At 51.7% G+C, this 128,231-nt stretch overlaps 2 protein-coding genes across 2 annotated transcripts; one reads left to right on the forward strand and one right to left on the reverse strand.

Moving 5' to 3' along the window:
* Window positions 1-33,642: 33,642 nt before the first annotated feature.
* On the forward strand, window positions 33,643-51,239 carry Dbh (dopamine beta-hydroxylase). The gene is made up of 12 exons (XM_038338066.2): window positions 33,643-33,993; window positions 36,323-36,469; window positions 38,350-38,607; window positions 39,348-39,524; window positions 40,996-41,098; window positions 43,730-43,896; window positions 46,409-46,552; window positions 46,805-46,843; window positions 47,319-47,378; window positions 49,444-49,571; window positions 49,960-50,119; window positions 51,108-51,239. The coding sequence occupies exons 1-12, from the start codon at window positions 33,643-33,645 to the stop codon at window positions 51,237-51,239; spliced, it is 1,866 nt and encodes a 621-aa protein (XP_038193994.2).
* Window positions 51,240-56,699: 5,460 nt separating this feature from the next.
* On the reverse strand, window positions 56,700-116,287 carry Sardh (sarcosine dehydrogenase). The gene is made up of 21 exons (XM_038335752.2): window positions 115,589-116,287; window positions 113,193-113,547; window positions 111,674-111,852; window positions 110,445-110,624; window positions 108,817-108,940; window positions 108,574-108,674; window positions 104,889-104,993; window positions 103,742-103,871; window positions 99,575-99,661; window positions 99,280-99,370; window positions 97,169-97,310; window positions 95,957-96,040; window positions 94,861-94,974; window positions 90,300-90,438; window positions 88,549-88,662; window positions 84,350-84,497; window positions 80,119-80,212; window positions 64,877-65,039; window positions 63,914-64,082; window positions 60,126-60,261; window positions 56,700-58,046 (listed from the first exon to the last, which is right to left on the reverse strand). Exons 2-21 carry the CDS (start codon window positions 113,524-113,526, stop codon window positions 57,921-57,923), a joined length of 2,760 nt encoding a protein of 919 aa, XP_038191680.1. The 5' UTR covers window positions 113,527-113,547; window positions 115,589-116,287; the 3' UTR covers window positions 56,700-57,920.
* Between the last annotated feature and the right edge of the window lie 11,944 nt (window positions 116,288-128,231).

Raw genomic sequence — 128,231 nt, forward strand, 5'->3', positions numbered from 1 at the left:
GGAAACCGCAAGTGGCCCAGCATCTGGGTGATAAATCCCCAGGAAGAAGATCAGAAGGTGGGGGCGGCGACATGGCTCAGGGAGTAAGGGCACTTGCTGCACAAGCTTGGGATCAATTTCCAGAACCCAGGCAAAGGTGGAAAAAGAGAACCCCACAAAGTTGTTCTCTGACCTACACACACACACACATTTTAAAAAGAAAGCTTTAGATCAGGATAACAATAATAAACCTTTAGTTCCCAAAGTGCAATAAACTGCACACAGGAAGGGCTTAAAGGATACAACAGCCAGGCACGTTATTACAATATCCAGAGAGCATCTAAATCACAGAACAAAGACTCAGGGACTCTCAGGAATGGAAGCAAGAATTACAGCAGACTTTGGGCTGGTGACAATGGCAGAAAGGAGACAATAGAAGGGCAGTGGCAAGACAACACCAACCTAGAACCTTCTATACAGAGAAGAACAAAATCCTTTCCAAAGTGAATGGTAAATCTGCGACACCTTTAGAACTGACTCCACCCCAAACTACAAGGTTCTGGAGTATAGACCGGCAGTAAAGCCAGCCCCTTGCAGGATGCACCGTTTTGGAGCTGACACCAGAAGATTTTTACTTTCATTCTGTGGCCCACCCTAGGTAAGGGACAATGTCCACATGGACCAGCCTTGGGCCTCCTGTGAGGACTTTAGCCCTCACAAAACCTAGCCTCTCCATGGCCTGAGTGGGTGTATACTCTGCTCACACAGGAACTGGTGGAACCTATGTCTGTTGGGGGAGGCCCAGGCTGAGAGCAGGGTCTCTAAATGCCCTACCAAAGGCAACAGGAGTTGGGTGTGAGATGTGCTGGACACAGCGATCTGAGCAAGCCTTTGTTCTTAAGCCTCACCTAGCACTAAGATGTATGAATGCAGAAGAAAATCAGGAAAAATACATTTTTACATCTCAGTAGTTCATAAGGGCACTTGTAATTTCCATAACTACAAAGGTGCTCCAGGTGTTAAGACAAGAAGGTGGGGCTCTCCTCAGATCTGTGCTTGGCCCTGTCACTTCTACGCTGGAGTAAAATCTGTATTTTTGATGCTCCAAAGCTTAGGCTGGGTTTGCATTCAGACAGCTTCAGCTGAATGTATTTTACAGGTGGGAAACTGCAACCAGGCACCCATGACAGGGCAAACAGCAGGGGAGTAACAGGAATCTCAGGTCCTCTCAGGGCCACACCTCAGGCTGAGCAGTTTAGACAAGGATGCCCTGACATCACTATCCAGCAGAACCCTGGTCTGGTGAGGAACAGGGCTGGTGCTCCCCTCTGACAAGCTGTTCCCCCCCTTTCACCTGTATTCCCCTCGTCTGCCCAGATTCATGTCTTCCTTCCTGGCTGGCCCCTCCTCTCCTCCATTCTGGCCCCTTAGGGCCTCACCTGCACCAGATTCTCGCTGTCTCCTTGCTTTCCCCTGCCACCCCATCTCCCCAGAACCACCTCAGGCCTCACTGCTGTGTCGGCTTCCTCTTCCAGTCTCAGGTCAGACTGGCCCTTTGGGGAGCTCTCTTGACCAATACTGATCCATCCTCTGGCACCTTCCCAGGACAGGGTCCTTGCACTATGTGTGATGGCTCGAGATGCCTTTCCAAGCTCATCAGAAGCTCTGTGCCCAGGGACAGCAGGTAGGGTAGATCTCCCTACCAGCCCGAGTGTCTTCTCCTTCCCTTGCCTCTTCCACACTCAGGCTGTGCCGGGAGGGACAGGCCTCACCTTCCCTCCTTTCCTCTCCGACTCCCTCCTACCTGCTTTGTCCCCATGATGGACCGTGACCGTGACCATGACCATGACAGACTTTCTGTTCTTATACAGACACGCCAGCAGAACTGGAGTTGCCTTGAGCCAGCAGAGGTGAGGAGGCTCCTCACTCCTCCACCCAGCCTCTCTCTCCCCAGCATCTGCTCAGGGTCAAGGGTCTGCCAAGCTCGGGAAAGCAATGCTAGCGTTAGCTGCATGAGCATTTACAGGGTTTCCACTTTGTGCCAGCCATTGTCTTTCCCCCCAGCCATCAATTTTACCAGCTCAGACCACCACACTCATTCTCTCTGCTCCGACTGGAGGAAAGTGAAGGAAAGGGGTGTATTCCCCGTTCCTCCCCCATCACTTCTCCAGATTAGTGGAACTAGGGCAGACCAGACAGCAGGAGCCAGCCATGAGCTTTCATCTCTGTAAGACCTGCTCATGATATCAGATCAGGAGGGCTTGAGTCTAGCCACTACCAGGAACTATCTAAAAACACAGACCTGTAAGCCTCCTCCCTCCCCTGCAATGGGCCTCGTATGATCATGAGAGTGGCAGAATCTTACCCTGGTGTCTTGGTCGTATGACTTAACCAATGAAGCACAGGAAAAGGGACCACGTTCCAGTTCTAGGCAAAGTCTTGAAGAAGCTGCATTTCTGGGATCCAGATACCATGTCCAGAAAGCATATGGAAGACTGGAGCTGTGGAAGAGCCCTGGGGGCCTAGACTGGACACCCATAGTGAGCAGAACATTCCCCAGCTACCTATAGGCCTGTAAGCAAGAAGAGCTTTGTTTGCTCTTCTGTTGGTAAATGTCAGGACAGCTTGTTACACAGTCACTATGCCCATAACTGACTGATACATACAAGAGCTATCATCAGCCTTGCTACTCAGGCTGAGACACCACAGGTGCTGAGTACAATAGAGCAAGGATGACTAAGAGAAGGCCCAGGTAGAGCCAGAGGAAGCTTCCCTAGGAGCTGGCAGTCAGAGAGCATGAGGGTGCCATGCTGCTGAAACAGTTAAGTAGAAGCAGCCAAACAGGAGGCATAGAATCTTCCAGAAGCCTGGGTCATGTGCCTGCAGAATGAGAGCTAGACAGTGTCTCCAAAACAAGGTGTTCCTTCCTGTCCTGTGACTGCAGAGGGTCTCGTGTGTGTGTGTGTGTGTGTGTGTGTGTGTGTGTGTGTGTGTGTGTGTGTGGTAGTTCTGGAGATAGAACTCAGGGCCTCTTGCATGTTAAACAAACTGTCTACTGTTGAGTTACATTTGCTCTGTACATATGTGTTGTATATATGCATATGCCTCTGTGTGTCTATTACATACATGTGCCTGTTGTGTATGTTTATGTGTATTTTGTGTTTCCACATGTGTGTATTTACATGCATTTCTCAGTATGTGTCTTCTGTGTGTGTGAATGTATGTTTTGTATGTGAATCTGTGTTGAGCCCCATGTGCATATCTCTGAGTATCTGTTAGGTGCATGACATTGTGGGCATAGTTATATTTGTGCATGTGTCTGTGTGTGTCCATGTGTGTGCCTGTATGTACACGTGTCTCTGTATATCAACTGTGTGCATGTATGTCATGTGTACATGTATGTGTTTAAGTGTGTCCCCTTATGAATGTCTGTGTCTGTGTGTGCTGTATGTTTCTATTTGTGTCCCATGTGTATGTCTCCCTGTATCCGCTGCATTTTTTTGTTTTTTTTGTGTCTATTGTGTGTATGTCATATATGTATATATGTCCCCATATGCATATCTGCGTGTACCTGCATATTTGTGTATATATCTGCATTTGCCCCTGTTGTTCATGTTTGTGTATGCATGTTTGTCTCTGCATGTGACCCCATGTGCATTTCTCTGCATACACTTGCTGTATGCATGAGTGTCTGCATGTGTCCCTGTGTGTGTGTGTGTCTGCTGTATTGCTGACACACAGGAAAGATAGAAATAGAGTGGGGGTCGAGGTTCCAGACACCCTACAGATGTTCGTCAGTCTGCTCAGCAGTGAGGGAAGGGCTGCAAGGCCTCTAACACCAAGCTGAGTCCCTGCCTCCTTCTCTTCCCTGGCAACTCTTTAAGTTCTCTTAGAAGTAGACATGTGAGGTCCTCACCTGTATACGCACCGTGTAGGGTCAAGCACCAGAGTCCTGTGCTGTCTGTCCACCATGCATCCTCGGCCTCACTGGCTCCTTCATCTCCTCACTTAGCTGACTGGCATGGCTCCTCCACATGGAGCAGCCCTGAACAGCAAGGTTCAGCACAGACCTGCCTGGAGCATCTTCATTTTATGAAATGGGGTCCAGTCACGTGTAATGAACACATCTATAATATCACTACTCAGGAGCCAGAGGACTGCCCTGAGTTTTCAAGGACAGCTTGGGCTATGTACTGAGATCTTGTCTCAAAACAAAAAAAAAACAACGAAAGACAAGGCAAACAAACCAACAAACTAAACAAGATTTTCAAGTGAACCGAGCATGCTCGATAGGCCCATCTTGCAGATTAAGTAATCTTTACAACTTTTCATGGTCATGAAGTAGCAGTGTTGACTGCAAGGTCTGATGGGGTGAGGCTCCCCCATCTTGAGCCACCCTCTGCAGCTCTGTGGTAGGAGAGCCGGAATGAGACAGTAGGCCCTGGGGGCTGCAGGCAGGCAGCTGCATCCTGCGCCTCAGTCCTGAACACACTGGACAGGGGTGCTGGAGGCAAGTTTTTCTGAGGCAGTAGCCACTTCTGGCTCTAACAATGGGTGTCTGACCTGGAAGTCATTCAGGACCACACACAAGCCATTGTACCTTTTGGAAGATGGGGCTGACCCTCCCACATGGAACTACCCCCACCCCGCTGACAAGACGACGAGAGGGGACAGACCTGACACTGAAAGAGGGAAGCAGGGGGGAGACCCTCAGGGGAAAAGGTCTCAGAAGTCCCAGAAATGGCACAGAAGAGCGCATGCAGGGCATGGCAGAGCAAAGCAGAGGTTGGGAGGGTGAATTCACGCCAGGAGGGGCTCCATGGGCTGAGGCAAGGTGTCTACTGTCATGTTCCACCGTGCTCCTGCAGGGACTTGGAATCATTCCTGATGACAGAAGGGGAAACCACACCTGTCTTGATATGCCAGGAAACTGGAGCAAAGAGGGGATGGTGACCAGCAGGTCTGAGGTGCCTATGGCTGAAGGCAGACCCTATCTCTTTCCATGCTCCCTCTCCCTTCTTTCTTATTCTCTCCCCATCCTATCTCCTGATCAGCGAAGCGGGGCGGGGGGAGCTTCCAAGGAGGAAGCAAGACACAGAGCAGTGGGACTATGAGCAACTGCGAGAGTGATCTCCCGAGACGCTATGCCATGAAACAGCCTTCTGCGACAGAGTCTTGTTTCGTAATTAGAGGGCATCTCATGTGGGAAGCCTCACGGAAGTAAAAATCACAGACGGCTGTACTCTTTCATTCTGTGAGTTGGTTTATAAGGAGCTTCCCACGTAATGAATGTTTTAACCAAACAAACGCCAGACACAGGTAAACACCAACCGTCCTTATGTCAACCACGTGGGCAAAGACTAGCGAATTCTAGAGAGAGACAGACTGCCCCCGACATCACCACCCTACCTCCTTTTGAAGGAGACATGATCAAGGCCTATCACATGTAGAGGGTGTGGTGTCAGTCCTGGGGTAAGCCAGCCTGGACTGTGGGGCTCTGGAATGGGCTCAGAAAAAGGAACCCCAAGTGGGCCTCTGCCTATAAACTGGAAAAGTGAACATCTTTATTTTGCCTTAGGGAAGTTTCTGAATGTTCCCAGTGAGACTGTGTATGCCAACCCTGAGCAGAGGGATTTGGAAAACACAATATAAATACTACATTTCAAACATTGTAAGGTGAGCCCCAGACACATGCTATGATGAGTTTATGGTACCCTCGGTGTCCTCCTATTGCCCTCCAGAGCTCTGTAGCCTCCTGCTGTTCCTGGCGAACTGAGAGCAACCAAGTACTAAGGGCTGCACTACCAGGCATGGTTCAGCAGCAAGTGAACTGACCAGGCAGGGATATGGGGGGGGCTACAATAGGGGGGTCCTTTAGCCAGGGCCAGGAAGGGGAGGTTGGCTAATCCTGCTTCAGTAACCAAAGCACGGAAGTGGAGATCTTAATTATACTCACATAGACATAGTTAGAAGCCAATGAGGCACCTGGGTCTAGCCACATCTGGTGCTTTCTTTCCCTCAAAGAAAAGTCAGGGGCATTTCTAGATCCCACTGCTTGTCAGTTAGCCTCTCCTGATGACCTCCCTTGCCTCCGGGGATGGCAGAAGTGTCTGGCCTCTGCATTTCCTGCTCCCCTAACTGTTTCACCCAGTGGGGGCTCAGCTCTGATTGCATCCAGGATGCCTTCCCTCCAGTGAGGTGATTTCCATAGAATCTGGAGTACCTGCCTCCGTGCCTCACGCTGCCAACCACACAGAACCTTCCCACACTGCAGTTTAATACTGCTACATGCCTCCTCCCACTCTCTCCTCCCCCGGCCAGCTACTAGGCCCTTCCACTCAATGCTTACCCCTCAGTCAACCCTGTAACAGACAGAATCAGTGGATGGCACACAGGCCTGTTGCTAAACCACCTAGGTAAGTCTGGGGGGCAGCGGCCATGCCCTGCAAATGTCTAGACCAGAAAGCCAGGCTGGGGCTCGGGCTTTGTGACAGAGGATGGAGCCCTGAAGCCCATCCGCAACAGGGGAGCAGAAGTTAGGTCAAAGGACAAGGGAGGAACACTCGTGGCCGGATGTGACTGAGGTGCAGCATGACTGCAGAGGAGCAGGTAGGCCACAGCCAAGGAGTCAAGGGCTTTTACTTTGCACACAGTAAGCCGAGAAAAGCTGAACTGATTTTCCTTTTGCAGCAAACACACGTTTCTTTTAATAAAAAATATTTGACTATATTATAAAGATGAATATATATTAGGCAAGCGCACACAAGGCAGAGCATAAAAGAGACAAAAACCACCCATCATTGCTTTCTGCAGGCAGAGACTGTTCCTGTCACGGTGGCTGGCATGGGAGTTTGCTCACCCAGGGCTAGGGAGCCAGGGAATCTAGCCCCAGAAATGTTGGCTACTAGTCCCTAGGCCACAGATTAATTGCCAAAACAAGTAGCACCAGGCTGTTAGCAACCTGGGAATACCCACTGATCAACTTTGCCACTGGGCAGCCTGCGGGAAGCCTGGAGTTGGTTGGGAGAGCTGAGCCACAGGTGGTGATGGCTTTGCCCATTGTAGGCTTTGCCTGTCTGACAAGGGCATCTCTCCCCTGCTCTGAGGTCATCTTCTGGTTTGGCCAGGAACAGGGCATCATGAGAGTTTCCCAGCAGTGTGCAGACTCTTCCAGGAAGCTGGACTCTCATACCGGTGAATAAAGAACTCAGGGACCAAGGGCTTAAGTGACCTCGTTAGGGACACATACTTGAGATATAAACATAGTTCTGGCCAGTTCCTAAGACTGTGCTACCCTACTACCCACAGCAGCTATGGGAGGTGGTGAATGTGGCTGTAACCCCAGGAGGCCAGCTTATTCCCGAACCACTGCCCAGGCTGCTAGCTAATCCTCTCCTGATTCCGGGATAGCTGTGAAGCCCTCCTCCCAACCAACTCACTACAGGAGAATTGGCTTTAGAATCGTGAGTACACATATGTGTGTGCGTGCACGCGCGCGTGTGCGCACGCACGCATGTGTGCATGTGTGTGTGCACGTGTATATGTATGCTCGTGCGTGCCTGTGTGTGTCTCAGAGGACAATGTCTGGCGTCATTTCTCAGGCTCTGTCCACATTGTTTTTGAGACAGGGTCTTTGCTAGCAAGGAACTTTTCCAAACAGGCTAGGGTACATGGCCAGGAAAGCCCTTGGATCTGCCTGTCTCCATCTCCACTGTTCCAGGATTACAAGCGTGCATCCTTGTGCCTGACTTTCCTGGCTCCCTTTCATGGGTCCTAGAGATCAAACTCATGTCCTCCTGCTTACAAGGCAAGCACTTTACCAACCGAGCCATCTCCTCAGTCCTACTACTGGAGAAGTTGGACAAGAGCGCAGGTGACCAGCTCGAGCTTTTCCCACAGATGCCCCTTTGGGTGGGCTGGGAGGACCAGAAGACAGGTAGTAGCATCCCACTGGGGTGGGATGTACAATCAGGTGCTACCATGGTACTAAAGAAAAAGCCCTACTCTAGGCCCCCAAGGGCTGCCTCCTCATCTCTCACACAGCTCGCTCCAGACTCTAGTGTAGGCCAGTCCTGGTGACGTTTCTTCAGTCCTGGGCAATATCCCGCTACTCCAATCCATCCCAGCACCCCACGTAGCTGCTCAATGCCCACCATTCTGGCCCAGATGGACATGGTGACCTCTTCTAAGTCCCCTTGCTTCTTGCCTTCCCTCCCCAGTCAGGTTCTAAATTGCAGCTTACAGTGTTAAAGCCATGCCTGACCATTGTCCATTAAGCTTTAGACTTCAGCAAAAGTGCCACCCCCCCCCCCATAGCTCACAGATAGCTTACAAAGCATAGATTAATCCTGGATCTGACACCAGTTCATCCCAAGTCTCCCCACTTATAAGACCCCTGGAAATTAGGCACAGAGTCCCTGTGTCATATCTTAGGAGTGTAAATCAAGAGCCCACATGCTAGACTTTGCACTCCAGCGTCCCATGAGTTAAGGGTTCTGTCACAGCCTACCTGTGCCTTGGGATAGCAGGATTCATCCCTTCTCAGGCCTTTCAAGGCAGTTCCCAGGAAGGGAGACAAGGCAGAGGACTTGGGCAGGAGTGGCTTCAACAATGTAAGCCTCTCCCATGCACCCTATTCCTGGGAGAATGGAGAGCTTTGGGAGGAGAGAAGAGGAGCTGGCAGGCACTACAGCTCCAGCTTGGATGCATCCCCTCTGGAGTGGATCCAGAGGGGCCGAGACTGCAGGGAAATCACAGTGAGAGCAGCAATGAGGTGGACAGGAAGCCCCTTCCCGTTCGACCCCATCCTCACCAGACTTCAGGTCATGCACAGGTGCCACCGAATACCCGCATGAAGACAGAAGCGCCCTTATTTTTGTAGATGAGGATGCTGCGTAATTTGCACGAGACCCGAGACCTTGAATCCACATTCCTACCACACAAATCACCACTTCCCTGCCACCTCGATCAGGGCTTGAAGAAGCAGGCCAGTGGTGGCAGGGTGGGAGCTGAGTGGACAGTCTGGGCAGTTTGCCACGCTACCTTCCCACCCCCAGTCCCTGAGAATTTAGAGTCCAATATAATTGACTACGAGGTGACAAATCTCTGCTTTGAGCACTACAATAATTCCTCACAGGATTGCTAGGTCTGCAGGAACAGGTCACCAGGCAGTGAAACCTCCCTCAGAGCCAGCACCGGGCTTAGGCACATAGATCCGGCCCAAAAGTGCAAAACCTCCCTCGGCGACCACATAGGTAGATGATGGTCTGGGTAGGGTGCAGAGGACTGAGAGGTACACCCAGGGAATATGAGACCTTTAACTCATCCGAGGTCTATAAAGGGACTGGCCCAAGGTCACCCATGAAGATGGGCAGAACTGGGCAAAGTCTTGACTCCTCCATCTGTGCCCACATTCTCTGTAAGTTCTTTGTCCATGCTAGATGTCTGTGCAGGTGCAGCAGAGGCCTCGGGCTCTGGGCACCCCTCTCACTCGAGGAAGAGGAGAGGGTAGAGAAATCACAGCGTAGCCTGGGCTCCCACATCTCATGGCATTTACTTGCCCCAGAGAGCCAGCGAGGTTCTCCAACTCCCCACCCCTAACAAGTATTCCAGGCACCCAGTTTGGGAACTGTGCCTGCTCCCAGACCCTACACCCTCCAGGCTTTCCAAGTGGGTCAACACCAACCAGCCCTACAGGAGCTCAGGTGATGGGAACCAAGACCACAGCTTTAGACCGACCACGCTGTCTCCTCTATGGCATGGGGCAAATGTACCACAAATGACTACCAAAGAAAGAGAGAGGGGAGGAAGGGGGAAGTGAGCCCCTGGCCTCAGGAATGGGAAGAACTCAAAGCCACGCTACACAAAGTTGTGTCCGTGGATGGTTTCAACCACATCCTGCTGCCCAGAGGTGTCAAGTTTGGAGAGCCTTGGTATGAAGTCTTTACTCCCTTCTATCTCAAGAAGGTGGAGGTGGGACGATGGGTCTGTGTGCTTTTCTGTAGCCGTAAACTTCTAGGAGGTGGACACTGACCCTGGAAACCTGCCAAGAACTTGATCAGCATGGGAAGGTGGGACCACAGGGGAGCAGCCTGGTGCTCTCCGGCAGACCCCTGAACTCTAGCTTCCCCCAGCAGGGGCATGGGAACATGCTGGAGCCTGAGACTTGTCACCCAGGGTTTCTTGCCCGAGTCATATCAGCAGAGCTATGTGAACTCATGTGACCCTGGCCTAGGGAGAACAGGACATTGAGTAGGGTGAGAGAGTGGAAGCAGGTGGATGGACGTGAACCTGCTTTCAGAGGTTTGATGTTTTAGGGTGTGTCATTTCCGGCTTGAAAAATACAACTGCCAGCCTGCCGTGCTCCTTCTGTCCTCACTATTTAAGACTAGGCGTCCGACAATGTGGGAAAGAGGTGACAACGGCTCCACCACCTGTTAACTGTGACCTTGGACAAGAAGTCAAACTTCTCTAAGCCTCAGTTCCCTCATCTGTCAAAAGGGGCCCCAGCCCTTTCACACAGACGCTGAACAGAATGGATGTCAGCAGTAGCCCAGGTCAAGCATGCAACACCAACCTGGTGGGAAGCAGATCTCACCAAGGAACCAAACATCTCCGTTCCAGGCAGCAAAGGATGAATGGAGCCAGGTTTTTAGTCTCTTCGGACAAACTTCCTCTCCCCAAGCCCCTTCCCCTAAGCAGGCCACCCTTGGAGGGAAATAGAACCTCTCTTCTGTCAGAGGGTTCCTCTGTCTTTTGGCCAGGACCCCACTGCGCATCTCAGGGCACTTGGAGGTTAGGTCGCAATGGGATGGGGTACGCTGTACAGGCACCTGTATAGGTCAGAGCACCTGATGCAAGGTGGCCAGGGCAGGCTGCAGTGGGAACTCCAGATGAGGTGGGTGCAGAGCCTGGACTTCCCATCCTGCTTCGCCTGCTCTCACACCGTGACCTGCGCACCCGCTCGGCCCTTACCTTGAACCATGGGAACCACGCTGCCCCGGCTGGCGGAGGACTTGGACACACGTGACAGGGCGGGCGTCCCTCTGTCCCGGGCACAGAGAGTAGCCGCAAATGCAGCTCAGGCCACGGTCGGTGGTGCCTGCTGGGGCCACACTGGTAAGGAGAGCGCCGAGAGGTTCCTGGAGGCCCCAGAGGAGGCAAGTGCGTGGCCCGGCGAGAGCCCCTGCCAGCTGCGCGTTGCAGCCACAGCTCTGGACGCCCAGCTGCCTCCCTGAGAGCGGCACGCGCGACTCCAGCCTAGTCCCGGGCGCGGGGCGCGCGCTGGAGGGGAGGGCGCGCGCGCTAGCCTGCTGGGGAGTGCGCGCTGCGGGCCCCGCGCGCGCTGTTGGCGGCGGCTGCGGGGGAGCAGCCGAGGAGCTGTCCCTGGTGCTGACGCTCATCCGCGGTCCCCCGCGGCTGCACCCATAGGCAAGGTCTGGGGACCCACATTTCAGTGCGCGCCCTGTGGGGTTCTCGCTGATTTCCACCAATCTGTTTCTGTCTCCCTGATGTTTGGTCTCGGTGGTGATGGGATTTGCCTGGCTGTGGACACCCAACCTTGGAGCAGGTTCCTGGTCCTTCTTGTTTCTGGAATAACTGACAGCAGGGCCTTTAAGGCTGATCTAAAACTGAAAGGCAAAGATGATAAACATAGCACAGCCTAAATGCTTGATAAATGCTCACCTTTGCTCTTACTTGTTTCCATTCTTTGGGTCGGTCTCATGTAGCCCTGGAGGGCACTACATAGTCTGTACTGGGCTAGTTGGTGACTGGGGCCTGTGACCGATTCAGGTTTCCAGCCATTGGGGAGGAAGCAAATCTCTGCTACTTTACCCCCAAGTGCAGCATTAGGGCCAGTGGTTGGAAGATAAGGCAAGGCAGGTTTGAGTTGTACATGAGAAACTTTCTGACCTTTCTTCTTGAGAAAAAATGCCCCATCCATGAAGATTCTCAGGAGCGCACTGTGTCTGCAGACCCAACCTGAGGGGCATATATATCAAACAAGGCTTTGAGTTAGAATACACAACACTCTGAGAAACCTTCCTGGAATACTAGGAGTGCCCTATGAATGCCTGACTGTGCTGTGATTGACCTGGCGCTCTGTAAGTGGTGCTGTGCTGGCGGGAAGGGCATATGCCAGTCCATCCCGAGGGGCCAGGGAGCTGGTGGAATCTCCTTCCCCTTTGCCTGCTAGTGGGACATAAAGAAGACCAGCAACTCATTCCAAGATGGCCACAGGGCCAAGGAAGCAGGTGCTTCAGCCAGACACCTGCCCGTTCCCTCCTGCCAGCTTCCCTGCTGGGTCCCTCCTAAGGGTCTTCACTGAGCTCCCCAGTGATACTCAAATTCTTGGTGCTTGAGAGCTTCCTTACAACAGGCTGGCAACATTCTTCATCCCACTTAAGTACCGGGAAGAGCTGATCCCTGCCTTTAAGTATCTTCACCCCTTGTAAGATGGGTAATTAATTGTCACCTGCCTCATTTCTCCAGGGACTGGTGGCTGCGTTTGATTCATTAATTAACTGTACTCAGAGCCTGCTTGCAGAGGCTCTTCTCTCACAGTAAACACCACTCGTTATGTGCTCAGCGCATTCCAGATGCAGTGCTAAACCCTTGTACACATTGTGCCATTTAGCCGGCTCAGCCATGGCCAGGGAGATCCAGCCGGAACCCAGTTTGCAAGTGAGAAGGAACAACAGGGTCCTTGGCGGCAGACCAGAGCTGGGGCTCCTCAGCCTGCGTGTGGGTCTCCCACACTTGACAACAATCCCACTCAGAGACAGGACAATGGACTCCATAGAGGAATATATATATATAGGGGAATATATATATAGGGGTAGAGAGCCCTGGAGAGCACCAGGAAGAAAGCACAGACTAGGCAGCCAATCAGCTCCTGTAACCTGTTTTTCACCGTCTCAATCAGGACTTCTTGGCTTTAAGTGATTATCTCAGGTCCTTAGATGCCATCAAATGTGTGCTAAGGATTTCTAAAGGAGCCTCACCACCAAACCACGCCTCGGCCCACCAGTTCACCCACACTTCCACTTCTTCACATGCCCACATCCACCCCAGTGAGTGTGGTAGCCACGGTCTAGCAGCCAAGCACCCAGGAAGTGGCTTGGCCTTTAACTCTGCGCTCCAGGTCACTCCTTCCTATGCAGAGCAGAGAGGTGCATCTTCGGAATTTGTGATAGTGTGACTTTATTTAAGCGCTATCCATCTCATTTAAACCATGAATGGCTTCAATGACCCACAGCATGCACAGTAGACACCTTGTGTGTGGGGGGGTGTACACATGTGTACTAGTGTGCCCAGGCATGTAGAGGTCAAAGGTCAACAATGATTATCTTCCTCTATCACTCTCATTGAACCTAGAATTTGCCATTTCAGCTAGATTGACTGGTCAGCGAGTACGCAGGGTCCTCTCACCTCCGCTTTCCCCAAAGCTGGGCTAACAGACACATGCCACCACACCCAGCTTTTCATGGGTTTTGGGAAGCAACACTCAGCTCCTCATGCTCGCCCAGGTGTCATTATCTGCAGAGCCATCCCTACAGCCTTTGTTGCCTTCACTTCAAAATGTTAACAGAGAGGCGAAGTGACTTTCCCAAAGCCACACAACCAACAGAGAAATGCACAGGGCAGCTTTTATTTGGCTTGTGATATAATGGTCACCATTCAACTAGCTTTTTGTGTAGGAAAGCATGCCTTGATTTTATGTCTTAAACTTGTTTCTAAAATTAGAAAAGGGAGGGACGACGGAGGAGCCTCTAAGCTGACTTCATAGAAACAACATAACATACCATCGAGTTTCCTGAAACAGCAAGTTCCAGTACAAAAAAAGAAGTCTAGCCCCACTCAGTTCTTCAGACTGGGCAACAGTCTGGGAGGATGGGAGCCATCCCACTACAACAGGCTTTCCAGCTGCGTGGCAACTTTTGTCCTGTCCCAGGCATCTTTCCACAACATACAGTTTAGTGGATGTAACCCAAACCCAACAGATGGTGGAGGTGTTGAAAACTGTCCAGCAGGCAGCAACATGTGGGGCAGTTTGCAAGGCTTGCTTTCCAGTCTGGACAAATGTGGCTTTAGTGGGAGCAGCCTTTTATGCTAGGGAAATAGGACCTTTGAGTGGGCTGATAGATGAGCAGCTTCAGGGCTGATGGCTGAGAACACCTTCATCAGAGGCAGGGAGACCAAAGAGTTCTCTCCAGTGCTCTGCAAATATCCAAATATCTCTCTGGTGGGGTGTGGGAGAAAAATTACTAGTGGCTATAAAGGATGATGAGCACCTGGCCATACTTACACACCCCCAGTCACTGTGGGTTAATATCTTCAATACAATAGAATCTAGAGCCACTAAAGAGCCAATTTCTATGTGTCTCTGTGAAAGAGTTTATAGACTGGGCTAACTGTGATTGGAAAACACACTCTGGGTATGAGAATACAAGTCTGTGGGCTGGAATCCTGGGATGAATAAAAGGGTGGAATGAGCTGAGCACCAGCGTTGATTCTTCTCTGCTTCCTGCCACCACGAATGTACTGTGACTAGCTGGCTCAGGCTTCTGCCGCCACGCCTTCTCGACCAAGATGGGATGTGCCATCAAACTGTAAACCCACACGAGCACTTCCATCCATCAGGAGTCTTGTCACAGTGGGAAAAGAAGAAGTCCCTCCTGCAGCCACCCATGTGTTGCGCAATGGGCACTGGGTCCTCTGGCTCGAAGGGCATGCGCCCTTCAGCTCATGACTAGAAGCATCATTCTGCAGTGCGGAGGCATGAAGTACTCCTGTAGGAAGGTGGCTTCTGCCAGGACCTGCAGAGCCAGGGCCAGGAACAATTTCCAAGTCTCTTTCAGGGAACCCTTGGAAGGAGGGAGCTTGAGACTCTAGAAATATTACACTGAAGGCTGTTGGGACCCTTTCTGTCCTGGGCACCTGGGAGATTTTGGGAAAGGTGGTGCTGGCTGGTGGGCAAGTATAAAAGTTTCTATTGTTGAACATCACCTTGCTCTCTCAGGCTGCAGGCATGAGGGGCTCAGAAGTTGATTTAACATGTTAGGGGCAGCACCATATGTCTACCCAACTCCAAGTGATCTTCTGAGGTCAAGACCGCCCAGACAACGACTGAATTAAATATAATCAGAGGCTCAGACACTATCAGGCAACTGCAGTTATTTTGTGGTGTGAGGCAGAGTCACCCTCACATCTCAGATCAAGACCTGTTAGACTGGGCAGCTTTGAGGCACAGCCAGGAAGATGAACATGTTGGAGAGAGCAAGAGGATGAGACAAGTGTGCAAGAGAAGGGAGACTGTGAGTGGGCGGGGTGCACACAGGGATGCGAAGCCCACGGGGATGGGGGTGAGTCTCTCAGGGTTCCCAACAGAAGCCTCGTCTCTTTGGAAAGCACTTGCGGTGGCTTCTAATTGCTGCCACATCCTAAAACATTGTGACAGAGCTGAATGTTCTCATTCTTGAGAGATCATGGAGGATGATGGATGAGGAGGAAGTGCATGGGGATCAGTCCTGAGCCTCTTGGGGTTCCTTGTGTGAGTCACAGGCTGGGAAATCTTGATGGGCGGGGGAAGCCAGAATCAGGGGGTTTATTGTCCTGGAACCTTCATTGGCTCTCAGGACACTTCACTCTAGAGAAGCCTGAACTGGAGGGGTCCTGACCAGCCCCTCATTTCCCCTAGGCAACTGGCCCCAGCAACCCAGTTGGATCATTCGAGCTTCATTCATTCCTTCACCATACTCTCTGGATGTGGTGAGAGCCGAGGAAGAGCGTTTGTATTCTGGGAGCTCAGAGTTGAGCGATGCCTCAAAGTGAGGTCCTTGAAGTGCTTATGGGTAGCTAGGCATCTCTCCTATGCTGTTGCATCTCTGAAATATGTTGACAGTGGAGAGTGGAGAACTGGTCTTTCCTTTGACAACTTCACAGCAAGGAACCTGTGACAACAGCCAGGCCCACAGGCCTCTGAAGTCCTTGCTGCTGAGATCTTGAGCCCAGAGTGGCTCCCTCCATCTCTTATGATTTGAAAAAAACCCATAAAAATGAGAAACTGACTTTTTGATTTATGTGAACCCCAAGTTAAAGCACCCCCCCTGCTTCTCTTCATGCTGCTTTGTGAGACGGTGCACACTGGGGTTTAATAAAAGCCTGACACAGAATCTCTTCCAGGATTGACACGGCAACATGACAACAGACTGGCAAGACAGACTGAAGCCCGTTTGCTCCTGCGAAAGACAGAGTCTTTCTCCTGGGCTGGAGTCTGCAGGCAGAGCACTCACCATCAGCTTTGCTCATCCAGAACCTGTCCGAACCCCTACACCATACCCAGACCCAGCACAGGGAGTTAAAAACTTGGACTTATTCTTTGCTCTCCTGTCAGAATTGATTGCTATACCAGCCTGAAACCTGCTGACAGTCTGGATGAGGTGATAGGATAATGTGGGGAAGGAGGAGGAGGAGGAAGAGGGGAACAGTAGGATGGAGCTGGGGAGCAAAAAGAAGCATGGCAGATGAAGCATGAGGGAACTCCAAATCCCACAACTCTCTGGGGTTATGGGTTGAAAGGGCGCAGGTATGATTTGCTAGCTCTGACTTTAGGGACTATCCCAGTGCCCCATCCAGGTGGCCTGGGGCAGCAGGAAGGAAATCTCTGTGACCTAAACAGAGCTACAAGCATGATCCCTTGTGACCCACCCTAAAGCCTGACGGCAGACGATGTACCAACCTTCCTCTTCCGTCTCTCTACCCCGTGTCTATAAGTTTTATCACACCCCAAGGCTTCCTGGGATGCCATTCCCAGCCTCTGCCCTGGATAGCAGAACAGTTAAGATGGAACTCTCTGCCTCTTGCATTCTGCTGGCCATACCACCTCTGTGGCCATTGGCTGAATGAACGGTAAACCTTCACAGGAGAAAGCCCTGACCCGAGGCTCCAGCAAGCACCATTGGCTCTAGATTTCAGACACCCAAGCAAGCAGAGGTGAGCAGCAGATGTTCCCCCGGCCATTCAGAGACCACCAGCCATGGAGATGCATCATATGGTATTGGCAAGGGACAGGTGACAGGCTGGGCACAGAGGTAGCATAGCAGGCAGCCTGGCAGTGCCAGCTGACAGATCCACCTAGCTCCATGGGCTTAGGACTGGGATTACAAGTGTAAACCATCACACCTGACCCTTGTGTGGTGGCCAGAGTTCAAACTCAGGTCCTCACGCTTGTTCAGTGGTCACTTTATCCACCGAGGCATCTCCCCAGCCCCGACACTGCCCTTTCTAAAGTGACCTTTTCTACAGTTGCTGGCTTCACACTATTTGAGCTGGATGTCCGAAGCCAAGGGTCCAACGCGGACTGGCTCACATGTTCATTGAATGCCTACCACGTGCGTGTACACTGTTGGGTGCTAGGAAGCAGACTAAGCAGGGTGGTCTGTCTTGCTCTCCCAGGAGCCCTTGTCTTCTAAGCTCGAGGGTGGCCTGCACTCAGAGTGAGTCTGCCAGGAGCTGCAGGACAAAGTCCCTCCTTCTCTGAGTCAGGTATTGGATGACTCAGCCTTGCAGGGGAAAGAGTGGGACTCCAGCCCTCCTCTTTCTCACTAGGGCCTCTTCAAGTGGGCCTAGTTTAGACCTCAGTTTGCCCACAAGCAGCCTGGAACTACAATCATCTTTTTTTTTCTAGGTTGGGGGTGGGGTGACCCTCAGACTTGCTGGCTCACTGGACTTGACCAGCCCAGGCACTCTGCTGACTAAACTAAAGGAAGAGAGACCCATAGTAAGGGTCCACAGGCATCCTTGTGTTCCCTTCTGGGATCTGTTTTCTCCGACCAGCGATGGCTCTGGATCCTCAATCTTGTGGTCTCATGCTGAGGGTTCAGTGATGTGGTTGGGGGTGGAGCAAGGGAAAACCCCAAGGGGACAGCCTTGGTGCCTCTCATAAAAGTAGGAGCGTAGAAGACTCAAAACTGCTCAGGCTGGCCTTCTATGCCCCTGGCTGCATCAGTACTGTCTTGTGGGCTCCAAACCCCTAGGGGCTGTCCCTCCTCCGCAGGGCTGAAGAAGGCTTTGCATTTTTTCCCTTGGCAACGCTCTGGTTCCTGGGAGGCTGGGAGTGGGGAGATGCAAACAGCAAAGCCCTGGAACACCTGCATGCAGAGTCCCACAGCACCAGCATGTAGATCCCAGGAGCACCAGCATGCAGAGCCCTGTAGCACTAGCATGCAGATCCCAGGAACATCTGCATACAGAGCCCTGCAGCACCAACATGCAGATCTTAGAACACCTGCATGCAGAACCCTGCAGCACCAGCATGTAGATCCTAAGAATACCTGCGTGCAGAGCCCTGCAGCACCAGCATGCAGATCCTAAGAACACCAGCATGCAGATCCTAAGAACACCTGCATGCAGAGCCCTGCAGCACCAGCATGAGGAGCCCAGGAACATAAGCATGCAGAGCCCCGCAGCACAAGCATTCAGATTCCAGGAGCACCTGCATGCACAGCCCTGCAGCACCAGCATTCAGATTCCAGGAACACCAGCATACAGAGCCCTGCAGCACCAACATGCAGATCCCAGGAACACCTGCATGCAGATCCCTGCAGCACCAGCATGCAGATTCTAAAAAACACCTGCACACAGAGCCATGGAGGACTAGTATGCAGAGCCCAGGAGCACCAGCATGCAAAACACTGGCCCAGATGTAGAGTTGCTGCTTTCTCTTTCCCACCCTAGGGAAATCCATAAGAAATACCTAGTCCTACCCTGGCCCTTCCTCAACCCTGACGTAGCGTCAGCACCTTCCAGAGAGGTGGATCTCCTAGAAAGGGGTCTATGGGCCACCCATATAACGAAGTAAAAACCTTTGCCCTTGTGCATGATGGGCTGGCTCCACTGAGGCTGCCAAGACTTCCAAACTCCCTGTAGGTATGACATAAGAGGGAAGAAAAGAGACACGGGGGTTCTCAACCTCCTAGTGGGACCCCACCTATTGGGCACATCTCTCTCTTCTTCCCCTTCTTCCAGTGTGAAGTATGGTCCGAGGAACACAGGTAAGCAGAGAGAGCTGAGGCAGGCTTCCTGATGGTGGCTCCCCCATCCTCAGGAAAAAGAGCAGGAAGGCCCAGGGCTGGGAAGGGGAGGACCCCGGGACCTTATGAAACACCCAAACAGGTGCCCAGCCTTAGGTATCTTACATCCTGAAAGAGTAAGTTGTTACTTTTCTTTCTTTCCTCTGCTTCTTGGCTGGCTGTCTTCCCTGGTATCTGCTTGATTGTTTGCTGGTGCCAGGGAAAGAACTCAGCAGTCCCTAACTCACTGCCATCACCTCCGTTACAGGTGTCTCTGGTGAGGCCCCACTCTCTCCCTTTCTGTTACTCACCTGTGCCGTTAGCTGCCCGGCCCACCTCTCATTAAGATCTCCCGACACCCCGAGGCTGAGCAACGGGTCTTCTCCTCCACAGAGATGTACCCCCTCGTAGCCTCGGTGGCACCTCCCTCCTCTGCCCTTGTTTGGACCCTACCTATTGCACGGCTCCTAACATCCGTCACCTGGCAGCTGGTGAAGCTGGGACTCTTCATCACACCTTCGCTGACCAGGGTTCCCACTCTGTCTTAGCTCCATCTCGATCCTGGATGTTGTTCATACATTCTGAACTGGAAGACTTCCTGTTAGGAATGGAATGGTTCCTCATGGCCTCTTCCTCCTCATCGGCCCAGGACAGCTACGGCTGCGGGTCTCACAGCCTTTATAGAATTTTTATATTTATCTTTCTTTTAAAATAATTTTAATCGTGTTTATTTATTTATCTTGTGTAGGTATAAGGCTCATGTGTGGAGGTCAGGGGACAACTCACGGAAGTTCTTTCCTTCTATCTTGTGGGTTCCAGGATGGAACTCAGGTCAGCAGGTCCGGCAGCCCTTAGCTGCTGAGTCATCTTGCTGGCCGCATAGTTTTCAACCCATCTAAGACCTTGAGAGCCGAATGCAAAGTAGAAATTTAACCTTTCTTCTTTGCCTTGCATGCCTAGGAGCTGGCTGCGTTCTTCTCTACTACACAAGCAGGGGTCTGTTCTTGGTTCCTATGCTGTCCACTTCATGGATATACAGAAAATGCCGTTAATCTCAGCTCTGCAGGGCAGTGTCACTGAGAAGCTGATGTTCCCACACCAAAGACCTTTCATTTTTCTGTTATTTCCCCTTAGTTATCAGCTGAATGACTTTTTATAAACCAACCTGTGAGGTCTGGTACTCTGTGGACTTTAATTAAGGTTGGGTTCAATTTTAGATTAGGTGGAAGAAATCAGCAAGGGGAAACCCAAGCAGCAGAGGCTCAAAGGAGCTAGTCTGAGTTCTCTGCTTCTCACTCACTGTTATCTTGTACAAGCTGATTGAAGTGTCTGTGTCATGGCTCCTTCAACTACAAAATGGGCTAACACTATGCAGATCCTTCTTGTAGGCCTGACACTGAAGAGCCACCAGCCTAATGCTATCCTGGTGCATACTGAAGGTAAGTCATTGTGTATACTACCAGAAAAGGAAGAAAATAGGGTAAGAGAGATATGGTGCATCCTTGGTTGCAAAGTGCGTCCATTTCAGGGATGTGCACGTACCCAAGACTTTTCTCGGGGTGACTCCTGTGCCTGTAAACTTTATAGCTTGCCATGCCAGCCCTGCACAGAGAACAGCCATTATTTTTATTTACGTGCCTTTTCTTCATCTGTCACTAAGACTTTACAGCAGCCTCCACACTTATTCTGAGGGTCTTCGGTGACTTCTTAGGAAGGTGAAGGGATCTGGAACTCAAGCTGCTGGAGAACGAGGCAAGGAACTCGATTCCTTCATCCGGTCTTTAAGGATGCTGAGGGAGCAGCTAGCCAAGGTTGACACTTTCTGGTGATGCGAGCCAGCCAGCTGTGAAAGGAATACCCAGCCGGAAGAAAACATGGAAACAAGCTGAGCTGTGCATCCTCACCCCGCAGCCTCCCCTTGACAGAGGAAGGCAAGGAACCTGAAAAGACAGAGGCAGAAAGGAAAAGTCATAAATATCGACCCGGAAGAAGCCGGGCTCTGACCTTTCCTGACATGCGGAAAATTCCACTTGATAAATTTGAATGAATGTATTGAAGATTTAGTGGGATGAATTTTAAGTTTAGCAAGCTGACAGATACAAGATAAACACTTTTTAAAGATTAATGTTTTGGGCTGTTGAGATGGTTCAGCAGTTAAAGACACTTGCTGCCGGGCCTGATGTCCTGAATTTGGTACCCACGACTCACAAGTTGAAAGAACTAAAATTAGGTCCTGCAGATTGTCCTCCTACCTTTACACACAAGCCGCGGCAACCACCACCCTCAAGTAAGTAGTACAAAAATAATCATGTACATACAAATGTGAACATAATTAGTGTTTTATTTCTAATTTCCATAGCCCAGTACTATGAGACTTAGAAAACGGATTTCATATAAGAAGTCTAAAGAAGGCTTTATTGGCTCCTGATGAAGATACATCTCAGTGGACATATGCATCATTTGCATGGTGGAGAACAAAAGAGCATTTGTGGCATGGCTCGCTGCATCTTTCTTACATTTAAAGTCTTTCACAAAACAAAGAAAGCAGCGGATTCCACCTCTGGCAGCTGCAAGACTCCTTAGGCTTGACACTGTATCCCCCTTGGTTTTGACTAGCCCCTCATTCTCTTTGCCCTTGGCTGTATCTTCCCTGTGTTACCATTTTTGTTTGATTGGAATACACCCTGGAGTAACTCAGAAAGAAGGGTATTGTAAATTCATTGAGTCTGGTTTCTATTTCATTCTACAGTGAGAAAGCTGAGGTTAGGAGTTGCCAGGAAGAAGCTGGTGTAGGCCTCTCCCCTGTAGGGCATCTCCTTTTGTGTCCAGACCCTCATCATTTATTTATTTGTGTGTGTATGTGTATAACTGTCGGAGTGAGGAGGAGGGTGCAAAGGCCAGAGGCCAATGTCAGAGCCTTCACCCACTCTCCTCCTTGGCTTTCCTTAAAGGTTTATTTTTGTAAGTTTTAATTATATGTAAGTGTATGTATTAGCATGTGGGTATGTGCACACAAGTGCAGGGGCCTGTGGGGCCAGCGGCGTTGAACTCTCTGGAACTGGAATTGCAGTTAACTAAGAACCAGCTGACATGGATTCTGGGAACCCAACTTGGGTCCCTGGAAAGAGCGGCAAGTGCTCTTAACTGTTGAGCCATCTCTCCAGCTCCAAATTTCATCTTATTTTTTGAGACAGGGCCTCTCACTGAGCCTGGAGTTGGTGGATTCGACAAGGTTGGCTGGCCAGGGAGACCACGGTGTCTTCCCAGCTGTGCTCCCTAGTGCTAAGAATGTGGTCACCATAGGCTCTGCTGTTGGGTTTTTATGTGGGTGCTGGGAATCAGATTCAGGTATCCACTCTTGCTTGGCAAGCTTTTGGCCAGCTATGCTGTTCCTCCAGCCCACTCCTCGTGACTATTGCTCCCAATCGTTTTCTCTTTAATTTTCTCTGGATATCAGACTCCTTGTCCTGTTATTGGCCTGTTATTGGCCTGTCGCAGGCCTGTTTTCTATGGTCTGCGCAGCAAATAAGTTCATCAGTTTTGAAGACAGTATTGTCCTGTGCTTTGAGAACGCCTGGCCATTTTCTTCATCCTTTCCTTCCCACCCTCCCTCTGGGAATGTCTGCCACCCGCATGGGGGCCTCTGGAGCTGGTCCAAGTCCCCCACCTTTCCCCTTCTGCCCTTTGCACTGAATTCCCCGGGCGGCACCTGCCTGAGCCTCCAGCTCACTAATTTGCTCCTCAGATGTCTCTCTCTGCTTTTCAGACCGTCTATTTTAAATCTCCATGATCTCTAATTAGTTCTTTTATATAAAAGCCCATTCTTGCTTCATGAATACAATAACCGCATATCTCTTTAAGGATAGTAATTATACTTATTTTAGAGTCTCCTTCTGTTGATTTGATCAACGTTGCTTCCTCAGGCATTGGCATTTCTGCCTCTTTCCTTGTGGTTTCAGCTCACACATTTGGTAGTGCGGGCAGCGCGCCCAGCTCTGCGATTGAGATTCACCATTTATCTGTCTGCCACTGGGGTATCTGTTTCTGCTTTTCTAATAGAACTCAGAGAAGTATAGCCCCTTACCTTAGGTCCTATTTTATGGCTTTTTCATTTTTTATTTTAGCTACCCAGAGGTCAAACTGGTTAAAATAAATATTCAAGGGGAGATTCCAGAAATAAACACACATAAGATTTAATTAAGAATATGGTTTGAGACACTCTGAGTTGCAACTGGTCTCTTCCTATATTTGACTTCTAACTTAAATTTGATCCTAGGCATATGGAGCCACACAGGGCTCCCCCAGTGCGTGCACAGGGGCTACTGTGCATGTGCCCAGCTGGAATGGTGAAGAGCTGCTCTCCTTCCACTGAAGTTGTTATCTTGCCTTGAGGTCAGCAGCTAGCTGGTCATTGATCTGCCTCGGTAGCTTCTCTGGGCCTCAGCTTGGGGTCAAGAACTACAAATAACATCCAGGAGCAAGTAAGCAAGTAACTAAGCTGCTGGAACAAATGCAAAAGCTGAGTGACCCCACCACACTCTCCACAATAACCCCATGGTTAATGCCGACCACTATTTCTACTCACGCCATGACCACTGCCCACTTCACACCATGACCACCCTCCATTTCATACCATGACCACCTCCCACTTCACACCATGACTATCATCCTCCCCACACTATGGCCAAAAGCCACTCTCTACCATATCCCAAGGCCACTTTCCCCTCTATCCCATGACGGCTGTCTACTCTATACCATAACCACTGTCCACTCCACCCACTGTCCACTCCACCCACTGTCCACTCCACCCACTGTCCACTCCACCCACTGTCCACTCCACCCACTGTCCACTCCACATACTGTCCACTCCACCCCCACTGTCCACTCCACCCCCACTGTCCACTCCACCACACTGCCCACTCCACCCCACTGCCCACTCCACCACACTGCCCACTCCACCACACTGCCCACTCCACCCCACTGCCCACTCCACCACACTGCCCACTCCACCACACTGCCCACTCCACCACACTGCCCACTCCACCCCACTGCCCACTCCACCCCACTGCCCACTCCACCCCCACTGTCCACTCCACCCCCACTGTCCACTCTGCCCAGTAGCTACAGTCCACTCCACCCAATGACCACTGTCCACTCCATACAATGACCAACATCTATTACATTCCATGACCACCTTCTACTCCACCCCATGGACACTGCCCATCTTAGCCCACGGCCATTGTCCACTCCCCCATGACCACTATCTCCTCCACTCCATTGCAATGGTCCACTTTATGGGCACTGTCCACTGCTCTCCACAGCCACTCTCTTCCCCACCCCCACCACTGTTCAGGCCATGGTTCCCATGACTCTGCATCAATTCTCCTATCTTCCAGGTTTCTGCCTCTCTCTTACTGTATGAATCTTACAGGGTCCGATCTGATGAATTCTTTTTTGTATGCCCCTGGTTGCTGAGCCCAGCACCTCCTACAGTTAAGTGCTCCACCCCTGAGCTAGATCCTTAGGCCCCCCGCACAAAGGTGACAGACATTCAAAGACAGCCCCTCTCCAGGTGGCACAGCACTGGTGAGTCCTCTGGATCCTGCACCTGCCCTTTGGGTGATACCTGCTGTTTGCCCCCTCAAAAATTGAATCTTTTCAACCACCAGAGACCACCCAAGACCACCAGAAATAAGACACAAGGCTCCTACCCTAAGCATGATCCATGACAATGCAGAGCCACCTGAGGTCTGTCTTGCCCCGTGTCTTAATTAGGGTTTCTATTGCTGCAAAGAGACACCATGACCATGGCAACTCTTAGAAAGGAGAGCATTTAGCTGGGGCTGGCTTACCGAACAGAGGATTGGCCCATTGTCATCATGGCGGGATGCATGGCAGCACACGGGCAGATATGGTGCTGCAGAAGAAGCTAAGAGTTCTACATCTGGATCCACAGGCAGCAAGGAGAGAGAGAGAGAGAGAGAGAGAGAGAGAGAGAGAGAGAGAGAGAGGGAGAGAGAGAGAGAGGAGGATAAAGGGGGGAGAAAAGAGAGAGAGAGCGAGAGAGACAGAGTGAGAGAGAGAGAGGGAGAGAGAGAGAGACAGAGATAGAGAAAGAGAGAGAGAGACAGAGAGAGAGAGAGAGCCTGGCTTGTACATCTGAAACCTCAAAGCCCACTCCAGTGACACACTTCCTCCAACAAGGCCACACCTCCTAATAGTGCCACTCCCTATGAGCCTATGAGGGGGCATTTTCATCCAAACTATCACATCCCACGCCTCTGTCCAGTTTGGGGGAGAATAGCTGGTACACCCTTCCATTCCAAGGAGGTCTGGAGAACGAAAGATGTTTTAGTCATGGGGACAATTGCACAGACTAGGATACGGATGCTGGGGATTCTGTGTGTGATCCACCCTCTTCAAGTCCTGCAGCGGACCAGGAAATTCTTATCAGTGAGCACATGGTGGCCTCAGCCATCCCCAGTGCTGAAAGCTGTGATTCAAAGATTCCCGTTCCAATAAGTGGGCCTTTGGCATCGACATCCAACAGTGCCTGCCCTTCTAAAAGATCCCATCCCTCCAGACATTGACAAGTCATTACCCAGAAGCGAGTCCTCATCAGCACCCAGGCTCACATGCCTCCTCTCCACCTCAGCGCAGTTCCTCCCGCCTGGTCATTTTAATCTGCCCTTTCCCTGGTGCCTTAGGCTAAGTCTCTGCTAACTTGATCAGCAGCAGGGAAATTGGATCAGGGTGTGCAGATCAAGGCCACTCCTGCTGTACGAATGTCAGAGGCCCCTGGGCTCAGAGACCTGTTCTTTTCTAAAACTTCATCTTTGACAGGCAGATGGCGAACCTCGGAGGGCCTTATTTAATTTGTCTTTAAGGAAATGGTGCGTCCGATTATCGCTGGAGGGAAGCAGTCTAAACCAGAAGCTAATGTGGCCTATCTATGAGGCTTAAATCTACTTACCTTTAGGAAGGCCATGTGATCCGTGGGGACAGATGGATCTTCTGGCTGGTGCCAGAAGAGTCAGAGACTAAATGTTCTCCTTGCCTTGTGACCCTGGAGGCTGGCTTTTGGGGAGAGCTGAGCTACAGCTTTCATGTGCTGATGCTCTATCCATATGCAAAGTGGACATAGGAAAGTTGGCGACCACACAGTAAGGACTAGTGATGGTCCCGGGGACCTGTCAGTGGTGGCTTGAATGAGCAGCACATAGTGTTTTAGCACTTGGTCCCCAGTTGGTGGCGCTGTTTGGGGGAGGCTTAGGAGGTATGGACTTGCTGGAGGAAGTAGGTCACTGGGGGTAAGCTTGAGAGTTTAAAACCTCACAGTGTTTCTGCCTGGCTCTCCCTGCTTCTGTCTTCTGGTTCCAGATGTGAGCACTCAGCTTCCCACTCTTGCAGCTGTGCCTGCTGTCTTAGTCACTGTTCGCTTGCTGTGACCAAGACAACTTACAAGAGAAAGCATTTAATTTGGGGCTTGCTTCCAATTTCAGGGGCTTAGTCCATTATCATCACGATGGGGAGCACGGCAGCAGGCAGGCAGGGCACTGGAGCAGTAGCTGAGAGCTTATACTTTGAGACACGACTGTGAAGTAGAAGGAGGCAGTGGAAAGAGAGGGAGGGGGTCTAACCGTGAATGGCAGAGGAAGCTGACCCAGTGATGATTCTCCTTCAGCAAGACCACACCTACTAATCCTTCCCAAACAATTCCACCAATTACTCAACTACGTGAGCCTATGGGAGCATCTTTATTTAAACCACTACAAAGACTAACACTGAAAGTGGGCAGCACCATTCCCTGGGGTTGGGTCCTGCGTTGTATCAGTGTGGAAGAATCGAGCTGAGCATATGCACGCACACAATCATTCTCTCCTTGCTCTCGCTGCTCCGTGAGCAGCTGCCTCAAACGCCTGCTGCCTTGAGCGTCCCATAATGATGGACCTAGAATTGGGAGCTAAAATCAACACTTTCACCCCTGAGTTTCTTTTTTTCCAGGACATTTTATTACAGCAACAGAAATGAAACTAGGACGCCATGCAAGCGGGAAAACATGAGTTTGATCCTCAGCACCCACATAAAAGCCAGGTTTGTTGGCACCCAGTAATCCCTAGCACTGGGGAGGTAGAGACAGGAGGATCCCCAAGGCTCCCTGGCCAGCAAGTCAAGCCTACTTTTGAGTTCTAGGTGCAATGAGAACACTTGTCTCAAACTGTGAGGTGGAGAAGGGATTGAGTGAAGACATCAACCTCGGGGGTCCACATTCACAAGTGCACACAGACACTCGTACACACAAATGTCCTCCCACAGGTGGTGGGTAAGTAACGTGCTGTCTACCCACAGTAGAACATCATTGTCTTAAGCCTGACACCTGTTGCAACGTGGCTAAATCCTGAGAACACTGCGCTGTGTGAAATAGCTCAACACAGAACATACACATGATGTATGTGTCATTCCACTTGTGTGAAGTCCCTCCAGTGACGGAGGTGATATCGACAGAGAGTAGACTAGTGGGTACCAGGCCCGGGGAGGAGGAGTGAAAGGTGAGGGGTGGCAGTGTGCCGAGGAAAGCTCGCTGGACACAGATGATAAAGGCCACTCTGCAAGATGAGTGTGTGCGTTTAATGGCAGTCACTCCTAAGTACGACATTCTAGAGTTCTGTTTTGTGATTTCAGGAGCGTTTGCAGCTTTGTAACAGCAGAGATTGCTAACTTTCTGGTTACTCCCCTAGTGCACCTGCTACATCGCCGCCCCCCTGCCCACCCCAGAACCTGTCACATTGCCCCATTGCTGCCCTGGAAGAGGAGGAGACCTGAACCAGAGGCCACAGTGTGTGGTCCCACCTCCTTCTGTCCCTCACAGCAACACTCGGTTCACTGTCAATCATCAGGGGTCACCTTTGCTTCTAAGTGGCCAAGTGCTGAGCGTGAAGCTGGAGGTGATGTCCTGCAGGGGACCTCAGCTGCCCACTGTCCCCAGGCTTAGAGTCTGAGATCCGCTGACACTGAGATGTTCACCTTTCCGCTTTACCCAGATCAGGTTTCCTGGACCGATGTGCCCCAGAGCCAGTGGGAGTGGAAGTTAAGGCAGGTGACTTCTCAGACTTTGGGACCTGAATCTGCTTGTCTCAGCTTAAGCAGTTGGATGAGTTGGGGTCCTGGGACTGGGTAGGAGCAGGTTGTGTCCATGATGCCAGGCCACAGCTAACGGCGGCTATCCTTGGTGTAATATGGGATGTGGCAGCCCTGATACTTGGAGCAGAGGTGATGTGGCCACAGAGACCGAGGAAGGGGTCTAAGGGACAATTACTGCCCTGCATCTCGGGCTTTAGCCACCATTCACAGTCTCTGGGGCCCCAATGCAGTCATCAGTCCTTTGAGGTACAGCTGAGGCCAACAAGGTTTCCTTCTCTTCTTCCTCCTCCTTCCATGAGTGCAGAAACCCATCCTGCCCAGTAGACAGTCTGCACTGCCATGGACAGACCTTCATGTGGCCTTGACCAGAAAGAAGAGCGAGGGTCAGCACACAAGGACACCCAGCTCACGCTTTGTCATCTGGGGAGACACAGTGCTGCAGATAGACCTGAACAGAGAACATGGGGGACTTGCAGTGTGAACCGTGACGGCATTCTCAAGTCGGCTCCTTCTGTGTGCCAAGCAAGTGCCCAGGGCATCCTCACTCACCAATCTCACCGGTCTGCTCCAGGGTCATCCCTGGTACCCAGCCCTCTCCCCAGACTAGCCTGTGGACGGGCTTGGCTCACCTCTGAGCACCAATGCCTGGTAGCTTCCTTCACTGGTGATGGTAACAAGGGGGGCGGGGAGACTGGCTCTTTGTCATCTGTGTGATGGTTTGAGGTGCACTCCAGTCTCGTCAAGTTGCCCTTGGGAAGCTGCTCGCCAACACTCTGCTTACTCACTTCTTTCCTTCTCTCTGTGCACCCTGGGATTGTCTTTCATTTAACCACATTCTATATCAGTCCTTACCTTAGTGTCCATTTCTAGCCTGACCAGAAGGTGCTCGGTGCTGAAGCAGCTGGATGAGTTGGAAGAGGAGCAAAGGATGGGAAAGGGGGGTCAGGATGGAGTACACATGACCCCTCTGGCCGCTGCAGTGAGCCCTCAAACATGCAGTTCTGAGGTCTGAGGACAGACTCCTCCTGGGCCTGAAAAGCGTCTGTTGCTGCCATGTCCTAATCCAGAGGTTGCCACATTCGCTGGCTTGGCTATCCTTTCAGTATCAAGCCAGCAACGTCTCTTCCGCAGACTTCATTCCTGTTGTTATATCCACTCTGATTCCTACCCTCTCGTTACCTTATTCCAGGGATGCCCTGGCTCTTCTGGGCTCACTGGGATAACCTAGCACCATCTCTCACTTCAAGATCCTCTGGGGATGGCATGGTTGGTTAAGTCTTTTCTGTGTAAGCTCAAAGACATGGGTTCAATCCCTGGAACCTACTGTCATGTGGCCTGGTGGCTTGTACCCCCAAGTTCTGGGGTTCAAGCAAAAGCAGGCAGGATCCCTCGGGCTCACACACACACAAACACACACACACAAACACACACACACACAGAGGCACATGAACACACACTATTGGTAGCTGGCACTCAAAAAGATATCTGAAGTTGTTCCCTGGCTTCCACATACCCAATGCATATGCACCCCAAGTCATGCAAGCACATACAGACATGCATGTGCACACACAAATCCTCTACTAAATGATGTGGAAACCAACAAGCAGCTTTCTCCTACAACTATATAGCACCTACAGGATCCCTCTGCCCTGTGACCTTACCTACCCCCAGGATTGAACACAGACATTGGGGCACAAGTGTGTCAATCTCACCACACCCTGGGAACCAGGAAGCACCCTGCGGGTAGGAGTGCCAATCATATGTCTCTCTGGTACTCTCCTGGGCTTAGAACCCTGGCCATCCACTCCCGTGGTATAAGGCAGTATAGCTGCAGCAGGGAACTCCTTGGTGGACAGGCTTCACCTCTTGAGATTGGCAGATTTGGGTCAGCAGTGCATGAACGATTCCTGGAGAGAGAGAGAGAAGAGAGTATGTGTGTGTCTGGGGCGGCTGCCTCCCTCTTCACCCTCTCATTGCCCAGCATATTCAGGAGAGATGGAACGTGACAGGGACATCAAGGGTCCAAGTCACTCACTCTTGAAGGTTTGCTCATGGTAGGCGGCTCAGGTATACATGGGGTTGTTGGGCACCCCACACACAGGGCCTTGCACTCCTTGCCGGCAGGGAGCTGTGGGCTCCTGGATCCTACCATGGGTTCCAGCACTGCTGGGATGGGCTCCTATGGTATCCATCCTGATGTCCTTTTGTGGCCACTGTTCTGGTTGCTGGACATCTCAAGGCACAGATGTCCCGTGGGCTCATCCTGGGAGAACATGCCCCTTCAGCCTTCAGTCACGGGCACTGTGGTTGGATGAGGAGACAGAAGTCAGCTCTCTAAGACAGACATGCTGTCTGTCACAACCTTGCATGTTGATCTGCTACAAAAAAAATCCCTAGGGATTCAGCTTCAGCTAGGGGTCCTATGTGGTCCTGTAGCCCATGTTACTGCTGAGGAGCTGCTTTCCCTGACTAGTTGGGAGCAGATCTCCGGGCCACTTCCATGCCCCCCTGCTTCAGTAGCTGCACTGCTGGTTGTCACCGCCCATGGTTAGGACGTAGCCGCAGCTGGCCTCACGTGGCAGAGCCAGTGGGGGATTACAGCTCCTGAAGGCCTCCAGCATCAGAGAAATTCGGGAAAGCAAGGGGCTTATTAAAATGCTGAAATTGGTTCTAAATGAGGTCAGCCATCGTCCATGAGCCTTGGAGCGAAGCCAGGCACTGAGCAGAACACGGAGCCTATTTCCTGACACAATGGCACTGGCATCCTGGGTGCCACCCCCACCTTGGGAGGGCAGCTGACATAGTCAAACCCTAGCAGAATAAGCAGGGTCAGGGTGCAGGAAGAGTGGGAGAGAGGGCTCTCCCCTATCAGTGGACCTCCGAAACACCACAAGAAATTGCATCCAGACAGTTCAGTGTTTATAGGCCTTCAGAGGACCTGGGATACAGGTGAGATGAGTGAACACGGTTCCCATCTGACCTCTCCAGGGTCAGATCACTCCTTTTCAAGATGCATAAGAGGAAGGGCAAATATTGATAACAATAATAAATAAAACTAAAGACAACCAAGATTGAAATGTAAGGTCTGGTGAGACAGCTCAGTCAGTAAAACAATTGCCTCACAGACACGAGGACTTGAGCTCAAATCCCAGCACCCTTCTGAAAAAGCCAGGCCTGGGCGCGGTGGCACACACTTTTTAATTCCAGCACACAGAAGGCAGAGGCAAAGCAGACAGCTCTCTGTGAGTTCAAGGCCAGCCTGGTCTATATAGTAAATATCTGCCTAAAAAATAGATAGATGATAAATAGATAGATAGATAGATAGATAGATAGATAGATAGATAGATCGATCGATGGATGGATAGATGGATAGATAGATAGACAGATAGATTAGATAGGTAGATAGGTAGATTAAATAGGTAGATAGACAGACAGACAGATAGATAGATAGATACATAGATACATAGATAGATTAGATAGGTAGATAGATAGATAGATAGACAGACAGACAGACAGACAGACAGACAGACAGACAGATGAAGAGGAGGGCTCGCTATTGATACTGGCCAGCACATCCTCATGACTCCTATGGGATTGTCCTGACCTTGATTGTCAGGGTGCATATCTGCCCTTTATTCTGCTAAAAGAGCCCATTTTTGATCCCTTAATGCTGTCCTGCCTGGCTCTGCCCTGCTGTCCTGCCCCTGGGTACCCATCTCCCCCTTTCTGTGGCTTTATCCCCTTGTGTGTCAGATGGGGACAACTTCAGGCCAGTTACTCAAAGCCAGCAAAGCAGGCAGGCCCACTTCCCTCTCCTGCTAACTACCAGGACTGGGTAATTGTTGCTTCTGCAGTTGGCTGAATCACTTCTGCCAGCGTTCCAGCCTTGTTCCGAGCTGCAGAACGAGAGTGCTTTCTGAGTCTGTTAAAAATAACCGTGTGTGTGGCACTCTGCTGTTTACTAAGGACCGTGCTTCTCCTCCTCTGAGTGCCGAGCGAATGCAACTGTTGCTCTCACCCTGGATCCAGGAGAGAGACTCAGCTTGCTGCAGTCAGGTTCCTGCCTTCTTAGGAGCCTCAGCCCTTGGGGTCACCTGTGGCAGTGAGGCACTAAACACCAGGCCGTGGCTGAGCAAAGCACACCCCCCACCTCAGGGCCTGTGACTCTTGTCCTGGCTTTGCAGAGCGATGCATCTACTAGCCCTGGACTTCTGTCTCTCAGCTTCCCAGGGCAAGGCTGGGATTCCCTGGAAATGTCACTTGGGAGCAGGACTGGGGTCCCTTTTTCTCGGTGGGACAGAGCTCAGTGCAGAATAGGCCTTGCTGCCAGAGGCTCAGGCTGAATGATTGTGTTTCTGAGAAAGCAGGAAGAAAAAGAGAGAGAAGGAAGGAAGGACTTACAACTCAGTTGAAGGGACCTGCAACCATAGTCTTATGCAGAAGTGGCTGGCTTTGGATAAAAGCAGGAGGGGAAAGTAGAATTTTGGGGAAGGGAGTGGTAGGAGCAGCAGGGGCAGAGGCAGTGGTACATATCCAACTGTTTCTCATCACGAAAGGGACAGAACAGAGCAATGGGAAGGTCCACACTTCAGATTGGTGCTCAAGTGGATACAGAGGCCCCGTGGTGAGTATGGGAGAAATAGGGTGGGGACCAGAAGGCCTGAGAGGCAAGAGGAAGTCGTGCTTTTGAGAACTTTAGAGAGGAACAGGTGTGCCCCACCCTCCTGTTCCCCGAGGACTGTCCCCACAACCAGCTACCTCGCTGGGGGGGGGGGCATCTCTCCATTTAGCTCCCTGCCTGCCTGCCCTGTGCCGTCTTCTCCAGTGGCACCCCATGCCAATCTGTACCCAGGCGCTGCACCCACTCCTTCTGTAGCAGCCGTGGCGCCAGCTGGAGCCCGTGGGGAAACAGGAGAAAAAGTGGGAACAGCAGGCCTTGGAGAAAGTGTCTAAACATGGACTATTTGGGGACTGCCTTTTATTTCTGGTTTGAAAATTGTCCACCCTCCAGTATTGTTAAAAAAAAAAAAAAAAAAAAAAACAGGAGCCAGAAGCCCACCAGTCACTGTCACCTGGAAAAGAGACCCTCAGATCTCAGTTGGACTGTGTATAGGAGGCCTGGCACCCGGCTGACTGGGAGGTAGCCGCTGGGGCCTGGCTGGAGGCATCCTTAGGACCCATGGCTACAGAGTAACTGTTTCCAATAGGCGTCAGAGCGTTGTTGGAGGACATCAGCTGTTCTGCTTTGATTGTCCTGATGATGTCCATGTGTCATTAGGGCCAATTAGGGGAGGATGGGAGCAAAGTGTTAGCCCCAGGGCACGGGCTGGTGGGAGAGCCACCAAGACAATTGAATTCCCCACCAGACAAATGTGATTAGGTGTAGCCTGGCCCAACCCCACCGGACAGGCATAAATGCCCCAGTGGGGCTGGCGCGCTCACCCCAGTCATGCCGGCTCACCGCACCCACCAGCGCTGCTGGAGCAGCCTCCCCAGCCCCAGTGCCCGTGAGGCTGCTTCCATGTATAGTACGGCTGTGGCCATCTTCCTGGTCATCCTGGTGGCTGCACTGCAGAGCTCAGAGCCACCGGAGCACCCATTCCCCTACCACATCCCCCTGGACCCCGATGGGATCATAGAGCTTTCGTGGAACATCAGCTATGTCCAGGAGATCATCCACTTCCAGCTCAAGGTGCGAGGGCTGAGGGCTGGGGTTCTGTTCGGAATGTCAGATCGAGGTGAGATGGAGAATGCTGACCTCATCATCCTCTGGACTGACGGGAACAGACCCTACTTTGCGGTGAGTCCTTTCCCACTTTGCTGTTCTGCCCTCGTGCTCATACCCCCCTTGCTGGCTCTCTTCACACAGCCGTGCGCCACAACCCACAGTGGAAGCTTGCCTGCTGTTTCTGTGCATGGTGTCACTGATCTGAATTAAGCCTGTGTACCCCCATCAGCATCAGAGGCACACCCATTAGGTGATGAAATGCTAAGGGGACTCTTCCTACAGTCCTTGACTGCACCTCCAAATAATGAACGCAGCAATCCCAAGAAGGATAAGCACATATGGAGGTCCCACATGCCAGGCAGCACCCCCCCATCACACGAGCACAGACCCTCCCTATCCACCAGTTTTGCAAATAGCAGTTCCATGCCACACTGCCAGTACACGCACACCTGCTGTGGGCCAGGTGGTAGCATGGAGTTTAGTAGAGCAGGCAGAACGCACGCTAACGTGGGGCACAGCACACACAGGCCTTCTGTGCTATACGCCACAGTGGTAGAATGCAGATACAGCACAGCTCAGGTTGTAGGACAGCTCCACCCTCACCACGCAACCTGAGCCTAGGCCAAGAGGAGGCATCTTGTTCCTCCTATTCGAAATCTACCTGAATGCCTGGCTGCAAGGATGGCAAAGGAAGTCTCCTATATGCTGGAGCAGCCTTCAGGGCCACCCACAAGCTACAGGGGGTCAACAGAGGGGGAAGAGCCCCCACAGACACCCTCTGGGTCCCTGCTCGCCCTTCCTCTGCAGGGGGGACTGACCATCATGGCCTCTTTGGGGATGGAATTCAACTCTCTACATCCACAGGAAAAGGATGATCAGAGATTTTCCTTATCAAATCGGGATGTACCTTCATAACAGGCTAGCCTCAAATCTGTGTTAGTCCTCCTGCTCTGCTTCCTCAACATTGGGATTACAGGTGTGAACAGCTGCACCTGGCTAGGAGATGCCTTCTTGACCCGAGCGGGGCAGCCACTCTGCCTGTTCCATAGAGTCCTTTGCTCAGAGTTGTCAGGCAGGGTGACAGGGGGTGACTGTACAGTGACTCTAGAGTCACAGAAGAGGCTTCCTGGGTCCCAGAGGGTTTGCTGCTCCTTTTCCCTTTTCCAGGCAGCTTCTCCAGGCTGCGGCTCCTACAGTCCTGGAAACCTGGTGCTTCACTTTTCCACTCCTGCCTGCCGGGTTCATTTACACAGCAAATTCCCTGAACACAAACGGCAGATCTGGGAACTGGGGCTCCTTGGGCAGCAGTATTCTCAGGAGCCCACTCTAGACTCCCAGCTGCCTGTCTGGTTTTACTGCAAATCGGCAGGGGACCCAGCAGGAGGACCACACTGTTGTCCTCTCGGGAAATTTTTGCCAACTCCTTGCCTTTGCTTTCCTTAAGCTGTTATGCTAGCCCTGGAGGTAGGACTAAACAGAAACAGCCCAAACAATCCTCACAGCAGAGACCTATGGGGTTCATGAGCCCAGAAGGAGGCCCGCTCACTAGGTGCCATCCCACAGCCTGTCTCCCTTTCACTGGTCAGCATCCCTGCAGGGGAAGGCAGGGAGACTGGACCAGTGATCTAGGCTCTAGGAAATACCCCCAGAGAAATACTCCAGATGCCAGTGTCGCTAGGGCAGCCTCCCCAGCCCAGGCCTCAGTTTACTCTCTCCAGGCAAGGCTGGCACTAGAGTGAAGTAAGGGATGCCCAGGGAGAAGTACTTAAGGTAGCTTTTGCTCTCAATGTTATGCAAGTGTGGGGTCGGTACCTGGGAGTGAGTGCCACATTAAATGCTGGCCTGCCTCTTTCCACTCTGGCTTCATCATCATCAGTCTGACTCCAGGGCTCTAGCCTCAGATTTCTAACCCTGGTATGCACTCCTGTCAGGAGCGTGGGCCACCTTAACAATGCTGTACAGTTCTTCACACGTCCCTTTAAAGCCTGAGAATCTGTTATGTCTGACTGTCCCTGGAATTCTTAGGCACCTGGTTCATGTGTGGTGGTTTTTAGGCATTTGTCTCATGTGTGACAGATCGGAAGGAAATTGGGTTGGGCTGAAGCTTCAGACGGGGGGTGCAACATGGGTAATATGGGGGCTAGGAAACACGGTTAAAGGGTGGATTGATCACCTGGCAAACATACACCTGGTCCTGGGTTTGAACCCCAACATAGAAAAGGAACGAAACAGTTAAGATCCGACAGGAGTGAGGTTCAGCAGCTCCCTAGCCCCACTGAATGTTCCCACGGAGCTGGTGACTCACGAGGAGTAGTGGAAGTGATCTCTACTGAAGAAGAGCAACTATACTCTACTGTGCATGTGTCTCTTCCTTGCTCGGACCCTGAACCTTTCTCTGCAGGATGCCTGGAGTGACCAGAAGGGGCAGCTCCATCTGGACACCCAGCAGGACTACCAGCTGCTCCAGGTGCAGAGAACTCCTGATGGCCTGTCCTTGCTCTTCAAGAGGCCCTTTGTCACCTGTGACCCCAAGGATTACCTCATTGAGGTAGGCTGTCCGGTCCTGGAGCACAGTTTGCCTGAACCGTCCCTCCATCCTACAGTGCTATCCCAACTTGGGAAGCCCAAGGTGGGGCCTACACATAGGGAAAGAAAGCCCACTAGGCATATGGAAGCTGTTTTGAGGTTTTGAGAGGCCATGGCTGTGCCAGCAGCATGAGTCCCTGAAGAAGCAGCTCCCCGCAGACATATAGTCAATGTTCTTTCCAAATGTGAGTGATGTTCGGAACCCTCTTGCTCTGGGGTGTAGTTCGAGCCGGATCCCATCACCATGTCAGTAGCCCAGCATACCTGGATTTACTCCACCCCATTGGTAACTGGCTGTGACTATCAGGACCAGTCCCTTTCTCCCAAAACCTCAGGCTGTTGTCTATAAAATAAGACCAGGAGCAACTGGATTCCCAACATGGAAGGCCAAAACACCTGGGCTTCTTAGCTGCTCAGCAGTTAGGAAAAGCCAATCCATCTTGCCCCTGATGGGATCCTGGCATTCTTGTTATCTTAGTTAATCTTTCCTGATCATACTGGCAGGGGCTGGCAGTTTGTGCCCCTGTGTTAATTTATGGCTGAGAGACAGAGTGGAGATGTTGGTGCCACGGGAAGAGACTCACTACTCACAGTCCCATGGAAAGGCCGCCACAGCATGTGCAAAGCACTAGGCTCAATTACTGGGTAGAAGCAAGGGCAGACCCCCAGCAATGAAGGCTAGGAGGGGCCTGGGAAGCACCAGGCTGGATAATTGTGACCCTTCCAGGTTACAGAGAGCTCTCTGTTTGCCCTTCTTGGCCCTGAGGCAATTTAGGGCAGGGGAGATGCTAGCTTAGAGCAGAGGTTTGAACAAAGAGTTGCTTGGTGATTTGGACTTACCTGACCTACAGAATTTGGGAAGTGGTACATACCCATTCTAAGGCTGGATCTCAGGAAGTAACTTCGGCCATTTGCTTAGATCTGTGATTGATTAATGGACATCAAACAGACAAATCCGGAATCCATGAAAACAGATGAGGAATTGAGGCCAGGGATAGGCTAGACTAACCTACGAGCTCTTGGCACAAAGAGGCTAGAGCAAGGCTATTGGAAATGGGTCATCTGGGTCCCTGCCCTTCCACAGGCAAGGCTAGAGCAATCAGAAAACCTTCAAGAATATGCTATAATCAGGCTGATGTTTGCATGTTCTGGGGACAGAGACTTCTACATAGAACTTGCATGGTGTCCTCTCCAAGAGTAGACCATGGGGATCCTACCAACCAGAGCACACTGGTTGCCCACCATGAATGTGTATCCATTACTACCCAGAAAGTAGCTACAGGTGTTTCCAGCAATGTATACACCCAAAGCTACCAGTCTCCATCCATAGCAACCAAGCCAGCTCCATCTATGCAGTCTGGGTGGACCCTCCAGCAAGGTAATGTCCTACAGACCTTGTCTCCTCTTGAGGGTTGGGGGGAACTAAGTCACACAGTTCACTGCCAAACTCTAGGTTCACCAGACTGATTTTTTTCTTTCCCGAAGTGGTCACTACCCCACTTAGGTGTTGAACCAACTAGAAGAAATACCTCTTCCCTGCCCCCAGTCACCCTGAGATTCATTCATAGAGGAAGTAAGTGTCTCAACAGGACCCAGAGGTTGGATGCATGAATGGATGCTAAGCAAAAGCAAAGAGTGTGTGAGAAAGACGAAAAATGTTTGATGAGCAGAGACAGGATTCCAGAAGCAGACTGGGGCCAGGCAGAGCTTCTAATCTTCTCATTTGCCAAGCAGACAGAGAGTGAGGAACTTAACCTAGAAGGAGTGGATGGACAGGGACACAGCTCCCTTCGCTCATCGCTGAGCTTATGCTGGCTCTGAGTGGTTCTGTCTGGGCTGCAGGATGACACTGTCCACCTCGTGTATGGGATCCTGGAGAAGCCATTCCAGTCACTGGAGGCCATCAACATCTCAGGCCTGCATACGGGGTTGCAGCGCGTGCAGCTTCTGAAGACTGAGGTCCCCACTCCAGACATGCCTGCGGATGTACAGACCATGGAGATCCGGACCGCTAACGTTGTCATCCCTGACAATGAGACCACATACTGGTGCTATGTCACTAAGCTGCCCACAAACTTCTCACGACACCACATCATCATGGTACGCAGGGGGCCCAGCCGCTCTGCTTCCCACCAGGGGCCCAAGAGCTACTGCAGTCCTTTTAGCGCATGAATCTGCAGTATTGCCCTGGTCCTCTGTGACCCTGTCACTGTCTGCCTCAGGGCCCCTGTATTCCTGTCTTACCTGCCTGGACCAAAGCAATATATATATATTAAATATATATATATTTAATTTCTGAGATTGCCCTTGAGGCTAGAAGTGCTGTCAATTTTTCCAGCAACCTCCCTTCCTGTTAAAGTAGCTCATTGCAACTGCTCCAAAGCTGCAACTAGGGACTTCCTCAAAGTGCTGCCCAGAATCAGATTCTAGAAGAGGAAGAATAACCCTGAAAGGTTATGTGAGTACCCAGGGTCACACAGCAAAGGGTAGTCAGGTTGTGTAGCTATGTTTAAGGTCCCAAGCTTTAACCTTGAGGCTTATCTTGCTTCCCAATGGAGCTTGCTTCCCAGGAACACAGACCCACCCCATTCATACAAGGACAGCTGCCTTCCTTGTTCCACCTTACCAGGAGTAGTCTATGTGGGTTTCTACCTCCTGCCCCCGAGCTCTTCATGGGTTGTGGAACTTCTGTCTCTGGATTGGCAGTACCTGAAGTTGCCTTACTTACCCTTCTCATTTATACATATAGCTGAGCAGATGAGGACCAGCTGGTCCAGCAGAGGGGGTGGTGATTGGGCAGGTACTGGGCTCCCGGCTCAGAGTGTTCTGTTCCCCTGCAGTATGAGGCCATTGTCACCGAGGGCAATGAGGCCCTGGTGCACCACATGGAGGTCTTCCAATGTGCATCTGAGTTTAAGACCATCCCCAGCTTCAACGCACCCTGTGACTCCAAAATGAAGCCTAATCAACTCAACTACTGTCGCCATGTGCTGGCTGCATGGGCCCTGGGGGCCAAGGTATGTACATAGTGCTGCATGCCTGCTCTGGTTTGCTTTCTGTCGCCGGGATAGGGGAGGAAAGGACTTACTTGGCTTGCATTGCTGGGTCACAATCCATCATAGAGGGAAGTCAAGGCAGGAACTCAAGGCAGGCCTGCTTGACATTCTGTTCATCCCCTTTGACAGAGGGACTCATAGCCAAGGAAGTATAGCAGGGATCCTGGAGGATACTGTTTACGGGTGGGTTTGCAGGTCAGTTTATACTCAGATAGTTTTCTTACACAGTCCAGGGAATGGCACTGCCCATAGTGGGCTTGACCCTCTTGTGTCAGTTAAGAATCAAAACAAACCTCATACATAAGCCCATAGGCTGGCCCTCCTATATCAAGTAAGAATCAAGACAAATTTCATAGATATGCCCACAGGCCAATCCGATGTAGGTTGTAGTGAGGAGCAGCAGGCTGTGTTCCTGCTGCCCAGCTCCCGGCCGCCTGGCTAGCTTATGCCCTGAAATAACAACACACAAACTGTATTCTTTTAAATACTGCCTGGCCCATTAGTTTCAGCCTCTTATTAGGTAATTCTCACATATCTTGCTTTACCCATATCTAATAATCTATGTAGCACCACGAGGGGTTGCTTACCGGGAAGATTCTAGCCTGCATCCATCTCGGAGAGGAGAGTCATGGCAACTGCTTCAGGCATCTGACTAACTTCCCTCCTTCCCAGCATTCTGTTCTGTCTATTCCACCCACCTATGTTCTGACCTATCAGGCCAAGCAGTTTCTTTATTAATTAACCAATGAAATCATCAGATAGATAGAAGACACACCTACATCAGTAGGTAATTCCACAGGTGATATTCTCTCGGGATGATTCTAGGCCTTGTCAACTGGACAGTTTAAAGTTACTTAAGACAGCATTGCATCATCCCCGGGCCTCCTTTGACAACCTCAGGACTTTAACTCCCTGCACCCACATCCTAAAAGGACCCAGGAGAGAGATAGAAAGGGGGCGCGCAAGGCCCTCAACAATCCCAGTAGCCTCTAGAATGCTTGAGCTCCACTGTTCTTCGGAGCCACAAAGGCTCCTTCCACCTTCTGGGAAAATGCACGCGACCTTGGGTGTATACCTCTCACAGGCACTGCCATTGCTGCAGAGATCTGGGGCCTGTGCACAGCATGAGCTTCCCGCAGCAGGGCAAGCTGTCAGCAGACTCTGCCGGAGAGTTTCATCCAACCCTTTCCCTGGCCTACACCAGACGATGGTGAGGGCAGGACTGGAGGATCTGGGAGGAGCTCAGTCGAGGCTCAGTGCCCTCCTGGTAGGGCCGTCTATGTGTGACAGCAAAGGCTGTTAGCTCCAGGAGAGCTTCCTTCCAATGCAGTCACTTGCTGATATCACCAGCTTCTGCTCAGGCTCCAGAAGCTGGGCAGGTTTGTCCCAGGCTCCCCTAAAGACCTCTGTCTTATACCCCTGTCGCACGCAGGCATTTTACTACCCAGAGGAAGCTGGTGTTGCCTTTGGGGGCCCGAACTCTTCCCCGTATCTCCGACTGGAGGTTCACTATCACAATCCAAGGCACATACACGGTAAGAGGGTAGAGAGCACATCTTCCCACCCCACTTTGTCCTCTCAGAGAAGCTTGGGTGCAGCTTGTGCAGACAGAGAGGCCACAGGGCGTGTGTGCATGCCAGAGACAACACAAGCATTTTACTCTTTGTCTACGTTATTGTAGTCAGCAGCCTAATGAGTTCCCAGGCCGGGTTATGGGTGACCCGTCAAGCCAGGGCTCTGATTGACTAGTGATGTCTGCCGTAGACACTGGCCGGGTTATGGGTGGCCCCTCAAGCCGGGGCTCTGATTAACTAGTGATGTCTGCCATAGACACTGGTGCCAGTGCTTGGTTCTGTGTTGTTGAGCTCCTGAACACCCAGTGAAGACAGAGCCCCACAGACTCCATGTGCTGGGCAAGATGTCAAGTCTACCTACTCCCATGGTTGCCAAACAGACCTTAGATCATGAAGGCCAAGGATCTGTGGCCAGACCAGTCAGGTGCTGACTGCTCAGGACCAGGTTCTTTCCCCAGTTCATGGCATGTGTTTAGACAGCCCAAGCTGTCCAGTTAGCTTAGAAATGCCCAGGGCAGGACCACACCTGCCCACCTGTTCCTAATCCTCTGCCTATGTGGAGTTGGAAAAAAGCAGCAGGCAGCCTGCTGGGCCTGAGAATACTCTGTTAGGCAAGGGAATCTCAAGGTGAACTAGACACAACCATGCTGCAAAGAGCTTCTAGAAGAGAGACAAGGTGTGTGTGTGTGTGTGTGTGTGTGTGTATGTGTGTGTGTATCTCTGTGTATCTATGTGTGTGTATCTATGTGTCTGTGTGTATCTGTGTGTCTATGTGTCTGTCTGTGTGTCTTTGTATCTGTGTCTGTGTGTATCTGTGTGTTTGTGTGTATCTGTGTGTCTGTGTGTTTGTGTGTGTGTCTGTGTGTGTGCATCTGTGTGTGTCTATGTGTATGTCTGTGTGTATCTGTGTGTCTATGTGTGTGTCTGTGTGTCTATGTGTGTCTGTGTATCTGTGTGTCTGTGTGTGTGTCTGTGTGCATCTATGTGTGCGTCTGTGCGTCTGTGTTTGTGTGTGTTTGTGTGTGTGTCTATGTGTATGTCTGTGTGTATCTGTGTGTCTATGTGTGTGTCTGTGTGCATCTATGTGTGCGTCTGTGTATCTGTGTGTGTGTCTGTGTGCATCTATGTGTGCGTCTGTTTGTCTGTGTGTCTGTGTGTGTGCATCTGTATGTGTCTATGTGTGTGTCTGTGTGTCTATGTGTGTGTCTGTGTATCTGTGTGTCTGTGTGTCTGTGTGTCTGTATATCTGTGTATCTGTGTTTGTGTGTGCATCTGTGTGTCTGTGTGTCGTGTATCTGTGTATCTGTGTTTGTGTGTGCATCTGTGTGTCTGTGTGTGTATGTATCTGTGTGTGCGTGCCTGTGTGTATGTGTCTGTGTTCATGTTTGAATGCAAGGGAAAGGCAAGGACTCGTGGAAGGGTCCATGTGATGGACTGGAATTCTGGTGGCATTTCATAGGGATCTTGAAGGCACAGCGCATTCTCAGTTAAGGACAAAGGAAGTCTTCATTATGGCTAGATCACCCCATGCCTGAATGTGAGCAGCTTGAGGGGGTCATTAAGGGAGTTGACAGAGGACTCCCCATCAGAAACTAAATATTGCTTTGCTCTTGTACCCCATTTTCCATTAAACGTCCCCACTTTCCTTCCTCTCTCCCCTCCCTCTTCTTCCTCTTCCTCGCTTCTTCCTTTTGAGCGAGACATGTCTTCCTCTGTGCACGTGAGGAGCAGAAAGGCCCTGATAGACATAGCGACCATAGTAAGAAAGGAGCAGCGCCTGCATCCCGCTCCCAGCTGGGTGTGGACACTGTGCAAGTTGAATGCTGGGAGCTCTTTCCCTCAGGCTGTATCAGCAATGCAGTGGCTGCCACAGGAGTTATCTACAGCATGCAGGGGAGGAGAGATGGCTGGGGCCTGAGCACCGTGGGGGATTTATTGCTCATTTAAAAGCTGAGAGCAAATGGATTTTTGAAAACTCCCTGGGCATCAGGGAAGTCTGTCTCCCCTCACCGCCTGCATGTATTTATGGATCTTTTGCCAAATATAAGGGTGCGCCTGTCAGTTGGTGAATTTTGAGATGGGCTGCTTTTCTATTAATATCAAAATCCACGGTTATCTCATTATTTAGTCCCCATCTAAATTTTTTAACCAATTGCGGCTTCTTTTTATTATTTGCCTCTGATGTCATCAGCCCAGAGATACAAGGGGCTGTTAGAGTTTGGATGTTGTTGGCTTGGGGAAGAAGGGAGGCGAAGACAGCAAAAGGGAGGTCCCCTCAGATTCAAAGAGAAGATGGCCAGAGCCTGCTAGCAACATCCTGCATCCCAGCCAGTTGGTCCTGGTTTTGGGGCCCAGTTCAACTGTTCCCAGAACTTTGGTTTTAGGTGGAGTCTTCCGTTCAGCCTCCAGCTTTGGTTTCTCCATCTGTAGATGGGAACAATGGAAAACTCCCATTGAGGTGACAGGTGACCTGAGAGCAGCTTCTGGCTCCACTCTTTCTTGCTTTCTTGAATCAGAAAGCGTGACCAAGCACAGGGTTCCCTAAGGGGTGGCTCAGGGGCTGCTGCTCACTACCTGCTGTCCCTTCCCCAGGACGGCACGACTCCTCTGGCATCCGCCTATACTACACAGCCACTCTCCGGAAATACAATGCAGGCATCATGGAGCTGGGCCTGGTGTACACGCCCGTGATGGCCATCCCTCCTCAGGAGACTGCGTTTGTCTTGACTGGCTACTGCACGGATGAGTGCACCAGGGTGGTGAGTGGATTGGTTCCATGCCGCTTGCGCTGACCAGGGGAGGGCAACACGAGATGTTTCGGACCCCTAACCTGGAATCAAGATTGTCTGAGTCCCTGCACCCCCATCTCTAGCAAGAACTGGGCCATGCCCGTGCACCCACACTTCTGTGTGCCACTTTTAAAATTTGTATTTATGTGTGTGATTATATGCCACACACTCACAAGTGTGTGTGTGTGTGTGTGTGTGTGTGTGTGTGTGTGTGTGTATCTCCAGAGGTCAGAAGAGGGCAGTGGATCCCCTGGAGGTGGAGTTAGGTGGTTGTGAGCCTCCAGACCAGGGCACTGGGAACAGAACCCAAGTCCTCTGGAAGAGCAGCAAGCATTCTCACTTGCTGAGCCATCTCTTCAGTAACCCCATACAGCACATTTTTAACTGGTTTTGTTACGGGAGTATCAAAACTTCCAAATGGGACTCATCTTTTACAGGCTACCCAGCCCGTATCATGCCATGTTTCAGTACCAGACAGGGACTAGAGGAGTCAGCGAAGTGCCTAGTGTGTCCCTGAGGCTGTACAAGTACAGGGTGATGCAGCAGGGTAAAGCAGATGGGACCCTGGCTTCTGCAGTAAGTAAGCAGTGGCTCCTAGGCTGTGCCAGGGAGCTCTGATCCTCAGCTGTGATGCTGTCATAACTGGGCTCACCTCTCCCATAGCAAGAAGTTGCAATATATCTGGTGTGAGATGCGTCCTGCCATGGAGGTCTAGAGGATCCCCAGGTCTCAGTAAGGGTAGAGACAGCCACCAGTGGGGATATCACAGAACCCTCTCTAGACTGTCTTGTCTGCGATACCTCCCCAGTCATACTACAGGCAGGAAGTTGTGGCGTTCCTCCGTGGTTTAAAAGGCAGGCAAGTGCACAGACCTGCAGCTCTCCCTTGTCTGTAGTCTCTGCTCATTTCTGCCAACATCTGCTCTTGCCCCTTGTAAGGATCTCGGGCTGGCTGCCATGGGCCTTGCTGTCTAGAGCTCTTTTATTATCAGAGATGTGACTTCTCTGTCTGCTATGTGTCTTGTGTTCTCTGCTGGCTGCCGCTTCTTACAATGGCTTGTTAGGCAAGTGTAGCTAGGCCTGGATCACAGACAGGGAGACTCAGGTCAGCCAAGGGAGGACACAAATCACAAAGCTGCACCGTGGAGCCAGGTTGCTTTGTTACAGAGCTCATAGTGAATTCCCCTTTCTAGCGTACTCATGGGATGACACCTGTCCTTGGGTCCTCCCTACCGGAGCACCTGACCTTTCAAGTATTAGCTTGGCCCAGTGTTCTCAGGCTAAAACGCTGGACACATCTTATTCTCAATCAAAGACTAGCCTGAGACCAGGATGAGAAATCAACCTCCCTCCCCAGTCAAAACAGACAGGTCAGACAGGTGATGCTGGCTTCTGAGACCTGTGTCCACATTCCAGCACACGCCTGCATCCCGCATTCTGTAGTAGTGATCCCGGGCCCAGCATACATGCCATCACAGATGTAGTCACGAAGGTCCCTGGTTTTCATTGCAAGAGAGATAAATATATCCGCAATGTGAAGGGCAGGGCCAGTGGCTGAAGAAAGCAAGACAGAAGGTTCAGAAGTAAAGCTGTAGAAAGCTCAGATGTCCAGGGTCATCCACTGCCAACTGTCAGCACCAAGGTCTTCAGCTCTGGCTGGCAGCATCAAAGGAGCAGAGCACCATGGCAGGGCGACAGAGCGGTGGGAAGAGTCATCGTATCAAAAGACATGAGCACAGATTAGGAAACCTCCAGAAGATGTCCTCGTGTGTTGATGAGGAAAGGAGGACTTCTCACAGGAGGGCTGGTACCTTTTCCCCACTGGCTTAGCGATGAGCATCACTGCTCTTGACTAGGGTCACGTTGACCTCAGAGACACTGTGGTTTCCTTTTGTAAACAGGGCACTCTGAGACCTGCTGGGGGCCTTGAACATGGTGGGAATTGCAACACATAACTGCAGGAAACCCACAGAGAAGGGAAGTCCTGTCCAGTCAACAAGGAACAGGCCTCTTCTAGCTGAGGAGAAAGAGAATTCAGTCTTCAGGCACCCCAAGGAGGCCCAAGGAGGGGCGTCATCGGCCCTGAATGCATTCACGTCTGGCTGCTGTTTGGGGCTTGTTGCTTCAAAGTCTTGAGCTTCTGGCCATAGTCCTCTCTTAAACAAGCCACTCTCACTGAGCGGTGGTAGCGCACACCTTTAACCACAGCGCTCGGGAGGCAGAGGCATGTGGATCTCTGTGAGTTTGAAGCCAGCCTGGTCTACAAGAGCTAGTTCCAGGACAGGCTCTAAAACTACAGAGAAACCCTGTCTTGAAAAACAAACAAACAAACAAAAAACAAACAAACAAACAACAACAACAACAAAAACCAAGCCACTCTCTGGCAGGTTTATAATAGAGATCAGTAAGAACCATCTAGAAAAAGCAACTGTCCCGGCAAGCCAAGGGTTGCTGCTTCTGCTCTGACTCTGCCCCTCCCACAGGCGCTGCCAAACACTGGAATCCACATCTTTGCCTCCCAGCTCCATACACACCTGACTGGCAGGAAGGTGATCACTGTGCTCGCCCGGGGTGGCCAAGAAAGTGAGATCGTGAACAGAGACAACCACTACAGCCCCTTCTTCCAGGTGGGGACCTGCCTGTCATCAGCCTCCCAGACCTTCCGTTTCCCAGGGCTGTCCTCTGACCTTTGGTGGGGGAGCCTGGCCAAGCTGCTGGGTGTCAACAATGTCTTAGTGACAACTTGATTGATCTTATCTCCTCCTGATTGGAGCCCACATTTAGTCCCGACTCTCTGGAGAGATTGAGGCAGAACTGATAACTCAGGGTGTCTGGACGAGGGTCCACATCTCTCTCACCTCCTGTCTTCCCCACTCCAGGATATCAGAATGCTGAAGAAGGTTGTGTCTGTCTTGCCGGTGAGTGAATGTCCAGCAGGGACAGTTGCCGGGGCCAGGGATATTTGGAGGACACTGTGCCCAAAGAGAGAAAAGGAAAGAAGTTGGTCAGGAGAGAGTCCCTGGGCAGGCATAGCAGGCCTGTGTGAAGTTCATGTGGACTTCATGGAACAGAAGGGATATTGCCTTCTAGCTTCAGCTGAACTACAGTTCCTAAGAGTCTCACCCCTTGAGAATGCTGGAGAGAGATGGGGGTGCCAAGATGCAGTCCTTGCCCATGCAGAGGCTGGAGCTCTGATATGGTCAGCCAGGCCACTCAGCCACTAATAGAGAGAAACCCCAGGGATACTTAGATGTGAGCTTCATTGGGGAGGGTTCTGGGTTCCTCGCAGGAGATCACACAGTCCCAGTGACTTGGTGACCAGGAGGATGAGCTGAGCACATCTGTCAGCCCTGAGTGGGCAGGTGCTAATGTGTCTGTCACCTCACTCTTTAGGGGGACGTACTCATCACTTCTTGTACATACAACACAGAAGGCAGGAAGCTGGCTACTGTGGTAAGTCACACTGGCTTGTCCCGCTCCCCATCCCCCCAGAAAAAGACTGAGTAAAGATTTCTAACCTTTCCTGTGATTGAGTGTAGGCTGCCAGAGGCAGACCTGTTCCTCTCGCATTCTTCAAACGGACCGGATACTCTCAGGCCATGCTTCTGGATCCTTGTCTCTCACAATCCTCCTCGCTCAGATCCCCAGTGCTTATTATCCAAGCAGCATGCATGCTGGGCTCTACACTGGGTCCCCCCCCAGGGAAGTGACGCTGTCAGTACAGTTTCAGGGCCTCATCTCAGAGCCACTACAGTGAGTTCTCATCAGGATCCATGCCAATGTCTCTCTGGCATGGCAAGGAGCCAAGAAGCACTGTGGAGCTCCAAGTCCATCCGGGGAGACAGGTCACGTCTGCTACAGGAGAAGCAAAGTGACGGGGACACAGAAACTTTACCAGAGCCAGGACATCACCCAGAGATGACAGGAGGGGTGTGAGCTCAGGGGTAGAGTCAGGGAGAGAGGAAAAGTGCTCTACACAGGAGCATGTGCCAGAAGCCCCAGAGGATAACGGTTCTCAGGATGGGGCAATGTTCAGTTGCGGCAGGGTGGAGATGTGGGCAGCACCAGGCAGGTGGGTGTGGCTGGCCACTCCAGAGAAGTGGGCGGATCTTCTTTTGGCTGGACTGTGGATAGTCCAAGGAGGAGGAGCACCTAGAGGGAGGACTATTTTCAAGGTGAGGTGTGCAGGAAAGGTGTCATCAATTTGGAACCTGCTGGGCAGGGAGAGGGACACTTTCCACAATTGTCTTAGGTCACCACTATTCCCAGCCATTAGTTTCACTGACCCTTTTTCAAAGATTAACTTTATTTTATGTGCGTTGTTCTGAAGGTGTCAGATTCCCTGGAACTGGGCTTACAGACAGTTGTGAGCTGCCATGTGGGTACTAGGAATTGAACCCAGATCCTCTGGAAGGGCAGTCAGTGCTCTTAACCACTAAGCCATCTCTCCAGCCCCTCCCACTGACCTTTTAATTGATCCTCGAGTACCCAAAGATTAACACATCAACTGTGGTGTTTAGAGTGGGCCAGACCTCGGGCTACATCCCGCCCTTGCACCCCTGCACCCCAGGATCTCCCATCGATACTCTAACACTAACGTCTGCACAGTGACCCACGCCTTCTGCCAAGGTCCAGGGTCCCCCATTCTGTTTCCCGTGTGTTCTTTAAATAGCCTTATTGTGAGATGATTCACTCACGGCACAGCTGAAGTGTGTGAGGTGTGCAGCTCGTTGCCTGGAAGCACATTCACTGATCCATGCACACAATCAACCCACAGCTGTCACCCCCAGGTCCCCTTGCCCAGCCCAACAAACAGATCCGCTTACTCTGTCCCGGACATTTCTCATTGCTGGATTTGCATGATGCGCAGCCTTCTGTGACGGGATTGTTTTCCTTTCCATACGTTTAATCCATTTTAGTTTCTTGTCGGTCTCAAAGGCAAGTGTTTTCCCCCTGTGCTTTCATAAGCATCATCTCCTTCCTGCAGGTACATCTGCTGCTGGTGGGGGGAAAGCGGGGAGGCACTTGCCAGTCGTTGGTGGAAGGGAGCCCCCAGGCTTGCTCTGCCACAGGTGTTTCTGCCAGGTCTGTGCTCCTGTCTTGCCAGCTTCATGGCTAAGAACTAGTGCCTCACTTATCTCAGGATGTTCGTGGCCATGGTCTAGCAAACACCTAAGATCTCAGATCCTAAAGGTCCAAGTCCCAAAGACGAGATACCTCCTGGTGACTTTTAGGGTGGCTCCATCTGGGATAAAAGGGAACGAGAGCTTCCAGGAGGCAGACATGAGCTTCCTGGTTCTGACCGCCTGTGGATCTAAAGAGATAGTGGCGGCCTTTGAATGCGGCTTCCGTCCCAGAGTGAGACAGGAGGGGAAAGCAAATCTGCCCATGGGGACTTGGATGCCACACTGCTCCAAGCGGATTAGCACACAGGGTAACAAGTCGCCATGAGAAGGCTACAGTCAGACAGCGGTTGAGTGACGTGCTGGGGGCTGATGGGGTTTTCTCTCGCCTGCAGGGGGGGTTTGGAATCTTGGAGGAGATGTGTGTCAACTATGTGCACTACTACCCCCAGACAGATCTGGAGCTCTGCAAGAGTGCCGTCAATGACCGCTACCTCCAGAAATACTTCGACCAGGTGAACAGGTGATGTGCGGCTTCTTGCTTGCTGCCCCGGGAAACCCTGCACAGAAAATCTCCATGCCCTGCTCCAAGCTCTCTCCTCTTAGGAGGCTGGGTGGCCAAACATAGGGAATTTAAGCTAAGTTCTTGGAGAAAGTTAGCATGCCTGCCGTCAGACCTATGTGTCCCCAGGAGTGGCTATGGCAGGTATCACCAGTCTCCTGACTTACAAGCGATCCCCAGAAGAGCCACTGTCAACCACCAAAGGTGACATCAGAGATGGAAGCAGAGCCAGGACAGTGTCTTAGGCAGTGGATAAAGGAGGCAAGGCTGGAGAGGAAGGTGACGCAAGAGCCGCTGCAGGGAGACCCTCTGCTCTGTCTTTAAACTGAGTATCTGCTTTGCCTTCCAGTTTCAGCAATGGGGAGGTCTGCACCTGCCCTCAGGCCTCTGTCCCTGAGCGGTTCAGCTCCGTGCCCTGGAACTCTTTCAACCGTGAGATGCTCAAGGCGCTGTACCGCTTCGCCCCCATCTCCATGCACTGCAACAAGACCTCAGCTGTCAGCTTCCAGGTACGACAGCAGGGGAACGGTGGGTCACAGCACCAATGCAGCCCTCGCTCATGTCCTATCCAATACCCAACAAGCCCCACGGCTGCCTCAATCTCCAATCTGAGGTCTGCCCAGATCCTGAGGAGGACCCCAGGTGGGTTGAGCAGGAGACCCAGAGCTGCACACAAGTAGCACCCACATGTGATGGGAAAAAAATAATCAGATAGTGACAGAGAGATGGATGGTGAGGGGACAGGCCAGCAATACTGCCAGGAAGGACAGGGAGGCCACTTCTCCTGGGCACAGGGGACTAACCTCAGTCTTATCTGAATGGTGCGTGAGCGAGTGCCAGCAATCTGCCCAGGGCATAAAAATAGAGCTCTGGCCAAGGGGAGGAAAGAAACCAGCATTCTGTGACAACAGGCCCACAGCCCCACAGCCCAGTGTCTCCCTCTTTATCTGAGTCCCGCTGGGATTCAAAGGTACCTAATTTACTTCTCAGCAGAGCCAGCCAGCAGTGGCAGTGCCAGCCCTGCCTGCTGCATTAGGCAAGGGAGTCAGGCACTGCAGGGGGGGGGGGCGGTTTGAATGGTCCTTTCCTGGCAGCATTTGGGTGCTAGGTTCATTACTAACCCAAACACCCAGCCCATGGGGAGGCTTGCTCACCCCAGAGCAGTTTGGAGCACTGCGAGATGTGGCTGGACCTTAGCTTTTGTAAAAGGCTAACACTGCAGCCTGCCTCCATGGATTCTGATCCATCCCTGAGTGAAGAGGCAGGCATGAAGGTGGAGAAGCCTGGAGGGTTCCAGGTTCTTGACCAGAGAACACAATAGCATGGAAAAGGGACAAGGATCCTCGGGTGGTCACCCTCAAAGGGTGACTTAGAGGAGGTGCGGGGGTGTTCAGCCTGGGATACACGAATTTAAGGACAAGAATCCAACCAGCTAGGGAGACAGCACCCTGACTGGACCCTCCAGCCTCGGTTTACCTTCTGGTTCCTTCCTTACAGGGTGAGTGGAATCTAAAGCCTCTGCCTGAAATCACATCCACACTGAAAGAACCCACCCCGCACTGCCCCACCCACCAAGCTGTGAGCTGCACTAACTCCACCATGGTCAGCATCCAATGGGGCAGAGACTAAGGAGGGGCCTGTTCTTCAGCCCCTCCTCATGATGTCCCTGTGGGCTCACACCAGTTCTGTGTACCCCTTTTTGAAGACTCCCCTTCATAGAATAGTGCTGTTCGCCTAGGAGGAAGGGGCGTGTCACCCTGGAGACACCTGCGTGACTGAGACCATCCCTTGAAGTCTAACTGGGCAGAACAAACCTGGCCACACCAGGGCTGCCTCCATGCAGAAACAACTTGCTACGGGGGTCCAGATTCAGCACCGCAGACCTCCCTTGCCTCGAGAACAGCCTTGCCAGGCTGGGTGCAGACTCCCTAAGCCTCCCAGTCCCCACCCTGTTGGTCCTCCAATGGTGACTTGTGTTGGTGTTTACCATGACAGCCCCGTTTAAACAACTCTTTGCCGAGTGGCTCATGTTTCCCAGTGGGTGGCTTCCCTGTGACAAGACAGGACAAGGCATTTAGCTAGTTAGAGACTCACCAGGGGAGCTCACTTCATGGCAGAGTAAATAGATATTTTCGCCCACCTAGAGGGAAACCCCAACAAGTAGTTCCACCACGGAGAGCCAAGATGTCTAGAGCCAGGATCTGTGGAGGTTAGAGCCGGTTGCTTCTCCTGCTGATGACAGATCAGGTTCTGGAACAGGTGGCTGAAAGTTTGGCTTAACCCTTTAATGAAGGAGTGACTCAGTCTTCTAGTCTATAAAATGGGACTCACCCTCACCCAGCACTAACTGTGGACACACAGGCAGGGCTGGTGCTCCTGCCCCTATGCTGAGCCTCTCTGAGCCCCGTGGTGTCACATGCATTGCCCCGCATGAACGAGGCCTACTTTTGTAATTCTAGTCACACCATCCACCCTGAGTCCTTCTCTCCCTCATCTCCCATTTAAGGGCCAGCTCAGCTCTTTGAAGGCTTTGGAAGGGAGAAGGAGACTGGGCTCTTTTCAGCTATTTCAGCAAAACGCAGGCCAGGCTCCTCAGGCAGGGAAGGTGATGGATGAGCTACGTGTCCCCCCACTGCCACAGACATCAGCTAAGTGCTGCCTTCCCCTTCAGCGAGGCACTTTCTTACTGCGGAGCGGTGGTGCCCAGACTCTGCGCTGTGTAGTATGAATCATGGCTCCAGGCGCCCATAAGTCATGGGCGTAATCGGTGTGAAATGCCAAGTCCGACAGCCCAGAGCAATGCTCAGCCCTCTGTCATCTTTACAGCCGCGGAGATGGGGGAGGAAAGTCGTCTCCGTGGCTGTGCTTTTCCTTCCACGGCTGCCTGCCTGAGCAGCCTAGAGCCAGAGGTACCAGCAAGACTTGCGAGGTTCTGGAGCCTGACCTTCGACACAATCACTTTACTCTAGCGGTGTGCCAACTCACAGACAGGGAACCTGAGGCTGCTGGGTCAGTATCTTGCCCAGAGACGTGTCCAGACCCACAGACCCTGCTTCCCCTCTAAGCTGTCCTGATCTTTCTCCAGGGAAGCCATCTGCGCCAGGTGCTGCTTCTGTTGCAACAGGCCTCACCAGGGTGACCAGGGTGTTGTTATGACTACCCGTTGAGGCCTATGCCATCTCCACCAGTTCCCCAAACCTTTAAGAACTTGTTGTGTTTCTTCCCTAGACAGATGAGAAGACAGAGGCTCAGAGATCTAAGGTTAGGTGACAAGTCCCCTGGAGAACGTAAGGGTAACATGGGCTACTGAGATCATATGCTTTAAGCCAAAGCAAGTCTCCAGAACTACCTCTCTTCTGAATTTGGGTGATAGCAAGGATCTGAGTGTGAGCCATTCCCATCTCACTGGGTGTAATGCTTTCCCCTTGCTGGGTTTGGAGCAGAGGACTCTCCCGCCTCCCAGATGCGCGGGCGTTTAGGAAGTACCAAAGGCTAAGGGGTGCTACTCTTCAACAGTGTGGAGAGGGTCTTGAGTACAAGAAGGATGTCCCCAGGCCAGGACAGGCCAGGGACAGTCTTTAGTGAGCTGGTCCTGAAACAATGCTGGGCATTGCTACCTGGTAGCCCACAGTCTTAGGTGGCTAATTAATTTTTGTTCAGATTAATTAAAAAATAATAAGCACCAGGGCTAAGGATGTAGCTCAGTTGGTAGAGCACTCACCCTAACATGCATAAGCCCTGACTTTTATCCCCAGAACCACATTAAATTGGGCATGGTTACATGAATACACCTGCCATCCCAGTGCTTGGGAAGTAGAGGCAGGAGGACTGTAAATTCAAGGTCAATCTTGAGATGGAAGCTGGCTAGGGACAGAACTCTGCAGTAAAATACTTGTAAGCATAAGGACCTGAGTTCAAACCCTGGAACCCACGCAAGGATGCGTGTTTATAATCCTAGCCCTGGGTATGGGCTGGGGGACAGGAGGATCCCTGAGGCTTGCTGCCTTGTCAGCCTAACCTGACCCAGGGAGAGGCCTTGTCTCAGAAAACAGTGGACAACTGAAGAACAAAACCCAAGGTTGACCTCTGGTCTCTATACACTTGTATGTGTATGCTCATGTGTGCATATACAGAAACACCAAACACATGCACACACACACACACACACACCAGTGTAAAGTATCTATGGTTTCCTTTTTTGGTATCATTCTTTCACGTCAAGGATTAACAACAGTGTGTAACTCATGGCTACCACATTCGATGGGGCATCTACACAACATCCTATCATTGTGGGGAGCCGCTTGGGACTGTGGCACCCAGTGAACTCCAGAGGGCCACCATGGGTTGAAAATCCCAAGCTTCTCTCCAGTACCCGTCAGTAAGCCAATGATCAGCGGCTCCGGACAGAGCCACCTACACAGCTGCAGGGATCTCCTCTGGGACACTTGAGGCAGGACCTGTCCTTGGAGCTCCAGGACACCCACCATCTGTGATGCAAAAGGTGGAGACTCCACACCCAGTGCAGAACTAGTGTCATCCACAAGCCGTAGTGACCTCCTAAGGTGCTTCCATGAGCTTGCATACAGAGGCTCCTGGACTCACCAGCAGTCCAAAGCTCCCCGAGTTTACTGCCGCTGCAGCTTGCTTAGCAGTGGGAACCTAAGAACCTGGGCACACATACAAAGTGCCTGCTCACAGGTAGTGGCACCATGGGGTCTTCAGTGGAAGAAGCTGCAAGTCTCAGTGCCCCAGCAGCCCAAGCTTGGTGTTTAGATGCTCAGCAGGTCTACATAGGGGGCTACTTTATTGGAGACTGCAGGGAAAATAAGGAAGAAAGTAGGGAGGGACTAAAGGCAGAAGGGGGCCACATGCTGGGGCATTCAGGGCTGTTTCACCTGACTGAATCCACAACTGGCCCGGAGTGACTGGGCCAGCGGGAAGTCAGGGAGCACGCTGGCCATTTTGCATCTTGACAGGATGGTTACCTGATGAATGAGTGTGACAGCTTGAGCCAGCCATCCTCGGATGCCCTTCACAGATGCCCACTACTGTCTGCCTCTTACCCGCCACAAGAGCAGCCTGGTTCCCTCTGCCCACACAGTGTGGGCCTGGAGGGACTCAAAAGACCTCAGCTCCATCTGTGAGCTTTTTCCAGCTCACTTCCCAGAGACCCAGAATGGCTTGCCAGCCTGCTCTCCCCTACTCTCAAAAGTGACAGGGCTGTCACTTGGGCTGGCCTTGGCAATCCTTTTGGCCTCTGAGTCCCCCATGAGGTGGAGGTATAGGCTCAGCCAGACTGGATAGAACTCCAGGGGGCTTGGTTGGCCCTCCGGGCAGAGTCCCGAAGCTGAGGCAGAGTGAGACAGCCCCATCTATCAGCTCCCCTCTGCAGGTTGGGTGGTTGAGATACCACCGGGGTGTGGAGCATGCTGGCCAAGCCTACCTCCAGACTGTGACACACGAGCAGCTTGCTGTCCACCGTGTCTGTGTGTCCCTCCTCTCCTTTGCCCAGTGTTTCTGCTGTCTTCCACACAGGCTAAAGGGACATGGCCCTGTGCAAGCACAGTGGATAGGAGGCCTCTGGGATATGTGGAAGGGAAGAAGCTGGAAGTGACCTGGGCATTTTGCTACCAGGGCCTCAGTCCTTACCAGGGAAATGAGCATCTCACCCTGCCACCTGGCGTCTTCATCTTTCCCTGTCTCCTACTGGAAGGCATGTGGTGTGGTACCGCTGGTCTGGCTCTAAAGCAAGCATTTTCTCTCTCCATGTGTGATCTTATACGTGTGGGTATGCAAGCACATGTACCCATACATGCAGAGACCAGATGTTAATATCATCTGCCTTCCTGCCACCTTCGTCCTTATTGCTCGAGATAGGATGTCTCGATAACCTGAGTCTCACTGACTGGTAGACTGGGTGGCCAGCAAGCTCTGGGGATCCATCTGTCTCCGAGTCCTCCCTCACTCCCAGGGCTAGAGTTACAAAGCCACACCTGGGCTTCACTTGGGTCCTAGGGATCCAAACTCAGGTCCTCAAGCTTATATACCAAGCACCTTACCCACGGGCCATCTCTCCAGCCCTGGTGAAAACATTATTGCTCAGTGTTACAGAGAGCAGGATGGGGCAGCAAGCAGGCCTGTGTGTGTGCACGAAGATAGCTGGCAAAAGGGGGCCTGTTCCCCTGTCTTCTGCAGGGACAGCTCCACCCAGAAACCTCTGAACTCCAACACTGTTGTATCTCACTGGGGCCTCTAAGGGTACCAAGACCTCAGTCCTCTCCCTCCACTACCCCCTACACTCTGTTCTCCACACTTCGGGCATTTTCACATCGGGTTTCCAGTGATTTCTGATAGGCAGTGCTCAGTCACAGTGCGGACCATGTGCTTGATTTTCCAGAAAAACAAAAAAGTTGGTTTTTTTTTTTTTTTTTAAATATAGCGATGGAATGCATGTCTAGATTGGCAGTGTCGGAAGCCGGGCCTGAGGTCTCTGCGATCCATTCAGGATAGGGTGCCCTGGGACTTTCCAGATGAACTTGGGAGGTGATTCTTGACAGCTGCTCTCGCTCAGGGACCCAGCATCCTTCCAAGGATTGGGGGAGGCAGGCAGGCAGGCATGGGAAAGGCAAGCGAAGGCTGGGAAAGCACTCAGACCTCCCTTGTCCTGAGCTATCCCCAAGGACAGGTTGGGAGTTGCATGTGCTCATAGGCCCAACTTGGTGGGGGGCGGGGTGTCTTGGCCAGAACACAGAATTGGGGGCCAGGAAGCTGGGCAATCCGGGCAGCTGCCATCCCTCTTCTTTCCTCCTTTCTCCATCTCCCCTCCCCTCCCTGCTCCACTTACTTTCCCCTACATCTTCCCCATCCTCCCCTCCTCCCTCTTCCCCTTCTCTTCTCCTCCCTCCTCCCCTCTTCTTTCCTCTGGCTCCACAAAACCCATGTCATCCAAGAGCCAGCCCTGTGGTCCCGAGAGACCACAGGTGTTCCTTCAGCCATCCAGAGGTTCCTCCACACTCCCCCGCCTCCAGCCCTTCCCCAGACCCAGGGGACCAGATCCGCTTTTGAAAGGCCAACTATACCCCACACATCTTTCCATGGCTTCAATTTTATTAGCTTGACCTTTTCCAGCTCAGTGTGTGGTGTGTGAGCCTGGGAAGATTCAGAGCCCACCCAGGACAACCGTGCCCAACTCTTCCCTTCTGCTGCCTTCTTTGGGTTTAGGAAAGCCCAGCTCCATACTGCCCTAGCCTTTGCCCCCTGTTCTCCTAGACTACAAGGCATAAACTATAAGACTACATGGTGACCTTTGTTTGGTCAGTTACAGAACCCTAGTTTCTAAGAAAGGGTGTGAGGCAGAGGAGGAAGGCTGGGTCTATATAAAAGTGACAGATGTTCACCCCAGGAAGAGAAACAGGGTCACTCCCAACACGCAGGTAGGTGTAGCTGGTCACACAAGGTGAGAGGAGTCGCTCTGACTCGCAGGGCAGAGCTAGAGCAGTGCCCTCTCCAGAGGCAGGGTGAGCAGGCTGCATCTGTAAGGCAAAGGTCCTTAGAAATGAGCCTTGCAGAAGGTCCGTGCCTAACAGCAAGCTTGGTGTCCCTGGACCTATGAGCAATGGCTTCCGGGGAAACTGAGACAGAAGCCTGTACTTCTGTGTAAGTGATGGAGGGTCCTGATCCGAATCCCATGCCATGTGCCCCCATGCTGCAGGCTGGTGACTCTCAGAAGGGCTTTCTCTCCTGCAGACCCAGAAGGTTATGGCAAGAACTTTTCTAATACCCTCTCCTCTCTGGTCTAAAAGGCAGCCATCCTGAGGAAGGACTGCACCAGTCCAGCAAATATCTCTGCTCTCCATCCTATACCTGAGGCAGACATTGCTCATCAATCCCTGCTTACTGTCCCCTGATTCACTATTCTTCAGGTGCTCGGGCTACATATTGCCAGTCAGCTGAGTGTGGAACAGGAGGGGAGGCTTCTGGATTCTGGCTCCTATCTTGGGGGATATTCTGAGATACTCATGGGGACCCTGAGCTAAGACATCTGCAGGGTGCATTTTGGGGAGGACTAGGGTAGGTTGGAGACCACTGTGTGGTCTGTGAGCAGGAGCAACATCGTGGTCCATCCAGTCCTGGTTAGGAGCTGGGATGGCTAGCAGGACCAGATGGAGGCTAAGGGTAGGGAAGGCTATGTTTTGCCCATGTCCTGGGTCTCAGGCCACAGGGTCATTTGTGCAGTGCGGGAGTTGGCAGGCGGTACTGGTGTGTGGCGGTTTCCGATGGCCTGAGCAGCTGTAGTCTCCACCCTACAGCTCAGTAGATGCCCTTCACCCTCTTGTTGTCGGGGTCAAAGGGAGACTTCAGGTGAACCTGGGCGGGATAGGTGACCCCCATTCTCTCCAAGGCATACTCCCCACTCTTCACAAAGTCCAGAGAGACCTAGGAGCAGAGAGAAGTCAGGGTCACTCAGTTGTTTCTGGGGGTGGTTGAGGGTTCCCCGGATCTAACTCTCTGATAAGCCAACCCCTGTACCAAGCCCCTTCTCTGAGAGGGGGTTCTCTAGAACAGCAGATCATGTGCCCTGTGTCCATGAGCCAAACAGGAATAGCTGAGTCCATCAAAGCTCAGACCCAGTAGCCAGCAAGACTTCTCCCTCAGCATGATCTGTTCCCGTGACCTGTTCCAAGATCCCTGGGAAGATGGGGGTCAGGCAGGAGCTTGGATGGATTTTGGAGCCAGCCAAACACAGCATTATAACAAGGGGTCCTTGTTATCCCTAGGGACAGGGTGGATGGAACAGCTTTCTGGACAGCATGGCCCCTGTACCCTCCTCCCTATGACCCACATCTGGCTCTCTCTTCTTAGCAAGCCCTCTGGAGCTGTTAGCCCTGGGAGCAGGTGCGAGCCTGTCCGAAAGGGGAGAGGGCTGTAACTTGACACTCTACTGTTCTGGAGGGAGGAACACTCCTAGGCCACCCAAGGACATGCTTCTTTGTGTACAGTGAGGATTCCAGGCCCAGGCTGGAGCAGTCTGGGGCTTGATCTCCCCTCATTCCAGGTCGCTCAGGACTGGATTAAGAAAAGAAAAGAAAAAAGTAAAGAGGCAACAAACCCTTTTAAGCCGCGGGATGTCTAGGGCGAGCCTCTGCACCAAGCACTATGTGACTGGCAGGTTGGTAGATTTCAGCAGAGGAGAGGCAGGTGTTCTGGGACTAGCCCAGTCCAGCTGATAAACACCCACCAGCCACAGAATTTCCACCCCCAAACTCCTTAGTCTTCCTTAGAAATGTGGGTTATCCCACCAGAGCACTGATGGAGGGAGAGAGGGTTGGCTTGCCCAGCTGCCCACTCTCATGGCATGAATATTCAAGAAACTTGATCACAGCACGGTACATGAGCCTCTCCTTCCTTTGCTCACCTTCAGGGTGGGACTCTTTGTCTGGATGGCGTTAATGCTGGGCCTCCTGAAGCCCAAGGAATGGGTACGAAGGGTGGGAGGCGCTGATCTTTGAAAGAAAAGGCCGTGGATTCTCCCCTGACCACCAAGCCTGGGCACCAGTAAACAAACTTCTAATTTTATCTTTCCTGGGACCCTGGTTGTGGAATCTCACTGTTAAGAAAGTCCTGTGTAATCACCAAAAAATCCCAGGCTGCTTTGCAATGTTTGATGACTGTCAATCAATTTCTACTCCATGTGGTTGTCCATACTGGAGTCTATGAGGAGGGTGGAAGCCTATACCCTTTTTATAGGGAAAGCTTGGGATCTTGGAGAAACCCCTGGTCTGTGGTCACAGAGCAAGAAAAGTCCCAGCCTCGAGTTAAGCCTGTATCAAGAGCCTCCCGCTCTAGTACAGGGTTCCTCTCCACTTTCAGCCACCCCACCCCACCCTAACCTGTACTCCAGAAGTCCTGGTAACCCTAGACCCCATGGGAGCTACTCGTCCTTGCCTCTTCCCAAGCCTGATGCTCCCACCCTCCATTCAGCCAGACATTGTGACTCAGCTTGTCTTGGTGTCTGGCTAGGAGGCAGAGCCAGGTCAGCACCTCTGGGACTGGAGCTGGGGCACAGGAGACCTCAGTGAGACTTGGCAGAGATATGCTTAGGTGGTGTGAAAATAAATGGTGCTACTTGTTACACCTCTACACCATTGTTGGGAAACAGGAAGTGTTAAAGGCCACCCCTTTCCTCCTGGGGACATAGCTGGTACCTTCCTGTGGCTGTCTGGGCTGCCCCAGCATCTGCAGCCTGGGTTTGGCTCACTTGTTGAGGTTGAGGTGACTGGGGGTGAGGAGGAAGGGCAGAGATGGGACCAGAGAATGTTATCCCAGATCCTGAAAGTCTTTTTGATCAAGAAGATCCTGGGGCTGCCCTAGTCAGCTTCTTTTAGAGATAAAGAAAAAACCAGCAAAGCTCAGCTGGAGACCAGGACTGGCACTACTTCCTGACTTCCTCCTGTGTTCCCAGCATGCACAGGTTTGGTCCTGAGGATCTAGAAAGGGACAGGGAACAGAGCTCACCGGCCCACCGCTGGGATCTCGGATATAGCCATAGGCGATGGTTTTGTTCACAGCAAACCCAAAGTCAGCCCTCCGGACATGGCCCACCACTTGGCCGTTTCTCCAGATGGCCTCCAGGCCAAACATAGGCACCTCCCTGAAAGAAGCAAAAAGATGGCTGGAACCCCAGACTGTGGTGGGAACACAGCCTGGGGAAGCAAGGCAGCTGGACTTGACTGTGCATACAAGAGCCCACATGGGTACCCTACGTGGGTATAGGAACCCCGCCAGGACCTTGCAAGCCCCCAGTAGCCCGACTCCTGACCTAGAATGACAGGGGGCAGGGTAGAAGTGAATGAGGAAATGAAATTTAACTGTAAAGCCGACCAGAGCCTCAGCACTTCAGAAAGGCCCCACTCCATCCCTTTTCATTTAACTTCCTTCTTAAAAGTCTATGTTAATTATAGGAAATAATGGGGAGGGGCTGGAGAGATGGCTCAGCAGTTAAGAGCACTTGTTGCTCTTGTAGAGGACCGTAGCTTCGCTCTCGGTACCCATGCCAGGTATTCACCACCTCCAGGGGATCCTGTGCCCTCTTCTGACCTCTGTGGGCACCCGTGCACAAATGGCATCCACTCACACGGACAAACACATGTGCATCCATATAATAAAATCTTTCAAAAAGAAAAATACTCTATTGTGAAATCATCATGCATGTACATATTTGCTCTGCTCACATCCACCCCCTCTTGTCCCCTCTTTCTACCCATAATCCCTCCACTTCTACTTTCATCTCACACTCACACACACAATACACACACACGCATCAAGTTTTTTAAATAATAAAATAATACATAAACAACACCCCTACACACACAAAAACACAATTCCACTCTTATCTTTGGGTAAATAATGGGTCAGTCATACACCGCCGGGTATGTACCACATTTTCCTAAAATCCATCCATTGGACTGTACATGGTGGTGCACACCTTTAATTCCAGAACTCAGGAGGCAGAGACAGGCAGACCAATATGAATTCAAAGCTAGCCTGGTCTACACAGTAGTTTCAGCTAACCAAGTCTACATAGTGCAACCCTGCCTCAAAATAAAATAAAATAATAAAATTCATCCATTGGTGGGCATCTGGGCTGATTGTGTATCTTGGTTCTTATGAACCCTGCTGCTGTAACTATGGCTGTCAAAGCTTCTGTGGCATGCTGACTCAGAGCCTTTGGTATACACAAGAAGGGGGTAGCTGACTCATATGGAAGTCCCTTGGCCTCGGTGGCTAGAATGACTTACATTACCAGCAGTAAGGGGCAAAGGTTCCTCTTTCCCTGAATCCACACAGCATTTGCTGCCATTTCTTTCCTTGGTGTCAGCCTCTCTGGCTGGGGAGAGCTGGGATCTCAGCATAGCTCTGGTTTGCATTTCCCTCATAGCTGAAGAAGCTGAACAATCTTCCATAAGCTGACCGGTTGCTTCTATTCTCTTCCAGATGTCTGTTCAGCTCATTGCCTGCTTACTCCCTGGGTTACTTGTGGGGTTGTTGTTTAATTCTGTGGCTGTTCTTTGCATATTCTGACGATTCATCCCCTGTTAAATGGGATTTCTCCCATTCCGCAGGCTGCTTCTTCACTCTGGTGATTGTTCCCTGGGCTGTGAAGAATCACGTTTATTTAATGCGATCCCATCCTTCACACTGACTTTCCTGAGCTCACTCTGAAAGGCCTTGCCCCCGTTTGTATCTTGAAGCACATTCCCTCAGGGTTCCTCTTGAAGTCTCAGCAGTTCAGGAGATTTGGATCTCGTCCACTTTGGGATTATCTTCACGTAGGATGAAAAGCGGGGGTCTAGTTCACATTTCTGCATGTGGATATCCAGGGTTGCTAGCACCATTATGAGAGGCTGCTTCTCTCTAGTGGTTTTGGAGCCACTGTAAGGGTTGTGTGGTTTGCTTGTGGGCCCTCTGTCTGCTCCATGGGTCTATACATCAGTGTTTGGGCCAGGACCGTGCTGGTTTTGTCACTATGGCTCTGTGATATAATTTGAGGTCAGGTTTGACGCTGCCTCCCTCATTTGCTCAGGGCTGCTTTGGTTGTTCTGCATCTTTTGCCTCCATATAAATTTCAGGATTTTTTTTCTAGTTCAATGAAGAATTCCATTAGAATTTTGATAGAGAGTATGCTGACTCTAGTTTATTTAACTGTCAAATGGGCTTATTTTACAGTGTTCTGGTTATCTACTTTTGTTTTGTTTTGTTTTGTTTTGTTTTTTGAGACAGAGTTTCTCTGTAGCTTTGGAGCCTGTCCTAGAAATAGCTTTTATAGACCAGGCTGGCCTTGAACTCACAGAGATCCACCTGCCTCTGCCTTCTGAGTACTGGGAGGCATGTGCCACCACCGCCCGAGCTTGGTTATCTACTTTTTATACTAAAGGATTTTCTTTATCAATGTACTATATTAATACTAATGTTTTTGATTCAAGATCCAAAATGATAGACAAAAAGAAAAAGAAGCCCACTAAAATCTAGAAACGTCAATGCCCGGATCACGGTACCATTTGGTGCCACCTGTGGACTGTTCTTCTGGGCTGTCATCAGAGCCACAGTGGCATGAAACCTTCCCTGAATGACAAGAGTCAGGCCAGGTTTAGACACCCTCTTAGGTCTGCAGCTCAGAGCCACACCATCTGGGATGGGGGCCAGGATGAAGGAAGGCTGGGGAATACTTCCTCTCCAATCATTCTCCACGGGACAAAGTGGTATCATGGCGGCTCTCAACGCACCCAGGTCCCCTCAAAGCAGCGGGCATACATCATCGTGCCTTGCAGCCAAGAGATGCAGGGACAGGAAGGAAGCCCCTGAGCAGGACAGCTGTTGATCCTCTGCTCTGGAGCGAAACACTGGCCTCAGAAGCTTTGTAGAGGCTGGTGGAGGGTATGACAGTTCCACCCCACCTGAGAGGGCCCTGCCACCCAAGCTGGGTAGCCTCAGGGGAGTAGGTGACATCTCAGGGCAAGGCCACAGTATGATGACAAACCCTAGCTCTGGCCATTGCCTCTTATCACACTTGACGCTCAAAGCATAGTGACAGCATCTGTGGCTGGCTGTCAGCTGCGCAGCAACGCCCAAAGCCACCTCCCCGTCCTGGAAACAGTTGCTATGAGAATTCCCATGGGAACCACTGTGTAGAACCCAGGCCTCCAGGATTCAAACTCTTCCGGTGACTCGGAGCACTTGAGCCTGGCTACTGGCCGGCGACAAGTTCCAAGCTGCTTCCTGGTGACCAGACTGGAGGGTCGAGTTCCTCAGAAGGGGTTTCTCCTTTCTCCTCTGCTCTGACACTCCACGGTCCTCATTTATACATGGAAAACAATTCTGCCTAGTCAGGATTTAACTGGGACAGGACGGGAGGTGGTTCCAAAGGGACAGGGACACCTGCTTGTAAGTAGGGGTTCACCCTCCCAAGTCACCAGGCTTGGCTCTACTCACCACAGCTCAGCGGTGGCACCTTTCCTTTTTAAATGCCTTCATTAGAGAGTGTTATGCCTTCTCTGTGTCCCTGGGGCCCTCCGACCCACTCCTGGCCCACTCAGAATTTGTATACCACTTCTGCTTTTACCAACACATGATGCAGATCTTGTGGTATAGATCTGGATCTCCCGGGCCTCACTTTTCCCATCTGAAATGGGCCGTTGTGAAAGGGAGGCTGATCTGAGGAAATGCCAGTCCCAGGGGCCATCACTGGAAACGGTAAGTACCACCTCTCCAGCATGGACGATCACCCGACGGGCCAGAATACTCACTCTTCCACAGTGAGGCATACCAGGCGCCGGTAGAGGCCTGTGGTACGCTGCTTCTCCAAGGCTTCGCGGCCAAGGAAGGGCACTGAGGACTTGAGCTTACAGGTGAATGCCAATCCTGCCTCCAGAGGGCTGTCGTCAGGCCTCAGGTCTGCATGCCAGTGTCGATAGCCTATGAGAAAAGGGGGACGCGGGCGAGTGTCCAGCTGAGGTGGGCATCAAGTCTTTAGGAAATACATGTGGGTGCTTCCCAAACCCACACTATCCAGTCCCCAAATCTCCACCTTCACTGTCGCTTAGCAACCCGGGCAGCCAGGGAGATGGGGTAGAATCCTGGACTCCATCCAGAAGGTTCCCTATATGAGCTCCTAAAGCAGACTAGTCCCGTGAGCTTTCCAGTCCCTTGTGCCATCGGGATGGGGTGCTTAGTGGAACTGGAAAGTGGAGCGAGTCACCCTTGGGGAAGGGCAGACCCCATTCTGAACTATCACCTTTTAAAGGAGGTGAGGTGGCCACTAGTTAGCAACCCAACCTGCTCGGAGTCTTCACCTCTCCAGAGATATCTGGGTGTTGCTAGTAGTACAATCCCCATATAGGCAAACATGAAGCCTCCAGCACCCAATTCTTAAAAACTCAAAAAAAAAAAAACAAAAAAAAAAAAACAAAAAAAAACAATCTCTCAAGGATCCCACAGTGCGGAATTCAATCCCTCCCCACTGAGACATACTCCCTCAGGATTCTAGGTAGTGCCTCACCTCTCTGAGTCCAGGCGTGTGAGGGAAATGGGGACCCCAGAATCACTTCTGAGGCCCTGATTGGGAGACCCCATGCATAGGCAGTGAGGAAGGTTTGAGAAAATATACAAGGCTGGGAGATAGAGGGATTCATGATGTGAAAATCTGGACACCAATGACAGAAACATCCCCAACTCCTTTCTGGTAGTTTGGGTGGCCTACCAGGACTCACCTTTCTCGATGCTCAGGGAGTCAATGGCACGGTAGCCTGCATTGACGAGGCCATGCTTGGCACCTGCAGCCATCACAGCCCGGTACACTGGTAAGCAGGATTCGCGGGGGACATGCAGCTCCCAGCCCAGCTCCCCCACAAAGGATAGCCGTATGGCCCGGACCTGGGGAGACAGGGGTGTGAATCAGATACAGCTGCCTCAGGCTGATGAGGTCCAGGCAGACTGCCACTTACCATCAGGCCAAGGCCTGGTCAGATTCAGATTGTCAACAAGAAATGGGTTGTTTTTTTTGAGACTGTCTCTACCTCCGGGCCTCACACCTCAGGAGTGACCAACCAGCTGGTTCCCTATGGTCAAGCAAGCGACCAGAAGCTGGGCAGCTTAAACTGATAGAAATGATCTCCATGTCTATTCTGGGGGTTCATGGCCTCGAATCAAGGCACGGTAGAGCCACTCCTGGAGACTCAGGAAACTCCTTCCTGATTTCTCCCAAAGCAAGGACTCAAGTAATGCTTTGACTGTACTGCCATACTCAGCATCTGCCACCTCCTCTAGCTGCCAATCTTTGGGTCGTTCCTGCCTCTTACCAGGACTTTGGTCCTGTGCTAACTCTGAAGAATCACATCCCAACTCCTGGGACAGTTGACATGGACCATCAACATGATAGGGTCTAGAGTCACCTAGGAGACAAACCTCTGGCCATGCTTAAGGGAGGCTCTAGACTGAGTTAACGAAAAAGTGAGCTGGTGCCCACATCTGTCCCTCTCTCTGCTCCTGACCATGGATGCGCTATGACAGCTGCCCCAAGTTCCTGCCATCATACCTTCCCCGCCATGACAGATCTGACCCTCAAATTGTGAGCTCAAATAAACCCTTCCTTCCTGGTTTGTTTTTGTTTTTCAAGATGGTTTCTGTGTAGCCCTGGAACTTGCTCTGTAGACCAGGCTAGCCTTGAACTCACAGAGATCCACCTGCCTCTGCCTCCTGAGTGCTGGGATTAAAGGCCTGCGCCATCACCACCCGACAGCCCTTCCTTCTTCAGGAAACCTTTGTTGGGTGTTTTGTGACGGCAATAAGATGACTATATACAAAAACCAACCATCAGTCGGTCCCATCTGCCAGGATCTTATTCCCAATTCAAGCCACAGCCACAATTTTGCCATCCTGAACCTGGGCTCTCATTTGGAAAAGCCTGAAGCCTCTCCCATTCATGGGAAGCAGGTGAGAAATCATAGGCATAGTTTGTGTCCTGCCTGCATCAATTCAGGGTGGCTACAGGCCAAATCCGTCATTCTAGAAGCCACACCAATGAGCATTGTGTTTTCCCGAAACTGCGGCTCACAAACACATGAATGGTGGCAGCATTATCTGCTGTCCCTAAGCTGAGAATGCCACACACCCCATATAAATGCAACCCTGCAAGGGCACTGAGGCCCAGTGGGGAGAGCTCGGCTTGGTCTGGGGTCCACACCCACACAGTCAATACGAAGGCTACCTTTCCAGATGCAATCTTTCTAGACATTTGGCTTAGGTACACAGCCATAGCCAACACACCCAACAACTGATGCCCACCTCCCCAGCCTTCGGACAAGTTCTGGGATGTGTGAGTGAATGTTCCCAAGGGTGCAGTCCAACCTCACTATTCAGATCATCTATGGAATATGGGGCCTCAAAACACCTCACAAATAAAGAGGCAGGTGGCCGGGCCTGTGCTGCCACCCCCATGTTGGGTGTGGGAGGGAGCGACCCTGCAGTCTGACCACAAAGCTAGCACCTTATGAACCCAACAGTCTAATCACACAACCATCGCGGACCTGGATCCTAAACGCCTTTGAAGCAGTACCACTTGCCTGGCCATGTGAAAAAAAAAACCAAACTGGTGCAGAAACTGTGCTGTTGACATTTCCCTGCTTCCCAGTGCAAGCTGCAGGCCCCTGACAAAGACTGCCTTGTCACCAGGGTGCTAATTTTAGACAGCCCCCGAAGGAGCTTGGGGCTCAAAGCCAGCTTCGTTTTGAAGCAGGGAAAGTCATTTTTAAAGTGCACCCAACCCGGCCTCCATGTTCAGACACTCCTCACCCAACCATGCACACAAGTGGGATGATGTCCAGGGGCTCTTGAAGCCTTCTGACCTCAGTGGGATACAGGGCGGCCACTTCTGGGTATCTACTGCATACCAGTGTGTCCCATGGCAGGTGCCAAGAATTCCTGAGAGGGGACAGTAGGTTCTTCTCTCTCCTGGTAAGGTAAGAATTTGGAGACATCCACACACTTTCCAGGTTCGTAGATCCTGGCTACCTGGGTGCCGTACATTTTTTCCCCTAGAAGCAGCAGAGTAAAGGTGGGTCTCGTTTCTTCCCAGTATTGACATCAAAGGATGGGATAAGACTGAGAACAAAGACATCAGGAACTCATTATCCCCACTCCTGTGGGTCGGGCATCTCCCGGCTACCTCGAGGGCTCAGGCTCTGTGCCCTACCTAAGGAGTGTGCTTCAGACAGGGTTCCTGAGCAGCAGGATTACAGAAAGCTCCAGCCCTGATATGTACTCACTTGCCATCAAATGCTGGCTCAGACACTTGCACAACCGTACCCATTGCTGCTCAAGTCACACCTGCAAGGAAATGGAACCAGCCTAGATGCCCATCACTGGATGAACGGACAGTAAATGCACACAATGGAATTTTATTTATCAAAGAATAAAATTAAGAAATGTTTAGGAAAACGGACAGAAATGGAAAATACTGTGTTCATTGAGGAAACCCAGTCTCTGGGAAACAACAATATACTGGCTCATGTGGCTTCAAAAGGCTCCCAAGAGGGCTGAGGATACAGCTCAGTGATAGGGCTCTTGCCCAGCATGTGGAAGGCCTTGGGTTTGATTCCCAGCACCACAAAAAAAAAAATACAATGTAAAGAAAGCTTGAGAGGAGGCAGAGCTCCTGGAAAGATGCTGTGGGCAATGGACTGGTCCAGAATTGTGCAAGGTTTGGCAGGAAGGGCCTTGAACCAGGTTTTGTTAAAAAAAAAAAAAAAAAAAAAAAACCCTTTTCTCACCCTCCAGAGTCCACAATAAGCAAATCCAGCAGTTTTGAGACACAAAGCCAACACATAAAGTCCTCTGTCTCTACGAGCTAGCAGTGAACAACCCAGAAACTCAGCCAGGAATGGTGGCTTACACCTGCCATCCGAGAGACTGGGAGGTGGAGGCAGAAGGATGGAGCGGTTCAAAACCATCCCCAGTTACTTAGGAAGCTTAAGGGCAGCTGGGCTGCATGAGAGCATCTCAAAAGTTCAGAAACAAAATCAGAGAGGAAATCAGAGTCATTTCCTTCATGCCAGCACTCAGATGCATAGGGATAATCCCAACCAAGAGGTAAAAGGATTTTAAGACGACAAACAAATTCAAAGACATCCCGTGTGTAGGGGTTGGGAGACCTATTACTAAGATGCTCGAAGGACCCAAAGTAGTCCCAGAGGCCACACAGTCCTGGAAGAGTCCCACTGATATTTATTAAGTTGCAGAGACAGAAAAACGACCTCTTAAAAGTCATACAGACCCTCAACCCTAAGAGCCAAATCGGTTTTGAAAACTGACAAAATTGGGGGATTCACTCCTTTCCATCCCAAAACAGACAGCAGCTAGGCCACAGCAACGGAAACAGTGTGGCACTGTCACAGTGACAGAGACTCAGAGCATCTGGAAGTAAGGCCCACATAGGTGACCAGGTGAACTTCATGCATACAGACACATGTGCACATCCGCAACTAAAAACCCAACTCTTTCAGCAGGGTGGTGATGGCACACGCCTTTAATCCCAGCCCCTGGGAAGCAGAGACAGAGGGCTCTCTGAGTTTGAGGCCAGCCTAATCTATAGAGTAAACTCCAGGACAGCTAGGGATACTCAGAAAAACACTGTCTTGAGATACAAAAAGCATAAAACAATTTTTTTCTTATTTTAAAACAAAACAGGGCCAAAACAAGGACTCGGTAGGTAAAGGTAAAAGTGCCTGCTGCCAAGCCTGAGGACCCAGGACCCACCCCCAGGACCAACATGGCAGGAGGACAGACCTGACTCTTACATTGTTCTCTGACATCCACAGGCATGCCACGACACATGTGTCCTCGTGTACAAATAAATAATTGTATCACAAATTTTACAAAAAGCAAAACTAAAAATAACAGATGTTGGTGAGGGTGTAGAGAAACCAGAGCTTTGCACAGGCTGGCATGGACATAAAATGGTGCTGTCACCATGGAAAAGGGACATCCTCTAGAAATTTTAAAGTAAATGAGGTGTCGTGGACCAGTTTATGGGTAAACATCCCCCCAATAGGGGAGGCAGAGCTCAAAGAGGAATTTTCACACCTCTGTCACAGCAGCTGGAGGCAGAAGCAGCCTGGGTTCACCAACACAGGACAGCAGTCACCTGTGTGTTAGGAAGGATGCCCTGACACCTGCTGAGATGAGAACGAACCCCAAGGCTGTGCCGAGTGACACAAGCCAGTCACAGAGGGTTTACGCCGCAGAGATCCTTGGGATGTTCTTTCCAAGACCAGGGTTGAGAAACCCTCTGTCTGATGTGTTTGAGTACTAGCTGACCAAAATAAAACATTCTGAAGCTCTGTCTCCCAACAGGGTGAAGATGCTCATACTACTGGAGAGGAGGGTTAAATGGTTGAAGCTGAGCATTAACCCAATATTCAGGAGGTTATGTGCCTCCCAAAAGAATTAAGATGGTAAAATCCAACAGCTCCCTTCCAGGGAGAAAAAACTGAGGCCTGAGGACCTGGATAAGGTGCATTTTGTCTGTGTCTCAATTGCTTGAGAGAGAGAGAGAGAGAGAGAGAGAGAGAGAGAGAGAGAGAGAGAGAGAGAGAGAGAGGACAGGTGAAGACAGGAGAGCAAACCCAGGGAGTGGAGCCGGGAGGAGCTCTGTGCGGTGCCCAGTGATGGGTGATGAAGCCGGTCCTGGAGGGAAGAGAGAGAAGCAGAGTCGCCGTGCTTTATGAAATGAAAGCTGTATGCTGAAGACAAGCCTACACTCCCAGGTTCATTGCATGATGTCACTCAACATAAATGTACTTCATGTACCCAATGGAATAATGTCCAGACATTAAAAAGGCTAGTCCTTAAACTAGCCAGTGGTGGCGCAGACCTTTAACCCCAGCACTCAGGAAGCAGAAGCAGACAGATCTCTGAGTTTGAGGCCAGTGTGGTCTACAGAGATTCCAGGATAACCAGGGCAGCAGAGAGAAACCCTGTCTTAGAAAAACAAAACAAACAAGAGCTATCCCTTGTCATTTGTTAAGTGTAACAAGCTAGCTCCTGACGGTAAGTGTTGTGTTATCTCACTCACATGTGGCATCAAAACAAGTTGATCTCAGGGCACGAGATGAGATGAGGATAATCCAATGAGATGGACTATTCAGCATAGATAAATAGTGCTTGCCACTCAGCCTCACAACCTGAGTTCTGTAACCAGAATCCATGTAGCAGAAGGAGAAAACTGACTCCCATGGGTAGTCATCTGACCTCCCTCCATGACATATATCTTTGCACTTATAACACACACACACACACACACAGCATCGACCAAAAGATAGATAAAGATAAATGGTAAGTGGATAATATGTAAATAGATGATAGACAGATAGATAGATTAGATAGATGATAGACAGATGATAGAGATAGATAGATAGATAGATAATAGATAGATAGATAGATAGATAGATAGATAGATAGATAGACAGACAGACAGACAGGAAAGTAAATGAATAAGTGGGGAGACGTGTCATTGGCAAAGTGCTTGCGATGCAGACATAAGAACATGAGTTCCATCCCCAGCCTCCATGTAAAAGCCAGGCTTGGGGGCTCATGTCCGTAATCTCAGTGCTGGGGAATCTGAGATTCGAGGATGCCTGGGGGCTCACTGGCAGCAAGCCTAAGCCAGCTGTGAGCTTGAGATTCAGTGAGAGACCCTGTCTCAAAAATAGAGAGCAATTGAGGAAGAAACCCCGTATTCTCCTCTGGACTCTACATGCATGTACATACTCACACACTCATAAATGCATGCATGTACACAAACATGAACACTCAAATACACTATACACACAAAGAAATATAGGTGTTTCAGGAAACAGATGTATGTAGCCTGATGTAAACAGTTTACCTTGTGTCCTCGCATCAAAATAGCAGCAGATACCCTGGCACTAACTGCATGGCACTATACCACACATGGTACCCCACTACCACATGATTCCCTGCCATTACATGGTCTCCCACCATGATACGGAACCTCATCACCATACAGTACAAAACCACCACATGGTACCTCTCTGCCACACAGTACTCCCCACCACACAGTACCCCATCATCAATGCTACCCCATCACCACACCCTTATATCCCAGTACATGGTGGGTGCCCCCCAACCACACAATATTCCATCACCACACAGCACCCCGCACCATGACATGGTACCCCCACCACCACATGGAACTTCTACACTACATAGTACCCATCTGCCACACAGTACCCCACTACCACACAGTACCCCATCATTACATGGAGCTTCATTAACATGCAGATTTTGTGTGTTAGCACAGAATCTACAACCCCCCCACAAGGAACATCTCCAGTGTAACTGTCATCCAGAAGCCCACCCCTAAGTGCTTGAAGATACGTCCAGTGCACCACAGTACCCAGGAGGATACATTGCTATGCCCAGAACAGTAGAGCTGGCTCTGACTTTGACTTTTCGTGTAGCTCAGACCCTTGGCCAGGCAGACCACACTGGGAGGGTTGGGGTAAAACATCCTGTCTGAGACCAGCTCTGCCTCCTGTCTGGAAATGGGCACCTTGAATTAGACCATGAGGGTAAGGCTGCAGAGAATTCCCTGTAGAGGAGACTGTACCCTAGAGTTATGCATCTCGTATCAGGGATAGATTATTAGTTACAAATAAAGGAGCACCTTTATAACTCAGCAGCCCCTCTGGGAGACGACACTCTCCTGCCTGGCCCCGGCTAGGACAAGGACTCAGGATCCATGGTTTAGCCAGCGGCCCTGATGCCAATGGTCTGTCAGGACCAGAGCTGATCATATGGCAAGCAGAGCCCCAGTGACTTCTGGCCTCGGAGCCGTGGATGGCAGGAAGCAGCAGGTCAAGAATGTCTCTGCAGTGGCCAATTAAAGGTCTGAAGCCTCGGAAACCTGCACACCTAGGTCCATATCATCACCCTTCCGAACCAGCCCAGGACACTCTTCTCCTGGAAGGTCTTGGATGCCTGACTCTTCCTGGTCCTGAAGGTATTCTGCAAGGTTCCATTGGTCCCCAAGGAAGACAGCAGACTTCTTCTGCCTGTTACCTGTGTTATTCAGGGCATCCAAGTGTGAGCCATTGCTCATTATAGCAGGTTCAGGAGACCTCACCTTATCCCACCACCCAGCACCATGTCCCTGCTAGAGAGCCAGCAGCCCCCACTATCGTGGTCAGCAGACTCAGGCTCAGCCCAGGATGAGCAAGATGAGAAACCAGAATCTCCTAGCAAAGCTTCCAGTCCACCAGCCCAGGGCTTTTCACGGTGGAGGTTCGGCCATATCTGCTCCATTCTAGACAAGATCACTACCTACAGACACGAGTGTCAAGCCCAGGGCAAGACAAGGCTCTGAGCCTCCATTCTACAGTCACCTACCTTCAAGCACCCCTTCGGGTCTAAGACACAGCCCCAGGATCCTAACCTTTGGCAGTCCAGCCCTCCTGGCAGCCAACTGATGCAGGATAGATGAGGAGTCAAGCACCCAACCAGGGCAGACGCCATAAGGGCCAAGATCATAGGATGGCAAGGGCAGAGCTTTGAACTGGAGACTGAATACTTCTCCCCGCAACAGACCTTGCCTTTGAGCCTCAGCTTCTGCTTCAGTGAAACTGCACAGTCACAGTCTTTGCCTCCTGGGACTCACAGAAGCATGCCACAAGACGATCATCCTGAAATGCAGTCAAGTAAGGGACCCAGGGAGGGCAGGTCATTGTTCAAGACCTGGTGACATCTATGACAGCATGTTACTGGGAGATGTTGGGAGGCAGAACTGTCCCATAACCTCTACCAGTTTCCCTGGTGTCAACGTTAGCCAGCATGGCTGCTTTCAAGTGACCAATGATTGAGCAGACATATTATGAATAACACTGGTCCTTCAAGTTGGATAAGCTCCAAAAGAGGCCTTGAAGGCTTCAACAACAGAGTAGGGTTTGGCCTTCTGCTCCCAGGTCCAAAACTCTGAAAGACACCTCCACTCTTGAGTACTGATTTGAGAGAAGGAGCTGGGATTTCATTCAAAGGGCAGGGAGATTCGATCTCACTTCATGCACATTGCCTAGCTTCCCACCAGCTGTGCAGGGAGGGGTTAAGACTCCAGGAAGGCACCCAGGCCAGCCTTAGCTGTAGCTTGAAGGCCATGCTGGTGCCAGGACAGGGGAAGCCAACCCATTCCTCGGGGATTCCCTGGACATGTGCCACCGAGAGAGTAGGGGCTCGAGAAGACAGCCAAAGCCTTCGCTGTCACACTATCCCCCCGGCCGTCTCATAAGGTTTCCAGCACACTGGGTGCATCCTCCAAGTTCAGTCATCCTTAAACAAATGAGGACCCACCAGAGGACAGAAGGGAAGGGTGCACAGACACCAGAGCAGGTGTAGCCTGGGCCCAAACCTACGGGAGAGGGTAAGGAAGTTGGGGTGGGACTGGAGGAAATTCCATTCAAAGCCTCAGGAGACTGCCAAGATAGTCCAGTTCTAAAACCATCACCCTTGGAGGGTACTCCCTCTTGCATACTTGTCTGGCCTGGAGGCTAGGAGGGTGGAAGGTGAGGATAGCAGTGAATCTCATGATGACGACACCAGGGTGTTAATGCTGGTGATGGTAGTAACCGTGAAAGTTATGGTGGCCATGGTGATGATAGTGGATGGTGATGATGACTGTGATGTTGGTGGTAATGGTGGGGATAATGATGAAAGTCACGGTGATGGTGGCAGTGGTGGTGATGGTGGTAAACGTAGCGAGGGTGATGGTGGCAGTGGTGGTGATGGTGGTAAACGTAGCGAGGGTGATGGTGGTGGTGGTGATGATGGTGTTGGAAGAACGGTGGTGGCGGTGGCGGTGCTGATGGTGGTAATAGTGATGATGGTAGTGATGGCGGAGGTGATAAAGATAGTGGCAATGGTAATGGTGATAGGAATGATAAAGGGGATGATGGTGGTCGTGGTGAGAAAGATGATGGCCGTCGTTGATAGCCAACGCTATCATAATGGCATTCGTAGTGGGGCGCAGTAATGAAGATGGTGGCAGTAGTGTGGTATTTGTGGTTATGGTGAGGATGACAGGGATGGTGGTGGTGGTAATGGAGGTGACAATAGTGACGGTGAGGATGGCTATGGTAACGATGGAGTGGATAATGGTGATGGTGACACAGGAGGTGGTAAGGGTGGTAATCACAGTGTGGTACTGGTGGGATGATGGTGGTGATGCGCACAATGAGTTGAATCCATCTTCTAAAGACAGGCATAAGCATCCAGTTCTTAACCCATACTGCTTGAAATCTCTCCTAGAGCTGCTGGCCCTGGGGTCTATCCCTCTGGCCTTGGGCAGGCTACATCTATCAACGATCGTCTTCCAGCCCCTCCCCTGGGGAAATTGCTGTCCGAGCATCTCTAACCTGAGATCCCAGAATTCAAGCAGAAGATAAAGTTGTCTGCGCCCGCAGACAAGAGCAGTGGGTCACAGAAACCTGGAAAGAAAGGACATATACCACTCCCACTCAGTTCACACTGGGGTCACAAAGGACGACCTGACCTCGTTCCAGCCAGGCCTTGTTCCTACATTTTCCTGGCAAGCATTTTTGCCCCCACTGACAGCTTGAATAGTGGCAGGGAACACACGCCCAGACTGCGGATGCCGTATCTTTCCTGGCTGTGCCACAGAGCTAGCGCATAACATACTACGGCTGTCTGGGGGTTCGGGAGAGCTGCGCCGGCTTCACGGTACACGTCTCCAGGCAGCTGCACTCTGTGTGAATGCGTCCTCGGTGGTACTCGGCAGTTTATCAAATGCACGCCGTATGAGCCTGATCTATCCTGAGCGAATGGAATCACAGCAGTTACAGGCTAGGATTCCTTCACCGCCAGGAAAGAAATCCAATTTCCTTCTGATTTGATATTAATTTTGAGAGGGAAATTGCTTTACTGTTCTGCCTCATGAAGACGGCCAGCCTGGGGCTTGCTGCTTTGCTAAGGGGGAACCTGGTCTCAGCTGGTTGTGTGTGTGTGTGGGGGGGGGTGTCCTCAGCCGAGGCGCTGAGAACACCATGTCTGACACAGTACTGACTGAGCTGAGCTCTGGGAGACTCGCCGGGAAAGCTCTTCCCCACAGGGGAATCTTGCTGGCCTTGACACAAATATTTGAGGAGCAAAGACAGCTGGTGTGTTGGCCGCTCAGTGGACACTCACTTTCCCCAGCCCCCTTCTTCCTCTAGGAATCCAAAGACTGTAGATGCCTGGCCCAGGCACAAACAGCTCAGAGAAGCACTATTGCAAAAGTCAGTGACGTCTGGCTGGGCATCTGTGACCAAGCCCTATCATAAGTGGAGCTTAGCAACCCCAGAGGGGTCCTGGGCCTCTGTCCACGGGCCTGGGTCTGCAGAGCGTGGCATGCACCAATGTCATTGCTTGTGTATCTGCTCGACCTGGGGTTTGCTGACTCTGCAGATGCACACATTCCTCTCCTGCAGCTGGCGGGCTCAACGCCAACCCATCTATAAATACGTGGCCTGCCTCCACGTTCTGGCCCCAGAGCCTCCGCTTGCTGATGGACAGTTTGTCAACATAGTTTTAAGCCAGAACAAGATATCACTTAGAATATGAAATTTCCCCCTGGATTCCAAGAGGATTCAGTATTTGGACAGATAGACATAATGCTCTAGAAAGGACTTTCAACATTGTCTAGACTTTGCACTACAGCTAGAGAAACTGAGGCCCAGAAAGGCTGGTTCAAAGCTGGAAGGCAGTGTCTGCCTCCCAGCTCTGAAAATCAGTGTAATACAGAAGCGTTGGTCTATACTACCCCTTCATATGTGTGGCCCAGATCTTTTTTTTGCCTGCGAGCCCCACCACTGTGGCCAGGGCTGTGGCCAGCCAGCCTCTGCAGCTTGAAGAGCCACCAGAGGCAGAACTGCCACTCTATCGCTGGCCAAGGAATAGGAGGGCTTAAGCCACCTTGGGTGTGTGTCCTGAGCCACACTGAGGGACATCTTTCCAGGTTAGCATGGGCACCATAGGAACAATCTTGCTCTCTTTGGCCTAACCCTCTTTTGGGCCCTTGGGAGAAGGTGGGGCCACCGGGATAGGAGTCCCAGGAGGGACACAGTCTTAGACAACCTCAGCTGCAGCCTGTGCCTGCACTGCCTATGTGTTCTGGGAGCTGTGTTGTTCAGCTACCTGACGAGCCCTGTCCTCGGAGGTCCTCCCAATCTGTGTGGCCAAGACCTTTGAGGAAGTAGGACAAGAGAGGATAGCTGGCTGTGCTCGGGAACAAGCATCAAACGTTTCTGGGCGGAAACTGAACCACACACGGCAGACCTTTCTTGTCACAGTGAATCACTGTAGCACTGGCTCGAGGAGCCAGGCCCCAGACTTAGTGTGGTGACAACAAGGGGAGGTCTCCTGTTGCTATCCCATGGTGACTGTCCTTCTCATCATATGGTGGGCCCCAAAGGGTGAGTGTAGTCTGGAACTGGCAAGGGGATAAGAAGTATAAAGGCAACTGCTGGCCTCATGGGCCATCCTCAGGCAGGGGTGCCTGCAGTAAAGGCGTTACTTTGAGTCTAGCATCTCCACGTCCTCTTACCGAGACCCAGTTCTCCCTGTGTGTCTCTCCCAGGGACTCTCAGTCTATCAGCTCCTGGGCAGTGGAAGCCATTCTCCACTGCCCTGGACCGCAGCTGCAGGCTCCCTTGAGCCCATGGGTGGGGATGCACTCACAGAGGGCGGGGGCTGCACCTGCCTTCTTGGCACTAGATCTGGCCCAGTCCCACAGGTGCTCCTAGCCAACACATCTGGAGATCATTCTAAAGCCAGGGGAAGGGCTGGTGGGGGAGCAGGGGAAATAAGCTGTACAATAAAGAAGAAAACCACGCGTTCAGACTGAAACACTGGAACTCCCTGACAGTCCACAATGGGGCCATATGGACATGACACCAGGAGGTGTCAATAAATTGGCAATAAATGCCATGGGGCCAGTTTTGATGAGGCATTGCTCTTGTCTGACCGCAAAGACACAGGCCTATCTAATAACCCCATTGTGTGACCAGATGGTTGAAATGGTCATGAAGACTTCCCATGTTAAATGTTCTCTCATGTTCTAGGCAATTTCCCAAAGACTAGGCCCCTAGCCTTGAGAGCACTGTCTTCCCCTATCCTACCAGATCTAGGGCATCACTGAAAGGGGATGCAGCCAAGAATAAGTGGGTAGCGCAAGCTGTATCTCTGAATCAGCAGGTTCATTTAGTAGTTCCTTTCTTAGGACAGAAGTCATAGCACCATGTGCAAGGATATATCTGCCACTAGACTGCTCTCAAGAGCATCTCAAGACCCCATGGTGTTTGAGCATGGGTACCACTGAGGCAGGGGAGTAGACACAGGTTCTTGCATATTGCAAACAACTAGAGAACGATACAGTGGGCAGACCAAAGCCACTCTGCGGAAACCAGGCCTGGCATGGTTACAAACAGGCAGATGTGATAATGGGATAGACACACTAACCTCTAAGGGCGAATAGACCAGCTTTCTTGAATTTTCTCATGTTTTACAACACGCCTAAGAGTCGGGTGACATGTGCCTGTCAGTGTGTCCTTGCCACATGGGGAAGGCCATCATTACACAATCATGCCATGAGCTCTGGACCATGACCCTGTCCCAGGGCTGGCCAAGATCATGGTCCAAGGCTGTGCAGAAGCGGAGTCTGACTTGGGCTCAGTACCCAGTCTTTGCTGCACAGCCATGGTTGGAAACAGAATGAGAGAGCTTGAGATGGGCTTTTTTTTTTCTTTTTGTTTTTTACAGTGTTGTGAATTCAACACAGGGTTTTACACATACTAATCCAGCATTCGACAACAGAGCTATTCCCAGCTCTCTTTTTACTTGTTATTTTGAGAAAGGATCTTTTTAAGTTGACCCGGCTGGCCTTGAACTTTTCAGTTCTGCTGCCTAGTCTCCTGCATAGCTGGGATAATGGGCCTATGTCATCTGGATGGGCTATGGACATTATTTCATACATATTTTATGTCACTATATTCAGCCTGGCAGAAGACAGGCATAGCTAGTGAGGACATCCCCCAAACCAGACACCTACTTTGGGCTTGGCCTGCTCATGACCCTGGGCAGTGTGAGCTCTGTGTCAGCTCAGCCTGAGCTCTGGCCTAACTCCCGGGCCCCAGGTGAAGATTCCCAGGCAGCCTGGGAGGGCTGAGGAGGCGTCCATGGCCAGAATAGGGTCCCAGAGGAGGGAGCAGCTGGAGTTGGAAATCCCATGCGGCTCCCCCCACGGTGGTCCTGCTGACGGGGCGGGGGGGGGGATGCTGCTCTTGACAGGAGGGGATATGTTCCCACCTGGTCTGCCTTCCATGAACATCCAAACCACACACAGACTGAGGCTACGCCAAGCCTCAGCACAGTGGAGGAGAGACGCGGCTCTTCTCTCCTCTGACCCTAACCAAAACTAGACTCTGGATGCTGACTAGACCACACAAATGACCCCAGGATGCCCCCACAGACAACCTAAGCTAGAGTGCTGAGATCCGGAAGCTGCCGTATCTTTAAGCTGCCATATCGTTGGATCCTACTGTGCCGTTCTCTCAGACCCTACCCTCTCTGGTCCCAGCAAACAGCTTTGCACTAATGAGGCAGGAAACAAGCTAGACAGAGAACCCCCACCCCACTTCCTGAAGCCCGGTGCAGCCTCCAGGGGGGAGGTGGAGTGCAGCCTGCGTGGCTGCCTTTATCACCCAGTTCTCTCTGGCAGCGGCCTCCCTAGCACTCAACGCCACTTTGTTTATTGCTGACAGGTCCCAGCCTGGTCCCAGGATGTCTGGCCCCTCTGTGGGCAGGAATCTCACTCTCCAACTGATGCTCCTCCACACTTGCCCCACAAGAACACAGAGATGGCCAAGAGGAAAGGACGGGATACACCCAACTGGGGCCCTGCCCTCCTGCAGGCAACGTGTGTGTCACCAGCATAGTTCTTTGTTCTTTGGGGACTTCCTATCTGGGCAGCCTGGGCAAGACACCCGGAGTCTCTGAGCTCAGTTTAGGGAAGCAACCCTCACTCAGCAAGGCCTGAGGTCACTGTGAAGCAGCAGAAAATAAATGGTCCAGGAGGATCTCAGAGGGCAAGCCAGTCTTGTCAGGACACCCATAGTCACCTCTAGCAGGGTACTACTTGTATCCGTGAGCAGAGGCCAGGGTCTCTCATCTCCCATGGGAGGGGGTGGTGGCCCTTGGTGAATATGGGCCCTCAGCCTCTCCCTCAGTCTTGGGAAGCCCAGGTGGAAATCACAATGTATCCTTTTTAACCAGGAGACTGAGGCCCAGGAAATGAAAGCCTGGAGCTAGGGCCAAGACTCCCTACCCAGAGTCCCCTAGAGAGTCCTATGAAGCCCAGGAGACCCTAGGTGAAGATAACAACCACAACCTTGAAAGAGCCGGGCTTTGGCGCTTAGCCTTGAACTTCTAGAAATTGGCATGAAAGAGTATTGGGGGTCTGGCCAGGCTCCCCCACATCTACAATACTAGGACAATCACAGGAAGGAGTAGGCTCCCTAGGGGATGTGGGAGCCCACAGAGAACTCTCACAGGTCCCCAGCCCTGTCGTTTCTAAGGAGGCAGTAGTCAACCTGGCTTAGAGGAACATGCTTTGCGGAGAGGACGCAAAATTATCTGTGCAAGCAATGAAGGTTCTTCCCGGATGAGCCTGGCACATGAGAGATACCAAGCAGCGGACAGACAGCACAGCACTGTGGCCCGTCTCTCCTCTCTGAGTCCCTCCAGGGTCAGGCTGACTGCCGTAGTCTCTGACACTGGGGCTGAGACCCAGGAAATAGAGACTTGCCTTAAATCCCAGACTCCCAAGTCCACCCCACCTTTGCTAAAAGTTGCAGCTGCCTACACCCTAGAGGCTGTGGCCGTGGCTACCTACCAGGTGCCCTGCAGCTCTCACCAGCTGGTGGGTGGAGAAGGGGAAGGCCTCGTTGCTCAGGTCAGCATCGAGCACATCCTGGAGAATGGCACGGCTGTGAAAAAGCACAGAACAGTCAGTCAGCGAATCACTCACCTCAGGGATCCCTGGCCAGGGCCAGGAAGGCAGTGGGGGTGGTGCATGTAGACATTCTGGTGGGCACACCACAAGTGCCATTGTGAGAAAGCCACCTTCCTACGGGCTGTCAAGGCCCAGGAGAGTTGGGAAGGCCAGGCTACGGATGAGCTCTGGCCTCAGGCAGGTAAACTAAAGCAGTTATCCAACCGGTTGCCAGACACTCTGGATCTCACCTGAGGCACCATGGTGGTCACTGAGAGAATATGACAATGGTGGTCTCTGTTTTATACAGGAGAGTTGAAGCTCAAGTTGTAGCGAGGAGACAGGAGCCAGCAGGAGAGCACAAGGACACTATAGTGTACCACTGCCACCACCGCCGCGGCCACGCCACGGCTACCACCATCACTGCCACCACTAGCATCCCGTGCATCCTCCAACCAGGCCCAAGTGTCCTGTCCTCAGTGGGTCTCAGCATCCTGGTGGACATCACCTTCATAAAGACAGGGGCTGTACCTAGCTAGGATATCCCTGGAACACTAGACTCATCCTCCCCAAACTGGGTCCCCTTACAGCGACCTCTACTGCCAAGTTCATTGCTTTCCTAAGCCACAACACAGTTTACACTAATGACACTGCTGCTCATCGGCCTCAACCCTGCAGTCTCCCCTTCCCACCTCCCCACCCCTCTGCAGCCTACCTCAGGCTCCCCCGCAGCTGAATACACAAATCTTGCAGGCCCTTACCCCAAGCTTGCCCACCACCAAGCCACGTGCCTCCTCCCAGGTCACCTCTCCTGTGTCCCTGCACACTCCTGCCCTGCTGCCTGTCACATTGCCTGTCACCCTGCAGCTCTTGACTAAGCTAGCAGTCACCTGCTCTAGGCAGTGCCCCAGACTTACGGTCTGAGTCAGGTTCCCTCTCCAGGGGTCCCACAGGTGTCTCTGTGTAACTACAGAGGCGTCTGTCATTTTTCTCTCTCTCCTTGCTGTACCCAGTCCTCTAAGCCAGGGGCTCCTCACCAACAGGACCCTAAACACCACTCTCTGCTTGGCACACAGTTATCTGGTGAGCAGTACCTCTTATGAGCATCTGGGCTCGACCCGGGCAGCAGGGCATGTACCCTAGGGCTGGAAACACCCTCACTTCTACCCATTGGGGTCACAGAGGACTGGAGACACTGCTCAGAAGTACAGTCAAATCCCCACCGCACAGAGCTGGGAGCTACCACCCACGCCCGCCTGAGGTGCTCAGCGCTGCCTTCTGCCAAGATCCTTATGTAACCCCAGCCCCACGTGGCACCAGTCCTAGAGATTCAACTCAGCTCTGCTGCATCCAGACCTCCTAGAATCCAGGCTCCCACAGCCCTGGGGCAGCCACACAACACAGAGGTAGCCTGGCAGGATAGGTAGGACTTGCGCTGGCTTCCTCATGGGGCACAGGTGCTACAGATGGCCCCTACAGTGGGGTTTGGAAGATTGCGACCTAGGTGTCAGTTCCAGAGGACAGACACCCAGGTCTGCTAAGGCTGCTGTCCTTCCTTGGAGAGGAACAGGTGGCCTGAGGAAAGAGGTCACCTAGAGTCCTAGGGGCCAGTCTCAGCCCCTCGCATGCCTCAGCCCGGGCTGCTAAATGGAGACCTAAACAACCTTCACAGAACCACAAAAGCACAAGTCCAGTACTGCAACTGTGACCATCCCACATAGCTCAGTGTGTCCCCAGAAATCACAGGAAGCTGTTTGAACTGAATGAAGCTCATTAAATTGAAAAACTCAGCTGCCAAAAAAAAAAAAAAAAGGTCAAGAGCCAGGAAAAGGCTCAGCAGCTGCCATATTGGCTGGCTCAGAGATAGCCAACTTCCAGAAAGTCCTTCCAAGTAGCAGTTCCCATAGCACCTACCATGACCCCAGGTGCTATGCTAAGCGCTCCCCACACAGCTTAGTAACCAGGCCTGTTTGTACTCGTGACATTACTACTCATATGGAAGGAGAATCTTCTGGAAGAGGTGGGGAGGAGAGCTGCCAGCCTGGAGGCTGCCACCTTGCTGTCCCCTGGGGCTTCACCTTGATCTAACTGTCTGGTATTGCTCCCTCCTCTTTTCCCTCACTCTCTAAATAGCTCAGCCCTGTCCAAGGTCACCAGGCAATGAAACTGAAGTCTCCTGAAGGTCAGAATAGGCCCTGTGGTGCAGCAGGTGGGACTCAACTCCTTCAAGCTGATATATGGGCTTCAGTCTCTGGGGGGGGGGGGGTAGGGGGTCTGGAAGCCACACCCCCAGCACCCCCGACCCTGCAGCCGGATGCTAATCAAATGCTCTAAACACTCAAATAAATGGCTTCCATGTCCCCAATGTGGCAGTCCTCACCATCTGCCCCTCTTCTGGCCCGTCAAGACTTATCTTCAGCCAGCTGTCCCTGAACGGCTCTCAGCAAAGACTACAACCTGGTGTCTCTCCTGTTCTCAGAGTGGGGACCAGGGTCTAGACTCAGCCAGGAATCGCTAGTTTGGTCAACCCCAAGGTGCCAGGGAAAATGGACACCACAGCAAAGTCTGAGCACACTGGCCAGGGTCTCAGCAGGACACCCAGGTTGGAAGAGATGTCGCCACACCATAATACTGATCCCTGGGGGATCCTGGCAGCCCTTTCTCAGGAATGCATCTTTCCTTTGCCCCTCCCCCAAGAAGCAGCTCCGGTCTGTCCTGTCTCCCCATCCTTCATGCTGTTTGGTGCCTTGTTTCCAGTCTAGGCCCAGGGGATCCACCCGGCACAGGCCTGCATCTCTGGACCCAACACATGGCACCTTGCTGGTCGCCAAGGAGAACCATCTAGCCCAGATGCAGCTTCTCACGAGGACGTCTGGCTTCGTGACTGGGGTGGTGGTGAGGGTATGAGAACACCTGATAGGTCCAGGGGGTCCCCATCTCCCTCCGCCTTGGCTCCCAGGAACTGTGTGACCCTGGAAAATGTCTCTTCCTCTGTTTCATCAGTAAGAGAAGAGCAATCACAGCCACCTGGGATGGCTGACCTGGTCAACTTGTTTGGAAGGAAGGACGCCTCCTAGATTAGGAGGGAGAGCCTCCAGAAGTTATCGCGGGGCTGCTTCAGAGACCTGCTCTGAATGCAGGTGACATGACACCAGACCCTTGTCGTGTGATCCCCTCCCTCCCTCCCTCCCTCCCTCCCTCCCTCCCTCCCTCCCTCCCTCCCTTTCCCCTTCTCCTCTCTCTCCTTTCTCCTCGTTTTCTCCCACTTTCCTCTCTCTCTACTCACCTCCCCTCTCTCTTTTCTCTCTTCTTTCTCCCCCTTTCTTTTCCCTTCCCCCCACAATCTTTGAACCTGTGACTAAAAATAAACCCTTCCTCCCTTAGGTCACTGTTCTACAGATATTCAACACAGCAACAAAACACCTACGCCAACACACCCCCACACACCCCCATACACCCTAACACACAACACCACACACACACCCAAAACCCCCACACACCCCAACACACCCCAATACACCCACACACACAGGTCCCCACAGCGTCAGTAGTGAAGGCCAGGCAAGCTGGACTTGGTGGGTGGCTGTTCACAATGCATTCGTTCTTCGTCTTCGGTTTCCCCTATCCTGCCCCTTCCCCAGAGTGGGCTTTCTGAGGTGCACACCTGTGCCACATCCTTGTGCCTAAGACCCTCAGTAGCACCCAGGGAATCCTCATGGGATCCTGATTCCTCCTCCATCGGGATCAAGGCTCAATTGAGGATTATAGATCTTGAATGGTGGACAGCCTTGTCTGGCATACAGCAAGGGTCCGGAGGCCTCTCCTCAACTCTCTTTACACATGGGGGTGGGTCCACCCCTGGCCTGGCTCTGCCCACCTCAGGAGATGAAGAATCAAAGCAGCCAGAGACTCCAAGGGCTCGTCATGGAACACAAGGCTGCAAAGCTAAGCTGACCCTGGTCCAGGGTTGACCCAAACCTATTACTTTGAAAATTGCTCAGCCCGTGTAGCATCCCAAGGTATCAGAGCACCCAATTGTTCAGGTGAGTGGTTCCGCCCATGGGCTCCACTGAAGGACCTGGGGCCTAGGTGCACCATATAACCCAGGCATCGGGTCCCTGTCTCCTCTCACCTGGCTGGGCCTTGAATACTTAGCAGGCCCAGATCTTCAGAACCATCCATAAGCTGGCACCGGAACTTCTGATCCTGTAGAACTGTTGTGATGTGGGACCAGTTTTGTTGGGCCACAGCTCCGCCCACAGCCAGGTAGTAACCATCCCCTAGAGGAGAAGCACCAGGTTTAGAACAGGACCTTGGGACAGGGAACATGGTGAGGATGATCTAAGGGATCCCAGACTCTTACTGCGGAAAGGGTATAATTTGATTCTGCAAGGACAAGTGTCAAAGGCTTCTGCCTGCTTCTCAGAAAAAAAGGGTTAAGACTCTGGTGCCTTCAGGTCCTGAGGGGTTCTAGCCCAGCCTCAACCACTAGGGCTAAGAGGCCTCAGACAAATATTTCCCCTTCGTTAGGTTTCAGTGTCCTTACTAGTTCCCATCATTACTTCCCCCAAACCCCTGGACTCCCTGCCTCTGCCATTTGGAAGTTCACTGGGCTGGGCTTAGAAATGGGAGAGTTAGAGGTGACAGTTCCCTCATGATGGGTAACCTTGATGGTTGATTTGACAAGATCTAAAATCACCTAGGAGACCGGCCTGTGAGCATGTCTGCAGAAGCGGTTCTAGATTCAATTTATTCAGGTAAGAAGCCCCACCCTGACTGTGGGTGGCACCTTGGGCTGGGGTACTAGACTAAATAAACAGGAGAAAGCGAGCTAAGCTCCAGTATCCATCTCTCTGCTTCTTGACTGTGAATGCAACGTGACCAGTTATCTCCAGGTCCTGCTGCCATATTCTCCCAAGGGGATGTGAGCTGATGAGCCCCTCCTTCTTCAAGGGGCTTTTGTCATGGCAATGAGGGAAATGATTAATATAACCCGGATCACCCAGGATGTTAACACGTCAACTTCCCCAGAAGTTCAGGGAGATGTGTTGGGAATAGGTGGAACCCATTGTCCCTATGGCCGTTGGGCATCCATAGAGTTGCACAGGCCCTGGGCCTCCACCCTTGGACACCAGCTCACTCTGCCAGGCATTTGGGGAAACCACAGCCTCAGAGCATAGTGGCCTTGGCCCCAGTAAACAAGGCCACCAATCTCAGTGGCCCCATCTGTGATTCAGGGCTGACAAAGTTGTCATTGGAAAGGATGTTATGACCTGTGGTAGTCAGGTATCCCTGAGCCATTGCCTTTACTACCCCTGGACCAGTTTACCAAACCTGGTACAAAGGAGGCAGGGTGGGAGCCTTCTATTTTGGCCCCCATCTTTCTAACCTCCTTCCTAGCTGACTCCCACAAGCTCCCTCTGTCTCGCAGTGAAGGCCCTAGAAGTCCCTGAGTTTCTGGGTCCTGATCATTTGCTTAGGCAGCAGGATGCAACTGGAAGCACCTTAGAGGGCTGCTGGGAGGAGGCAAAGCCACAACAGGTACAGGGAGAATGGCACCATGTACAAGCTCCGCTTCTCTTCCCTTCAAAGGCCCCTTCCTGGCCAAGCTTTCCCAAACCAGCCTTGCAGCCCCTCCGTATAGGACTTGTTTCTATTGAGAGGTATCTTGACCCTGCCCAGTCCACTCCCTTGCTTGCTGCTTCTCCACCTCCACGACCAGGCATTGCTGTCTCCTCCCGGAAGCCCTCTCACCCCTAACTTTGTAGAATTCCATAACAGTCTGAGTCTATGACAACCAGACCTAGGCACCGTGCCTGTCCCTCCATCCAGTCTCCTCACACTACTGAGGCATCCTGAGGAGCATCCTCTGAGCCATGAGTAGCAGAAGGCCTGATTCCTCAAATTTGGCACCTTTATTTCAGAGACTCCTCCCTCATAGGAACACACGCCTCCATGGAAGGATGCAGTCTTGGGAAGCACCCAAGCTTTGACCAGCTTGTCCCATGCACTCTCTGCAGCTTACTGGCCTGTGTCCATCTTTCTGAGCTTCTCTGTTTTCTCCTGTACAATGGGTCTGCCTCCAGCACAGGGCTACTTAGGGGGCAAAATGATAGCAGAGAACCAGTTAGGGCCCACCAGAGCCTCTTCCCTTCCTCCTCACAAGTATAAAAGAGAGAGAGGGTAGGAAAAGGGAGAAGGAGAAAGATGGGGGTGGGCAGAAGGCTCCCTGATCCCTGGCTGGAGTTATCAGAGGATGTTTGAATTCTGAGCAGTGTCCTTAGCCATCACCAACCCCCTACGCATACTTCAGCCCCCATTCTGTTACCAGCTTGAGTAACAGACCCAGTAAGTACCAGCTGGCTTGAGAGGAATGTGCCTGTTTGCCCTGGGCAGCCATCCCCACTCAGTCCCCCTATAGCGGCAACGCAGGGCCTGGGACATGGTGAAAGGCAGATCCACATGAGCCAAGAGGTAGGGTCCTGCCCAGACACCTCTCCACCATTTCTGGGTGTGGGGCGAGCATTGTGGGTGGCAGGTCTCACATGCCGTTTTCATTATGTCGGTGTGTTTCTTTCAAGCAAGTACACCTTTTATAATATTAAGAAAGATGAATAAAGATAATTTAAAATTGCTTCCGAGATTGACAGCTGCTTAGTACACAGCCTTGATCACATGTAAATTGCCACATTCTCTTGACACCCTGGAGCTCTGAGTCACATGCATAATTAACGTGCTTATTAAATATACACATAATGCAATTGCGTATGCAGCCCAGGACCTGTGTCAGTGCAGGAGACATTTCTCTACTGCTTTGTGGTGTCCTGGGATCCACGACCGTCAGGGCATGGGGTTCACTGGATCATCTGGCCATGCCCCCTGGGTGCAAGCCTCCCCCAAGCACTCAACCCCAGGAACTGTGCACAGGGTAGGAGGTACAAGAGAATACATTACAAAGCACTTTCTTGATAGCTTCCAGCAAGGTCGTTATTGCCGAGATGGGGAAACTGGAGCTTGGGAGGCTGCACCTAATCTAGCTCCTCTTAGCTCTTATTCATCCTGGTAGCAGCTAGGGGAAGTGGGTTCTCCTGTCCCCATTTCACAAATAGGGAAACTGAAGCTCAGAAAGTCAAGGTCTCAAAATTTTAAAATTACAGGGCTGGAGAGATGGCTCAGTGGTTAAGAGCACTAGCTGCTCTCCCAGAGGTCGTGAGTTCAACTCCCAGCAACCACATGGTGGCTCACAACCATCTGTAATGAGATCTGGTGCCCTCTTCTGGCGTGCAGGCATACATGGAGGCAGAACGTTGTATACATAATAAGTAAATAAATCTTTTTAAAAAATTAAAATTACAGAAAATGGTGGTGAGGATGCAGGTTGGGGATGCAGTACTTACCTAGGTTCAACCTCCCCTCCCTAGTACAAAAAGATCAGAAGTGTGGCTGTATCACACATAGATAAGGGGACTGACTCCTTAGTGAGTATCCTCTCCTCCCCCTCTGCCCATGCCCAGACTGGGGCTTAGCCCCAGGAGGCTTCAGAAACAAGGGAAAGAGCTAGGAAGTAGCCAGGGTCCATAAGGGCCAGCACTGCCCATTGCCACTCTCTTGGATGGCAGCCCAGAGAGCCACACAGTTGGTTTCTCCTCCCTGTAAGCCACTCCTTTTGAAGCATCAATGCCTTCTTGGAGAAAAGCCACACCCACATAGGCTACAGGACAGGGGGCGGAGCTGCCCCTGTGGAAAGTGACAGGTAGGCTTCAAGACTGGGGTGACGGGAGGCCATTTGTCTAGATGTAACAGCAAAACCTGTGCAAGCAGAGCTAAAGTGCTGATCTGCTTGTCATCAGGGGTGTGCAAGGAGAAGTGGAGGGACACAGAGGTCACCCAGGTGTCAGTAATGGCTGGGTGCTGAGCCAAGTATTACAGGACGAGCCCGGGCCTGAGGATGGCAGTGGCTGAAGAACCAAGACCAGCCCAGATGTCAGGGAGGAAAGAGGGTGAGCTCTGAGTGAGAGGTGTGCCCTTCCCCTGGGCTGATGCTGGACAGCTGGGCTGAGTCAGCCACACCAAGGCTGTCCCAACATGCCACAGCACCAGCAGGTTCAAAGACATAATTACCGAGTGCTCGGAGCAGCAACACGGCTGCCCGGACACAGCCAGCATTTAGCCTGAAATGAGACAGCTAATCTCCAGGTCCTGACCACAAGTGGACATGACAGGTTATTATATGGTCGTCCTGGACAAAGCTCCTTGGCCTTCCAGCTACCAATGACTGCCAGTCCCCTGATCAGGTCACAACCATGCTAAGGCTTCTCACAGCAGCCTTACCTTCAAAGGCAGGGGCCAGGGGACTGGCCTGGGTGCCAGGGGCCAGGCGACTGACAGTCAGGTCACTCTCCGTGCCTCCCCTGTGGTTCAGCATACACGTGTACACAGTTGAGCCTGGCAACAAGGACCGAGGTGTGAGTTCCATCAAAGCCTGCTCTTCCTCAGGGCCTAGAGGACCCCATGGCAGGTCTTCCTCATAAGACATGTAACTCCATTCCAACCAACCAGACTATTGATGACGTCACCCATGGTTGCCAACTGGAGAGGGGTGTTCTTCAAAAATGCTCACCTGAGTCCTCCCTCATCCCTCCCCTCATCACCCTCAGCAGCATGCTTGAATCAGTATCTGTGGTGTAAGTGGTCATGTGCGTGAACAGTGGGCAAACAGAGAAACAAGTGAGGTGAGTGGGGTGTCCATCTCTGGACAGTGGATGGACAGAAAACAGGGTGGTAGAAAGGGCTGAAAGGCAGCTGGAGGTAGTAGGGGGTGAGCAGGTGGGTGGAGCCATTGGCAGATCCGCAGGAGCAAGGCCAGCTGCACATGGGGCTGATGGCCGCTGACTGGCTGCACACGGGATGTCAGGGTTGAAAATCACACCTCACAAATAGACATATTAGGGTTTTAACTCCAAGGGTTTGCAGATGAGGCCTACTTAGAGGTAAGGTCTTCATAATGCTGTGTGAGGGACAGTCATTCAGACGGACTCCCATCCAGCAGAACTGCTTACAGAAAGGAGAAAGTTAAGGCCTGGGGAGTTGACTCAGTGTGTTCAATCCATGGAACCCATAAAAAAAAAACCACGCCAAGCATAGTGCTGGGGAGGCAGAGATAGGACGATCCCTGAGATTCCATGACTCGCCAGCCTGGCCTACTTGGCGTGCTTCAGGTCAGTGAGAAACCCTGTCTCCAAAATAACAAGGCGGATGGTTCCTGAGGAATGACACCCAAGAATGTGCTCTGACCTCCACATGCATGTGCATACATATGAACACACACACACACACACACACACACACAAAGAAAAGAAAAGACGGGGGCCCAGCATGCAGCATCAGAAGCAGAGATGGGTGAAGAGGCTGCAACCCAAGCAAGGCCAATGCTCCCGGCCTCCACCAAGTTGGAGGAGGCAAGAGAGAGCCCACTTGTAATCGTGGAGCAAAGGGGCTTAGCCAGCACCCTGATTCTGGCCTCTGGCTTGCAGGACCAGGAGACAATCCATCTTGAATTCTAAACCACCCAGCTTGTGCGACTTGTTACAGCAGCGATGGGAACGGAATAAAGATGAGGATAGGTGGGTGGGTGACAAAAAGATGATTATCCCAAATATCTCATGGGATACACCATAACGAAAATGGTTCATTCTTTACTCGTGATCAAAACGTAACTAAGCATTATGGGTTCTTAATTCCAGCAAGTACGCAGAGGGAAAGCATCCCAGTGGTGGGAAGAAGTGACTGGGCTCAAGGACCAGGAGGTCCTGCTGAGGACTATGGCCACGTATCCTTTTGCAAGCAAAGAAAGACGGGATCCAGAAAGGGGAAAGAAGAAACAGTGGGGGAAGAGATGGAGGAGGAGGAAGACCGTGGGGTTGAGGATCGGTGACAGGATACAGGAGCCCAGATAACAGACTGGCCAGACCCAGGAGAAGAACAGCAGGTTCCCTGTCTGTGCCCAAGGCTATGCCCATGGAGTGTTCCATCTGAAACTGAAGTGGGAGAGGAATGGATCTTGCCCACCCTGGGCCCAGTACCTGGGGGTCGGTTGACATCTGCTGAGAAGAGCCAGTCAGCGGCCTTCCTGGCATCCACCCCCAGCAGGTAGAACTTCCCAAAGTAAGACATGTTGAACACAGCAGCAGCCCGTCGGCAGGCCAGACATTCCTCCCGGATCTGAAAAGCCCAGTGGAGGAAGACTTTTCGGGGTGCTGGCCCTGGAGACATGGGACTGGGCCTTTCCTGATACACGTGCTCAGAGCCCCCCAACTCCTGCCCTCCCAGCCTCTCAGTCATCCGAACTTGGGAGCCCACCATTATACATTCTTCTCTAGAAGGGGAGCACACAGGGGACATTGGGCACCAAGTCATAAATAGGCTCTGTCATTCAAGAATTGCCATACAAGCCAGGCATGGTGACACAGGCCTGTCATTCCAGCACTGGGAAGGTAGAAGCAGGAAGACCAGAGGTTTAAGCTAGTGACCCTGCCTTTCCCTCCAAGAAACTAGGGAGGACATTAGCTAAACGGACAACAAGCAGAAGGAAAGACAGTCAATATATAAAGCCTACTCCATTTCTGGGTATAAGCACAGAGCAATCTAAAAAGAATCCAAGAAAACAACTCCATTTTCATAGCCCCCAAAGCCATAAAAATATCTAGAAGTAAGTTTGACCATAGAAATGCAAAGTTCTTCTTATAAAAAGTTAAAATATGTGTGTGCACATGTGTGCGACACATGAGCAAGTGTGTATGGAGATCATGGGTGGATATCTGGTGTTCTCCTCAACTGCTCTCTGTGTTACTTTTTGAAGCAGGGTCTCTCACTGACCCTGAAGCTCACTGATTTGCTTGACTGGCTTGGCTAGGTTTTTCTGCCGTTGTCTTTGGGTATTTTTGCTTGTTTGGTTGGTTTTTGGTTTTGGTTTTTCAAACAAGATTTTTTTGTGTAGCCCTGGTTGTCCTGGAACTCACTCTGTAGACCAGGCTGGCCTCAAACTTGCAGAGATCCACCTGCTTCTGCCTCCCAAGTGCTGGGATTAAAGGTGTGTACCACCACCACCCAGCAATACCTGGCTTTTTCTGTCCAGCCTGGGGATCTGAACTCAGTTCCTCATGTTTACGCAGCAAGCACCTTTACTGCCTGAGCCATCTCTTCAGGCCTGAAGAAATGTTTTTGAGGGAAAATAATGACCAAAGCCAACGGAAAGACACCAAAATTCACAAGGCAGAAGATATGCTGTCGGTAAGGTGACCACACACTCAAAGTGATCTATAGATCTGACTCAGTCCCTATCACAACCTCAGCTGGATTATTCGCGAAGGTGACAAGCTCACCCTAAAATCCACATGGAATTCCAAGGGGCCAGAGCATCCTAAACAATCTTGAAAAAGAAGAATCAATGTGTTCACATTTCCTGATTCCAACACTTGCTGGTATAGGATGGGGCTACAGCAGACAAAATATCCAACACTTGCTGGGAGGAAGAAGCTACTGTAGACAAAATAGTGTTGGTTGGCGCTAGTGATGGAGACGCGGACTAATGGGGTAGAGCCCAGAATCTGGAAATCACCCTCACGTTAATGGAGACTGGTTTTCAACAAGGGCCCAGGAGAACTCCACGGGATCTCAGCAATTAGATATTCACAGCAAAAGAAAGATGCCTGAACACTTTCTCATACCACACACAAGACTCCAGACAAACATGGTTGTAGACACAAGGGCTAAAGTGACAAACCCTTAGTAGAAAACATGGAAGTAGGAGTTTGCGCCCCCAGCCAGTCTCTTAGACAAGATGTTGAAGACACCAGCAATACAGGGTAAGAGAGATGAATTGGACGTCATCAAAACTTTAGGCGTTTATACAAAAGGATTAGAGTTTGTTTTGCCAATGATTCCATAATGACAGTGAAAAGGGAATGGAAGAGACTTATATATTATACATCAAATCAGGGACTTGTGTCCAGGATATGTATTTCTTTTAGGCTTTGTGTGTATGTATGGTGCATGCATATGTGCATGGGGCTGCAGGAGCCACAGGACATTGGGTGTCCTGATCTCATCAGATTCCATCTTTTTCTCTTAAGTCAGGATCCCTCACTGATCATGGGGGGGGGATAGAGTGGGAAACAGGAGTGACTCCTGATAGCTGTGGGGTTTCCTGAGTGGAGAGATAAAGCCCAAGAACTCGCCGAGGCACGGGGAATGGAAAGTTTTCAATGGATGGGCTGTGTGCCGTGGGAATTGGGAATTGCGTCTCAGTAAAGGTGTTAACAATGAAAGCGTTCAGTGGATGGAGTGTGTGCCGTGGGAATCGCGTCTCGATAAAGGTGTTAACAATGAAAAGCCTCCTCCTAGCCACTGATCAGCTGTGCCAACCTTACTTTCATTACTGAGGGTAAAATGATGGTGGGAGCAGCTGCCACGGGCTGGACAGCCAACGTGCGTCTCCGGAAGCTGGACCACACCCTCCTCAACTCATCACCCAGTGAGATGACTGTCACCAACTCTCGGTATCCCTAGGGCTCTGGAGTTCAGAGCAGCACAGTGAAAAGCCACAAAAACGTTGCCAGTCTGGCAACAAAAAGCCCCTCATCACAAGGGCAATAGTGGAGGTCTCCGATGCCACACCCAGAGCTGAGCAATCAGTCTTTTTAGACCTTGTAGTAGGCTTCCGGGCAAGCATCAGACCTGGCTTAGCCTTCAGCCAGCAGGTTGGCATACCGACACTGCCTCCTGAGGCCTCGGCTCCTCTGCCTCCCTCCAGACATCATTAAGGACCACTTGTTGTCCGCCAGGCATTGAGGTGCCTTCGTTGGCACTGTTAGAGCTGCCGACCCAAACCCAAACAGCTTCCTGGGCTGACACTCGCTGTCTGCCTGGCTGGGGAAGCTGCCAATAAGAACAAGTGTGTGTTTCACGCTCAGGGACTGTCTCTGGTGCATTTGCGGAGGCTGGGTGGAGCTGCTAAGCCAAATTGGCATCTCCCCCGAGCTTCCACACCCTCCAGGGCCAGGAGTCCCACAGGCTGTAGAAGCTGCAGGTGCTGAGGTGCCAGACACAGCCACGCTCTCCCTTGAGGAGGCTGTAATGGACTGGGCACCAAGCCGGCCCTGTAACTGCCACATTATACAGAGCTCCTGACTCCAGCTACCACCCCAGAAAACCCTAACCTGCCTTAGTAATTTCCTTCTCAAACAAGCGTTAGGGAAAACACTGGGAACAAATGAGCCCTTGTCTTCAGGACTGGCCACAATATGCCTTGAAAATGAGAGCTCTGGTTCAGGAGTTTGGGGAGGCACAGACACCGCTGACACCGACTGTGAGGAGCCCAAGTGATGGCAGTCCCTGCCTGTCAAGTCCTACCCTGGATACCATGATGCCTCCCTGTTGCTTTGCCCACAGTCTAGGGCCCAGGCTGAGGGCTTGGCTCTGTACCTTCCTCAGATGCACAGTGGGCCATTGCAGGTGCCTCGGGCATAGTGACAAGCCCAGAGACAGCTATAGATTTTAGAAGAGCTAGGTGTGGTGTAGCTATCATCATTGCTCATTCTGTGTGACCTGCCTGCGGGATACAGGCTGCTGCAGGAATACCTGGCTCCTGAGACTCAGCACCCCATCCCTCATCTGGTGGAGAGACAGGCACATTGGAGAGGGACCACAAGCTGCCCACAGAGTGTCACCTGCCCACCTTTGAATCAGTGAACAACTCTAATGGTGCAGCCACCCCGGCCCCAGCCTCTTATGCTTTATTTGGAGGCGCCATCCAGTGGCCTTGGGCACAGGTCCATCAAGCCCACCTTGTTCTAGACCCACTCCACTATAAGTGGAGGTTGGAAGCCTCTGTGGTACCCAAGAAGAGGAAGCCCCATCCCTCATGGATCTGCACAGCCTCAGGACCAGCGCCTACGGTCCTTGTTTTGTTTTTGTTTTTGTTGTTGTTGTTTGTCAGCTCAACACATTAGAATTAGAATTATGTGGGAAGAGGAATCTTAGCTGATACAATATCTCCATTCAGATTGCCTATAGGAAAATCTGTAGGGCATTTTCTTGATTGACAACCTATGTAAATAAGCCTAGCTCACAGAGGGCTGTCTGCCCTGGGCAGGGAATCCTGAACTGTATGAGAAGCAGACCGTGGAAGATGTGAGGAGGGAGCCAGTAAGTTTCACTCCTCCGTGGTCTCTGCTTCAGTTCCTGCCTCCAGGTTCCTGCCTCAAGTTCTTGTCCTTCCTGATGGACTGCAAGCTGTAAGCTGAAACAAACTGTGTTCTCCTCAGGCTGCCTTTGGTCATTGTGTTTTATCACAGCTATAGAAACCTCGACTAAGACAGCCACCCAGGCCAGCTGCCTCAATACTGCCCCTTGCTGCCCTCCAGCAGCAATACTGAGGGACCCTCAGCCCTGACTGCCAGTGCAGAAGAGAGAGGGAAAGGAAAACATCACATGGTTTGCACAAAACTGTAGTAGCAAGAAGGGGGTGAGCCTGGAGCCCCACACACGGAAAGCCAAGGGCCCCTGGGGCAGCAGAGCAGTGGATTCTACATGAGGAACAGAAAGCAGCAAGGGACTCAGCTAGACCCAACTCAAGCTGCTTACCACGTGGTGGTGGGGTGGGAAGTCAAAAGTGTACTCATCCCCCAACAGCCTGCTGTAGGCGTAGTTCCTGTGCGCCTGGTTTCCGTAGGCTCCATAGTAGTCGTAGTCAAGGACCTGTTACAGAAAAGTGAGGCCATCTCTCACTCTCCCTCTTCCCTCCTTGTTGTGGCTTGAAGGTAAAATGTCTCCCATGGGCTCCTGTGTTTAGCACTTGGTCCTCATCTGGGGGTGCTGTTCCAGAGGCTGTGGACTGTTTAGGAGGTGGAGCCTTGTTGAAGTAATTGGGTCAAGGGAGAAGAGGGGGCTGAGACTTTGTAGCTCAGCCCCACTTGCTTTCTGCTCTCTGATTCCTGACTGAAGATACAATGTAGCCGACTGCCCTGTGTTCCTACCACCATGCCTTCCCTACTACGATGCTACATCCTCATCTAAGACAGTCACCCTGGCCAGCTACCTCAATCCTGCCTCTTACTGCCTTCCAGCAGCAATACTGAGAGACCCTCAGCCCTGACTGCTGGCACAGAAGAGAGAGAGGGAAAGAAAAACATCACATGGTTTGCACACATCTAGATGTGGGCCTCAAAGCCTCTGTGGCCTGCTCCCAGGGGCTGTTCCTAGGATGCTCTGGGGAGGCCCCTAAGGCATCCCAGAAGCCAACATATGGGACCGTTCAGTGGGTAAACTGACACACAGAGGCACAATTCCTCCCACTGACAGAGACGAGCAGCTGGTGTTGCCAAATATACATTCTGAAGGGTGTGTAAAACGGGGCTGCTTTCCTCCTAGAACCAGGAATCTGCCATTCTGTCCATACGGTGGGTCTCTGCTGGTATCCAGTGCTTGCCCATTGGGTCCGGGAAGCCTGGCCACTGCAAGCAAACTGGGAGCCAAGCCTTTGTGGATGCCTCACCACTGGGATGCCAAGAACTCTTTCTCAGGTTGGTACTCCGTTTCCTGAGTGTGGACAGCTGACCTGTCACCACAGCCTGAGGCACACTGGATTGGCATAGCTCGGGTGGCTGGGAGGATGCTGGGATGAGGATGGGTATGAGAGGCCTAGGGTCACACAGACCAGTGCCCAGGGATCAGCACTCACCGGAGCTGTTTCTTGGGCTTTGAACCATCCTGGCCGTTCCCAGCCATGTCGTTCTTGAAACACACAGCCTTGTCCAAGCAGCTCCTGGATGGAGACAGAGAGGGCCCATCACAAAAGGCCAGACACCGCTTGAGATGCAGAGCCAGGGCACCTACCACCCAGACCCAAGAATGCTAAGGGAAGCAGGGTCCCCAGCTCTTCCCCCAGAGTCCCCTCAGCACCTTTACCTCACCACAGTAATCCCTCATCTAGAGAATGACCTGCTATGAGCTGTGTGCCCCCCCCCCAACACCCACCAATCAGGACATATGCTGAAGCCCAAACCACTGCATGACAGTCTAGAGACAGAGCCTATGGGGAAAGTATTAGGGCTGAATAAGGCCATATAGTAAATCCCCATCCCAGAGGGCTGGTGGCCTTCCAAGAAGAAGACCTCCCAAGATGCTCTCTGCTCTGGGAGGACATAGCAAGACAGTGGTTGTCCTCAGCCTTGGTCAGGGCCTTGGTCAGGAACAAGCTCAGGGGCAACTTGGTCTTCAGTCTCCCAGAACACAGAGACTGTATCCCAAGAAGACTGTGATAAGAAGTCTGTCTCTTCTTATGCACAGCCTGGCTGTTCCTCTGACATACCTGGTCATACTTACCATGATTCTACCACCCAGGCTCCACCTGACTGCTGCAGCATGGGACAGACTCCTCTGTGTGTGTGTGTGTGTGTGTGTGTGTTTGCACGCACATGTGTGTGCAGAGGACAGAAGACAACCTTGGAAGTTATTCCTCAGGTGCCATCCACCTTGTTTTATGAGACAAGATCTCTCATCAAACCTGAAGCTCACTGACTAGGCTAGGCAGGCCGGGGAGCCTCCTGCATCTGCTTCCCCAGTACTGGGATCATAAACATGAGCCACCACTCCCAGTGGGTTTTTTATATGTGGGTTCTGGGAAATGAACTCAGGTCTTCCTTCGTGCTTACATGCAAATACTTTACCAACTGAGCTATCTCCCCCACCCCTGAGTCTGGTTTTCAGGACCTCTGCCTCTCCACTTGGTCTAAAGCCCCTGCAGGAGCTAGTCTCCCCCACCCCAACCCTGGCACAGCACCCTATACAGAATTCAAGGAACACAGGTCTACAATAGAGTACCCCACATGTGTCTGTTACCCTAACACCCCAAGGCTCTCCAGGAGCCTTAACTTGCATATATCTGGTATACCTCGTGCAGGGGATCTTTCCTCATGTTGCGTCCCGCCAGTGGCTCGTCGTGGGGGAAGACAACTGAGTAGTTCTTGGCATAGGATTCATGGCTGCGCTCACGGATCCAACGGGAGTGGTCCGTAAGCGAGTGATGGAAACGCCTGCCGCCAATGAAGGAGATGGATCACTGTTTGCAGACAACCTGTCAGGGATCCAACCTGCAGTCTGGGCATGGGTTAGCCTCTTCACCTGGTCATGAACTAGTCCTCTCACAGCTAACCCAGCTAAGGGTGTCATGAGGAGACCAGTACACAGTGGGTTTCTGCCAGGTTGGGTAAAGCAACCATACATATGGTCCAAGATAGCCAGGGGAAGTGGGTGGTCCATCTTCCCATTTCACAGATCCAGAAATTATGGCTCAGAGAAGAGGAAGGACTAGCCCAGGGCCATACAGTTGGGGGTTTTGGGTGGGCAACTGAGACCCATCTGTTCAGATGTGAGAGAAGCATCTGCTATTGTCTGGAGGCCCTTAGTGCTGAGTAAGCCCTGGGACCCTCCCTTGCAGCTGGGGTCTAGACATGCCCAGGACCCAGTGACTGGCTGCCCCACCTACACATGTCCTCTACTGAAGGTGCCTCCTTATAGATGAAGGTGAAGGCGTGCATCCTGTCCTTGATCTAGTTATAAACAGGTGACCCATAAGGGGGAAATTGGCACAGAAAAGAGGCTCTGGTTAGCGCAGCCCCTGCCTCATGATTCTTTCTGTCTTCCTCTGCATCTCTCTGTCTCTCTGTGTGTCTCTGTGTCTCTGTCTCTCTCTCTCTCTCTCTCTCACACACACACACACACACACACACACACACACACAGGCCTGGAGTCCACAGTGGGTACTCAGGTGTCTGCAAAGGTACAGCTGACCCCAGCTAATCTGGTCCAGGCTAAATGGAACCCTGACACTGAAAGAGGGGCACTGAGGATGGTCCTGTGGCTCTTACCCCACAGCTGAAAGAGGTCAGGCTGCCCCACTCTATTTGCAGTGGGAGGCGTATGAACAGGCCCTTCCCTGAGGCCCCTTGCAGCTGTACCATTTCTAGAACATTCTTCTCTGATAGGAAAACATAGGCGTGGCTACAGACAGTCTCTGAGGGGATAGAGCAGACCTCACAGCACCAGAAGCCGGGTAGGGGGTGGCACTCTGGGGTTCTCAGAGTCAGCCATCTGTCTTCGTGATGGCAGATGCCACCTCCCCCATGGGTGCAATGTTCTCATCCAGCCAAGAGAAGACAAGCTGGCAGGGCTATGGGACACCCTGCACTGAGCCAACAGCCCCTCCATCCGACTCTGTCCCCATGTCAGGCCACCAGGGCAACTGGATCCTGCCTGGAGACTATTGACCAGGGACACACACTGACTGCAGACAGAACACACCGAGAAGCAGCTTCTTTCCTGGCTGTTCAGTCCCTGTGCTGCCCCTGCAGGGCCTGATACGGTCCCAGCAATGGGCCACCGCACAGGTCAATGTGGCTATTCTAAGAATGGAATATGGAGCCTGGGTCAGACAGGACTAAGGAGCTTCCTGCTCCTTGTCTGGGAACCTTTGTAGCAGGCTGTGGGACAAGCGCTAGGATGCCTTCAGGTTCCTGTCATCAGCATTTGACCCAAGTTACATGGTTCGGTACCCAGAGCTTCCCCACAGACTCAAGTCACCCTCTGTACCCACACCAGCCTGTCCATGCTGATTGTCCTGCATCATGGGGCAGAGCCTGCCCAGTGTTGATTGAGCCTGACTCATGTCTGGCCACCAGACAAAGAGTCCAGCTCCTGGTCCTAATGATGCTCCCAGCTGGGCTCTTTTCCCGAGCCTCAGTCTCCCCATCTGTGCAGTAGAATGATGGGGTTCTGCTGATGAGGACAGTGGGTCAGGCAGGACCTAGGCCAAGAGATCCCGGACTCTACAGAGGCTGTGGCCTGCCAAACCTAGGTGCTCCTCCTGACACCTCCCACCAACCACTGCCTTCTACCTCCCACCCTTGCTGGATCATCTGGATTTCAAGGAAGGTTCCTTCCTAAAATAGCCCTCACCCCTTTTCCCCCGCTGTCCTACTCTCTAGCTCCAGCCACCACACTTGCCTGATGTCATAGCTGTACATGTCCTTCTCCGGGCGCCCGTGGACAATCCAATTGGCCAGCTCGTGCCCACAGCCACCACCCAGCATCATGCCTGGCGAGGTGGGAATGCAGGGCTACAGTCTTCTCCGCATGCCCTCCACACCCAACTTTACACATCTATCCATGGAAGCCCTCCCACCCTGTTCTCACACCTGGGTGTAGAGGGTGGCATGCCTTCCAGCAGGACTGAACCCTGCACCACATGCCTCCCCATCTCCACACCACCAGGGTCTTCCCCTGTCATGTCCCCCCTCACCTGCACTGTTGAAGCCACAGCCAAGGAAGAATCCACGGAGCTCAGGAGCCTCCCCCATCAGCGGCTTGTGGTCGGGCGTGAAGGATTCTGAAAAGAAGGAAGGCCTCAGACTCCTTCAGACCTCAGGCCCTTGGGGTAGGGTATCCTAGGACAGCAGGGATGGGAAAGCGGTCCTTGGATACCTCTTTTGTTGAAATCCTTTATCCTTATGACCCAAGACAATACTGTTTCCTCCAGGGAGCCTCCCTAGTTGCTCCTGTCCTCGTTCCCCTAAGCACTTCACCTGGGACCTACCAGCTCTGCCCCATGGGCCCAGATTCATCTCAAGAACATCGTCATTGCTCCACCAACAAGGGGCCTTCTTTGACCAACATAGTGCTGCAACACCCTCACTGAGCCACCATCTTCCTATGTCATTGCCTGTTGGATATTGAGGGCAAGGACCAGCCTTGCTGAAGGCCATGGACTCGGGCTCAACATAGAGGTTAACCAGGTACTCAATGTGTGCTCTTAATTAGTGATCACATTTTCTTTGCTGCCAGGGTGCCTCGGAGATCAGGGGACATTGCAGCCACAGTCATGGATTCATCCCTGCTTGACTCCTCAGGCAAGTCATTCTGCCTCTCTGTGCCTTAGTTTCCTCTGCTGAACAATCAGGGTTCTAGTACTGACTCCATAGGGCTGGGTTATCATACAAACATTTGCATTTCACCAGAACTGTCTTGACAGTCAAGATAGTCAAGATAGAACAGAACTCAATCCACCCAGCAGAACTGGTCGGACAGCAAGACAGACAGAATCCAAACAGCCAAATAAGCAAAAATGAAGGTGTCTCATAGAAGTTGTCCCCAAAGTAACCTAGATGTTCCCGGCAGTCTTGCATGGCATGAACCATTACGGCCCAGTGTTTTATCACAGGAGAGGAAAATGTCTGGCTGAGGTTTGCTGAGCGCCAGTCACTCAGCAAAGCTGCCTGGATCCATCCAATCCCAGGTAGAGAAGTTGCATGCCCATCCTCTCCCCAGAGGGTGATTAGAGACCAACCTGCTGATGGGCACAGTGTCTGAGCTGAGGGGCAACTGACTGTAGAGCAAGAGGAAGCTTTCAAGCAGTAGGAAGCTGCTGGCACATTGGAGGGCAATGGCAGAGGAGACAGGGCCAAGCCACAGAGCACTTGTTCCTTAGAAGGGACCACCCCACTTGTCCCACAGGAAGGCCCATCCACAATATCAGGGCCAAAGCATGTAAGGCCAAAGCCAGATATTGTATTGGACAAGAAACAGTCCTGAAAGAGGCTGTGAGAGGCTGAAACAGAGGGTCTCCTGATCCACCACACCACACGCACTGGCCAAATAGGAGCTCAGCATTTTCTCATGGTTCCACAGTAGCCCTGTGTGCTCAGAGGGACTTGGTGTTGGAATAAGTATCCTGAGGGAGGGCTCGAAGCTGGCAGACCTAGAGGAGCCGAGTAGGGTGAAGCTTACGGTGATGCTACACTGGAGAACCAACGGGGAAGGGGAAGAATCTGGCCTGCAGGGCCAACTGCCTTTTACCCTTCTACTAGAAGGCCTTGCAGAGGGGAAGAAGGCCTGGGATGGAGCTCAGGTGACTCTCCAGGGTCCTGTGTGAGGCTAGGCTGTATGAGTGAGGGTGGGGGCAGTCATCTGGGTAGGACCAGAGCGGCTGGAGAAGACGGGAGCCATGTCCAGGTCTAAAAAGATAAGAGAGGGGTCTCAAGCAGATTTGTCGGAGCTGGGGATGGAACTTAGGTAAGGAGGCCAGGTGTGGAGTACAGGGTCCCTTAGATTTTGAACATAAGCCAGACTGAGAAACTTGAGGACACTGGAGCTCCTAACAGTGTGAATGGAAGAACTTGAATTTGCCACCCCACCTTGGCTCTGAGCTCTCAGCCAGCCTAGGTCTATGAATGAGCTCTGTCTGCCCCTAACCTTCCCAAAGTCTGGGGTTGGGACATCTTTAAATTCTGGAGGCCCAAACCTCTGAGCTGTCTGGCAAGGAGGAAAGCTATCCACCCCCAACCCCTGTCCCCAAACCTACCCCCACTGCTAAGAGACCAGACCCAAGCCATCTATCTTCCCAAGGATACGTTCCCCAAAATAGGGCCCCAAGGGGAGTGACAGCTTCCAGGCTAATTAGACAAAGAGAGCCGCTGGGGACATCCATGCCCTTGGGAGTCTTCTTGCATTTCTCACCATCAGTCCCACTCTGGCTGAGCAGGGATGTGAGTCACAGCCCTCGCCCACGTCCCAGATCAGGCGTGCTCTCGGTCTGCTCACAGAGGCTAGCAGCTGACTCCATCTGGCCTCCCTGGGACTGCACCCGGTGCCACAGCCTTCCTCGTCAGCCACACACATGCACACAGACAGCATGCCCAGACAGTGAGAGCCGGCCTCCACAGAGGGCCAGAGCACCATCCGTCTCTCCTGTCCCATGGAAAACCCTTAGCCTCCTGGCTCCCTGGTGTCCCCTTCCATCAATAAGGCTTTACTGCCAGTGACTGGCTTGGCCCCAGCCTGTGACTTCTCAGTCCCATGCCACCTCTGCTGACTGGTGTTCTGTTTCTACCTCCCTGATCACACGCTGTGGTGCCCAGAGGCTCCCAGTCATGGTCTACTCAGTCTGTGGAGCTGAAGACAGTCTCCTTCTGGGCTATCCTGTATCTTTCTGAGCTTGACTCTCAAGGAACCTGAACTGGAGGACCATTTGCCCTGTAGAAGGCAGAAAACACACCCTGAGATTCTGCCGAGATCACGTTTCCACCCTGCCGTGTATGGTTTTTTTTTTAAAAATATTTATTTATTCATTATGTATACAATATTCTGTGTGTATGTCTGCAGGCCAGAAGAGGGCACCAGACCCCATTACAGATGGTTGTGAGCCACCATGTGGTTGCTGGGAATTGAACTCAGGACCTTTGGAAGAGCAGGCAATGCTCTTAACCTCTGAGCCATCTCTCCAGCCCCTGTGTATGGTTTTTATCTCAGCCCAGCACTGGCTGGCTCTGATGGCTGAGGCTGACCTTCAACTTGGCAGGATCTAGAATCACCCCCGAGGTTAGCCTCTCAACTGCAAAGAATCACTAGATTAGGTCAGCTTTGAGGCATGCCGGGAGCAGACTTAGGCTAATTAAGGCGGGAAGAGCCATGCCGGAAGTGGGTGACACCATTCCCTAGGCTCAGCTTCCTGACTGCGGATGCAATGTGACCATCTGATCCAAGCTCCCCATCTAGGACTTCTCTGCCACCATGGGCTTTGCCCTTGAACTGCAAGCCAAAAGTAAACACTTTTTCTTGTCAGGATATTTTGCCACAGTTATGAGAAAAGTAACTAAGAGAGGGGCCTTCCCCTCGGCAGCCCAGCCTATGTCTCCCCTGCCAGGATAGCAATCCTCATCCAAGAAAAGGGTGGACTTTGGCCAGAGTGAGTACACAAGCCCTAGGTGTGTGGGGCTGCTGGGCTGTCCCAGACTTATCTCCAAGGCACAGCTGCCTGAATCTCACACTATCAGCATGGACCTCTTTCCTAGGATCCTCTGCTGGGAGCCCTGCACCCTCACTCTGGGGAGGAGCCTGGGGTGCCCTGTGAACTGTGGCTACTCTGTAGATAACCTACAGGGAGAGGGCCTGGGAGCTAAACTCACTCTTCTTAGCCTCCTGGAGAACAGAGAGTAGGCAGGCGCTTCGGAACCCCTGGCCAGGAATCTCTCCATGCCCAGCTCATCTCTAACCCTACAGCATTCTGGCCACCCACAAACAAAGGGTGAGGCCGGTGCTTGGGGACCCTGACCAGGGAAGTGAGAATTGGGGTGGGTGCAAAGCTGGGTGCCCCACCAGGTGATCACTGTGCTAGAGATGGTCCGTCTTTCTGTGCTCACTCTACCTCTCACAGTGCCAGGTCGGATACCACATTCCCATTTTACAGATGAAAACCCCGCGTTCTGGGGATGAAAAGGGTCTAGAGTCTCAGTGCTGGGGTCAGAGTGCTGCCCAGGGATACATTGCTGCCCTTGCTAGCTTGGGTTTTCTCCCAGAGACGAAATAAAAAAAAAGCTAAGTTCGGGTAACACGAGGCATGTCGCCCTCAGGAAGGCAGTCATCCACAGGGACTCAAGGATGCCTCTGTTCCAGCCTTAGTGTGCCCACTCACCAGGGCCACAGACAGTGGACTTGATCCCTGTCTTCTCCAGCACAGGGACACGGTTAATGGCACCTTCGATGTGCTGGGTGAACACATCCCAGTCCAGGTCAAAGAGGCCAAAGGCAAATTTGTCCGATACCTGCAAAGGCATCAGGAGAAATCCGTCAATCCGCCATGAGAAAAGCACCCATCCATTCCAGGTTCACCTCTGTCAGCTCCAGCCCTGAGGCAGGTAGGGCATGTGACTGACTTCACCAGGTCACATGAGACAGATGACAGGACTCCCCCGTGCCCCTTCCTTCCTCGTTCTACCCTCACCTAGCTTCTCTGGACTGTTCCTGTGGTCTCCAGTTGGGCACTAACCTCTAACCTGTTCTCTCAAACCATGCAGGAGCCTCCTATGGCTCCCAATTACCTACCACAACCCCCCAAACCCTCCATGCACCTGCCCTCCCCACTGTTTCCCTGTGTTTGGCCTTTTGACCTCCTTTCTGCTTTAAAGAAGGGCAAGCTAAGCCAGTCATGGTGGCACACCCCTTTAATCCCAGCACTCGAAAGGCAGAGGCAGGGGGATCTCAGAGTTCAAGTCCAGCCTGGTCTACAGAGTGAATTCCAGAACAGCCAGAGCTATACAATGAGACCCTTTTTCAAGAGGGGTTGGGGTAAGCTGCTCCCAGGCCTCCAACCTGGGCAACGGGCCATCCGGCCCACCTGTGCTACAATCTGACCCCCAGTATCTATGGATGATTCATAGACTGCTAACTCTATTTGGGGGTGCAGGATATTGCATTACTTACCTCTTAGCTTTTTGTTGGACTTCCCACCACCAGGCATCTTGAGACAGGGGCTATTATCTTAGTCTCCCCGGCATTTGGTGCAGAGTGGCCATCTGATCATCGTTTATGGCCATGTGGATGAGACAGCCGTGTGATACCCTGAACTCTCCTCCAGCCCAGAGGCCCCACTGTGGCCCTGGGGAGACCTGTATCCTTGCTACTGGCAGACCAAACACTGGGGTCTTTGCAAGCTCCACTGGAGCCTTAGCGTCGCCTCATGCTGAGGTGGGCAGCCATCCCACCCTAGTTTCTGTGTATCTGAGTGCCGGCCCTCAGAAGCACCTCTGTTTCTCCACCATGGGTCTCTTGGGGGGTCTTACCTCCTCCCAAAAGATGGGGTTGGCCTCATAACCACCCACAGATAAGGCATCGCCCTGCAGGCGGAGGTAGACAGAAGCATCGTGATCTCGGACATTGGGCATGTTCTGGAAGGCAGAGCAGAGAGGCCCCAGGTGTCAAGCGGGCCTGGTTCCCATGCCCTGAGGCAGGCCCTGCTCTGGGGAGACCTGTGGTACCTTCTCCCGCACTGCCGATGAGCAGGGAAGGAAACAGGCAGAGACAGGTAGGAACCCTTTGCAGTGGCCCTGTTCATTTGTGCACGGTGAGCGGTAATCAAAACAGCCAAGTTAAGGACGGCTTTTGGAAGCTTTCAGTCACCAAATACTGCTTTAAAATAGCACCGGTTAGCTCTGCCAGGACCACCTCCAGCACTAACGCACCCAGACCACTATAGCACAGGATTGTGGAGACCCCTGGTGGCCAGGGACGTCCACGTTCCTGTCCCAGCAAGACAGTTCCCACCTCAGTACTGACTCTCCCCAGAGGTCCCTCCAACTCCGAGGATACAGCAAGTGCTCAGCTCAGCACACACATGTCCGTCCACCCAGCAACTCCACCGCTCTACATATAGGAGTCCAGCCTACTCTTAGTGGACAGTATGGCCCTACTCCCATTTTATCCCAAATCCTGACCTCAATTTATTCTGCCCCAGCTGCTTCAAACCCTGCTGGCTGCTTCCTCTTGAAAGCTGGCCTGATTGCTCCTGCTCTTCTTAGCCCCTCTGAAGCAGCAGCTGGCTAGGTGACCCCAGGCTCCTCTGTCACCATCGTCACCACAACTACCCCGTGAGCTCCTGCCAGACCTTGCTCCCTTCACCACTTGCTCTGTCTCAGCACAACCCCCATGCATAACTATTGCCCCTGCTGAAGGAGAGGAAAACCAGGGTTGGTAATATGGCTCAGTTGATACAGTGATTGCCAGCAAGTCTGAAATCTTGGATTCCGTGCCCAGCACTGTACCAACTAGGTGTGGTAGAGCACAGGATGGTCGGGGGGTTCCAGGTTGTCCTCGGTACAAAATCAGTTCAAAAGGAGCCTGAGCTACAAAGAGAGGCAATAGGAGGGGGACAGGAGAACAGGAAGAGGGAGGACAGGGAGGATGAGCAGAAATAAGAGGAGGAGAGGAGAGAAAGATGGCCCATTGAGGTGGCTCACTGAGCAAAGGGGCTTACCACCAAGCCTGATGACCTGAGTTTGATATCAGGTACCCACATGGTAAAACTCCATAAATTGTTCCCTACATGTATACATGCTCGCACACACACACACACACACACACACACACACACACACGAGTGCTCGCGCACGTGCGCGCACAAGCACATATGTAATAAATCAGAATAATGATTGTACTCTTCTAGGCTGGAGATGGGAAGATGGAAAGAGTCTGGTTTCAGATCTACAGCCTCCACAGGAGGGATAGGGCCTGGGAACTCTCTTCTCATACCAGACTGTACCAGGCACAGTCTTGAACTCTGGGGGCTAGTGGTCCTATCCATGTGCTCTTATACCTAGAGGCACACAGGGACCCTGAGTGACTATATAATACCTGCACCTTCCTCTGACTTTGACATTCCTGGGATGGGGATGGCCAACTGCAGTCCATCCTACTGCTTCCCAGAAGGAGGATGTTGTCAGGCACCAAGAGAAACTAGCTAGGGTGGTGCCCCTCAGTGGACACCCTGTGGCTACCCTCTCTGCAATCTCGGTCTATGACATACCCTCTGCCCCCCCCCCCTTACATTACACCTTCCCAACTTCAGCATATCACTTCTGGATCCCTTCATGGTCAGAGAGTGACCCCTGGTGGCTACCTGGGGAGTGGGTTCTCCCCACAGCTCTGAGCTTCAGGGGTCAGCATGGCCATTCTTTCTTGCTCACCTAATACAGTACAAAGTAGGTGTTTCTGTGAATAAGGACCTACTGTGTGTTTGGGGGAGTCACCCTGGGTTTATGGCACAAACCCACCAGACCCAGGCTTTTGCTATACTGTCTCCTACATTCACACTGTAAAACAGCCAGGCTTGGCATCTTGAAGGCAGGAGGGCAGCCAAACTCATGTAGGGTGGGGGAGGCAGGCCCCGGGGGTGAGGTTTCTAGTATGGAGAAAAGGGGGTGTCCAGGTGTCCAGGACTCTCATCACTGGCCCATAAACCAGGGCAGTCTGGCCTCTCACACTCTCCTCACCCCACAGCCTATGGCTCAGTTCCCTGAACTGTCAGTCAAAACCAAATGCCATGCCCATTGTGATGGACCTTCTCCATCACCCTCAAACCCCCACTGAGGTATGGCCTCCTCCATCTCCAGGTATACCCCCCAAAATCAAGCTGGTCCTCCAATCTTGGTTAGAGACATCAGGCATACCATGTCCAGCCACATTTGATTGACCTAAGTTAAGTCAGTTGAGTATGGTCCATTGGGACAGGATCTACTTAGAGCCCTAGAACCCCTGGGGGTTCCCTTCCAGAACCCTTTGCAGTTTCTCTGGGGGTTCTCCTTTGCTTGTCTGCACGATCCCTCTTTACTCTTCATGCAAAAACTGGGCCTTTCTCTGTATTAGTTCCACCTCCTGGAGTAGAAAGATGAAGCCCCTCCAGTGTTGGCTGGATAGAGAGATAGATTCCCATTGTAAAGAAGAATTAGCAAGTAGATGGACAAAGGAAGAATAGAGGGAGAGAAAGGTGAGTGGAGAGAAGGGATGGAGCATGGATGGGGGAATGGATGGAAGGCAATAGAGAAGAAGGGATGGGGGCTGGCAAGATGGGTCAGAGGTTAAGAGCACTGACTGCTCTTTCAGAGATCCCGAGTTCAATTCCCAGCACCCACATGGTGGCTCACAACCATCTGATGCTCTCTTCCGGTGTGCAGGCAAGATGCAGGTAGAACACTGTAATCACAATAAATAAATAAATAAATCTTTAAAAAAAAAAGAACTGCTGGAAAAATGAGTGGATGGATGATAACTAGATTGGTGAATGGCTGGGGAGATGAAAGAAGACATTGGGGAAGAATAAAGAGTGGGGTAGCAAAAGGGAGAGAGGGAAAGGAATAAGTGGAAAGATAAATAGGTGAAGAAGTGGTCAATAAAGATAAAAATAAAGAGGTGGAAAAAGAAGGATGCATGCATGGGGAATACAGGGGATAGGGAGAGGAGGAGGATGCAGTGGGTTTAGGAGTGATGCAGGGGGAGGGAGACAAGCTCGGAGGAATGGTGGGGGAAGCAGGATGGTCGGTGACAAGGTGTCAGAAAACCACCAGCCACCAGCATAGGAAGAAGAGCAGAGTAGTCCAAGAGAGGAGAGAGTCGGAGGGTATTAACTTCAGGTGCCTGCAGGTGCACCAGGTCTGGGCTTCCCTCAGCAGAGGCTCTCCGAGAGGTACTAAGTGCCAGGAACCAGCGTCCTCTGAACAAAGCCCTGGCTATCGGACGAGATATCAAAGACAAACTAGGCCCTGGCATCCAAGATAGGCCACACCATCAAATCCACCGTGCCAGCTGTGCCAACTCATGTAAGTCTGCCAGCACCCAGAGGTCTCCCTTGCACAGAAGAGGTGCCCAAGCCTGAGGACCACATCATGTGTCTGCACGCAAGCTAGGTAGGTTTTAGGGCAAAGTCCTTGACCTCACCCGCCCTCCCACAGCAGAGAACCTGGCACCGTTGATTACCTGGATGCCCTCAATGCGCTCAGTAACAACGTAGGCATGGTGCATGGCCACCAGCGGAACCTTCACGCCAGCCATCTGGCCCACGGTGCTCGCCCACACTCCTGGGAACAGAGTGGAGAGTAACTCAGCTGCCACCCGAGTGGGCACAGGACATTCCTCAGCATTCCTGCCTGTCCTGACCTCCTAGCCCAGAAAGGGGTGGGACCAGCGCTGGCGGGGGGAGCCCGAGGAGCACCATTGTACCTGCACAGTTGACCACGCAGGGTGTCTGGATGGAGCCATGCTCTGTCTCCACAGCTGCCACCCGCCGCACTCCAAAGTCATCCACCCGCGTGCGGATGCCAGTCACTGGGCAGTTTTCAATGACCTGAGGTGGGGGAAAACAGCATCTAAAGCCATGTGGAGATTTCTGAAGACCTGACCTCCATCCCCGACCTACTGGATGGGACCAGGAATGCTGCTTCTGTGAGGGGCACTTCCTGATTCTATTTCCCTCATTTGGTCAGAGAAACAGAAGCCACATCACAAGAAAGCAGAATCCACTCCCTTCCTTGGCTGGAAAACTTGTGCAGATGTAGGAGGGGTGAGGGCACTCATTCGGAATAAGAGTAGCTGGCTGTTTTGCAGTAGGTAAGATTCATTTGAGAAATGGGAATATGTTTGTACATCACTTTGTTTTTTTAAAAAAAAAAAAGTCATGAAATGATGTGTGTCTGTTTATGCTTTATTGGAAACACTTAAAGAAAAATGCCCACAGTCCTGCCTGACTTTTTTTTACCGCTTTTTTTGCTTATTTATCTTTTTGTCATGTGTCATGTGTGGTGTCTGGTTGTGTGTGTGTGTTATGTGTGGTGTTGTGTGTGTGTGTTATGTGCAGTGTCTGGGTGTGTGTACGTGTGTCGTGTGTGATGTCTGGGTGTGCATGCATGCGCACAGGTACATGCACTGTACTAGTTAATTTCAACTTGAAATAATCTAGATTCATCGCAGAAGAATCTTAACTGAGGAATTATCTAGATCACGTTGGCCTATGAATGTGTCTGTGGAGAAATGTGTTGATTATCAACTGACCCAGCCCACTGTAGGCAGCACCATCCCCTGGGCTAAGTCTGGACTGCACCAGTGAAGAAAGATAGCTGGGCTAGTTAGCGGGTTAACGCTAACCTTCCCTGCTCATGACGGTGGGATAGGATAAGGCTAACGGCTTGAGTTCCCACCTTTACTCCTCAATGATATAACCTGCTGTAAGCCCAGTCAACCCGTTCCTCCCCCAAGTTATTTTCTGTCAGTGTGTTTTACCACAGCCACAAACATGAAAGTGGGACATGCAGACACATTTGGAGGTCTGAGGACAGAGGACATGGGTGTCCTCCTCTATCACCCTCTGCCTTGTTCCCTTGGGATAGGACCCCTCACTGAACCTGGGGCTCACTGTGTCTACTAGGATGGCAGACAGGAAACCCAGCGATCTTCCTAACTACCCTCTCCAGTGCTGAGGTTACAGTCACCTATCACATGAATGCTGGAAGTACAAGCTGTGCAAAGCCCTCAAGCTGTGCATCAAATACTTTTATCCAGTGAGCATATCCCCCGTTATCATTTTGAGTTTCTCTACCGTAAGCGTAGTTTGGGGCAAATGAAGACAAAATGGTAAGAATGGATCCAGAGATTTCCTCTGTGACAGAGTAGGAACCTTGAGTGAAAGGGGTGGGAATGCAGATGTCTGGACAGAATGGACCCCAAGGCTGAGAGGTTCCAACAGGCCCAGGACCACAGGTCAGGCCAAGGATGAAGCCTGTTCCAGGTCTCAGGATCTGGAGGGAAAGGGGGTGGGCTCAAAGCAAAGACCCAGAATTGGTAGTGATGGGTACCTGAGCTCCTCGAGCCACTGCTGCCCTGGTGAGGGTAGTGCAGGTGCCAGCAGGGTCCATGGTACCATCCTTTGGCACATACAGTGTCCCATAGAGGTCTTCCACATTCATCAATGGATACAGATCCTTGGTCTCCGCTGGGCTCAGCACATGGGACTCTACCCCATAGGCCTTGCCTAACTAGAGGGATGCAGAAGCAAATACCTGAGCTCATGAAAAGAAGGTATTTAGGCCACTCATCCAACCTGGGGCCCCAGGTTCAACCCCAACCCTGCTGCCTCTAGAAATCTGAGCAGGTCTCCATGCCCAGAAGACCCTTTGGGTCTGCTCCAGCAGGAGGGTGAAGGGGTGGAGCCGGTGCACAGGCAGGGTCTGAAGCCACAGCTTTTTGGCTTTTGTATCTGCTGGAGTGCAGCTTTGTGAAGGGTTTGGAGAGACTGACATCTATTCCCAGAAATGGGCTAAAAGAAATTAGGACAGTTGATTAAGATCTTAGACAAGAACAAGGCAAGCTACAAATTGATTGGTATGACATAATAAAATTAAAATGACCCTCAGTCTCATATTCCAGGTTTGAGAATTAGGTTTCCAAGCTTCCTCCCCAAGAAACACCAACAAGATCCCGCCTTGGTGGCATGCCCCATATTTAACTAACTGACAGCAGCCAATCCAAAGGAGGTGATGACCTATTTAACAAGGCTCCACCTGACTGGTAATGAGATTCTCTAAGAATGTTTTTCTTTTTGAGGCAGGGTCTCATGTAGCCCAGGCTGGTCACAAACGATATAGCCAAGGATGACCTTAACCTCCTGGTCTTTCTGATGAGGTAAGAGGCATGCAGCACCATCCCAGGCTTCGGATTACTTCATAGGTAAAACTCAGTAACTCTGCATGGCTCTAAATTCAAGATCCAAGAGCAGGTGAGCCACCCCATCGTTTTATTCAGAGTTGTGGGTGTCCACACTAAGCAAGCACTCTATCAGCTGAGCCCCTTCCCCCGCACTCCCCAGGAATCTTGAATGAGGAGTGTGGTCACACCTCTCCACCCAGGTAGCCCAGCCAGCAAAGAGCAGTGATCGGGTTTGAACCCAGATCTGCCGGCACTTGTCTCCAGTGCTAAGGGCTTATCACATGCACTCACTGCTAGGGCCTCCTCCCCCTCGCTGTACCCCCACAAAGAATACAGCATCTAGGTGAGCTCCCAAAAGGCACACAAGGAGCATACCCACCGACATGAGCCTCTTGTACTCATCCAGCCGCTGCCGGTTGGAGGCGATGAAGAGGCCACCGTTCTGGATCCAGCCTGTATGCATCCCGGTCTCCTCCTCCAGATCATGGCTCACCACTTGCCGTGTGTGGGCCAGAAGCTCCACCTCCACATCGCTGGGCCGCAGCTGCCACAATAAACCTGACCCAGAAAAGGGCACCATCAGTCCCCTGCAGGGTGGCATCATACCCACTTCTGCCAGCCAAATAATGGGCAGCAACAAGGAGCCCAGGGAGGCTGAGTAGGACGGAGCCTGCCACAGCTGGAGGTCAGGGCTATTCTGGGGCAGCTCCAAGCAACAATATCCAGGCCTCCCATTAATAAGTGCCGTCTGTGTGCCAGGCCTGGTGCAGAGTCTAGCCTAGGGTGACCTCACGAGTCCTCAGCAGCTCCTGAGAAGCCTAGGGCTAGCCTCAAACTTGCTATGTAGCCAAGAACAAACTTGAATTTCCTCCTGTCTCTTGCTCCCAAGAACTGACAGGATAGGCCTAAGCTACCAAACCTAACTTTGAGAGGTTACAGATCAACTTCATAGGCAGCGAATAGTTGAGTTCAAAGTCACAGAGCAGGTGAATGCGGGACAGAAAACTGACTGGAGGGAAGGAGAAAAAGACAAGATCTCCTGAGTAAACTGGGAGCATGGGGACTTTGGAAGAGAGTTGAGGGGAGGGGAGAGGCAGGGCAGGGAGCAGAGAAAAAAATATAGAGCTCAATAAATATCAATAAAAAGAAAGAAGAAGGAGGAGGAGGAGGACGAGGACGAGAGAGAGAGAGAGAGAGAGAGGGAGGGAGGGAGGGAAGAAGGGAGGGAGGGAGGGAGGGAGAGAGAGAGAGGAAGGAAGGAAGGAAGGAAGGAAGGAAGGAAGGAAGGAAGGAAGGAAGAAAGAAAGAAAAACCGACTGGACCCAGATAACCCAGTTTTCCTAAGACTGCTGCTTTCAACAGCAAGGCTGGATTGTACATGCCAGAAACAAGGCTGCTGTGACGTAGAGAGGCAGAGGTGACAGCCCAGCTGGACCTGGCCTTGGGAGATGGGCTGAGGGCTCAGAGCAGTGAGCCTCTTGACAGCAGCCAAGGTACAAGTGTTTACACCGCACCAAATTGGCAGCTGTGCACTAGCACGCCACTGGTTAAAAGGGTTGAGGGCATGCAAACTGTGGGTGCTCAGGTTGTCACAGGGTCAGTAGGAAAGTTCCACAGAAAATGCCATCCTGACATGTAGGTTCAGCCATTCTCCTGCAGGCATGCCTCTCTGCCTGGTGGCTTTCTCTGGGGAAGGGGCTCCTGTTCTGGGTACAGACCGCTGCCTGGACCCAGCCTCACGCCGACCCAGAGGGCCACAGGCAGTGCCCTACGCTCTCCCTGGTACAGCTCTTGGGAGAAGAGAGTCTGGCTGGCCTGCCATCCCAACTGTACTCTGCGGCCCCTCCCAGACTCACCCCAGCTGTGTCCCGCCTACCTGCCAGCACCCAGGCTCCCACCTGCTGTGTGCCAGGTGGTCCCAGAGGTCAGTCGCTCTCTCTCCAGCAGCACTGCTCGGCCTACACCCAGCTTGGCCAAGTGGTACAGGGTCTGGCAGCCCAAGCTGCCCCCGCCAATAACTACAACATCGGCCGAGCTAGGCAGAGGCTGGGTTGGTCCTTGGGTCACCACCGAGGGACCTTGTGCCTCCTCCTTCAGGGTCCGCTGGTAAGGAACATTCTTCTCGGCAGTGGGCCGGGCATCCCTGGCTAGGGGCTGCAGCCCCAGGTTCCGAACAGATCTCCCTTGAGGACAGGTGGCAGCCACGCGTAGGGCTCGACTCAGCGAAGCCATGGGGACTTAATGCTTCTGTACCTTAGGGAGCCAAGAAGAGAGTCAGGCCGGATGGGGTGCAGTGCAGACACTGTAGGGTTGGACTATGTGCATGTCCATGTACCTGGAGCTCCCATACTTGACCTTCTTTCTGCTGCTTTCCCGTGGTATGTACTCACTCAGTCATTCACTCATTCACCCACCCATATATTCAGTCATTCACTCACCCATTCACTAATCCACTCACTCATTCACCCATTCATGCACTCACTCATCCACTCACCCATTCACTCACTCACCATTCACACACTCATCCACTTACCCATTCACTCATTCATTCACTCACTCATCCACTCACCATTCACTCACTCACCCACTCACTCATCCACTCGCCCACCCATTCACTCACTCACCCACTCACTCATCCACTCACCCATTCACTCATTCCTCACCCATTCACTCATCCATTCATTCACTCACCCATCCACTCACCCATTCACCCATTCACTCACTCATTCACTCACCCATTCACTCCTTCACTCATTCACTCACTCATTCATTCACTCATTCACCCATTCAGCATTGATGTCTCACAGCTGGATACTCAGCAGGCTCTAGCTGGGCTCAGGGGAGACAGCTCTGGGAAGGGTATGGGTGTCAGAGAAGTGGCAGATAGCCCAAATGAGGCCAAAGGAAGAGCAATATCCAGAGAGAACAGGCCCGTGAGGACTGATATGGAATAGTCCTTTACATTGTGTGGGCTAGGCATAAGAAAGTGCCCTCAGAGGATGTCCGCCCAGGAGCACTGGGCATCCGGACAGCATGATACAGAGGTGAGAATACCCAGGGCCTGATTAGTCTGAGTTTCCTACAAGTGTTGAGGGCCCTGTCCTGGTCTGAGCTAGAGAAGGGCCCTAGGGCTGCTGGACGAGACTTGGGAAGAAAGACTGCAGGTCCAGCAGAGCCGTGACTGCGTTGATAGGAATGTGTGAGGTCACCTGCACACAGGGAGAGCCAGGCCGAGGTAGGTGGCCATGTGGAGGAGGCAAGGGGCAATAGCCCCAAACAGGAGCTGGCAGTAGACCCAGACAGGGCCCTAGTATGATCCCCCAGGATAGTCCCCACCCAACCCACATAAGCTATTGCTCCTTCAATGGCTCCCAGCAGAAGCCAATGGAGGCCATGGTGTCTAGACACACACTCCCCTCCAGGAATCTGGATTTCAGATGGGGCTCAGACATTGGCTTAAGAGACCTCACTTCTCTCTGTCTCATCCACAGTTCTTCCAGCTACCCTTAAGGGCTCATCAAAAGACCCTCCTCCAGGACCCCCCCCCCATCTCCCTATCCACCAACATGTAGTGATAAAAGTGTACCAGGAACAGTGGTACCCAGGGTGTCTCCTAGGGAGTCGATCCCGCCCAGCACGGGGAAGGTAGGATGTCTCCAAGGGATTTCCTGTGCTCTTTCCTGGGATCAGCAGGAAAAGCAAAGGCTTTGGTTATGACCCAGAGTGCTGGGTCCTTAGAACTGTGCCTGTTACCACGAGGCATAGTTAACTCCCACCATCAGGTGTAGATGACAGTCCTGTGTATTCGCTCACTGCTACAGAACAATCTGAGGCCGGCGACTCTTAGCTCTAGTTCAGAGAAAGAGACTGAGGGGGTAACAGGCTTCCTAGGGTGGCCAAGGTCACAGGCCTCTGATCAGCCGCACTGAGCAAAGGGCACTGTGATCCAAAAGCCAAATGTTCCCCAGATTCCCCGCCACCGCCACCCCAGTCTGAGGACTTGGACCCACTGTGGCCCCATACTCCACGTTTGCACTCCTGAGCCCTGACTGGACACAGCAGGAGACAGAGCAGGTCAGAGCCAAGCTGCCCATTCACCTCCCCACTCCAAGGGTAGGGCCCGGGAGTCTATGCTGAGAGGCCTTGGGAGTGGAGTGTGGGTGGATTTGCGGGCAGGAGCTGTCCTTGGCTTACAGTCTCTCGGGTCATCCCCGTCCCTACAGTGACAGCTGCCAGTCTCTGTGGCTTCCGTGGATGAGACCAGGCATTCCCCTTGGCAGGAGTCTATACGTACCTTAGTCTTGAATGTCCTTAGAAGCTCCAGAGAGGGTCCTAGCAAGGGCAAGTCAGCAGAATATGGACCCAATCGAGGCTCTGCAGGACCAGGTAGTGCCTCCTCCTTAAGATACTGCACCAGGCACCACACACCTGCCAGAAGCACCTCCTTCCTCTCCAGACTCTGCCCAGTGCCAATACTGCTGGCCTGGGGATCTGCCACGTGCCCCTTCCCTCCCAGCCCAGCCAGTCACAGCAGGGTTGGGGGATGGGGCAGCCAGGCCCCCAGACTGCTCCTCCTGCTTCAGAACAGCTGTTTCATGAACCTGCCCTCTGGCCCCTGCAGCTCCCGCCCTCAGCTTCCCAAGGATCAGGGCAGGGGACACGTGGAATAAGAGCTCAGTCATAGGCCTGAGGTCTCAGACACAGGGCCTTCTTTGAAGGCTCCAACAGGGTAGAAGGGGGCATAAGCGGGGAAGGCACTCTGCAGAACCCTCCCATACGGGAGCCCTCTCCTGCAACCCCAATTACCCACGGTCTTCCCATCTAGTCCATGGTCCCTTCAGCCAGAGGCAAAGGGAGGTCCCAGCTAGCCAGCAGCCTGTTCCAACCCTGCCCGTGAAGGGGCTGCCAGGACACCGCCCCTCCCTTCTTACCCAAGCTGCATCTGGGTCTAGCTAAACAGGCCACCCACTCCCTTGCTGCTGGCTCAAAGTCTCCGCCTACAACTGGGGCAGGAGCGAACCTCCCACTACCCCAGCTTCCTGGCCAGCCCAGTTGGAGCAGCTGCCAAGTGGACAGTTCTCCCGGCTGGCCAGCAAAGCAGGGCTATGAAACTTGAACCTAGCTCTCTGGGTGACCTCCGCCTCTCACGTTTCCTTCCTCATCACTAAGCCGGGAGTCTCCATATTGCTGTGGTGGCCCTCGGCATTCTGTCTTCCCATGCTTTCCCACCCTGGTTCCCCATCCCCTGAACCAGGCGGCTGCATGGGTAAACTATTCTTCCTCCAACTGAGGCCTCTGATGAGGTCATCTTGGCACAAGTATGTCTCTCCAGTCTCAGCTTGCTAACTCCTGGGACCAGACAAAAACTTTACTGTCTGAAGAAGCCAGCAAGGAGTCTGTGCTGACATCGCAGGGGCTGCCCCCGCATCCTGTTCTCTTGAACCTTCTCTGCTTCAGAGTCCTACTTCCCTCTGACTACTGGGGATACCTGAGCCCACACAGGCCATGGGAAGTGTCAGGCAGCTGCCCACAGTCAGCCTGTATCCCAGACATTGTGTTCATCCCAGACAGAAGATGCCCCGAGTGAACCTAGGAAGAACCAGTATGTTTCAAAACCTCTGGATATCCAAAGAATCAAAGGAGGTACTGGTACCAAATGGCCCCCACTTCTGCTCCATTTGGGGAAGAGGGACGGATATTGATGTGACACCCTACTAAGGGTTAGGAATTTTTCCTAACGTGAGCTCTCTGCCGACACAAAAATCCCAATCAAGCCAAATGAAAACAAGCCAAATTAAAAAATATCCAGGTTTAATGGGATTCTGCGCTCTCAGGTGGCCCTGACGGGGAACCTGGAGGCTGCAAACACAACCACAGGTGGGAGAGGAAAGAGACCACCTGTTCCTCTTCTGGGAGTTCATTTAAATACCCTGGAAGGCGGGGGTCAGGACCTGGCATGCTGGGATTTGGAGTCCAGACCTATACAACTCTCAGGCCTGGGGCTGGGGGCTAAACTCCCCAACTTAACATTCCATACTTGGATATAGGGATGATAGGAAATTGAAGTGATAATTTGGGCTCTCTAGGTAAAAGGGGCATTGACTCAAGTCTGGCTATTTCCTGCAGGTATAGGCGATGTGGGGAAGGGGAGAACCGGGTGTTGGTGGAGTTATACTCAGTGATAGGTGTGGCTGGAAATGTACTGTCATTCCGGAGATGTCAGGCATCTGTTCCCTGGGGGAGGTGAGAAGGCACATGTCTAGGAAGAAATTATTGTTATTACCAAAAATGAGTGTGTCAGGATGAGGAGCAGGTAGGCCCTTCGTTGTGGCATCCTGGAAAACCAGAGGGTGGAAGGTCCTGTCTGCTGGACAGACCAAGTGTCCTGAGTAGGTCCCTGCTTGAGCCTGGAGAGATGGTACAAGCATGGGTGTTCCAAGAGCTTGGCAGCCGAGAGGGTGGTGAGGATTACCGTGTGAGGTCCTGTCCATCGAGATTTGAGAAACCTAAGAGTTAACTGTTTGAGAAGTATTCTGTCTCCTGGGGAGAGAGGTCAGGTTTAGGGGCATTAGGGTCCACTGGTGTGGTGGCAGGGAGACAACTGTCAGCGTGTGAATGAAGAAGGGACCTCAGAAGGGAGAGGTAAGGTAGATGCCCTACCAGTGGAGGAGTTTGGACTGGGAGGTGATGGTTAAGGAGAGAGGGCCTGCCATAAAGCAGCTCAAAAGGGCTCAGGCCCGTAGGGGAACATGGTGTGGCCGTGAGGCAAGTAAGGGCAATGGGGAGAAGGGAGGGCCAAGATAACCTGAGTTCAATGGAGAGGTTGGTTAATTGTTGTTTGATGAGTCCATTGGCCCTCTCCACCTTTCCCGAGGATTGTGGGTGGTAGGGGTGTGGAATTTCCAGGAGATGTTGAGAGCCTCTGACACGAGCTCCATGACCCTGAGCTACCACATCTTCTGTTTCCCTGGAGACCGGAAACGCTTCTATCCATCCCTGTAAAAGTGTCCTCAAGTGTTAAGAGATAAGGGAGTTTTTTTTATGAGTAGGCATATGGGTGAAATCAACCTGCCAATCTTTGCCCGGTTGGTGTCCACGAAGCTGGTGTAGAGACTGACATATGTCAAGAGCCCCTTGTGGGTTGGCTTGGGTACATGTCTGGCAGGAGGAGTGAATCTATAAAATATGATCTTGGAGATGGGTAGGGTCAAAAAGGGGCTCTAAGAAGCAGAACAAATTTTGGGGAAGTGGCTAAGGATATCTTGACCCAGTAAAGGTGCTGGGCAAGTAGGTATCACTAAGAAAGAATGAGAGAAAAATTGTCCTGCAAGAATGCAGGGCAGTGGCAAAGTTTTAAGTGGGGAGTAATGTGTCCTGTCTACCCCATAACTGAAATTGGTGAGGGAAATATAAGGCCCAAGTGAGAATAAAAGTAATGGACTTACCAGCTACCTGCAGCTTTACCCTAGGCTCAGATAGGGTACGGGATGTACCAAGTCTGGGCAGCATCAATCCTCTGCAAGGCTGAGACATTGGAAGGCTGGCACAGTTTCACTTGCCGATGTTGGTGAGGCTGGACCTCCGTGGCGTGGCATAGAGGACAAGCCCGCATGGGGGCATTGTGATCTCCAGTGTCCAGGTTGCTGGCAGATAGGGCATAACCTCGAAGGAGGCATAGTGCAATATTGTGCCACATGAGCATTTAGGCCACACTTGAAACAGCTTGCCTGTGAGGTTTACTTAGGCTAGGCTCCACCAGGGTAGAGCCTTGTGATTGGCTTCCCTTGTCTCCCTTCCTGTGACCTTAGGGCGACTGCTAAGTCCTTGGCCTGTAAGATCGCTGCCTGTTGTAGCCAAGTAAAGGCCATTTTTGCCAATTTCTGTATAGGGGCTTGGAGACCCCCCTCAACCTTTCTTATCTTTAAGCAGAAGTATTAGTAGAAAGGGAACCTAGCCACTTTTTAATCTGAGAGAGATCTGGAAGAGAAAAGTGAATATGAACTTTCATAATGCCATCGACTTCCGTCACCTCCCAGAGAGGACAGAGAAGGGTAGAGCTATGGTGGGGATCTGGTATGGGAGGAGACTAGGGAGGATTGGGAGAGGCTAGCCCAGTGTGCAGAGAGGGTGGGGAGATGAGGTAGGAGGGGAGGGGGAGAGAAGGTGAGTAAGGTGGAAGTTGATCTTGAACCTCTGGATTGGGAAGGGAGGGGATAGATGGGAAGAAGAGGAATAGGGAGAATGTTGCTCCCCAGGAGGGGGTTGGGTAGTGTGGGCTTGAGAGAGAGGGGGAGGGGCCGGTGTCTCTGGCAGCATGGTGCTGCAAGACACTGGCTACTAATGGAGGGGCGAGAGCGGAGAGCCCAAAAACCACGGACATGTAAGCTCTGTCCATTTGTCTTCATGGCGGCAAAAATTTTCTAGGTCCCGGAGGACGGTTGAGGCCAAATCTTAGTGCATGGGGAAAATAACCATTTGGGACAGATTGTATCGGACAGTCTCAATTTAAAAAGATTTTGTAAGAGGCATCCATGGGGAAACAGTGGATCTGGCTTTGAACTGCAAGTGCCCATTTTAAAGTCTATGCCCAACCAAGTGACCTAAGTCTATTACACCGTGTCTGATAAAATAGCTTTTAGGCCTAACGGGGTTGGGGAAATTGAATGCTTGGCGTCCCAAAGCAAACAAATCCCACCTCAGCCAAGCCCGGTCTTGCTGGTCTGGCTGCTGCTGAGACCAAACTCTTGGCGCGAGCTCGTGGCTTCAACGAGAGTTCGATAATCAACAAAAATAAGTACGAATGGGTCCCTTAAAACCCTATAGCATCGACAAGAAAAAGGGACTCACCAAGACGCAGCCGCTGTAACCCAGGTCTTAGTGTAGTGTGGAAAGCTCAGAGTGTAGACTAGGGGGCTTTTGACACGTGGCCTTGGGCCACGTGGAAAGACCTCCCTACCTGGTGGGACCTCCAGATGTTAGGAATTTTAAGACCTCTCTACCTGGTGGGACCTCCAGATGTTAGGAATTTTTCCTAAATGCAAGCTCTCTGCGGACACAAAATCCCAATCAAGCCAAATCACCACAAGCCAAATTAAGAACTATCCAGGTTTAGTGGGATTCCTGCTCTCTCAGGTGGTCCCGAGGGGGAACTGGGAGGTTGTGAATGGGACCACTGGCAGGAGAGGAAAGAGACCATGTGTTCCTCTTTTGAGAGTTCACTTAAATACCCTGTGGGAGCGGTCCTGATCTCCCCCCCCCCACCCAGGGAGGGGTCAGGACCTGGCATGCTGGGATTTAGAGTCCAGACCAATACAACTCTCAGGCCTAGGGGCTAAGATAGATGTGAGGGGCTTGGGTCTATGCTCCCAACTTAACACTCAGCACATAGGAAGGGACAGGGTGCTGGGTGCTGGAATTCACAAATGGACCCTTGTATTCTTACTCACATGGAACTGTCCAACTTTCTGCCTTGCAGCCAGCTTGTCTCTCAGGTATATTTATGGAGCCCCTACTGCATACAAAGAAGTTGCTGGGGACTCAGAAATACCTAAGACCCAAGCCTGGCTTAGAGGGACTTGGGATACAGGAAGCAAACAGGAAGGGGAGAGGCCCCCACACGACGGACTGGAAAGTTGCTTTGAAGTGGAACATTCCAGAGGAGGTGGCAGGGACTCTGACTGGCCTCGGTGGCCACAGGTCACCCTACCAGCTTGAGGCTTCTCTGGGACATTATGGGATCCTTCGACAGGGAAGTGAGCTACCTGGTCCTTCCAGATGTAGCCTGTCCCAACACACTGGAGCCAGGCTGTGTTCACTAGACAGGGTGACAGTCTGAGTGGAGAGAAGAAAGCAGGAACACGGCCCAAGTCTCTTTGAGTCCCAGCCCCAGTGGTGTGTGAAGGAGGGACACCTGGTTAATACAGCCCTGGGGGCGGTGGCTGGACCAGGCTCACACTCTAGACCGGCACTGGCAGTTTCAAAGTTGTCCTGAGGCAAGAGGACAGCGTATTCTCCTGGACTTTGGATAGGGGTGGTGGCTGGAGTCTGGGCCTGGTGGCTGGTCAGCATTGTAGGAGTTGTTGTTGACCCCTGCTCAGGTCAAGGCTGTGTCCGAGTGCTGGAGAGCATAGCTCACACCAGGGACTCAAGGGCAGGGTCCTGATGACACTTACACGTCACTCAGGCTGCTCTCCTCACGTCTCCCACCACCATGCAGAATTGTGGTCTACCCCTACCCTATCCAACCTCCATCCCACCCCACCCCACCCCTATACCTCATTCCTCCCTACTCCACCCCACACTAGGCTTCCAGCCTCACAGCAGGCTTAGAAATTGCTCTGAGTATTTTGACTCTCCTGGTGTAGGCAAGGGTCATGGTAAAACAAAATGGCCGTCCCATGGGTAGAAAAGGGCAAGGTTTATTCCAAACCTGCCAAAGCTGTCTTGGAGAGAGTAGAGAGAAGCAAGAGGGGAAAATCTGGAAGGTAATAAGAATGGGTTTCTGGGAGAAGGGGAGTCTAGGAACTGGAGAAGGGCTTTGCAGTGTGTAACGAGTATTTGTGAGTAGGGGCAGAGGGAGCCCGAGGCTGGAATGGACTTTGATAAGCTGGTAGGCAGAACAGGCATATTTATGTCATTGGGAGAACCACCCATCCCTTTTGCCAGAGATAAGGGAAATGGGAAGTGGGAAGCAGTTTCACAAGTTCCCCTAGAAAGGCTGGCTTTTACCCACCAGAAATCCTCCTGCACTCCAGGTTGAACACGTTTCTGGACATTTGGACTGCATTTGAACTTGGGGAGTTGGAGTTTCCTTTGGACCTTACACTAGCACACTGTGAAGGAGACCACAGTACAAGCAGGGGTCACTGTTGATCCCCTTCTCTGGGGATTATCTCCAGGCCATGACTCTTCCCAGCTGCACAAGCTCAAACAAGAACTGTGGCAGACTGGCCTCCCCCATCCTCCAGACCCTGAGACTTTCCTTCAAACCAGGCTGGGCTCCCACTGCTGGTCAGCTTTCCAGGGCAGAAGGGTGGATACCACCCCATCTGGGTAGAAGTCCCCTAACAGGAAGGTGTTGGAGGGAGGGTCTCCTGCCAAGCTCCACATGTAGCCCTGGGAGAATCCAGAGCAGAGAGAGAAAGACTGAACATAGCCAGCAGACTGGACCTGGCTATGAGAGAAGCAGGAACATGGGGCGAGGGAGTGGAGGACATAGCAGAGTTCTATGGAGAATGAGTAGCTGCAGGGAGGGAAGCCCACAAGCTGGAGGAAAGTTTAGGGTGGGGAGGAGGTAAGGAGGGTTAGGATGCTAGCAAGGACTTTGAAATGTGTAACTGGTACTTGTGATACTAAGGGAGCCTGGAGGCCAGCATGAACTTTGATATGCTAATAAATACCAAAATTTGTCTTTCTAGCTTTTAGAATTTGGGGAAATGGAGTCTCCTTTAGACCTGACAAGGAACAGGTGCACAGGAGCCTGGGTGCTCAGCTGCGGTCACTCTGGGTAGTGATGGTGTGGAGGACCGACAGGGGCCAGTCAGCATGCACCTGTATATTTGACATCTGAGTGTTGGGTCCAGGGGGGTCACGAAAAGATGGGGACAGACCACCAGAGTCTAATAAACCTTCAGAAGCAAACTATTCCAGAAACCAGAATCCAGAAAAAAAAAATTAAAAAATCTCCATGGGAGCACAAAGAGCGTGTCAGCTAGCTGAGACCACAGCCAGAGATGGATTTTGTTAGGCTGTGTCAGAGGCCAGTTTCTGAACCCATCTTTTTATAGTAGGGGCACCAAGCATGAGGTCTGAACAAAGGAATTTTTACAATCTCAAGGTAAAACTCGGATACAAATTGCCTTACTTTAATCTCCATTAACAGAGTTTTTTCAGTTAAACTAGTGTTTGCATTTAATCTATTGTCTTCCTTGGTACTTCCAGGTGTTGTTTACTGAAGCCCTGTGCTCTCCCCTTCGATGCTGCCAGTTTCACATGGCAGGGACAATGCATAACCCAGAGGCCATATATCTATCTCCCAAAAGTTGACTCAGCTCATAACCGTAGGCTAGATCTCAGTTTGCAGAGATATGCTTTGGTCTTGTGAATAGAGCTATGGGTTGTAAAGCAAAATAACCCAATGTTAAGTTAATTCTTAAACTACTGAGAAAGCTGCTGACAGTCTGTTTTCATTCTCCTAGGCTTACAACTTTATATTTCTTTATTTCTACATTTGATCCTATTTCTGGAATCTACATTTTTATTTTTTTATTCTTGGACTCTTCACTCAGAGGTGATAGCAAGCAATAGCCTCTGCCTGAGGCAGAACACAGCTCTGGGTGCCAGATGGCCACAGACCACCAAGACATTTCTAGGACATTGTTAGACGCTTTGTGTCCCCAATATTTACTTTTTCCAAGAGCATAAAGCAAAGGGGCTGCATAAGCCTCTGAGTCTGGTCCCCAAAATTCATGTAAAAGAAAAAAAAGAGGCCAGGTGCAGAGGCACGTGCTTGTAATTCCAGCACAAACCCCAGAGTTTGATCCCCAATATCCCAAGAGCACAGGAATCCCATTAAACCTGGATATTTTTTTAATATGGCTTGTTTTGATTTGGCTTGATTGGGATTTTTGCATCGGCAAAGAGCTCGTGTTAGGAAAAATTCCTAATATTCCACCAAGATAGGGTAGCCTTTCCACGTGGCCCTAGGTCCCCTAGTCTACAATCTGAGCTCTTCATACCACGCTAAAACCGGCTCCTGGGTTACAGCGCTGCGTCTTGGTGAGTCCCTTTTTCTTGTAGATGCTATAGGGTTTGGGGGGGGGGGACCCATTCATACTTACTTTTGTCGATTATCGGACTCTTGCTTGAAGCTGTGAGCTCATGCCAAGAGTTTGATTTCAGCAGCATCGAGACAGGCAAGACCGGGCCTAGCTTATGTGGACTTTGTTTGCTCCAAGGACGCCTAGCATTCAATTTCCACAGCCCCATTAGGCCTAAGAGCTATTTTAGCAGATGGACAGAGCTTACGTATGTCTATGGTTTTTGGGCTCTGTGTTCTCCCCAGCCAGAGGCACTGGCCCCTCCCCCTCTCCCTCAAGCCCACACCACCCAAGCCCCTCCTGTGAAGCAAAATTCTCCATATTCCTCTCCTTTCCCATCTACCCCCTCTCTTCCCAATCCAGAGGTTCAAGATCAACTTCCACCTTACTCACCTTCTCTCCCTCTCCCCTCCTACTTCATCTTCTCACCCTTGAACCCCCTCTGCACATTGGGCTAGCTCAGTCTCCTCCCATACCAGATCCCACCATAGCTCCACCCTTCTCTGTCCTCTCTGGGAGGTGACAGAAGTTGATGGCATTATGAAAGTTCATTTTCCCTTTTCTCTTCCATATCTCTCTCATGTAGAAAAGTGGCTAGGTTCCTTTTCTACTAATCCTTCTGCTTACCCATTTTATTTCTCAGTCAGCACGAGGAAAAAGTTAAGAAAGGTTGAGGAGGATCCCCCAAACCCCTACACGAGAATTGGTGAAGATGGCCTTTAAAGTTTTAATGCCCAAGAAGCTAGTCTTCCCAACAGACAAAGCTACAACAATCTACAGGCCCAGGCAATAGCAGCCACCCTAAGGTCGTAGGAAGGAGGACAAGGGAAGCTAACCACAAGGCTCTACCCTGGTGGAGCCCAGCCTAAGTCAACCTCACAGGCAAGCTGTTTCAAGTGTGGCCTAAATGCTCATGTGGCACAATATTGCACTATGCCTCCTTCGAGGTTATGCCCTATCTTCCAGCAACCTGGACACTGGAGATCACAATGCCTCCATGCGGGCTTGTCCTCTATGCCATGCCACGGAGGTCCAGCCTCACCAACATCGGCAAATGAAACTGTGCCAGCCAGCCTTCGAACCTCTCAGCCTTGTAGAGGATTGATGCTGCCCAGATTTAGTACATTCCGTACCCTATCCGAGCCTAGGGTAAAGCTGCAGGTAGCTGGTAAGTTCATTACTTTTACTCACTCGGGCCTCAAGTTTCCCTCACCAATTTCAGTTATGGGGTAGACAGGACACATTACTCCCCACTTAAAACTTTGCCACTGCCCTGCATTCTTGCAGGACAATTTTTCTCTCATTCTTTCTTAGTGGTACCTGCCCGGCACCTTTACTGGATCCAGATATCCTTAGCCACTTCCCCCAAAGCTTTGTTCTGCTTCTTAGAGCCCCCTTTTGACCCCACCCATCTCCAAGATCATATTTTACAGGTTCATTCCTCCTGCCAGATGTGTACCCAGGCCAGCACACAAGGGGCTCTTGACATACGTCAGTCTCTACACCAGCTTGGCAGACACCAACCGGGCAAAGATTGGCAAGTTGATTTCTCTCATATGCCTACTCATAAAAAACTCCCGTATCTCTTAACACTTGTGGACATTTTTATAGGATGGATAGAAGCATTTCCGGTCTCCAGGGAAACAGAAGATGTGGTGGCTCAGGGTCATGGAGCTCGTGTCAGAGGCTCTCAACATCTCCTGTTAATTCCACACCCCCTACCATCCACAATCCTCAGGAAAGGTGGAGAGGGCCAATGGACTCATCAAACAACAACTAACCAACCTCTCCATTGAACTCAGGTTATCTTGGCCCTCCCTTCTCCCCATTGCCCTTACTTGCCTCACGGCCACACCATGTTCCCCTACGGGCCTGAGCCCTTTTGAGCTGCTTTATGGCAGGCCCTCTCTCCTTAACCATCACCTCCCAGTCCAAACTCCTCCACTGGTAGGGCATCTACCTTACCTCTCCCTTCTGAGGTCCCTTCTTCATTCACACGCTGACAGTTGTCTCCCTGCCACCACACCAGTGGACCCTAATGCCCCTAAACCTGACCTCTCCCCAGGAGACAGAGTACTCCTCAAACAGTTAACTCTTAGGTTTCTCAAACCTCGATGGACAGGACCTCACACAGTAATCCTCACCACCCTCTTGGCTGCCAAGCTCTTGGGAGCCTCCTGGTTCCCCCTTGGAGCCACCCAAGAGCCTAGGAATCCCATTAAACCTGGACATTTCTTAATTTGGCTGGTTGTGATTTGGCTTAATTGGGATTTTCACATCGGCAGGAAGCTCGCATTAGGAAAAATTTCTAACAAGTACACTACATATGATCAGTAAAGTTTCCAGTCTCTTTCTACTGAACTGATGGTTTATTTTGATGTTAATGGATCTTCAACTCAAAAATTTAAGGCTCAAATATAACAGGTATAGAGCTATAAAATCCTAACTTTACTGTAAACTATTAACTTATTGTAAACTGTTGAAGAAATTAAGACATACAAGTTAACAGTCAGTCACTTGATAAATGATCAAATTCCTTAATGTGTTCAGAACTGTACTTGTAGCCATGCTAAGTACTAATGTTATTAAGTACAGGAATAAGATTTATTGAGCCTCCTATATATGTTTCCAAAGCTAAGCCTAAAACAAGTATCTAAAAGCAAGCAAAGTTTGTTTAGTTTAGATATACTCAATAAATAATGGTTCTCAAAACTCTTTAGATATCTGGGGAATCTGGGGAATATTTAAAGTGAGCGTTTCATGGGCTGGGTGGCAGTGGTGCATGCCTTTAATTCCAGCACTCGGGAGACAGAGGCAGGCAGATCGCCTGTGAGTTCGAGGGCAGCCTGATCTACAGAGGTAGTTCCAGGACAAGCACCAAAGCTACAGAGAAACCCTGCCTCAAAAAAAAGTTTAGTGGAAAAAACTTACTATGACAGTATGACAGAGACTCCCAACTCCTAGAAGTGACCCCAAAGTCTCCAAAGAAGATGATGGGGCACAGACAAACTCTACCTGGAGCTTGCTTTAAATGTAAATACATAAAAATGAAAAATGTTTCAGATTTCTTTCCCTCTCTAGACTTCAAAATATACCCATTAAAAAGCCCTCACTACCATGACTCTTTTCTTTCTCTTTCTGTATCTCTCTCCCTCCCTCTCTTATCCCTACTCACCTACTCAAAGGCAGCCTTTCTTTCTCTCTCTCTCTCTCTCTCTCTCTCTCTCTCTCTCTCTCTCTCTCTCTCTCTCACACACACACACACACACACACACACACACACCAATAAACCTCTTGAGTGAGGTCTGTTGGATAGTGTGATCTTTGCGGCACTCCTTGGCCCTCTGATCCTCACAAAGCCCTAACATCAGAATCTTCCCAAGGAGCAAGTGGCAGCTCTCCCAGGACAGCCGAAGGCCCTCATGGTCCAGGCATTCCAGAGAATGGTGTTGAGCATTTCCCTGGCCTTGGCATGGTGGGTGTGAGCACTGCGCCTCCCAGAGGATCCATGGCTTCTTGGCAATTTGTGAACTAAACATGGTGGAGAGATGGTTCCTCCCCATGGTTGAGCCTATGCCAGGCAAGCACTGAACTCACTTCGCAAATTGCTTTTACCACCGCGCCGGATCGATCGTAAAGGTGCTGACGTGTCCCCGTGCTCTAGAGGTGGTGGTTGGCTGCGGGCTAGCCTCAGGCCCTGGCCAAGCCCCCTCTCTTTGTTGATGTTTGGAAGAAAGGAGGAAGAAAGAGTAGCCACAGGTAAAGTGTGGTCTCAGCAGGGCCTGAGACCCTGCAAGCACTGCCCAGACCCCTTGGATACTCAGCCAAACCATCCAGTAGGCTCCCAGTGGCTTCTCAGGACAGAAAACAGGATAGGCACTGCTTCTGTGTGACTGACATTGGGCTTTGCACCTTCCTGTGTATCTTGAAGATTCCTTACAAACAAATTCCCAAACTTCCCTTGAAAAGCTGGGACACGGTAGCTGGGTGAGAATGAGGACATTGACTGCTCCCAGGTATGGTTGAAGAGGTTTGTATTGTGGATATGAGGGAAGGAACAGTCAGAGGTATCTGAAGGGGTCCAGACTGAACATGGCCAGCAGAATAGATCAGGCCATG

Source organism: Arvicola amphibius, chromosome 7, assembly GCF_903992535.2.
Source record: "Arvicola amphibius chromosome 7, mArvAmp1.2, whole genome shotgun sequence".
Lineage (NCBI taxonomy): Eukaryota > Metazoa > Chordata > Mammalia > Rodentia > Cricetidae > Arvicola > Arvicola amphibius.

Coding starts and splice junctions, on each gene's coding strand:
- Dbh (XM_038338066.2), top strand. CDS start 33,643: ATGCCGGCTCACCGCACCCACCAGCGCTGCTGGAGCAGCCTCCCCAGC. Junction 39,525..40,995: donor CATGGGCCCTGGGGGCCAAG/GTATGTACATAG, acceptor TGTCGCACGCAG/GCATTTTACTACCCAGAGGA. Junction 46,844..47,318: donor AGGTTGTGTCTGTCTTGCCG/GTGAGTGAATGT, acceptor CTCACTCTTTAG/GGGGACGTACTCATCACTTC.
- Sardh (XM_038335752.2), bottom strand. CDS start 113,526: ATGGCTTCGCTGAGTCGAGCCCTACGCGTGGCTGCCACCTGTCCTCAA. Junction 110,625..111,673: donor AGTACAAGAGGCTCATGTCG/GTGGGTATGCTC, acceptor GCATCCCTCTAG/TTAGGCAAGGCCTATGGGGT. Junction 90,439..94,860: donor TCCCACCCCACCACCACGTG/GTAAGCAGCTTG, acceptor TGGGCTTTTCAG/ATCCGGGAGGAATGTCTGGC.